The sequence below is a fragment of the Primulina eburnea genome, chromosome 12 (genome assembly GCF_022965805.1).
Source record: "Primulina eburnea isolate SZY01 chromosome 12, ASM2296580v1, whole genome shotgun sequence".
NCBI classification, from domain to species: Eukaryota; Viridiplantae; Streptophyta; class Magnoliopsida; order Lamiales; family Gesneriaceae; genus Primulina; species Primulina eburnea.
The window spans coordinates 15,100,239-15,244,417 of record NC_133112.1 but is presented as its reverse complement, the minus strand read 5'-3'; the positions used below and the strand labels follow the sequence as shown (position 1 = coordinate 15,244,417).

At 38.0% G+C, this 144,179-nt stretch overlaps 2 protein-coding genes, 1 non-coding gene and 1 pseudogene across 3 annotated transcripts; 2 read left to right on the top strand and 2 right to left on the bottom strand.

Annotated features, from left to right (window-relative positions):
• The first annotated feature begins 34,280 nt into the window (after positions 1–34,280).
• On the top strand, positions 34,281–137,703 carry LOC140806684 (uncharacterized; annotated as a pseudogene).
• Positions 72,172–73,079, top strand: LOC140808009 (uncharacterized). Its single transcript, XM_073165003.1, has 2 exons — positions 72,172–72,442; positions 72,788–73,079. The coding sequence occupies exons 1-2, from the start codon at positions 72,302–72,304 to the stop codon at positions 72,947–72,949; spliced, it is 303 nt and encodes a 100-aa protein (XP_073021104.1). The 5' UTR covers positions 72,172–72,301; the 3' UTR covers positions 72,950–73,079.
• Positions 125,113–128,757, bottom strand: LOC140808325 (uncharacterized). The gene is made up of 2 exons (XM_073165420.1): positions 128,002–128,757; positions 125,113–126,145 (listed from the first exon to the last, which is right to left on the bottom strand). The coding sequence occupies exon 2, from the start codon at positions 125,821–125,823 to the stop codon at positions 125,116–125,118; it is 708 nt and encodes a 235-aa protein (XP_073021521.1). The 5' UTR covers positions 125,824–126,145; positions 128,002–128,757; the 3' UTR covers positions 125,113–125,115.
• Positions 130,834–130,940, bottom strand: LOC140808511 (small nucleolar RNA R71). The gene has a single exon (XR_012112932.1). It is a non-coding gene; the product is annotated as a small nucleolar RNA R71 (small nucleolar RNA).
• Positions 137,704–144,179: the final 6,476 nt, after the last annotated feature.

The following is a 144,179-nucleotide window of genomic DNA, read 5'->3' as shown; positions in this document are numbered from 1 at the left end:
TAAAAAATCATTTAAAAATATCTTTAATCATTATCATAAATCATATATCATAAAATCATTAAAATCGTAAAGCTTTCAATCATACATCATTTTGGGTGAAGTTTGATCTTTGAAAGTGACTAGCTTTTATCCTTTGGTCGACTGCAATCTTAGCTTCATATGGTCTATGGGGGTGTGCACTAGGCTCCACCGTGGAAATATGATCGTCGGGGTCCACTGGGACCTTTTCCTATACAAGGGGTCCTCTGGCGTCCACTGGGACCTTTTCCCATACAAGGGGTACATATTATCATCATAATCATCATAATAAATCATAAAATATCATTTTACATGCATTATGAGCCTTCGGGACGCTGCCAAGCGTTTTAGTATTTTTCTAAGTGAAAAAAAAACCGTTTTGCCCTTGGATGTAAAAATTCTCAAATTTATCTTTTTCTCAATTTTAACATGAGGTTTTTTTAAATAATTATTTAAGTTTACATGAATTTTTTTTTCATATTTTTTTAATTGGCTTAAATCGATGACTTTTAAATTAATATTTAAATAAAATATATTAACGTGTTTTAATCCCGAATTAAACCAAACCACAATATAAAATTCTCAAATTAAAAACTTAGACTTTTAATAATTATTTAAGCTTAAACCTAATTTTTCATAATTTTATGAAGCTTAAACTAGGCGTTTCAATTAATTCTTTAATTAACGTTTCGTGCGGCGATTAATCCCGGAAAATTCCAAAACTCGTTATTTTGATCCCAAATTTTAAACATAACATTTTTATTATTTATTCTACCCTTACAAGTCATGAGCCACACCCGTGGACCCATGGATTAAATTTTTGTTCTAAATTTCTAAATATTGACACCTAATCAAAACTACCGAGCCATCTCCCAACTTACTCGAGCCGCGCCCGAGCCACTTTTAGCCAAAACCTAGCTAACCCTCCTAGGCACCCTCCTGACCAAGCCCAACCCAAGGAACTAACCCCCAAGTCGCTCAAACTCACTGGACCGAAGCACAAAATTCAGTGCCCTGTTGCATCTCACGCCCAAGAATCCTAGAGACACTAGGACTCTTCCAACCCCTTAACCAGCGAACCCACCTGACCCTAACTGACCCTAGACCATCCCAGACCTAGCCAGAACCACCTCCGAGCCTCTACCCTGTGCAGCAAGCCACGTGAAAAGCCACCCCCACGCATAGCAGCAACCTGCGCTCCCCAATCTTTCTCACGGTTTTCTCGAGCCAGCGTCCAGCCCAGCCACTCCAGCCCCTGGTACGACCCCTGCCCATGACCCTTGGACCCTGATGGACCTACCATGACTCGCCCCTACCCGCGCTGCCATGTCTTCCGAACCACAGCAGCCGCGATCAGCACATGGGGGAGAGTCCCACTTCACGTGGACTCTTCCCCAGCCCCAAGCTCGAACCCTAGCCACCCTAGGACCCAATCCAGCCCTAGATCGAGACCACCCCCTGAACAAGACCTGGTCGAGCCACCTAGCCCCATGCATAAGAACCGAACCCTTGCACCTTGACAAACCCAACAAAACCCACTGTTCTAATTTCTAAAATTCTCTTACAGTTCCAACTTAGTATTTCCTTTTAATGTATCATATTTTTATCATAATCAGTCATATTTTATCATGTATTGACAGCGTATCCGTTGGAATCAAAAATGTTTTTCAAATAAACATAAAATCGTCGCGTTTTTACAAATAAACGTTTTACCGTAAAAATTATCGAATACCTATTTTATTCAAGTATAAACAATTAAAACACACATATAATGATTTATATGATGTTAAAAGAGTTTAGGAAACGTGCTTTGCGTTTTAGAACGCTCGAATAAACGATCTTCGGCGAGGGTAAGACGTTGGATGACAGGACGACGAAGAACACAAGCCCTTTTCTTTTAAGTTTTCAAAATTGTGGTGTGTGCTTTGAGGTGTACACGGCTGATGGAGGCTGAATTTATGAGGTTTGGAAGAATTAAATTACTTATTTATAATTAATTAACAAGTTAATGGGCTTTGGTTTTGGGCTTGCATGGTAAGGGTAATTAGGCCTACTTAAATTAATTAAATTGAGCCCAATAACACTTAAATAATTAAATAATAAAAGTATATAAAATTATTTTCCCTAAAATAATATTTTTGATCTTTTAAAACTCTTTGTTTGCCCAAAACCGGCTTCCCGATAAAAATCGAGCTCGATTAGTAAAATAATTTGAACTCCAACATTTTTAGAAAATTTAAATCATTTTTAATCATATTAAGAAGCCTTGCCACGATTTAAATAAAAATACATATTCTTGTCTCGGTCGTCCCCGGTCTCCTTTTCCCTGCCTATTATCGAATATCCGGGTAAAAATCCTTAATTTCATGAATACATTTCATATAATCATTTAATCATGCAATCCTAAATTTAATCATATAATAAACATAATGCTAGAATTTAAAAGCAATTAAATAAAAAAATTAAGCAATTAAAATATTTTTGCATGCATGTGATTTACATGGACTGATTTTTCGGACGTTACAGTATATGTATTTGTTATCACAGTACAGATATGTTGAGTCTTTAGACTCAATAGGCGTGTGTGATGCAGGTGATCAGGATTTTGAGGGGGTTGGAGGTGCTAAACTCTGAGTTGGCATGCCTGGTGGGCGACACGACCCGAGGATCTCATGATTTTCCGCACGTTTATGATTTTATGTTATTGAGAGGACTTGAACATTTATACGCTGCTTTATTTTACTGATTGATGTTAGGATTTTTATTCGTTTGTACTCCGCTACATTTTTATTGGTAATTACTTATGATTATTTTTAAATGACATTTTCTTTAATAGAAATGCATGCAATTTATTTAAATGATCTAATTCAAAATGTGAGCTTTACAAATATATATATATATATATATATATATATATATATATATATATATATATATATATATATATATATATATATATATATTTCCTTACTTTTAAAACGGTAGACGTTACAGTTGGTATCAGACCAAGGGTCAGGGTTGTGCCACCGCCAACTTCTGCAGCTCAGTCTTCAAACCTCAAGCCTGTAAGCTTTTATGTTATAAATGTTTAAAATGATTTACTATTATCACCTGCATGCTTTCATGATTTACTGTACATGTTTAACTACTTTTACGATTTAAGGCTTGTTATTAAAAAAATAGATTAATTGCATGATGGGTTACGTTTGTAAATGGGACTGTATTTAGATATGCCCCCCAGACGCGCTCCTAGCAAAGACATGCATGACGATATCCCTGAGGGTGGCAGGGGCTCTCCACCACCACCACCAGGAGACACAGCTACCCGAGTACTAGAAGGGATAGCTAGATTGATGGAGCAGGCCCAGCAAGCGCCCCGACAACAGACTGATATCTATGAGCAGTTTAGAGAGCTCGCCCCGAAGGAGTTTGGGGGTACCACTGACCCTTTCTCTGCATAGGAATGGGTTAGATCGCTGGAGCTACACTTTGACTACTTACATATGGGACATGGCGACTGGGTTAGGTGTGCCGTTTATATGCTGAGGGATGATGCCTCCCTATGGTGGGAGGGAGCCACCCATGCAGTCGACTTGGCTACTCTCACTTGGGACAGGTTCAAGGAGATGTTTTATGGCAATTTCTTCCTAGCTGATGTCAGGGGCCGCATGACTAGAGAGATTTTATGAGTCTCCGCCATGGGGACTCGTCAGTTGCGGAGTTTATCCGCAAGTTTGATCGGGGCTGCCACTTCGTGCCTCTTATTGTCAGGGATGCCATGCAGAAGCTGCGGCACTTTATGGATGGATTGAGACCTACCCTTCTCTGAGATGTGATGTTGATGAGGCCGGAGAGCTACGATGAGGCCACTTCCTGTTCCTTCAAGGCGGAGCAGGCGCTCTGAGACATAGATTTTGAGATGCAGCGGAAACGACATCAGGCCCAGTCCAGTTATCAGCCGCAGAAGAAGCAGTACACGAGGCCGCCGAGACAGCAGGGGCAGTAGAGGCCCCAGGGATGGCATAGGGGCCAGGACAACATTGGCCACCTCAGGCACCAGGGGCTCCCAAGCCGGAGGGAGGACCGCCAAATATCAGGTAGCATCCGTGTTCCCAAGATAGACCTTTGATCCGGGTAACATCAGCTGAAGGTGAGGGAGTCAGATGTGCATAATACAGCCTTCTGGACGCGATACAAGCACTATGAGTTTATGGTGATGCCCTTTGGTCTGACGAACGCGCCAGCGATCTTCATGGATCTCATGAATCTCATGTTTTAGCCATACTTAGATCAGTTCGTCATATTCTTCATTGACAATATCCTGATCTATTCTAAGAGCAGGGAGGAGCGTAGTTAGAATCTGAGGACTGTATTACAGACTCTAGAGGATGGACGACTGTATGCCATGTTCAGTGTGAGTTCTGGCTTGATAGGGTGGCATTCTTGGGCCACATTGTATCTCAGGATGACATAGAGGTCGACCCTATCAAAGTGGAGGCAGTCAGAGATTGGCCAGTTCCGAAGAACGTGACATAGATCCGTAGTTTCTTGGGATTGGCAGGCTATTACAGGAAGTTCATCCTGGACTTCTCTTCTATTGCGGTGCCTATGATCGCCTTGACAAAGAAGAATGCAAAGTTTATCCAGGGATCTGAGTGTCAAGAGAGCTTTGACATACTGAATCAGGATTTGACCACTGCACCAGTTCTAGCTATGCCATCAGGGAGAGTTTGTGGTATATATAGATGAATCTAAGCTTGGGTTGGGCGCAGTTCTGATGCAGCAGGATAGAGTGATAGCCTACGCGTCCAGACAACTGAAGGTCCATGAGAAGAACTATCTGACTAATGACCTCGAGCTAGCAACACTTGTATTCGCCCTGAAGATCTGGAGACACTATCTGTATGGGGAGAAGTGCAGTATGTTTACAGATCATAAGACCCTGAAATAATTCTTTACACAGAAGGAACTGAATATGCGGCATAGGAGGTGGCTTGAGCTGGTGAAGGACTATGATTATGACATTAGCTACCATCCTGGTAAGGCTAATGTAGTTGTAGACGCTCTGAGTAGGAAGCACGCAGTGATTGCTCATTTGTCAGTGCAGAGACTGCTATAGGCTGAGATTCAGATATTTGAGCTTCAATTTATGCCAGGAGCGAGGTCCCGAATCTTGCTACTTTAATAGTACAGCCGACTCTTAGAGACATAATCCGAGCAAGGCAGACTTATGATGAATAGTTATAGAAGTGGAGACAGAGAGATGAGGCTAAGGGCCAGAGACAATATACATTTGTGGACGGTATAGTCAGATATACGGACCTTATATGGTTTCCTCACAGTGATTCCCTTCGAGCAGATATCTTGAGCGAGGCTTACAGCACCCCGTACTCCATACATCTAGGGATTACAAAGATGTATAAGGATCTACAAACTCTGTATTGATGGCAGGGCATGAAGCGAGATATTCTGCGATTCGTCTATGAGTTTTGACTTGTCAGCAGTTTAAGGTAGAGCATCAGATACCCGCAGGGAAGCTGAGACCACTCCATATTCCCGAGTGGAAATGGGAGAATATTACTATGGATTTTGTGACAGGGGTTCCAAGGACTACTGGAGGATTCAATGCCGTCTGGGTGATCGTTGATCGTCTCACTAAATAAACTCATTTCCTTCCGATCTGGAAGACATTCACCTTGATTCAGTACGCAAAGCTGTACATCAGAGAGATAGTCAGACTGCATGGGATTACATTGTCCATCATTTCAGACAGGGATCCGAGATTCACGTCTGCGTTCTGGAAGAGTTTCTATCAGGCGTTAGGTATGAAGCTACTGTTTAGTACTACTTTTCATCCTCAGACGGATGGTCAGTCAGAGAGGGGGATTCAGATTCTGGAGGACCTACTCCGAGCATGCATGATCGACTTCCAGGTTAGCTATGAGCTGAATTTACCTCTTGTGGAGTGCACATACAATAACAGTTATCAGGCATCAATAGGTATGGCTCCATATGAGGCACTATACGGGAGGAAGTGTAGGTCGCCGGTTTATTGGGATGAGATAGGTGAGCGAACAGAGTTGGGTCCGGATATTGGCAGACTGAGAGCAGAGTTAGTGGCCAAGATTCGGGACAGAATGAAGACTACACAGAGCCGCCAGAAGAGTTATGCTGATCAGACGCGGCAAGATCTTGAGTTCGCAATAGGGGATCATGTGTTTGTGAAGGTCGCACCGATGAAGGGGGTGATGAGGTTCGGGAAGAAGGGCAAGCTCAGCCCTAGATTCATCGGAACCTTTGAGATCCTAGAGAGAGTTGGGACACTCGCATACAGGGTTGCTTTACCGCAGAATCTGGCGGGAGTTCATAATGTGTTCCACATCTCCATGCTGCGGAAGTATATGTCAAATCCTTCACATGTGCTTAACTATGAGCCAATTCAGCTGACACCGCACCTGTCATTCAAGGAGAAACCCACTCAAATACTTCACAGGCAGGAGAAGAGGCTCCAGAACAAGGTGATCCAGATGATCAAGATCAAGTGACTGAATCATTCCGAGGAAGAGGCTACTTGGGATACCGAGACCGAGATGAGGAGTCGCTACCCGGAGTTATTCGGTACGTTCTAAATTTCGAGGATGGAATTTTTGTTTAAGGCGGGGGGAGAGTTGTATGGTCCAGGAATTTAATTCACGTAACCTGAATCAATGCAATCTAGGGTTTTATTTTAAATTATGTGTTTAATTATTTTTTACATTTTATGCATAATTATTGCATGGTAGAATTTAATTCATAAAATTTTAAAATTTCGTGCATTAGGGTTTCTAAGTGCATTTCGCAGTCGAACGAGGAATGAAGATCGGATAATTTTCAGGAAAATCAGTTTTAATACATGATTAATTTTTATTAATTATTATAAGATGTTTTAAATTTATTTTTCAAAAAATGGGCTTTGTTGGGTATTTTTAACCGCCAGAGTATATTTTTCAGTAGTACACAAATTTTATCGAATCAATGGACTTTTTGAGGGTACGACTATTATTTTCAAAAAATTTTCAACTCGAAATATTTTTCGGGAGTGTGTTTTGATTTAATGGGCCTAATTTTAAGCTTATTGGGCTTAATTATTTTTTTAAACTTTTAAATATCAAATTAGGGTCGATTATCTATTATCTTACTATTTAATTATCGCATAAACTACTCCTTAACCTAAACCTAAGTCATAAAACAGCTGACACCCTCCCCTCAGCTGATTTTTCTCTCAGTTTTCCCATCATCAACCCAAATCAAGTTCGACCACTTTATTTTCTTGCAAAAGAATTTCCTCCGGCACTCGTTCTTCTATATCCTCGTGTCTTTATCATCTACCACTCACATTTTGTATCATTTTTTCTGCATCATACACGTTTTATATTCTGATGGTTGTGTTCATGCATGAAACTGTTCGTTGCATTCTTTAATTGTTGCTCACGGTTTTTCTGAATTGTCGTGTAAGAGGACTGCTCTATGGAGTCATCAGGGAGCTATGGTTGTCGAGAGGGAGGAGGATTAGTAGCTGGAGTCGAAGCTTGATCGATTTTGGTGAGATTGTTTGAGGTCCAATCGTGGTGGTGATCGTTTGGTGCTGTGGTTCGTGTATGGGGTGGGACGGGCGGTGCAGAGGCTGAACAGGGGCTTTGACCAGACCCTGGTGGGTCTGAGTTACGGCCCAACCACCGCTGGAACCACCTGAAGCACCAGCTGCACACAATCGAGGAGGGAAGCTCGGGTAGGGTAGTTTTGAGTGTTAGCGATCAAGGATGTCGTGTAGGCTTGCATGGGACTATTTGGGTGAATTCATTGGGTTCAGAGGAGTCCTAGGGTGGTCTAGGGAAGGTCGAGTCATGATTGGTCCTTTTGGTTTTGGGCTAAGGAGGCGACACGACCCGAGGACCTCATGATTTTCCGCACGTTTGTGATTTTATGTTGTTGAGAGGATTTGAGCATTTATACGCTGCTTTATTTTACTGATTGATGTTTGGAATTGTACTCGTTTTTGCTCCGCTACATTTTTATTGGTAATAACTTATGATTATTTTTAAATGGCATTTTATTTAATAGGGATGCATGCAATTTATTTAAATGATCTAATTCAAAATGTGAGGTTTACTAAAAAAAATATTCCGCACTTTTAAAAAGGTAGACATTACATCATAACCTAAATCATTCAAATCTAGTGAGTCTAACGACTCAGCACGTTCTAAACAGGAGTAACAAATAATCAATATACAAGCACTTGCATTTAAAATAATACCTTTATTCAAAATAGTTTGTAAGCATAATTAAATAGTTAAATCGTAAAGGTTTCAATCATTTATCATTTTGGGTGAAGTTTGATCCTTGAAAGTGATTATCCTTTTATCTTCTGCTCGACTGATCACTCTTAGCTCACCATTGCACATGGGGACAAGCACTAGGCACTGAAGTAAAATGGAAATACGATCGTTGGCTCCATCTGGGGCCTTGTCCCGTAAACGGGATCCTTCTGGGGCCTTCTCCCTCACGATATTTCCAAAAATCATATATCATATCCTCTTTGTCACAGTCAATTAACATCCTTCAAAACATTTTATCTTTTTCATTTTTAAATCATTAAATAGAATTTTTACAGTAAAAATTGCACAGCTTTGCCATAAATCATAAAATATCGTATTTTCATCAAAATCATCATAATATATCATTTAACATGCGTTATGACCCTTCAGGACGCTGCCAACTCTTTACGTTTTACCCAGGTGTAAAATGACTGTTTTGCTTCTAGATGCAACATTTCTCTATTTTGATTTTTTCTTACTTTTATTGACTCTAGACCATCCCAAATAATTATTTAAGCTTAAATTTAATTTTTTAATATTTTTATTTAGCTTAAATTCGAGGCTTTTGATTTAATTTTCTATTTACTAATTCGTGAATCATTTAAATCCCGAAATAATTCAAACTTTAATATTTTCTTCCCAAACTTTAAACGTAAAATTTTTATACCTAAAAGACCCTCGTGAGCCACAATTCACAACTAGTGAGCCATTGTTCGAGCCCCTTTTACTTTGCCTAGACTAAGTTCGAACCCCCTAGCTACTAACCGAGCCCTTATTCTCCCCAAACGTCAAGCCACCCTCGAGCCATGATGGACCCAGATCCTCACCCGTGCCTCCTGGACCCTTAGTGACCTAGCCTACACCAGCTCACCAGCCCATATCCACCAGCCCAAGCCATGCGCTCCCTTCCTTTGTTCCCTCGACTGCGGCCCTCTCGTACCAAGCCACCACAAGTCACGACTGCACCAACTCCAGCCTCGACCCTGAACCATCACCTCTAGAGCCTATTGGACGAGCCTAGACCCCCAGACCAGCCGCAAGCCTCCCCTCTCCCGGACCTAGCCGTATGCGTGAAAGGGAAGAATCCTAACTCATGAGGACTCTTCCTTAGCTGCTATACTCAAACCCCAGCCATGCTAGGACTCTTCCCAACCCTTTACCACATCCAGCCTAGGCCCTAGCCAAGCCATGGCCGAGCCACTCCAAGCCATGCACCGAGCCGCGGGTAATATTCACGTGGGTATCTATCAAAAACCTAGGACTCCTCTTAACTCTTGTCCAGCCCTCGTTTCGTGCCTAAACGGTACTTGTTCAATCCCTTAAATTTCATATGTTGGCAGCGTACTCGTTGGAAATCATAACGGATTCATATGCACGTAAAAATCTTCAAAACTTTAAAAATAATCTTCAGATCAATAAGTGGTTTGAACACCAATACTTTTCATGCAAAAAAAAAAACATATTATGGATTGAATGATGCGTCAAAAGAGGTTAGAAACGTGTCTTTGCGTTTTAGAATGCTCGAAAATGCGATCGTCAGCATGGGGTGCGAGGAAGAACGAACGGACGACGAAGACTCCTAGTTTTCTTCCCTTGGAATTTTTGAATTTGAGTGTCTCTTGTGTGTGTTGTGTTCGGCTGATAGGCTGCAAAAAGACCTAGGTTTTCTATTTTATAGATTTTAATTATCATGCTAACAGGCTTGGGTTTTGGGCTTTTAAGTTTATGACCAATTGAAAAAAACTGGATTCTCGGATAAAATCGTGCTCGTCTCGTAAAATATTTTGAACTCTATCATTTTTAGAAAAATCTAATCATTTTTAATGATATTAAGAAGCCTTGAAAACATTTATTGAAAAATATTTATTTTGTCTTGATCGTCCCAAGTCTCCTTCCCCCAGCCTATTATTGAATATTCGGTCAAAATATTCAATTCTCATGAAATCATGCCATTTAATCATTTAACCATGCAATCATACCTTTAATCATATCATATGCATCATGCAAGCACTTAATATCAATTAAATAAAATAATTAAACAGTTTAGTTCATTTGCATGTATGTGATTTACGTAGGTTGGCTTTTGGACGTTACAAATCCTCCCTCCCTTAAATAAAATTTCTTCCTCGAAATTAAGACTTACCGAATAATTCGGGATAGCGACTCCTCATCTTTGACTCGGTCTCCTTAGTGGCTTCTTCCTCCGAGTGATCCAGCCACTTGAATTTGACCATCTTTATCACCTTGTTTTGCAACTTTCTCTCTTGTCTACCCAATATTTGAATAGGCTTTTCCTCGTATGACAGGTTTGGTGTAAGTTGCAGTGGCTCAAAGTTTAGTACATGTGAAGTTTTTGACATGTACTGGCGGAGCATCGATATGTGTAAGACATTGTGAACTCCTACGAGGTTATGTGGCAACGCCACCTGATATACTAATGCTCCCACTCTTTCAAGTATCTAGAATGGTCTAATGAATCTTGGACTAAATTTGCCTTTATCGCCAAATCTTATAACACCTGTCATATGTGCTATCTTCATAAGCACCTGATCACCTATTGCAAACTCGAGATCTCATCTTCTTTGGTCCGCGTAGCTCTTCTGTCGACTTTGAGCAGTTTTCATTCTATCTCGGATTTGGCGACCATTTCAGTGGTGTGCTGAGCTATTTCAGGTCCAACATAACTCTTTCTCATACCTCCTCCCAATGGATAGGCAATCTATATTTCCTTCTGTAGAGTGCCTCGTATAGAGCCATTCCTATGGATGACTGATAACTGTTATTGTAAGTGAAGTGAATTAGAGGAAGTTTCGATTTCCAAGGGCGCATGCTCGGAGCACATCTTCTAAAATTTGTACGACTCTTTCAGACTGACCATCACTCATGAGGATGAAACGCGGTGCTGAATAGTAGTTTAGTCCTCAATTCTGTATGTAGACTCTTCCAGAACGATGAGGTGAAACATGTGTCTCTGTCCAACACAATAGATACTGGAATCCCATGCAATCTAACTATCTCTCGAATATGTAGCTCTGCATACTGCGTCATCGAAAAAATCATCTTCACTGGTAGGAAGTATGATGATTTAGTAAGACAGTCCACTATCACCCAAATGACATTAAGTCCTTTCACTGTCTTTGGCAATCCTACCACGAAATCCATAGTAATATTTTCCCATTTCCACTCAGGAATGGGGAGTGGTGGAAGCATTCCTGCCGGTCTTTGATGCTCTGCGTTCAGTTGTTGACATGCTAAGCATTCAAATACAAAATGTGGGGACCCGGACGCTAATCATCTTCTTAATCATCGTTGGGACTAATTTAATCAATTAGAATAAACAGGGTCTAAATTTTTTTTTTTAAAATGCGGAAGGTAATGGAATCATTCTATTATACAAACCAGTATAATAATACAAGTCCTGTATAACATGCATCTAGTTCAAAACTAAGGTTCAACTACTACAATCAAGTAATAAAACCTATCTATATCCAAGTCCGGAATCACCACTCTAATCTCGATCTTTCTTCACCTCTGTGACCCTGAACCTGTCCCACCTGTTGCCATGTACAAATACAGACAAGAAAACAGCCAGATAACTCCGGTGAGAATAAAATCCTAGTATAAATAATGTATCAATGCAATCATATAAAACATTTATAAAAGCATAATAAACATCAAAACATGTATCTAATCTGACCACATGAATCAATACAAATCTGTACCTAAATCAAGGACTCATTTCTAATCTAGGGATCCCGATCTAATTTAGACTTTGGTATGCTGTATCGAATGTCTACAATAGAAGTCGATCTACATCTAAGCTCATCGATACACCGTAAGTCTAGAGTCTTAGCGGTTCTATCAAAGACTCGGCGGTTCTGCCCTAGCTAGGCTGATCTGCCCTAGACTCAAATTCTTGCTCTGCTATAATTCAATAGACTAAACATATCAATCTGATAATCTGCAAATATCAATGCAATAAAATAAAGTATGTGATTTTGTGAAAGTCAAGTCAAACCTAACTCGAGTTGTACAATCCCGAATCAACATTTATTTATACCTTTCGTTTTGTCGCTCTGATACAATCGAAGTCTCAAACTCAAAGTCTGTCAATGTTCAATCTTGCAATATACTGAATCAATATTCTATTTAAATCAAGATATCTCTATCTTATCAAATTCTGACGGTACAACAGTACAATCTTGCGATACCGATAATACCATATCCATATATACCAATTCTAATAACTTATAATCAATCACGATACAAATCTGATGTCACCTCTCAACCCCATCAACTCTAAAATTCATAACAATTCCATACTCAGTTTGTTTTTCAATCTGTCTTTGATTCTATGATGTCTACTATGTCAAGAACATCATATATGAATTATATTCGATTCTGACAACATCATAATTTCAAGACATATCAAAACTTAACAAAACTTACATCCAGTTGAAGCCTGCGTCGATAGGAACACAGTACTGCAGTCAGATTCAAAATCGGACGGACGGATCGAAATATAAAGGCGTAAGGATTTTCTGGAGAATTTCTCGTGCTTCCTTTCTTCGTTGCTTAATGAATTCTGAAGGAATTTAACTTATATATATCCTACTTTGCATGCCAAGATACGTGGCTGATTTTCCATATTTTGCAAGCGGCGCTCGGGCGGTCACAACCTATTGCTCGGGCGCCGAACCTTCTGTCCAAGTACTCGGCATGTTACACATTGGCGCTCGGGCGGTCAAAAACTCCGGGCTCCACATCTTCTGCCCGAACATACTTCTATTGAAAACTGGCGCCCGGGCGGTCAAAAACTACCGCTCGGGCGCCAGACTCTCAGTCCACAAGTGGTATAATTCATATGCTTGGCCCAATTTGGTCTCGTAATGGCCCGGCTATATCACATCAGTTTAAAATCAATAATCTCAGATTAATATAATCAAAATCTAAGATTAATAGAATCAAGATCTTGGCCCTTACACAAAACGCATAATGTCTCGTTTCATTCCCGGCCACCAATATATAAGTTGCAAGTCCTTGTACATCTTGGTACTTCCGGGATGAACCAAATAAGCAGTACTGTAAGCTTCAGTCATAATGTCAACTCTAAGTGAATTCCCACTATGAACCCATAGTCTACCTCGATACTTAACAATGCCATCCTCGACTTAATATAACAGGCTGCCATTTGATTTATCTTGTTGTCTCCATTTCTGCAATTGCTCATCATTTTACTGTCCATCTCAAATTTTATCTCACATAGTGGAATGCACTCTCAATGTAGCGAGATTATGGGTCTCTCCTCTAGAATAATATTCAAGATCAAAGTGCTGAATTTCCTCTTGTAGAGGTCTCTGTATTGATAAATGTGCCAAGACTGTCCCCTTTCTACTCAAAGCATCCGCAACTACATTAGCCTTGTCAGGCTGATACCTAATGTCACACTCGTAGTCCTTAACAAGCTCTAGCCACCGTATATGTCTCGTATTCAAGTCCTTTTGGGTGAAAAATATTTAAGACTTTTATGATCCGTAAAGATCTTACATTTCTCACCAAACAAGTATTGCCTCCAGTTTTTCAACGTAAATACGACTGCTGCAAGCTCTAGATCAAGCTTCGGATAATTCTTTTCATGTATTTTCAATTTTCTAGACGCATACGCTGTAACTCAATCAATTTTCATGAGATGGCGACCTATCCAAATTTTGAAGCATCGGTAAATACCACATATACCCTTGCTCTATCGGCATAGATAAAACTAGTGATATGGTGAGTGCTTGCTTCAACCGCTTGAATCTATTTTGACACTCAGCTCCTCATACAAATTTCTCATTCTTCTTCGTCAATGACGTCAAGTGACACGTCTACTACTTAAAATACTTAGAATTTTTTTTAAATTCTTTTCGAAAATATAAATCTCTAAGCTTGCATGCAATAAAAGCTGAAAATTTTATATTTAAAAATAAAAGTATTCAACTATCAGTAAAAAATACTGCAGCTAAAAAAAGGAAAATCATCAACCCTAGTCTCACGTTTTAAAATAATGAAAATACGACACGTGTGAAAATCTTGTCAAGCATCAACATAATGAAAAGAAATAGTATGAAAATATCCAAATATCACTCCACCTCAAAAACATGATGTGCAGAAAATACGGTCATCAGGTTCGCGTGCGCACAACCAACTCTATCTACTCAATCTTTGACACCTCCAATCTCCTGATCAATAGGCTCACCTACATCATTCACACCTAGTGAGTCTAAAGACTCAATACACCGGTAAATTTATGGCAAGTATATATACATAGAAGGAAACAGTGAAAAATACCGTAATAAAAATACATTTCATGATCTTTAAAACGTAAAAGTAAACAAAAACGTGAATAGGAAACAATAGAATGCATATTTCGTGTCAAACATTTGCAAAAATGGCACCACATGATAAATCAAAGGATTTTTCATGCAATTACATATATATCAGTATATAAATGGTTTAAATGATGAGAAAAGAGATACATGGCGTGCCTTAACATTTATGTGCACAAAAACTCAAAGATACATGCATAGGACTTGCATCGGAGAGGCGGGGAAGAATCTTTCTTGAAAAACTAGGGAGAATTCAATGGAGGCTGCTGGTTTTTCTGTCGAAAGCTGCTGAAGGAGAGGGAGGGGGCAGCCATGTACAATGACTAGGGTTAGGGTTTAGTTTAGTAGTGATTAGGCTAAATAAACATGCACTAATGGGCCTAATATAAAAATTAGACGGGTTAAAATTGTTTTGGGCCCATTAAGCACTAAAATAAACCCATCAAGCCCAATAACACTCGCGAAAAATATTTCGTTTTGGTACATTTTTGAAAATATTTCCCGAACCCTCAAAAAGTCCTCCAAATCGATAAAATTTGTGTACCGGGTTAAAATACGGCCCGTGATATGACTCTGGCGGGACATGACACGCTAAATATTGTGATAAGAAGCCTCAAAGAATTCGGTATGCATAATTTAATTTTATGGAAGTGCTAAACTATGAAGAGGAATCCAAATCCAGACCCGAGACCTGAGAGCTAAGCCATTGTCCAGAAACGAATTCCAGAGAGCCTCGCGCTAGGGCGGCCAAAGATTACCGCCCCAGCGTGCCCAGTCTAAAAGCCTTGGCACTAGGGCGGCCAACTCTGCCGCCCCAGCGTGCCGTCTGCGTGAAGGAATCCTAATTTCCTACTTTAGAGTCCTAATTGTTTAGGTAATTATATTTTCATAATTTTATTATTTGTAAACATATATGGAGAAAATTTTTACACACTTCAAAATTAGATTATCGAGTTTTATCATATTTTTGAGTTTTTCTCTCATATTTCAAAGATTGGCTTTTATACACCTTTGTGTGATTCACAATCAAACTTATCAAAGTTACCACTGCGTTTGTCGATTGTTCTTCACACGATTATCAAAAACGAGTTCTTTGAAGGTTCGTTTGAATTTTGATTGTTTATATTCGTTAATATTTTTTTCTAAATTCTTCGTTATTTAGAGGTGAATATTACAAACTTACTTGTTCAAAAAGATCGGGACAAGACAACCGTTTTTTTTGCTTCATCGAATCGAGGGCGTGGCTCTATTTTTGAGCGCGTTTGCTTTTCGTGGTCGAAGAATCGCATCATTTGGTATCAGAGCTTTTGGTTCCCTTTGATTCAAGTAAGTTATCTATCAGTTTTTATTTCGTCTATTTTCTGTGTTCTTCGTTCCCTTCGTGTCGCAGGATTTTTTGTTAAAATCTTGTATTTTTGTGTTGATGAATCTTCCGAATTTCGAAATTTCAGAGTCGTGACTTTTTATTTTTTTCGTGTTTGAACAATCCTTGTGCAACACAAAAAAGAAGAGTAACCAAAATTCGAAAATTTTCCATTGTTTGGTGTTTGAATTTTGTTCTATTCTCTTGTGGGAGCCATATTCAAGTCTCTCTCACATTCAAAAATAAATATAATTTGTGCTATTGTGTGTGTCATATCAAGTGACTCTCACAATCAATGTTTTACACAGTCCATGTAAGTCAGTTTTCAAGTATCGTGAAATTTGAACTTTTGATTTTGATGCACACAACTACAAAGCCTGAAAAATACCATACGAGAGAATTTTCAAAATCGAATTAAACACATGAGGGCTAGCGTTTATTTCTTGGAGTGACGTGCGAGGATTTTTATTGAAAAAAATGAGAAAAAAAAAGAAGAGAGTCGAGTAAATTTTCATTGGAGTGACTGGTGAGAATTTGTGGTGAGGAAAATTTATTCTTTTTTATTTTCTACTAAACTTTTCTTGCAGGTATATTGATTGACGGTCGTCAATTTCAAACATTTTTAAGAGGGTTGGATAGAATGTGGGCGAAGGAATTTAAGCCTCTACGTGAGATAAATAGGAGGTGCGAAGAAGAGGAGACATATGATTGGCGTGTTGATGAGAATAGACGAGGTAGAAGATTTGGAGGTAATAGAGCATTGCATTTGGATCTTGATGATGATAAGTGATGTGAGGAGAATAGAGGAGTAGGCAGAAGAGGTGAACATGATGCACATAGGGAGTCGTTGGCATCCAATTGGCGGACGATCTTGGAAGAGAAAATCATTGCTAGGCCAATGAAGGAGTCGAGACGTGAAACTGCCAAATATGAATATCAAGGTAAATTTAACTACTCAAATTCTAGTACTTGTGATATTATACGTTGTTGGTGTTTAACAGTTGGGCATGATATCAGCCAACATCCACGTGAGGAGTTAACCGTGGTAGAATAGTCAGTTGAGCTTGAGCCTGAAATTGAGGTTGAGGTTGTAATTGAATCTGAGTTTGAGTGGGGGGTGTAGTTGAACCTATTTTTGAAGTGGAGCTTGTAGTTGAGCCTGAACTTGGAATTGATGTTGTAGTGGAACCTGAATTTGAGGTTGTGGTTAATAAAGTTATTGATGATAGTATTCCACTAGTTGGTGAGTCGAGTGATGTTAAACGGTGTATAGTGGAAGCTGAATCATTAGGTGGAGAAGAAGTGCCTGATTTGTCTATTAAGGAAGATGAGAGTAGGCAAGGAGGAACTATTGTACATCAATTTCTTGTGGAACAAAATGTTTCATTGGTCCAATTGAATCCAAATTTTCTTGAGGATCAATTGACATTTATTCATGAATTGAGTGAAAAGAAATGTGAAATGGCTGAAAGAAAGAGTGAGCAAAAAAGAGAGATGGCCATAGAAAAGAAGAAAGCGAGAAAAGATAAAAAATAAAAAGAGGCCAAAGAAAAAGAAAAGAAAAATAAATCAAGGCCCAAAAGAGTGAGGTTGAGAGTTATTTACCTTTGTATAAACCCCTTATAGTACCTTTGTACAATGAGATTTATTATCACTGTGATGATATCGCTGGTTCAATCCCGAGCATTGTTATTTCACTCTTCCAGGACTATGGAGATGTCATGATAAGGAGACAAGCAAGAACTGATGTGGAGGAAGGCCATGTGTTGAGCAACATGACGTTGGAAGTAATCAAGGATGAGGTAAGATTAGTTGCCAACGCAACAACATGAGGTATGCCTTTCGTCCTTACCCTAATTCATTGATGTATTATTTTCAAAATTTTAGAGGAAAAATTGAAAAGATGATTTTAAGAGAGGTGATCGTATCTTCACTTTTGTTTCTTAATTTTATGGGGGTGAGAGTTATGAGAAGTTTAACGCATTGAGTTTAAACATTTTTGCTTTTGATGTCTCACGTGTTGCTAAATTGGTGAAAATTGGTGGCTACAAAATTTTATATGCATTAGACTTCCATTATTGTGATGTGTTAAATGATGGCAAGGATAGTACAGTTAGTGTCACGCCCCGAGTCCGAAGCATCGGTGACATCCGGCATTGTTTAACAATTACATTGAAAACAATAAAGCCTCGTATCAAATCAAACCAGTCTTTTTTCATAAATAAAATATTGTCTTACAATGACAACGGAATAAAATACATCAGAGTTTCAAATAGCGGAAACGAAATAAAAGTAAGATCTTGAGTTCTGATCTTGATCTCCGGTTCACCAACCTCAGAAAGCATCTTGCTCTTCCTCATCCAATTGCTCCTCGTTTTTATCTGAAAATTGTAAGGGGTGAGTGTTTTGGGAAACACTCAGCAAGTGGGGGTCGATCGATTCCAAAGATACATATAGAACTTAATCTTTAAAACATTTCTTCAACAAACATTCAAATCTTATTACTTTTAACTCATCATAACAGAAACAAAACAAATATGAGACAGATGTTATCAGATAATTCAGAGCAGTTCAGAAACAGATCAGAACAATTCAGAACAGACAGAACACTGTTACTCATCTCATTTCCATGGTCAAATTGTCCCCAATATGTTAGTCCTCTAAGGGGTGAGGCCAGAACATGGTTTTATACCCACCAATGGGGGCCAGAACAGAACATGGTTTTATACCCACCAATGGGGGCCAGACAGAATTACAATTCTCGTCCCATTTCAAATTGAATCGTAACAGTGCAAACAGAATTCAGAAGTAACAGACAAAACTTTTCAGATATTCAGATTTCAGAGTTTTCATACTGACACAGCAGAATCAAGAAATTCGAAGCACAGACAAGAACACGTAATCGATCGAAATTTTAAAATACAACATGCTAATTTTTCAAAAATAAGGACCCACCAACATGTATGTCATGTTATTGATATCAAGGTTTAAAAATACAAACGAAGTACATAACAAAAGCCCACTTACTTGATTTTTATACAAAGTTCTTTCTTGAAATTTCGGCAGCACTTCGGCGCAACTCCAACAAATAATGTCTTTGATCGGGGAGCCCTCCGGTACGGTTTAGAAACTCTGGACTGCACAAAATATTCCCTTCCTTTTCTTCCTTTACTTCGGCCGAATGGTTTAGGGAGAGGGGGAGAGAGGACCGAAATTTTAGAGGTTTGATGGTGTGCCTTCTCTCAACCATTTGAGTAGTATTTATAGGCACAAAAAAAACTCTCCACCTTGCCACCCCCTTGGCCGAATTCTTGACCATCAAGAAAGCCAATAATGGTGTGATTAATTGTAGACCAAATTCCATGTGTGCTCCAAGTCCAAGACTAGTTATAATGGTAGGGTTCAAAATTTCATGCATCCTTAAATGTCACCTTGGTTTTCTAAAGGGTCATTTCTTGCATCATCAATATGTCTTAGTCCTTTAGCTCATCCCTTAGCTTCTTCCTTGGTTATCTCAAAGGTTGGTTCTTGCACATTTAACTTGTCCTAGCCTTTAGTTCATCTTTTAGCTCCTATTTTGGTTTTGTTAGGACAAGCTTGGTTGAGCTGCTTTGAGCTGAAAGATCGAGTCCTTGAGCTGGGGTTTTACTCCTCCCGTGACCACTCCTCGATGGATGCGGTTATTTGCAGCTCGGCTTCCGGTTGAGCTCATTCCCGAGCTTTGAAGTTACTTCCACGAGTTACTAGCTGAAAATCTAAGTTCATAATTAAGTTTATAATTAGAATGAAAGTATTTTGATCTTAGATTAAGCTAAGTTTTAAGCTCGTATATTTCTTACCTTATTTACTTGGGATCGTAAAATCTCGGGTTCTCACATCCCTCCCTCCTTATTAAAAGTTTTGTCCCCGAAACTTGCATTAGCTTGATCATTCAAATAGGTGAGGGTGTTGTGACCGCATCTTCTCCTCGAGTTCCCAAGTTGCCTCTCTTTCAGTATGATTTGACCACTGTACCTTGACATAAGGCATTGTCCTGTGCCCCAATACTTGGTCTTTTGTGTCCACTATTCGAATAAGGACTTCTTCATATTTGAGTTATTCGTTTAGGTTTCCTTCAATCATCAGTGGTGCAACTTTGAGTACATGACTCGGGTCTGGGACATACTTCCTCAGTTGTGAGATGTGGAAAACGTTATGTATTCTGGCCATGTCTGGTGGTAACGCTAATCGGTAGGCTACTAGTCTTGATCATGGTAGTCCTACTACGAATTCCATGGAGATGTTATCCCACTTCCACTCCGGTATCTCCAATGACTGTAAAAGTCCTCCAGGCCTTTGATGTTCCACCTTGACTTGTTGGCATACTAAACACTTAGCAACAAAGACAGCTACATCTTTCTTCATACCGTTCCACCAGTAATTATTTTTCAAATCCCGATACATCTTGGTTCTTCCTGGATGTACCAAAAATCTCGATTTATGTGCCTCAGCCATCACTTCCTCTCGAATTTCATCGACGTTTGGCACTCCATTTTCATCAATTTGAAATTCTGGAGCTTTTCCTTCTTGGATTTGTTCTTTAATTTTAAGGATGGAGGTGTCTTGACTCTGCTTCAATTTGATGGTCTCTCGGAGATTTGGTTTAACTGATAGGGAATTTAAGTTCACCTTCCCAGGGTTCCTTCGACTCAACGTATCTGCCACCTTATTTGCCTTACCCGGATGGTAATTAATTGACAGGTCATAGTCCTTGAGAAGTTCCATCCACCTTCTTTGCCTCATGTTTAATTCTTTTTGAGTGAAAATGTACTTGAGGCTCTGGTGATCAGTAAAAACTTCTCATTTTACTCCATAAAGGTAGTGCCTCCAGATTTTAAGCGCAAATACTACTGCGGCTAACTCCAAGTCATGAGTGGGGTAATTCTGCTCATATGGTTTCAATTACCGTGAGGCATAAACGTTTACCTGACCCTCTTGCATAAGCACACACCCCAATCCTTCCTTTGATGCGTCAATGTATACAGTGATATTCTTACCATCCTCGGGAAGAACTAGTATTTGTGTGGATGCGAATTTTGTCTTCAGGGTTTCGAAACTCTTTTCACAAGCTTCATTCCAAATGAATTTCGAATTCTTCTGGGTAAGTTTGGTGAGTGGAATGGCTATCGAAGAAAATCTTTCCACAAATTTTCTATAGTAGCATGCTAAACCCAGAAAACTCCTGACTTCAGTCACTGTCTTTGGTTGTGGCCAATCCTTGATTGCTTCTACCTTTTTAGGGTCTACTGACACTCCTAATTCAGAAATTATATGTCCTAAGAACGCCACACTTTTTAACCAAAATTCACATTTCTTGAATTTTGCGTATAGTTCCTTTTCTCGAAGTTTCTGCAAAGTGAGACGCAGATGTTCTTTGTGTTCTTCTTCACTTCGTGAGTACACAAGGATATCATCTATAAAGACAACCACAAACTTGTCGAGATATGTTTTGAATACCCGATTCATCTGGTCCATGAATGCTGAAGGAGCATTCGTTAGGCCAAAAGGCATTACCGTGAATTCGTAATGTCCATATCTTGTCCTAAAAGCAGTTTTAGGGATGTCTTCCGCTTTGACCTTCAACTGATGGTAACCAGATCTCAGATCTAGTTTTGAGAAGACCTTGGCTCCCTTTAACTGATCGAAAAGATCATATATTCTCGGGAGTGGGTACTTATTCTTTATGGTGATCTTGTTCAACTCCCGGTAGTCGATGCATAGCCTCATGCTTCCGTCTTTTTTCTTTACAAAAAGCACCGGAGCTCCCCACGGGGATGCACTGGGGCGAATCTGCTTCTTGTCTAGTAATTCCTGCAGTTGCTCTTTCAGCTCTTTTAATTCGGCTGGAGCCATTCGGTATGGTGCCTTTGATATTGGCGCAGAACCAGGGACCAAATTGATTTCGAATTCTACTTCCCTATCTAGTTATCTCTCCCGGTAGTTCCTTGGGGAATACGTCTGGAAATTCTTGAACAATTGGAATATCCCCCAACCTTGGGACTCCTTCTTCTTTGATTTCATTGATCATTGCCAGATAAATTTCTTCTCCTCTTCTTATGGCTTTCCAGGCTTGAGAGGCAGATAACAGAGATTTTCTTTCTTTTTATTTTCCATGGAATAAAATCTCTTTTTCATGAGGAGTCTGGAGTCTAACATTTTTTTTTTGGTAGTCCACAATGGCATGTTATTTAGCTAACCAGTCCATTCCAAGAATTATGTCAAACTCAACCATGTGGAGTTGAATCAATTCTGCTTCAAAAATTTGTTTGCTGATACAAATTTTAGAGTTTCGATACACTTTTTGGGTATCAATTATTTTACTTGCCGGTGTTGCTACTCTTAATGGTTCACTAAGAGTATCATGTTCGAGTTTAAGCTTCTTAGCAAACCTTCTAGACACGAATGAGTGTGTAGCACCACAATCAAATAAGGTATAAGTAGGCATTTCATTGAGTAAGATAGTACCTGCCACCACTTCATTGGTATCATCAGCTTCCTCTTGGGTGATTGCATATACCCGTGCGTTGGTCTTGTTTTAATTTTTCTTTTTGGGTCCCGCCCCTTTGTCCTTGTTTTCAGGACAATCTTTAATTTTATGACCCACCTTTCCGCACTTGAAACAAGCACCTGTCTTCCGATAATATTCTCCAACATGTTTCTGTCGACATGTATCACACCACTTTCCTTTGGTGCTACCAGTACTGCCACAATTTCCTTTGAAAGACCCACTTGAATGATTTGGTTTCTTAAACTTGGGACCATTCTGAGTAGGTTGACTGCTCATCGGCCTTTTGATCTTGTTTTCTTCCTTGCGTCGCTTGATATCAGTTTCTGCGCTCATTGCAGCGCCCATCAAATCTGCAAAGCTGCTAGGTTTGAATACTGCCAGTGCCGACTGAATTCGACTAGTTGAGTACCTTTTTCAAACGATGCATTTTTAACGTTTCATCTGACATAATCGTTGGGACATAGGTTCCCAGATCATTAAATCTCGACGTGTATTCCATTACCGTCATGCCCGGTTACTGTCTGAAATTTTCAAATTCATTCAGCTTTTGTAGACGAAACTCGGCCGGATAGTATTGCTTCAGGAACTCTCTCTTAAAAATATGCCATGTGATTTCTTCCACTTCTGCCAAGGATGGCGACACAGTTTCCCACCATTTCCTAGCTCGGTCTTCCAAAAACGGTGTTACAACCTCCACTCTCAGTTCTTCAGGTATCTCCAGTAAATGTAGTTATGTTTCGACGTTCTTGAGCCAGTTGTGGCTGACCTCTGGGTCTGGGTTCCCATCGAAAGTTGGAACTCGATTCCTTCTGAGAGATTCGTAATGGTACTTAATCCCACGCGGTTGCGGTTCAGGTGGTGGTTGGATGGCGTTAGCCAATGGGTTCATGAATCCTTGCAACGTCGCAGCTACGATAGTGGCTATTGCCATCATATCCTCTTGACTGAGATTCACTCTTGGTGGTGGTGGTGGTGGTGGTGGGTTTTCATCTTTGTTGGCGCCACGAGGGTTACGGTTGTTTCGGGGTGGTCTACCTCCCATTTCCTATAAACAGGTATGTTATTAATTTGTTTGCCACAATATTTAATCAAAGAAATAATTTCATTGAATTGTAAAATTTTTCATACAACCAAACATTTTTCAAAATGATTAATCAAATATTTCTAGATACAATCGAAGCCTATTTCAGAACTTTCTCTCCCTACTCGTCTATTACTTCTCCGTCCCCTACTGCCTCGTTAATTTCTTCCTCCATAGGGTTCTCTTCCAGTTGTTCTATGAGTTATTCCATATTGACCATCTCATTTTGTAGGTGCTCAATATAATTCTGCAGTTGCGTGGTGTGGTGATCAAGGTTGTTGACTTGACTCTGCAGTTCTTGAATTGTTGATTGGTTCACCTTTTTGTCAATTTCTTGCTCCTCGATTTGCTCCTCCAGACGGCGTTGGGTCTTGAGAAGACTATCGTCCCGGATCTGAAGTGTGAAAATCCTATCTTGGGCTTTCTTCAGCTCTTGTTTGGTGATTTCGTGCTGGCGCTCCGATTCTAGATGATAGACAAGCGTATCGTCGGACGTCTTCGCGTAGTTTCTTTTTTTCCACTCTTGCTTCTCGAAGGTCTTCCATCATACATACGTCATTCCCATCCAATTGGTAGTTATTTCTCTCAAGTTTATCATTTTTCTCTTTAAGTGTTTTAATTTCTGACTCCTTTTCCTGAAGTTGACTTTGAAGTTTGTTTATAATGTTTTGGTGATCCATGTAGTGTTCCTATAAAGATAAAACAACATTTTTGTAAAAATACTCATCGAATTTTAAATATGCAATAAAGATAAGAGAAAGTTTCAAAATAATTTGCTACACATATTATTTTCTTAGTCACAATTTTCTACAATCCAAATACTTTATTATAATTTGATGCTAATCTAATCGAACATCTCTCCGCCGTCACTGTCACTGGTACTGTCGCCTTCATTTACTTCCATCGGCGCTACCTCTTCATCCTCCATGTTCTCTATCACTGAATGCAGGTAATTATTTTGGTCTTGAAGCCTTTCCATCGTGCCATGGATCTTTGAAATGTACCGATCCTGCCTGGCAATGTACTCCTCTTGGTGCAGACGGCCTGAGCAGCATGTCCTCGCTCTACCTCCACTCTCTCCAATAAGTCCCTATTAAGTGAAGCCAAGCGCGTGATGCGAGCGGAGTCAGTCGGTATCTGCACCAGCTGGCTCTCAGCCATGTCCAGATGATGGGACAGTTGTTGTACCTCGGTCTCAAGTATATGTCTAACCTCACTAAGCTCTTGTTTCTCCAAACTTTCCTTGGCTAGTTGCGCTTTTAAAGTCGCGATCTCCCTCGTCTGATTATCAATCGTGAGCTGACGCATGCGAAGGGCAGCCTGAGCGTGAGTACGTGGAGCAGCCATTTCCTAGGATAAAAATCGAAAGCAAGGCATCAGAATTGTATAAAGGATAGAAAGACACAAATAATAGGAACAAAGTTGTCGTGGAATTTTCGATACTAAGGAATTTTTGGAACGATTGAAAGGAGAGATTTTCGGAGTTGTTCGAAAATTTCAAGGAATAGATGAAAGATGGATTCAGAATGGGGTGCACTAGGCTTTTGCCAAAATTTCACTTCGTCAAATTTTGTCTGTCAAAATCCTAGCGGGATTATGAACCTGGTAGCTCTGATACCACTTAAATGTCACACCCCGAGTCCGAAGCATCAGTGACATCCGGCATTGTTTAACAATTAAATTGAAAACAATAAAGCCTCGTATCAAATAAAACCAGTCTTTTTTCATAAATAAAATATTGTCTTAAAATGACAATGGAATAAAATACATCAGAGTTTCAAATAGCGGAAACGAAAGAAAAGTAAAATCTTGAGTTCTGATCTTGATCTCCGGTTCACCAACCCTAGAAAGCATCTTGCCCTTCCTCATCCAATTGCTCCTCATTTTTATCTGAAATTTGTAAGGGGTGAGTGTTTTGGGAAACACTCAGCAAGTGGGGGTCGATCGATTCCAAAGATACATATAGAACTTAATCTTTAAAACATTTCTTTAACAAAATTTCAAATCTTATTACTTTTAACTCATCATAACAGAAACAAAACAAATATGAGACAGAGGTTATCAGATAATTCAGAGCAGTTCAGAAACAGATCAGAACAATTCAGAACAGAACATATCGGAACAGACAGAACACTGTTACTCATCTCATTTCCATGGTCAAATTGTCCCCAATATGTTAGTCCTCTAAGGGGTGAGGCTAGAACATGGTTTTATACCCACCAATGGGGGCCAGGACCATGGTTTTATACCCACCAATGGGGGCCAGACAGAATTGAAATTCTCGTCCCATTTCAAATTGAATCGGAACTGTGCAAACAGAATTCAGAAGTAACAGACACAACTTTTCAGATATTCAGATTTCAGAGTTTTCATACTGACACAGCAGAATCAAGAAATTCGAAGCACAGACGAGAACACATAATCAATTGAAATTTTAAAATACAACATGCTGATTTTTCAAAAATAAGGACCCACCAACATGTATGTCATGTTACTGATATCAAGGTTTAAAAATATAAACAAAGTACATAACAAAAGCCCACTTACTTGATTTTTATACAAAGTTCTTTCTTGAAATTTCGGCAGCACTTCGGCGCAACTCCAACAAATACTGTCTTCGATCGGGGAGCCCTCCGGTACGGTTTAGAAAACTCTGGACTGCACAAAATCTTCCCTTCCTTTACTTCGGCCGAATGGTTTAGGGAGAGGGGGAGAGAGGACCGAAATTTTAGAGGTTTGATGGTGTGCCTTCTCTCAACCATTTGAGTAGTATTTATAGGCACAAAAAAAACTCTCCACCTTGCCACCCCCTTGGCCGAATTATTGACCATCAAGAAAGCCAATAATGGTGTGATTAATTGTAGACCAAAATTCCATTTGTTCTCCAAGTCAAAGACTAGTTATAATGGTGGGTTCAAAATTTCATGCATCCTTAAATGTCACCTTGGTTTTCTAAAGGGTCATTTCTTGCATCATTGATAAACATAAAAATTGTACATTAATTAAATTTTTTATAATATAAATATATAGTTTTTGTTTTATTAAATGTTTAAATATTATATGTTTTATAATAAATTGTATAAAATATAAGTTGCTGTGTAATGACAAGTTTTTACTATTTTTTACAGGTTCAATAAAACTAGAATAAACTTGGAGATTCAAATGGGATTAAGATTATTCTTGGACCTGTAGAAAGTTGATGTTAATATCTACAATATTGATGGCAAGCATGAGATAAAAATCTTCTCACAAGTATGATCAAATTAAGCAACAAATAAAGTTACCAAAGGAGTGACAGTTTTACCATGCTTTAGTATTTTGACCATATCTCTCAAATTACTTGGTCAAATGGTTTGAAAAAAATACCACAACTAGACAACTCAATTATCCACATGTTTCTTTTTATGTGAAGAAGCAAATTCGGAGAAGAAGATTTTCAAAAGTGATGTGTAATATAATATAATATCTTGGAACACCAGTGAAGACTTTTGTGTAAAAAATAATATTTTATTTGTGGTTGTCTCCCCAAATTTGGCTAAAAATAGGGGTGCATTGTAATGCATTGAGATATCCCTCATTCTATGAACAAACCTTTGAGTTCATAATTGATGTGAATCTGGCCGGGCATGGTGTTCAAATTATTGATAAGCAAGGGAGAAGGGCTTGTGATGCATGGGAGCACATTGGAAAGCCGAAGGAACATTAATCAAGCATTATTTTGAAGAACCGAGGCTGCACGGACCCAAGCACGAACCAGTACACGGGGTCCAGTGTCCACTACACTTGAGGAAGAGAAATCCCGAGCCTACACGGACCCGAGCACGGACCTGTACACGAGGTCCGTGTCTACTACTTTCGAGACATGAAAATTACAGTGCCTACACAGACCCCCTTCCGGACCTCTACACGGGGTCCGTGTCCTTTACGTTTGGGACGAGATTTATTTTCCTATTTTAGAGTTTTTATTATCTTGACAAGTAGATTTCATATCTTTTTGATTTGTAGTCAATATATAGAAGAATTTTATTGATTGTAAAAACAACATTGACTATTATTCATCTTTTATGATATTGAGAATTCTCTCAATACAAGCTTAAGTTTCGTTATAACTTTTGCGTTGTATCAAATCAAACTTATCAAAAGATTTATCTTTTGTGGCGTTTGTCGATCGATTTTCACGAGGGTTGCCAAGGGCGGGTTCTTTGGAGGTTCTCTTGAAACGCGATTGTTTCTCTCGTTGATTATTTGTTGCTAAACTCTTGCTAGTTTAGAGGTGAATATCACACAATACTTGAATCAAAGATCGGGAAAATACACGCGTCTTGTTGTCGTAATTGAATAGAGGGTGCGATTTATTTTCAATCGTGTTTGCTATTTATTCGTATCAAGATTCGCATCATTTGGTATCAGAGCTCAAGGTTTTTGATTCAAGTAAGCGTATCCATTCAATTCTTCGTAGGATTTTCAATACCGATTTTCGTGTAGCGATTTCTACGGATTTGTTGAATCTACAAAAAAAAAGAAAAAGAAAAAAAAATCGAGGTTACTGTTCAACGCCGACACTGTTCATTTCCGGAATTACTATTCATATCTACGGAATTACTGTTTATCGCGGCGAAAAAACTGTTCATTCCGGAGTTACTGTTCATCGCGATTACTAGTCATCTCCGGAGTCTCTATTCATCGGAAGTACTGTTCATATCGGAAGTACTGTTCATCGGAAATTACTGTTCATCTGGATTCACTGTTCATCTCCCGGAATCACTATTTATCGTAGTTACTATTCATGCCGGAGTTACTGTTCAATCCGGAATTACTGTTCATTTGCCGGATTTACTGTTCACGGTACTGTAGCGTACTGTTCACCCGAAAAAGAAAAAGAAAAAAAAAAGAGAGAAAAAAAAAATATTAATTTTGGAATCGGGTGTTTGTTGGAATTTTAGCGCTTATATTTCAGCGTTAAGTTTGTCCTTATCGTTTAGTCGCATTCTAGTCAATTTTTCAAAGTTGCTTGTTCTTGTGTGGTCTAAGTGAGTCGAATTTCAGACGTCACAGGATTGATCTCATAAGTTTGATACGTGGAAGCCACGATACTTAAGCGCCCCTCGAGAATTCTCACTTGAGTGAAAATATTTGAGTGGAGTGAATTTTCATTGGAGTGAATTGTGAGGTTTTGTGGTGAGTGAAAAAGACGAGAGCGAGTGAATTTTCATTAGAGTGACTAGTGATTGACGGACGTCAATTTAAAACGATGTTAGGAGGATTGGATAGAAGGTGGGAGAAGGAGTTTAAGCCTCAATGAAAAAAATATCGGAGGTGTGAAGAAGAGGAGATGTATGATATGCATATTGATGAGAATAGGCGAGGTAGTAGAGTTGGAGGAGATACGTTGTTGAACATGGATCGTTATAGGAGATTTGATGAGGATAAGGGATATAGAAGCCGGGAAGGGTATAGACTGAGTGGTACGAAGATGACAATTCCATTTTTCAGTGGGGAAGCCGATCCAAAGGTGTACCTTGAGTGGGAAGAGAGAATGGAGTGTGTATTTGAGAGACGGGAGGATTATACCGAAGCAATGAAGGTAAGACGAGCTTGCAGTGAGTTTACCGACTATGCTAGTACTTGGTGGGATAAGTTAGTACTAGGTAGGAGACGATGTGGGCATGACCCTATAGTTACATGGGATGAGATGAAAATGGTGATGAGGAAGCAGTTTGTTCCAAATCACAATGCGAGGAGGTGCAACTCGAGTGGTAGGCAGGGAATTGACTCGTGGGAGGAGTTCTTGACATCCGCACGAAGGTCGAGTGGAGAGAAGAAGGTCATAACTAGACCGAAGTTGGTTTCGAAGCTTGAATATCAAGGTACATTTAAAAACTCAAATTCTCGTACTTGTGATATTATATGTTGTTGGTGTCTAGAGGTAGGACATGATATTTATCATTGTCCGAATGAGGATATGAAGGTAGTGGATTCCACTTCCAACCTTGAAGCCAAACCTGTGGATGATTTGAATGTTGAGGTTGATACTTCAATTGTGTCTCATGCAAGTATTGAGTGTTGTGCTGTGGAGGGTGAGTTATTAGATGATGTGCAAGTTGTTTCTTTTGCTCCGCTGTCTACGAATGTCATTTGTATTGACGAATCAATTTGTTATGAGTTGAGAGAAAAAGAAAATGAGATGGTCAAAAAAAAGAGTGATAAAAAAGTGAGATGGCCCTCGATGAAAAAAAAGAGTTGTGTGAAAAGGAGGCCAAAGAAAAAGAAAAAGAAAAAAGAAAAGAAATATAATTTGAAGGCCCAAAAGAGTGAAAAGAGTGAGGATGAGAGTTGTTTAATTTTGTATAAATCTCTCCAAGTACCTAGGTACAAAGATGAGATTTACATATCTAGTGATAATATAGCCGGTTCAATCCCGAGCATCGTTATTTCTCATTTGCACGGTTATGATGAAGTTGTGATGAGGGGACGAGCAAATGTGGAAGGTGTAAAAATGCAATGGGGTGATCCATTTGGTGTTGAGAGCAATCACCGTGAGGTAAGCATAGTTGCCCACGCAACAAGCATGAGGTATGATTTTAGTCCATATCTTAATTCATTGTTGTGTTGTGCTCAAGAATTTGGGGTGAGTGTTGAAAGTGTGATGTCCAAATGGCCTAACTATGAGTTAACGATTTTGTCGAGGCGTCACAAAATTGAGAGTGGTGATATATTGAATGGACTAGATTCAAATGTGATTGATTTTGAGTGTTCAAAGATTGTCAAGTTGATAAGGCTTTGTCATGGCAATGACTTGTGTGCAATTGAATTCAATTCATGTGATGAGTTGAATGATTACATGGATAGTACATTTAATGTGTTCTATTTGCATTATTCTTACTTGTTTGATGATGGCTTTGGATATAGCGTGAATGAATGTAAGAATTTTTATGTGCATAATGAGTACAATTTTAAGGAGAATAAATTCTTCATTCTATATTCATTGCATGAGTTATGTACTAGTGATGCATATAGTGGTGTTTTTATCTTTGATAAAATGCATGATTATATGTGTTGGTTGCATATGAAGAGGTATGTTGAGTGGGATTGTGAGGCATGCATTGCATATAAGAGATTGACATTTTGCCTAGATTCTTATATCGTGCATGAACTATGTCTTATTCCTAGTGAGCTATGGTCGTACACGTGTATGGATATCATTTGTGTGTTGACTAGGTCTAAGAAGGGGAGGAATCTGATTTTCGTGATACTTAATAATATCTTGTTGTTGTTATTTGGTGTCATTTGTTATTTAATGTTTGGTAAAGTTGATGAGTTTGTAGGAAAGACAATGGTGATGTTGGGAATTCCAGTGCTAAGGGAGCGGGCAAACGATAGCGTCTACAAACTTGAGCTTAGAGGTAAGCATGTTGATAATATCATCCTTGTTATTACTAACTTGCTTCGTTTTTGTGCATGGGGGCAAGATTTGAGGACAAATCTTTTTGAAGAAGGGGAGTATGATGTGAATCTGGCCGGGCATGGTGTTCAAATTATTGATAAGCAAGGGAGAAGGGCTCGTGATGCATGGGAGCACGTTGGAAAGCCGAAGGAACATTAATCAGGCATTATTTTGAAGAATCGAGGCTGCACGGACCCAAGCACGGACCAGTACACGGGGTCCGTGTCCACTACACTTGAGGAAGAGAAATCCCGAGCCTACACGGACCCGAGCACGGACCTGTACACGGGGTCCGTGTCTACTACTTTCGAGAGATGAAAATTACAGTGCCTACACGGACCCCCTTCCGGACCTCTACACGGGGTCCGTGTCCTTTACGTTTGGACGAGATTTATTTTCCTATTTTAGAGTTTTTATTATCTTGGCAAGTAGATTTCATATCTTTTTGATTTGTAGTCAATATATAGACGAATTTTATTGATTGTAAAAACAACATTGACTATTATTCATCTTTTATGATATTGAGAATTCTCTCAACACAAGCTTAAGTTTCGTTATAACTTTTGCGTTGTATCAAATCAAACTTATCAAAAGATTTATCTTTTGTGGCGTTTGTCGATCGATTTTCACGAGGGTTGCCAAGGGCGGGTTCTTTGGAGGTTCTCTTGAAACGCGATTGTTTCTCTCGTTGATTATTTGTTGCTAAACTCTTGCTAGTTTAGAGGTGAATATCACACAATACTTGAATCAAAGATCGGGAAAATACACGCGTCTTGTTATCGTAATTGAATAGAGGGTGCGATTTATTTTCAATCGTGTTTGCTATTTATTCGTATCAAGATTCGCATCAATAATATTTCTCTCTATATTTTTCCTTTATTTCTTCATTTAAATATAATTAGCATGATAATTTCATATTCAAAGTTTTACACTTTGAATAATGAATAGCTAACTTCCTAAAGTTGAGATGAAAAGGTGAAACTCTTGGCATGATAATAAGGTTACTAAAAGGCAAGAATCTATGTTTTATATTATTTAATCATTATTTATTGTTTATGTTATATTTATTTCTTTAAGTATTTTTATACCCTACTTATTAGTGAGAGTTTTGATTTATTGTTGCTATATGTTACACTAAATTCTTGGAACCATTTAAATGTTAGTTTGGTATTACCAACCATTTAAAGTGGATGCCTTGATTTATTATATATGAATATATTATAATATTAATTTCTTGGTACCATTTAAATGTTAGTTTGGTTTTACCAACCATTTAAAGTGAGAACCTTGATTTAGTGTTTACAAATATATATAGCACAATAAATACTTGACCACATTTATAAGTTTTGGTATATATTATATACTTATAAGATAGTAATATATAACATAATATAAATATGATTATTTAATATATTGGAACCATTTTATTAAGTGGATTTCAATATTGTTCGTTAATGTTAACTTTATTAAAATACCAAGAGTGGATCCTTTAATCTCAACTACTTAAATTAAAATTTGAACAATTAAAATTTACCCATTAAAGATTCAAACCATTAAAATTAAAAAGAAACAAAAACAAAACAAAACAAAACAAAAAGACATTGTAGTGGACTTGTAATTACCTTAGCTTCCATGTGGATACGATATCGGACTCACCGAATTATACTATTTGTGGACAACCTGCTCTTGGGAGTGCAACAATCAGAGTCGCAATAAGTTTTTGGCACCGCTGCCGGGGAAGTATAATTTAATTTCAAGTCTATTTAATTTCCTTTATAGTTTATTTTTCTTTATTTGAATTTTTATTGCTTTTGTGTGTTTTTATTCTTTTGCATTTGCATTTGCATGAGCATTTGGTCACGTACACTTAGTGGTCGACTCATTCGAAATAACCCTTTATTTTTACAAAACATGGCGGAAGAACCCATCCAAGAAAATGAAGATGAAATTCAATCTCAACATGATCATGATAGACGAAGAACACTTAGAGATCACATGAATCCTACACGTACTAGTGCACCTTCATGTCTAGTTTTTCCCCCTGATGCATCTCATTTCAATTTTAAGCCTGGTATTATCCAACTTTTACCCAACTTTTATGGCTTAGATTCTGAAAATCCATACATGCATTTACGAGAGTTTGAAGAAGTGTGCAACACATATAATGATCTAAATTGTAGCATGAACACCATTCGACTTAAGCTTTTTCCTTTTTATTTAAAAGATAAAGCTAAAACTTGGCTACAAAATCTTAGACCGGGATCCATTTGAACTTGGGATGAATTGCAACAACAATTTTTGAAAAAGTTTTTTCCATCGCATAGAACAAATTCTTTCAAAAGGCAAATCATCACTTTCACTCAAAAACAAGGAGCAACTTTTTATCAGTATTGGGATAGATACAAAGAATTGCTTAATCTTTGTCCACATCATGGTTTTGAAATTTGGAGGGTTGTTTCTCAATTTTATGAAGGCTTAACACCTAAAGATAGGCAAATGGTTGAATTTATGTGTAATGGAACATTTGAAGATAAAGATCCAAACGAGGCAATTGAGTATCTCGATTCATTAGCTGAAAATGCTCAAAATTGGGACACTATAGGTACAATCGAACCATCAAACAAGATTCAATCTCCTACATCCGGTGGAGGTATGTACACTCTCAAAGATGAACATGATCTTCAAGCTAGATTTACATCTTTGGCAAGAAAAATTGAGGCACTTGAATTGAAAAAGAATGGTCAATTAAAATTTGTTCAAGAAATTGTGTGTCACATCTGTGATACAAGTGATCATTTTACAAAAGATTGTCCCACTTTGCCCTCTTTTAAAGAATGTCTCCATGAACAAGCCAATGTTTTGAACAATTTCAAAAGGCCAAATTTTGAACCATTTTCTCAAAATTACAATCCAGGTTGGCGAAATCATCCAAATTTTAGTTGGAGGAATGATAATGCTGCACAATTTCCGCAACCACATTTTCATAATCAACAAAATTTTCAAAATTATGCACCTTATGTTCCTCCGCCGAAAAGAAATTTGGAAGATACATTGAATTCTTTCATTGCAAAGCAAGAGTCTATCAATACTCAAACTGCTCAAACCATGACAGATTTGAAAGATACTCTTGCTAAATTTGCATCTGCACTTAATGTTCATGAAAAAGGTAAATTTCCTTCACAACCTCTGCCTAATCCCAAGGATCATCATACACAAACTGGAACTTCTGGAACTCAACCGATGGATCAGGTAAAATCTGTTATTGCCCTTCGAAGTGGTAAGGTTGTGGAAAAATCCATTCTTGAACCTTGTGAAGATGATGATAAATCAACTTCAAAGGGTAAGGAAGTGGAACCCATAACTTGCGAAGAGGAGGTTAAACAGACAGTGTCACCACCATTCCCTCATGCATTGAAAAATACAAAAAAATCAAAGTTGAATTCTGATATATATGATATTTTTAAACAAGTAAAAGTTAATATTCTTTTATTAGATGCAATAAAACAGATACCATCATATGCCAAATTTTTGAAAGACTTGTGCACTGTGAAAAGAAAATTGAATGTTAAAAAGAAAGCATTTTTAGTCGAACAAGTAAGTGCAATCATTCAAAATAATAATACTTTGAAATACAAAGACCCAGGTTGTCCTACTATTTCTTGTATTATTGGAGAACGAAAGATTAAAAAAGCCTTGCTTGATCTTGAAGCTAGTGTGAATTTACTTCCATATTCGGTTTATCAAGAACTTAATCTAGGCGGGTTAAAACCTACTTCGGTAACACTTTTACATGCCGATAGATTTGTTAAGGTGCCAAGAGGTATGGTAGAAGACGTATTGGTCCAAGTTGATAACCTTGTATATCCTGTCGATTTCATAGTTTTAGATACACAACCTATCGAATCCTGTAATGCAATTCCTGTAATTCTGGGTCGTCCATTTTTAGCAACTTCTAATGCTCTTATAAATTGCAGGAATGGAATAATGAAGTTGTCATTTGGTAACATGACCTTGGAGCTCAATGTTTTTAATCTTTGTAAGCAACCACATGACAAAGGAGATGAAAGTGAAGATGAAAATCTTATTGAAACTCTTGTGGAAGAAAACATTCAAGAAGGAAGTACTCGTGATCCATTAAATATTTGTTCAATTGAAACTATTAAAGAAAATATTGAAATTGATTTTGATGATTTTATTATGTATCACCCGTTACCAGAATCAGAAAAAGAATTTGAAGCAAAATATGAGAACAAAGACGAACCACCCATATTGGAGTTAAAACCCTTGCCAGAAGAATTGAAGTATGCATTTCTTGGAGAAGATGAAACAAATCCGGTGGTAATTTCTTCCAAACTATCAAGTAATCAAGAAGGTAAATTAGTTGATATGCTTAAAAGACATAAAAATGCAATTGGTTGGACACTAAAAGATCTTAAGGGCATTAATCCACTAATTTGCACTCACAAAATTCACTTAGAAGAAAATGCTAAAACATCTCAACAACCACAAAGGAGATTAAATCCACACATGAAAGATGTTGCGAAAACTGAAGTTCTCAAACTACTCGATGTTGGGATTATCTACCCTATTTCTGATAGTAAGTGGGTAAGCCCAACACAAGTAGTTCCAAAAAAATCTGGCATCACATTGATAAAAAATGAAAAAGGTGAATTGTTAACAAGTCGAGTCCCATCTAGTTGGCAGATGTGTATTGATTATAGAAAATTAAATGACGCCACTAGAAAAGATAATTTTCCATTACCATTTTTGGATCAAATTTTAGAAAGAGTAGCAGGTCATCCATACTACTGTTTTCTTGCTGGATATTCAGGTTATTATCGAATTCCCATTTCACTCGAAGATCAAGAAAAAACTACATTCACATGTCCTTTTGGAACATTTGCATTTAGAAGGATGCCATTTGGATTATGCAATGCCCCATCAACATTTCAAAGATGTATGCTAAGCATTTTTTGCGACATGGTTGAAAATTGTTTAGAAATTTTCAGGGATGATTTAACTGTCTTTGGGAATACATTTGATAATTGTCTTGAAAATTTGGAAAAAGTTTTAAAAATATGCGAGGAAAAAGGTCTTATTTTAAATTGGGAAAAATTTCATTTCATGATTACTTCTGGAATTGTTTTGGGACATGTCGTGTCATCTCATGGAATTGAAGTTGATAAAGCAAAAGTTGATGTCATTGCCAATTACCCCCTCCAAAAACTATTAAAGAAATTCGCTCATTTTTGGGACATGTTGGATTTTATAGGAGGTTTATAAAGGACTTTAGTTTAAACTCTACCCATTTGTAACCTCTTAACAAAAGACACTGCATTTGAGTGGACTCAAGAATGTCAAAATGCTTTTGATAAAATCATTCGACATTTAACATCAGCTCCTATCATGCAACCTCCTGACTGGTCTTTACCATTTGAAATCATGTGTGATGCGAGTGATAATGCAGTTTGTGCAGTACTGGGTCAAAGAAGAAACGGTAAGCCTTATGTGATATATTATGCAAGTAGAACTTTAAACAATGCTCAAATGAATTACTCCACAACTGAAAAAAAACTACTTGCTGTAATATTTGCATTAGATAAATTTCGTTCTTATTTGATTTGATCAACGACTATTGTGTTTACTGATCATTCTACTATTAGATATTTGTTGACCAAACAGGATGCAAAGTCACGACTGATACGATGGATTTTGTTGCTCCAAGAATTTGACATTGTGATCAAAGATAAAAAAAGAACCGATAATGTCGTAGCCGATCATTTATCGAGACTAGTAACAGGATCATCTTGTGAAATGACACCAATTAACGATAATTTTCCTAATGAACATCTATTTTCAGTTACTACTACACCTTGGTTTGCTAACATAGTAAATTTTCTTGTGACAGGAAAAATTCCACCGCAATGGAGTTCTCAAGATAAAAGAAAATTTTTGAATGAGGTAAAAAACTTTTATTGGGATGATCCATATCTGTTCAAGTATTGTCTGGATCAAATTTTTCGACGTTGCATACCCGACAATGAGGTAAGTAGTGTCATTAAATTTTGTTATTCAGAAGCATGCGGAGGACATTTTTCTTCAAAGAAAACGGATGCAAAAGTCTTGCAGTGTGGATTTCATTGGCCCACTTTGTTTAAAGACTCCCACGAAATCTGCAAGATCTGTGAAAATTGTTAAAAATTGGGTGCGATTTCAAAAAGAAACATGATGCCTTTGAATCCTATCATTGAAATTGAAATCTTTGACTGTTGGAGAATTGATTTTATGGGACCTTTTCCACCGTCATTTGGATACTTGTATATTTTAGTTGCAGTTGATTATGTTTCCAAATGGATAGAGGCAATTCCATGTGGAACAAATGATCATAAAATTGTCATCAAATTTTTAAAAGAAAATATTTTTAGTAGATTTGGAATTCTTCGAGCCATGATAAGTGATGGGGGAACTCACTTTGTTAATAAACCATTTGCTTCATTAATGAAAAAATATGGTATTACTCATAAAGTAACTACTCCTTATCATCCTCAAACAAAAGGACAAGTTGAATTAGCCAATAGGGAGATAAAGCAAATTTTGGAAAAAACTGTTAACTCAAATAGAAAAGATTGGTCTCTGCGACTTAGTGATGCAGTTTGGGCATATCGAACAGCTTTTAAAACATCATTGAATATGTCTCCCTATAGGTTGGTTTATGGAAAACATTGTCATTTGCCTGTGGAATTGGAACATAAAGCTTATTGGGCGATCAAAACTTTAAATTCAAGCATGGATGATGCCAACAAATTGCGTAAATTGCAACTTAATGAACTTGATGAACTCAGAAATGACGCGTATGAGAATTCAAGGATTTATAAAGCAAAAATCAAGTCATTTCATGTTAAAAAAATCTTAGAAAATCTTTTGAGATTGGTTAAAAAGTTTTGCTTTATAATTCTCGACTTCACATATTCCCAGGAAAATTACGATCAAGATGGACAGGCCCATATGTTGTAAAGCATGTATATCCTTATGGAGCTGTGGATATTGAAAATCCTAAAAATGGTGATGTTTTTAACGTGAATGGACAAAGGCTTAAACCATTTTTGGAAAATGAAATCTTTCAAGAAGAGTTTATTTCCCTTTCTGATCCTTAAATTTTTATGTTGCATTTAATTTTGTTATTTTTTATTTCAGGTTTCTTTAATCTTTTTATTTCCCAGTTAAATGGCGGATAACGGTACTCCGTGACTTTCATAGTCGGTTAAATCAGTTTCCCACAATTTCTGATACAAAATAAAAAAAAATCATTTCTTTTCTTTTCAAAATGGATGAAATTCTCTCAAAAATTTGTAAATATTTTCCCTCTGTTTCTGAAAATGTTCTAAGAAAAATTTATGCAGGAAGGTATGAAAGATTGAGATTGCTAATGCAAAAAGGAATTCCAGAAGATATTCGTCTTGTAATAGAAGCTAAGGTCCGATTAGGAGGAGAAGTTCCACAATCATTGCTCATTCGGTATTTGCCTGGATTAGGAAAAAGCACTTATGCGAAAAAACGAAGGGCCAAAAGTTTAGGGGTTTGTCATTAGTGTGCGAGATGGACTTGTGACAAACGATGCAGATCTTTGGGATGTGTTTCCAATAACAGAGAAGATAAAATTGGTTTCATTAAGAATGGGCTGAGTAAGGAGTCTTTAGATAACATCTTATTTACTCTTGAGACGCATTCTAGTGTACATGTGCATATTGAACTTCTCCGTTTATGGAAACAATTCCAAGATGAGCGTCATAGTCTTGGGAATCCGACTAAAAAAGACCATGTTTGCCAATTTATAAGAAAATTGGATGGAAAGCATATCCTCGACTCAAAGAAGGCGTTGAAGCCGTTTCTGATACGTAAAACCAGAGGAAAATTGTGAGCCACAATCACACTACTGTTTATATGCATGTGTGTAATTATTGTTTTTACTATTTATTCTGTTTACAGCTGTGACCCATAGTTTTGTTATGATAACATATTACCCCTATAAAATCTCTCATCTTTCTCTCTATTTTCGCAGACCAAAAAAGAAAGTAAAAACATGGCTGGATCCTCTACACAAACATTGAAAAATATTTGTGTATTTCGTGGGTCGAGTCCTGGAAAAAATGAAGTGTTTGTAGAAGTAGCGAATAATCTTGGAAAGATATTGGCTGAGAGAAAAAATCACTTGGTATATGAGAGAGGTAATATTGGGTTAATGGGATCTGTTTCAACATCTGTTCATCTTGGAGGTAGTCAGGTTTTGGGTATTATTCCTACAGCTTTAGCTGAAGGAAATATTACAGGTGTTACGATTGGGGAGGAATTAAAAGTTTCTTCTATATATGAAAGAATCACTCAAATGATTGAAAATTCTGATGCTTTTATCGCACTACCAGGTGGTTTTGGTACATTAGAAAAAAATTTCACACTGTTTCTTGGATCTCTGTCTAGGGCTCAAGGGCTGGGCTAGGACGAGTCTTTAGAGTCTTAGGAAGGTATGAGGGTGAGTGGTTCGGGGCCTGGGCTCATCGGCTAGGTCCTGAAAGCAAAAGAAAGAGTCCTTCCACCCTTAGAACTCTCGGCCAGCATAGGGTCAAATAGGGGGTTCTTGTTTTTATGGTTTGGGTCAGTGTCTTGGTGAACTTAGTGTCCAGGAGGTTAATTTAGGAGGTTGGGCAAGTGTTGGACCAACATGGTTCGGGGCTAACTCGTGAAAATCGAAAGTTGGCTCGGAGTCAAAGTTTAGGTGTCAAATGAGGGTTTTTAAATAAAGAAAAATTGGAAAAAATGGTTCTCGGGGGTCGAGTCGATTTAGAAATTTTATATTAAAGTTTAGGATTTTTCGGGATTAAAACACCGTCAAAACAGTTAATTAAATATAAATGAAAAAGTATATTATTTAAGCTAAATAAAATTACGAAAAAATTCATGTAAGCTTAAATAATTATTTAGGATATGTTAGAGTCAATAAATCAAGAGAATAGTCAAACGTAAAATGTCATGATTAGGGGTAAAACAGTTTTTTGCACCAAAAATTAGTAAAGGTCATGGCAATGCCCTAAATGCTGTTTTTATGATATCATGTTCATTTTTAAATGTTTATGAAATGTGCATGATTTATTTATGATTTATTTTAAATGTCCATGAATTTTATGATTAAAAGTTGACATTTAAAATACATGTTGCATGCTTGGTTACAGAAGAAAATATATTTATGCACGATTTTATAAAGTGATCAAAGCATGGAAACATTGATGAAAGTGAGGTAATTGTGACTATGAGGATATGAGGATATGAGGTTATGATTGAGGATAGGCCAAGGCTCAGTTGACGATCCTGTGTCGCTGATGTCCCCACCGTCCAGTACTGTGGTTTCAAGTAGATGGTACCATCGACTTTTGAGGATTGAGAAAAGTCGCAATTAATGATCTGAATTCAATAAAGGAGAAAGATAATGTTTATGATCATGAAAAAATTATGTCATGTTATGATTGAGGAAAAGGTAAAGGTGAGGTTCATGTTATGCCTATCACGAAAATGTTATTTTACGTAAAAGTATTTTCACTGTTGCTTGTGGTTTTATTATGTATTATTTGTTACAAAGATTTGGTGTGTTGAGTCTTTAGATTTACTAGGTGTGATGGATGCAGGTGAGGTTGAGGGAGGCCTTGACGGGTGATTGACTGGACTGAAGGTGCACGCAACCCGAGGACTAGCATTTCTACTGTTTCCGCATTTACCATTTTATGATTCATGATTTCGTTAAAGATTTTAAGATTTTTTTTTATGCTTTGAGAGGTTTTTGAGAGGTTTTGTATGGGCTACACATTTCAAATTTATTGCTTTTTAGGTTTCGTATAACATGCGATGATTTTATTTTTATGACTATTGCACTTGATGTTAAAATGCTAGCTAGTGGATGTTCTAGATCATGGGCAAAATATTTTATTGAAAATATTTTCATGTGTTGGCCGAATTTTTTTTTTAAAACAATTAAATTTGTAGTACATTTTAAACAAAAGAACACGAGACGTTTCAGTTGGTCTCAGAGCAAAGGTCCTGTAAAAGGTTGTGCCACCATCAGCGTCGGAAAGATCAGTCGTCAAGCCTCAAGTTTGTAAGTTTTTACATGCTTTATATGATTCAGTATGATGTTACCTGCATGATTACGTGAATGATATGCTTATTCCATATGTTTACTAGCTTTTTGAGTATATATGCTCTGCATGCTTAAAGTTGTTAAATGAATTACGATATGACACATGATTAGAAAAAGTAGATTTAAATGCATGTTGGTTAGGTTAGAATTTGGAAAACGTTCAGATAAAATGTCTCCTAGACGTGCCCCTGTCAACAAAAACCAAGGAGAAAACAGTGTTAACCGTCAAGGAAATAGCCAAGGGAATGGACCTTCACCACCACCACCAGATGCTGCTACTCGTGCCCTTGAGGGGATGGCTCGTTTATTTGACCAACAGTTACAGAAAAACAGTTGCAGCAGCAGCAGCTACAGTTCCAGTTACAGCAGCAGCAGGTACAGCAGGCTCCTAGGCCACCACAGGTTATTTATGATCAGTTCCGGAGGCTAGGGCCAAAGGAATTTTCTGGCACCACTGATCTGTTTGCTGCTGAGAGCTGGATACGTTCTCTTGAGGTACACTTCCGATATCTGAATATGGGAGATGCTGACCTTGTGAGGTGTACCACTTACCTGCTTAGGGATGATGCTTCACTATGGTGGGAAGGGGTCGAGCATGGTGTTAACCTTGCTACTATCACTTGGCCTCAGTTCAAGGAGATGTTCTATGAGAAGTACTTTACTGCGGATGTCAGAGGCCGACTAAAGAGAGAGTTTATGAGCCTCCGTCAGGGAGACTTGTCTGTTGCCGATTTTGTGAAGAAATTTGATAGGGGTTGCCACTTTGTACCCCTTATTGCTAGAGATCCTGCAGAAAAGCTCAGGCACTTTAGGGATGGTCTACGCCCTTCTCTACGCAACAATGTCATGATGATGCATCCATTAGATTATGCTACTGCCACTACTTGTGCCTTCAAGTCTGAACAGGCTTTGAGGGATATTGATTTTGAAATTCAGCGTAAAAGGCAACAGCATCATAATAACAGTCAGCCAATCAAGAAGCAGAATACGGGTCCACCTAGACCTCAAGGGCCTCAAAAACCCCAAGGTCAAAACAAGAAGCAAGGGCAGCAGAGGCCACAGAATCAAGGAGCACCACCGCCTGCTGAGAGGCAACCCTGCAAAGAATGTAATCGCCCGCATCTTGGCAATTGTGAATGGGGGACCTACAAGTGTTTCTACTGCAAGGAAAATGGGCACAAAGCTGTTGATTGCCCAAAGAGAAAGGCACCTACTGTAAGACGAGCTTACGTCATGAATGCTGAAGAAGCAGAGGAAGAAGCAGACAGTACTCTTATCACAGGTAACCTAGTGATTTAACATTTTTATATTGCCTATTCTTGCATGAAATGTTAATTTGGTTACTAGAATTGATTTGGGAAGCAAGATTTAACCTAGTGGAACTTAGGTTGCATGTTCTACTTAGTTGGGTTTAAGATATGATTTTAAGAACCCTAGAAAATGTTATGAATTTTGTGTCTTATTTTATGTTAAGGATGTAATATTTCCAAATAAAAAGTTTTAGGGCCAAATTTAAGAATATCTTAACTAAGGGACTTTCTTGGTATTTTTGAATTATTCACAAGGGTCATCGTTCAAATTACAAAATTTGAGGACCGAAATATAATTTCCAAAATCTTGAGGGTTTAACGTGCGTAATCCAAAATTTGAGGGCTAAATGCGAATTCCGAGATTTGAGGGACCGAAATGTAAATAATTGTAATATTAAGGGCTCAATTGTAACTACCGAAACCTTGAGTACTAAGGAGTAATTTTCGAAAATTTTAAGGGACTAAAAATGAGATTATGCGAAAATTTAAGGGCCAAATTACAATTATCCAAAACTGGGGGACTAGAAAGCATAAAGTTCGAAAATGTATGGGCTAAAATACAATTTTCATGAAATGCTTAAGCTCAACATGCAATCTTCTTGTGAATTTGGGAAATTAATGATAGTGGAATCCTTAAGTTTCAACTCGAAAAGATCTAAAAGACATCTTTCACCGCAGGAAGGATTATCATTCTAGGTGTAACTACCTATGCATTGCTAGATTCAGGAGCTACACATTCCTTCATATCTGAAACCTTCATCAAAAGACTGAATATTACTCCTCAAGATATGGGTTTGGGTTTCAAAGTTTCGATTCCATCCGGTGATCAGATGCTCACGTCTAAGATTGTCAAGAATCTGGAGCTTCGTTTATTCAAAGATGTAGTTCGGGCAGATCTTATTGTGCTCCCTATGCCCGAATTCGATATTATACTTGGGATGGATTGGCTATCAGTGAATGGAGCTTCGATTGATTTCAGTCAGCGATCAGTGTCTATTCGACCGCCTAATGGTAAACCTTTTATTTTTGAGGCGGCGAGGAACAAGCAAATGCCACATTATCTCTTGTTTATGTGCGAGGAAGCTTATTAAGTGTGGATGCTCAGCTTATCTAGCATGTGTCACTACTGCTCATGAGTCTATCGATCAGAAGTAAGAGGATGTTGCTATTGTGAGGGATTTTCCTAGCGTATTTCCCGAGGACGTTTCTTGCATTCCGCCCGATCGTGTAGTGGAATTCTCTATTGATCTAATGTCGGGCACAGTTCCTATATCAAAGGCACCTTATCGTCTAGCACCTGCCAAAATGAAAGAATTAAAAGATCAAATTCGGGACTTGCTAGACAAGGGTTTCATTCGCCCTAGTTACTCTCCATGGGGCGCACCGGTATTATTTGTGAAAGAGAAAGATGGTAGTATGCGTCTTTGCATCGATTATCGAGAGCTCAATAGGGTCACTATCAAAAATAAGTATCCACTGCCAAGAATCGAGGATTTATTTCACCAGTTGCAAGGAGCATCGATTTTCTCTAAGATTGATCTGCGTTCAGGATACCATCAGTTGAAAGTGAAAAAAGCAGATGTCCATAAGACAGCATTCAGAACTAGATATGGGCACTATGAGTTTATGGTCATGCCATTCGGGTTGACCAATGCGCCAGCGATCTTCATGGATCTCATGAATCGCGTATTTCAGCCGTATCTGGATCAGTTTATTATTGTCTTCATTGATGACATATTGATCTATTCCAAGAGCAGAGAGGAGCATAGTCGCCATATGAGGACCGCACTGCAAGTACTATTAGACAGAAAGTTTTTTGCAAAATTCAGCAAGTGCGAGTTTTGGCTTAATAGAGTGGCGTTTTTAGGCCACATCATTTCCAGTAGTGGAGTGGAAGTTGATCCAAGTAGGGTAGAAGCAGTGAAATAGTGGCATGTGCCGAAGAGTGTCACCGAGATTCGCAGTTTCTTGGGACTAGCTGGCTATTACCGCAAGTTTATTCAGGGGTTCTCATCTATAGCGGTACCTATGACCGCCTTGACAAAGAAAAATGCAAAGTTTAATTGGGGACCGGAGTGTGAAGACAGTTTTGACAAGTTGAAGCAAGCCTTGATATCAGCATCAGTGTTATCTATGCCATCGGGGCAAGGGGAGTATGTTCTTTATACCGACGCTTCTAAACTTGGTTTGGGCGCAATTCTGATGCAAAACGACCTAGTTATCGCCTATGCGCTGCGGCAGTTGAAAATCCATGCAAAGAACTACCCTACTCACGATCTTGAGCTTGCAGCAGTAGTATTCGCGCTGAAAATTTGGAGACACTACCTTAATGGGGAGAAGTGCAAGATATTCACCGATCATAAAAGTTTGAAATACTTCTTCACCCAAAATGAGTTGAATATGAGATAGCGCAGATTGCTTGAGTTGGTGAAGGATTAAGATTGTGACATTATCTACCATCCGGGGAAAGCTAACGTTGTGGCAGACGCATTGAGTAGAAAAGCAGCAGTTATCACTCACCTATCTCTTCAGAGACCATTGCAGTCCGAGATGCAGCGGTTTGAGCTTGCAGTATATGCTAGGGGCGAGGCCTCTAATCTTGCCACATTATCAGTTCAGTCGACATTGAGAGATAAAATCCGAGACGGACAGTCTACTGATGAGCAGTTGCCAAAGTGGAGAACAAGAGATGAAGCCAAGGGCCGGAATTTATACTCAGTGGTGGATGGTTTAGTCCGTTATCGAGACTGTCTATGGGTTCCTAGTGACGATTCTTTGAGAGATCTTATTATGAAGGAAGCCCATGACACACCATATTCCATTCATCCGGGCATTACAAAGATGTATAGAGATTTTCAGTTGTTATATTGGTGGCCAGGCATGAAGAGAGACATTTTGAGATTCGTATCCGAGTGTTTGACCTGTCAGCAAGTCAAGACAGAACATCCGAGACCAGCGGGGAAATTAAAGCAACTCCCTATTCCCGAGTGGAAATGGGAGAATATCACTATGGACTTTGTAGTGGGATTGCCGAAGACTGTGAAAGGATTGAATGCCATTTGGGTGATAGTTGATCGTCTTACGAAATCAGCTCATTTTCTACCTATTAAGACGACATTCACCATGGTTCAGTATGCAGAATTGTATATTCGGGAGATAGTTCGTCTGCATGGGATTCCAGTTTCTATTGTTTCTGACAGGAGACTCGCGATTTACTTCATCTTTTTGGAAGAGCCTGCATGCAGCGATGGGAACCATGTCATTGTTCAGTACAAGCATTCCACCCTCAAACCGATGGTCATTCAGAGAGAGTTATTCAGACTTTGGAGGATCTACTGTGAGCATGTGTTATTGATTTCCAAGACAGTTGGGAACCGAAATTACCTCTAGTGGAGTTCACCTATAATAACAGTTTCCAATCATCAATTGGGATGGCCCCTTTCGAGGCACTCTATGGAAGAAAATGTAGAACTCATATCCATTGGGACGAGGTTGGGGAAAGAAGGGATATTGGTCCGGATGTCATTGAAGAGACAGCTGAGCTCGTGGTCAAAATTCGCGAGAGGATGAAGACTGCACAAAGCCGACAGAAGAGTTATGCAGACAAGAGACGAAGGGACTTAGAGTTTGCAGTGGGCGACCACGTGTTTGTGAAAATAGCAACTATGAAGGGTGTTATGTGCTTTGTCAGGAAAGGAAAGCTTAGTCCAAGATTTATAGGCCCGTTTCAGATTTTGGAGAGGATTGGGACACTAGCCTATAGGGTGGCATTGCCACCAGCACTTTCAGGAGTTCACAACGTGTTCCATGTTTCAATGCTGCGGAAGTACATGTCTAATCCATCACATGTACTTAATTATGAGCCTCTTCAACTAACTCCACATATGACATATGAGAAAAGGCCTGTCCAGATCCTAGTAAGGCAAGAGAGGAGATTGCGTAATAAAGTCATTCCAATGGTCAAGGTCAAGTGGCTGAATCACTTAGAAGAGAAAGCTACTTGAGAAACCGAGAGGGACTTGTTGAGTCGCTATCTGGATTTATTCGGTAAGTTCTAATTTCGAGGACGAAATTTTATTTAAGGGGGGGAGGAATTGTAAGGTCTAAAAATTAAGACGACGTAACTCAACTGCAAGCAAATCTAGAAAATATGAAAAATGGGAAATTAAGTTATTTTAATTGCTAATTAATTATGTGACATACATGCTTACTTGTTAATTGAGATTTTATTGTCATTATGCATAAATTGTATTTTAAAGGATATTCGAGTGACGATCGAGGAACGGAGACCGGGGGCTGAGAAAAATGTAAAAATGTTTTATTTAAATAATTATTTTTAATTATTTAATATAGAGATGATGGTTTTCTCATATTTTTGAAAACATGGAATTTTGAGGTGATTTTATACACCGGGACTAATTTTATCGGTGTTGGATTTTCAACCAAAATACGAGCTTCTAAACAGTCCGGCTATTTAATTCACTAATTATTGTTATGAAAACATTTTTTTTATAAGTTATTTAAATCCTAGCTATCACTAGTGGGCTTAATTAGGAGCTAATTAGGCCTTAAGTCTACTTAATAAATTAATTAGCATATAAAACACACAAAAACCCTAAGCTAGACTCTGAAACTCACGCCGCTCAAGTTAATCAAAAACAAAACCCTCCCCTCGGCGCAGCAGCAGTCGCGGCACTTGCTCAAGCCTTGGGAAGCAATTTTCTTCGAAAATTTTAAGGGAAGCTAGCCTCGGTTCTCTCCGTTCTTCGTCGCCATCGGTATTTCGTGCGTTTACGACGCAAAGACACGCATAAATTTTCCTTTACTCATCCATCATGTCATATTATTGTTTAAATATTGGATGCGTGAAGATCACAAAGAAACTTTCTGAAATTTTCAGATTTATGCACCGACATGTAGTTAATTAATGATTTTTGGATCTAATAAATTGTTCTTGCATGCAAGGGGCTGCCATGATGTTAGGACATGATCAAGAGAGGTTTTACACGAATTGAAAGAGTCCTAAACACACTCAAAACGCTACACCACAAGCTGTACACGGAAACTCGTTTTGCTGTCACGAACTTTAAGGGTTTCGGGTTCCATGTTTTAAAAGGAGGGCTGGCCTGGACTAGGGTTCATGGCTAGCCTAGGGTCAGGTGGTTTCAGGGGAAGAGTCCTAGCCATGCTAGGGCTCGGTCTTGAACGGCAGGGAGGAGTCCTTGGAAGAAAGGACTCCCACCCGAGAAGGTACATGATTCTGTGCAGGTTTCGTGAGCCTAGTCAGGGATGGGGGCTCGGTCCAGGGCTCAGGGGCTGGGCTAGGACGAGTCTTTAGAGTCTTAGGAAGGTATGAGGGTGAGTGGTTCGGGGTCTGGGCTCATCGGCTAGGTCCTGAAAGCAAAAGGAAGAGTCCTACCATCCTTAGAACTCTCGGCCAGCATAGGGTCAAATAGGGGGTTCTAGTTTTTATGGTTTGGGTCAGTGTCTTGGTGAACTTAGGGTCCAGGAGGTTAATTTAGGAGGTTGGGCAAGTGTTGGACCAACATGGTTCGGGTGTAACTCGTGAAAATCGAAATTTGGCTCGGAGTCGAAGTTTAGGTGTCAAATGAGGGTTTTTAAATAAAGAAAAATTTGAAAAAATAGTTCTCGGGGGTCGAGTCGTGGTTCAAAAAAGCTAAGATAATATAAAAGGACTAAATTTTGAATTTAGGAATTTTATATTAAAGTTTAGGATTTTTCGGGATTAAAACACCGTCAAAACAATTAATTAAAGATAAATGAAAAAGTATATCATTAAGCTAAATAAAATTACGAAAAAATTAATGTAAGATTAAATAATTATTTGGGACATGTTAGAGTCAAGAAATCAATAGAATAGTCAGAAACGTAAAATGTCACGATTAGGGGTAAAACGGTCTTTTTGCACCTAAAATTCGTAAAGGTCATGGCAGTGCCCTAAATGCTGTTTTTATGATATCATGTTCATTTTTAAATGTTTATGAAATGTTCATGATTTATTTATGATTTATTTTAAATTACCATGAATTTTTGATTAAAAGTTGACATTTAAAATACATGTTGCATGCTTGGTTTCGAAAGAAAATATATTTATGCACGACTTTATAAAGTGATGAAAGCATGGAAACATTGATGAAAGTGAAGTAATTGTGACTATGAGGATATGAGGATATGAGGTTATGATTGAAGATAGGCCAAGGCTCAGTTGACGATCCTGTGTAGCTGATGTCCCCGCCGCCCAGTACTGTGGTTTCATGTAGATGGTACCATCGACTTTTGAGGATTGAGGAAAGTCACAATTAACGATCTGAATTCAATAAAGGAAAAAGATAATGTTTATGATCATGAAAAATATTATGTCATATTATGATTGAGGAAAAGGTAAAGGTGAGGTTCATGTTATGCCTATCACGAAAATGTTATTTTACGTAAAAGTATTTTCACTGTTGCCTGTGGTTTTATTATGTATTATTCGTTACAAATATTTGGTGTGTTGAGTCTTTAGACTCACTAGGTGTGATGGATGCAGGTGAGGTTGAGGGAGGCCTTGACGGGTGATTGACTGGACAGAAGGTGCACGCAACCCGAGGACTAGCATTTCTACTGTTTCCGCATTTACCATTTTATGATTCATGATTTCGTTAAAGATTTTAAGATTTTTTTTTATGCTTTGAGAGGTTTTTGAGAGATTTTGTATGGGCTACACATTTCAAATTTATTGCTTTTAGGTTTGGTATAACATGCGATGATTTTATTTTTATGACTATTGTACTTGATTTTAAAATGCTAGCTAGTGGATGTTCTAGATCATGGGAAAAATATTTTATTTAAAATATTTTCATGTGTTGGCCGAATTTCAAAAAAAAATTCTAGTACATTTTAAACAAAAGAACACGAGACGTTTCAAAAGTCATTATGTTATCGAAGAAGTTACTTGGGAAACAGAATTGGATATGAGACAGAGAATTCAGAATTGTTCATTGAGGTGAGTTTTCTGATTAACTTCCGTTATATATCTCCTTATGATATGATTACCTTTGATATGATATGATTGCCTGTGATTTCGGGGACGGAATCGGATCTTAGGAGGGGAGAAATGTAAGGCCCGAGATTATATCCCATTAATCTGAAAAGATTTGGCGATAATTAATGTGACTATAGACGGAAAGGATTAGACCGGAAAAGACGGAAGAAAACACAAAATATGTTCGAGGACAGTACACCTCGCACATATGCGCGACACCGATGCGCGCATATGCGCGAAGAATGGGCGCGCATATGCGCGAATTGTGCGAGAAGAGTTGGGCGTGACCAGAAGGTCTCGCGCATATGCGCGGCTTGTGTGCGCCCATATGCGCGAGCAGTCGAGTAACAAAATATCCGGATAGAACTTACGGTGCATGTGCGCGGGGCTTGGGCACGCATATGCATGCAGCATGCAAAACGAAAATGAGCCACTTGTTTCTTCATGCAACTTGAGTTATATAAATATTGTCATTTCCTTCAGAACTTGCAGAGAAAAGAATCGAGAATTCAAAATTCCTCAAGCACTATATTATTTTCGAATGGTGATTTGGAATGAATCAGTGATCTGATTTTGAATCCGAGCACAGTTTTGAGATCCTCTCATTGACAACAGGACGTAAGTTTCATTGATTTTTGATAGGATTTGAAATTATGATATTGGGGAAATTGTGATTTGCTTATTATTGTGTGTTCTGTATATACTAATCAGTACATAATTGAAGTCAAATCGAAGAACAGACAATTTATACAATTGTTATGATTTTCAGAATTGATATGATTGAGACTGTACAGATTTGATATTATGATCCGTTGTTGCGAGATTATGAGTGTATTGATATTGATTATGAGCCATGTTATCATTTCTGTGATGTTGAGAATGATGGGGTCATTGAGATTGTATTGTATACCGTCGAAACATCAGTAGATTGAATTTATCAGATTCACTATTGATTGAGATTGTATTGTTGTATAATTGACATTGATGAGATTAAGTCTTGATTTGAGTCTTGATCAGAACAGGTCTTGAATTGAGTTGCACATTGACATAGTATATTCGATATTTTCATTGCCAGATTGAGTATGTACAGCGGAATTCGAGACTTCGACTTCATCAGACCGATAAGAGAAAGGTATAAATCAATGTTGATTCGAGATTGCGCAACTCGAGTTTGATTTAACTTGAGTCTCCCAAAATCACATACTTGATTGTCATTGCCTCGATATATGGCATTGTTTAAGATTGATATGCTTACTTTATTGATTTATAGTTAAGCATTTGTTATGTGAGGAGCCATTGGCAGGATATGCCTAGTCTTTTGCCGGATATGCAGTCTTTGGCAGGATATGTCAAGACACGGGACGTTTGGTCATATCGATGTATGCATAGGAGTAAAGCAACTTCTATAGCGAGATTCGATAAGGACAGGACCTTCGTAAATAAGAACGTACCGCCACCACGATCGGGAGAGTAGGTGGGAGATTGTTGTGTTCTTATTCAGATCGGGATCCCTAGATCAGGAATGAGTCGAGTCAGAGTCTCAGAGTCACAGAGTATGATTTACCATGTGATATCGATTCATGTTTTCTGATTATGATACATGTTCAGAGTTTGATTTACAGTTTGATGTCGATTCATGTTTCTGACTGTGATACATGTTATGGATATCTGCTTCATGCTTTTATATTTGTTTATATGAAATGCATGTATACATGGTTTATACTGGGAATATAGTTCTCACCGGAGTTATCCAGCTGTTGTCTTGTTTGTATGTGTATATGACAACAGGTGGGACAGGATCAGGGTCAAGATGAGGACGAGAGAGGAATAGTTTAGCATGGAGATTCGGACCCAGAAGTAGATATGTTTCATTATTTGACATGTATTGAATGAACAGTAGTTGTTATGATTTACTTTTGTACATGACTTGTACTTAGATCTAGATATTGATCTTGTAAATGAAATAAGATTTATTTCATACGTTTCCGCTTTTGTATTTAAAAAAAATTTAGACCCTGTTTATTAATTGATTCATTTATTCCCAAAGAATGATTAAAAAAATTATTAGCGTCCGGGTCCCCACAACCTTGATCCTGTCCCACCTGTTGTTATGCACACATACAAACACAACAACATCCGGATAACTCCAGTGAGAATATAAATCCCAGTATAAACAATGTATACATGCATTTCATAGAAGAATATACAAAAGCATAAACATTTATCAAATAACATGTATCAAAATCTGAGGAACATGAATCGATATAAACTGTAAATCAAACTCTTAGACTCTTAATCTCTGACTCGACTCTTATCTACGGATCCCGGTTCCCAGAATCTGGTACATTATATCGAATCTCTACAATAGGAGTCGATCTAATTCTAAGCACATCGATATAAAACAAACATCCAGTGACTTGACACCTTTGGCACAAACTTGGCACCTCTGCCAAAGACTTTTTCTCAATATCTATCTTCTATTTTCTACTTTTCTATAAATCAATAAAATAAGAATACACATTCAAGGAATACAAAGGTATTAAAATAATAACAAATAAGTATGTGGTTTTGGGGAACACCAGTTATCTCTTACTCGAGTTATATCTCCCGGTTAACATTGATTTATACCTTTCTTATGTCCATCTGACGAAGTCGAAGTCTTGAATTCGAAGCTATCAACACTCAATCTGGCAATGACATTCGAAATATACAATATCACCATTCTATTCAAAGAAAAACTTGAGTAATTTGATTAATACTCAATCTAGTTCAATGTCGACTGCATAACGACGCAATCTCGATATATCCGGCAACTCAAACAACAAGAGATATATCTTAACAAATCATAATCATCAGTAATATAAGCCACAATCTCAAAAATCTGTACAATTCCATTCAAAGATATTTTGGAAAATGATAAAAATTGCGTAAACGGTCCGTTCTTCTATCCGTTTTCGATTCTACGATGTCTAATATCTCAAGAACACCGAATATCAATCATATCTGATTTCTATCCTAACACGGTTTTGAAAACTTACATCCTTTTGAAGCTGTTGACAAGAGGAGTATGGAACTAAAATCTGACAGAAAATCGGACTGCCGGATCTCGTACAATCCAATATCTAAGCTATGAGGAAACTTGAGAATTTTCGATGGAACTCTCGGTCTTTGGCTAATATATCTGAATGGTAATGAAGAAGATTAAATCCAAACACACTTCCGAAAAGTATTTTGCGTTGGGAAGTTTTTGAAAATATTTGCCGAATCCTCAAAAAGTCCCTCAATTCGATAAAATTTGCATACCGTTAAAAATAAAATTATGCGGTAATCATTTAATTAGTATATATTTACCCTCTAATCTAAACCTAATCATTTTCACATAGCCGAAACCTCCCCTCAGCTCCTTTTCCTCCCGGTTTCAGCATTCTCCAGCTGAGGAAGCTTCGGTTTGCTCTTGTTCTTGCGAAATGAATTCATCCGGGTCTCCCTCGTCTCGTTTTTGTTCTTCAAACATCATCAGGCACGCTTTGTAACATATTTCTCGCATCATTCACATTATATTACTGATTTATATGTATTTATGAAAGTAAAACTTTCAATCCAGTCATGTATGTGATATATGTGTTTGGTTTTCAAGTGTTCATGCTATCCTTGATTTGGTACTCACGTTTTCTGGTTTTTGGTGCAAGGGGCTGCTGTATTGTGATGGTAAGGGGCTGTTCAGATCGTGTTTGGTAAGTTTTAAGTGTTGTTGTGCACAGCTGGTTGGGTTTTGTTGAAGTAAGCGACTGCCGACCGAGTGTGTGGCTGGTGGAGGGTTTGATCCACTGTTCCTGCTACACCACCTGTGCGAGGACCTTCTACAGCTCTGTACCAGACCCTGGTGGGTCTGAGTCAAGGTGTTTAATGGCTCGAACCATGCTGGAAAGAAGGGAACGAGTGATCGAGCTAGGGAGAGACGATTTGGCCTCGGTAGGGTCTTGTTGTGGGTTCTCGGTTCCAAGCAGTTAGTAACATGCATGCGGCTGTTGGCTTGGTTCTAATAGGTGCCTTAGGGTCTGGCCTAGGTCCATGTTAGGCTGGTATAGGGATGCTGCCGTCGGTGTAGGCTAGAGACATGAGTTTTTGGGAAGATGAGTGTGCTAGAGTGCAAATAAGGAGGGGCCGAACTTTAGGTGATTTTCTGGAATTTTCAGCCATAGGTTTAGGGGTCTGGTGACATTGTTTTAGGACCTTTAAGTTTTTTAAGGTGTGATAAAAAGTTGGGAAAGTTTTGGTTATGTTTCGGTTTGATTCAGGTTAAAACCGAGATCCCAGTCCAAGTTTTAAAACGAATCAGTTAAGTTGTGAATTTAACTTTTGTTTACGTCTAAAAATGCTTTTAAAAATGTTTTGGGACATTTTAAGGAGTTTGGTGAGCTTCGGGTCAATTTTAGAGGTCCAGGGGTGAAATGATAATTTTCGGGTTTTTAGGGGCAAAATGGTCATTTTGCACCTGGGATGAGATTTTTGTCAAGACAGTGCCCTGAGCAAAAAATTACGATATTTTAAATGTTTATGCATCATGTTTACGATTTTTTACGCAGTTATGATAAATATGTCGCATGCTTGGTTTAATAAAAAATTTACGTATATGCATGTTTTATTAAGTGGTGAATATGATGTTAGTTTTGAAGGATGAGAATTGGTTGTGACTGATGATGTATATGTATATGATGACATGAGATATGATGAGCTGAGACCAAGGCTCGGTGGATAGGCAATGATATCGCTGATGTCCCCGCCGCCCGTTATCGTGGTTATACGTAGATGGATACATCGATAGAGCTGATACGATAGAGCAGATACGGAAGTCACAACTAATGAACTGAATTCAATTAAAAAGAAAATTTTTACGTATATGATGATATGAGATGACATGTTTGACACGACATGATTTTACACGATACTTTTATGTTCATGTTTTAAGTTCACGAAAGTTATGTTGAGTATGATATTTTTCACTACTGTGTGTCTGTATATCTACTCGTTATTCCTGCTACAGGTGTGTTGAGTCTTTAAACTCACTAGGCGTGTGTGATGTAGCTGAGCTAGTTACTGAGGAGACTTGAGATGCTGAACTCTGAGCATGCAGCACTGGTGCGGTGACACGAACCGAGGACTGCACGATTTTCTGCATATTTATTTATGTGATTTGAGAGGAGTTAAAAATTTTATATACGTTGAAGATATTACGATTTTTACTCACTTACGTTTACGTTTGATGCTGATTATTTTAAACTGCGACATTTTTATTTCCAATTAAATACGATTATTTGAAAATTCATTTTGAAATTGCGAGCTTTAAAAATAAAAAAATATTTCCGCACTTTTTTAAAAACGAGTAGACGTTTCACCTAGTGCTTTAGGCGTGAGTTTGTGTGTATTAAGACTTGTAGAAATCAAGTTTTGGTTATAAATAATTGGGTAGGAACTAGGCCCAATAACTTTATTATAATAGGCTCATTAGGCCTATTATAAAGTAGGATAATTATTTCGTTTAGGATGGTTTTCGAAAATATTAGTCGAGCCTTGAAAAAGTCACTATTTTCGTCAAAAATCGATTACCGGTTTAAAATACGACTCGGCGCGTAAAAACACCTTCAAATATACCATTTTCGAAAATAATATATAAAATATACCATTTAATAAATAGTTAAAAATAATCATTTAATAAAAATATTTTTCCTTTACAGTCTCCGGTCATTGTTCCTCGATCGTGTCTCGAATAACCCTTAAACAATACCTTTTTATACATTCTGATAGAAATTATCTTTTAACTTGTAAACATGCCTATCACATTTAATTAATATAACTAAAATAATTAAATTAAAAATTTTTCATTTTTCTTAGATTTACATGTAGCTAGATTACGTTTTCCCATTGACTTTACATATACTTTATTCAATGCATCGGTAGTAATTATTATTTTTAACCCTTTTGTGCTTAATTCCTCCAATAATGTATGCAAACTATCCTTGTTTTTTCATTTAAAATGTTGAAGTGATCAAGGGATTGTCGTTAGTAAAAGTTTTATATATATATATATATATATATATATATATATATATATATATATATATATATATATATATATATATAAAACTATTCTTGTTTTTTGATTTAAAATGTGGAAGTGATTAAGGGATTGTCGAATATCATATTACATCTCTTCCACATTTAAATTAAAAAACAAGGATAAATTTTTTTTAACGCAAGAAAAAAATTAGAAGTGGTCTTAGTAGGCGAACAAAGTCTTGTGATAGGTGAACCATCCATCAACAAAACATTCTGTGGACCGAGGGAGAAGCGATTTAATAAATTTGAATGTCAAGAATTGGACAACATCTGCCCTCGTTATCAAAATTAATTCTTTTGGGAAAAGAGAGCCTAAAATGTCCGATATTTTCTACATCTTCACAACACAATTGGTCGAATGAGGATAAATATAAACGCCCAACTCAAGGTTGTTATTAAACCATGACAAAAATTGTGTGAAACGATATCACATTTCATATTTTATTAGAGAGATATCTTATTTGAGTTATTAATGAAAAAGTATTATTTTTTATGCTTATTAGAGTATCACTTTTTGTTGTGAATATCGGTAGTGTTGACTCGTCTCACAAATAAAGATTCGTGAGACTGTCTCACAAGAGACCTACTCTTAAACCATCGTCATCATGAACAAAGCCCACTAAATATTTGTTATTTTTAGATATGTAGGATAACTATCCATAACATAAATTCAAAGACCAATAATTTTGATTCCAACAATAAATAGAATTGGAATTAAACGGTTTAATTCAGATTGTTCTTTATTCCGAATTTTATTATAATACAAACATATCGAATCTAGCTACGATTGTGTTTGAACTGATGATGAAATTTAAGTAATAATTAAGGTGGACTTCAAATTGACGAAAAAATGACTTCAATCTTTCTTCAAATTATCACTCACTCCAAATCACCGTTTGAACAAAAATATGATCGGATTTAATATTATGATTTAATTCATTTAAAGACTGAAAGGAATATTGTATTCCAAATTCATTTTAGATATTATTTTGATTTTGCACTTCTAGAAAAATTTAATAGATTTGATATTCCCGATATTTATTATATCATATCATTAGGAAAATTATCTATAAGATATAAGGTATGATATCTAAATTGAAGTTTGATTCCTATTAAACTCTAGTTTCCATGTTTATAGGTCTCAAGATCTAGGTCAAAGGAAAGACTATATATACAAGGGTCCATTCTCAATAACTTAGGGTTGATCGACGGCCGCTAAAGTTTTTACGTGTGAAGATTTGCATACAAAGCACGGGAGTTCGTCAGTCGAGTGACTGTGTTGCTGTTTGGTGTTTCATATACTCAAGAACAACACTGACGCAGAGTGTTGATCAAAGAGTGAATTCATTTGATTTTAAGCAATACAGTTTTATTTACTACATCTAGTTTTTAGGTGATTTATTTTGATGCATGTTTAATTCCTTGGAGTGTCAAGGGAAATGATTTTGTTTTTTTTTTTTTCTTTTCACTAGGATTGTTTTGGTGTAAACAATTGATACAAGTGTTCTAGTGAATTTTTGCCATGAGGCGTTGCATAAGTGAAATTCAAGCATTCATTTGTTGATGCTAAGTCCATATTAAATAACAAATTTCCGCTGCTGTGTTGTGTGTCGTGTTGACAACACTGAGCACACCACTCAATTCTGACATACAAGTTTTTTAATATTTATTTCCCGACAATTAATGCGCAATAATTCTTTCAAGTGGTATCAAAGCCATCACTTGATACACTAAGTGTTTGATTCTTGTTTATTGCTGTTTATAGAGAAATACACTAATAGCTTAATGGATCCACTAGTGTCTAACACGGTTTTTAGACCACCAGTCCTAGATGGTTCTAACTATGCTCTCTAGAAAGTCAAGATGAGAATGTACATCAAATCTATAGAAGAAAGGGCATGGCAACGAGTCTAAGATGGTTGGTACCCACCAAGGATAGTTGATGATGATGGAGACAGTCGAAGCAAACCAGAGAGTTCCTGGTCGAATGATGAAGTTCAAACAGTGAACTTCAACTCCAAGACGCTAAATGCTATTTTCACCTCTGTTGATATCAACATGTTTTGTCTCATCACCAACTGGATCTCCACCAAAGAAGCCTTGGATATTCTTCAAAAACACTGCGAAAGATCTGAGAGTGTTCGGAGAACCAAACTCAGAATGTTGACCTCTAAATTTGAAAGTTTAAGGATGGAGGAAAACGAGACTATTATGGAATATGATCGAAGATTGCGTGAGATAGCAAATGAGGCCTTTAGTCTCGGTGATTCTATGTCAAATGAAAGATTGGTTAGCAAGGTTCTGAGATCTCTTCTTGAGCGTTTTAATATCAAAATCTGTGCTATTGACGAATCCAAGGACACCTCTAAGCTTAATCTGGAGGATCTAATCAGATCTCTCAGAACATTTGAGATGAATCTAGACCTACAGAAAAGAGATACTGGGAAGGCTGTTGCCTTACAAACTACGGATGATTCTGTGAATAATCTAATTCAGGAGGCAAAGGACTCTGATCTTGGCGAGGAATCAATCTCCTTAATCACAAAAAAATTTGGTGACTACCTAAAAAGAATGAGTGACAAAAAGAATATTGTATAAGCATCAAGACCACAGTTTGTTCCTTATGAAAGAAATAAAATAACTGCATCAACAAGAGGGAATTTCAGATCGTGAAATGATTCATCAGCTCGAACAGAAACAAAGAAAATTGATTCAGTCCAATGCAGAGAATGCTCTGGATTTGGTCATTACGCAAATGAGTGCGCAAATCGGCTTCGTAAAAACAAAAATATGACAGCTACACTGAGTGATGAGGATCCTGATGAGGATTTTGAAACCAAGGAAGGAGATAATTGCACCTCTTTATCCGCTGTCCAGGACAAAACCTAAAAACTGCAGGTCAATCCCTTTGGTGTTGCCGCTGGTGCTGCGACGCTAGGGCGCAACACTGTGTCAGAATCACTGTGTCCCAATGCCAACTCTCTGGAAGTTTCAGAAGCTAACAAAATTCAGGAATCTGACCAAGAAGAGCTTTCTATTGAAGTTGTCCAAAGGATGTATGAAGAACTCTATGATGACTGGCTCAAAAGAAATAAGGCTTACTCATTACTGTCAAAAGAAAACACTGAGTTGAAGAACAACTTGTCTCGTCTAGAAGTTTTGCTAAGTAGAAAGGATATCGAACTATGTAAAGTCAAAGATGATTTTGAGAAAGCATCAAAAACTCTTGCCAAATTCAATACAAGCTCATCAAAACTTGACGAAGTACTGACTATGGGAAAGGACAACAGATATAGCCTTGGTTATATTCCAAGTATGTATGAACATGGTGAGTCGTCTAACTCTAGTCCGAGGACCACAGTATTTGTAAAGGGTGCAGGAGTCGATGTTGTCACTAAAACAGAAAATTCACCAATGAAAATTGTACAAAGCTCAAAGCTGGCCTCTGAACAGACACTGAAAACATCCAGTTCAGGCTCCTCACCGCAAAAAAATCATTTCTCAGCAAAGATGGCTCAAGGCAAGAAGCATGTATCAATCTCAAATCCCAAGCAACGAAAGCATAATTTCATTTGTCACTACTGTCGTAAGACTGGGCACATCAAACTTTTCTGCTACAAACTCAAAACTGATTATCTCAAGTGGCACTCAAATCAGGTGTTGCATAAGGTGTTGTCCAACACCATGTCCAACACCACATCCAAAAGTTCTTCCACAAAAAAAATTTGGGTACCAAAAACTGTCATTCAATGTGATGTCATTTATATATCGCTGAAAACTAACATTGCAGGAGCATGGTACTTTGACAGTGGGTGTTCCCGTCACATGACAGGTTCTAAAGAAAACCTCATTGATTATTCCGAACTAAAAAGTGGACGTGTAACTTATGGAGGTGGTGCCAAAGGGAGAATTGTAGGCAAAGGAACCCTAAATGTTGATGGACTTCCCATGCTTCATAATGTCTTACATGTTGAAGGACTTAACTCGAATTTAATAAGCATAAGTCAACTTTGTGATGATGACTTACATGTGAAATTCAACAAGAATAATTGTGAAGTTTTTAATGATGAAAATGTTTGTGTTATGACAGGACCACGGTCTGCTGATAATTGCTATCTTGTGGGAGATAGTGATGATTGTCGAAGTGCCAAGGTAAGCAATCTGAATCTATGGCATCAGAAACTGGGTCATGTGAGCTTCAAAACCTTGAAAAATATCTGTAAGTATGAAGCTGTGAGAGGTATGCCTAATTTATGTTCTGATAATGAATATATTTGTGGATCATGTCAAAAAGGGAAACAAACCCGTGTTGCTCACCCGGTGTTGCAACACTTTGGGACAACACGGTGTCTTGAACTTCTACACATGGATCTAATGGGTCCAATGGATGTTGAAAGCTTGGGAGGTAAGAAATACTCACTCGTTTGTGTTGATGATTTTTCCCGTTTCACCAGGATAAGTTTTATAAGAGAAAAATCGGATACTTTTGGTGTTTTGAAGAAACTGCATGCACGAATAACCAACTTGCATTATGAGAAAGTTGTTAGAATTCGAACTGATCATGGGAAAGAATTTGAAAATTCTCTCTTTACTTCCCTATGTGAAAAGAAAGGAATTTCTCATGAATTTTCTACCCCTAAAACTCCCCAATAAAATGGTATATCCGAAAGGAAGAATCGAACTCTTCAAGAAATGGCACGAGTCATGCTGAGCTCAAAGAATGTGTCTAAAAGGTTTTGGGCTGAAGCCTTGAACACGCCTTGTCACATTTCTAATCGTATGTTTCTAAGAAGTGGATCCATTATGAACTCTTATGAAATCATCATGGGGAGGAAACCAAACCTCAAATACTTTCATGTTTTCGGATTTATTTGCCACGTCTTAAATGATCGAGAACATCTCGCGAAATTCGATTCCAAAAGTGATAAGTGCCTGTTCCTGGGATATTCAATGAATAGTCGAGCTTTTCGTGTGTTTAACTTAAGAACAAGAACTACCATTGAATCTATTAATGTTGTTTTTGATGATCTTGTAGGACTAACAGGAAAATCTAAGGAGGATGATGTTGAGGTACTGTTGGATTCAAGTGAGCCTTCAACCAGCATTGGTGTTGAGGTTAGTGTTGAGACCAATGAAGCAACACCATGTAAAACACCGCCAATAAACAGATCCGAAACCATGGAAAATGAAAACGACGACGATGATGGGATAATACACAATGAAAGAAGAGACATTCCAAGCAAAATTCAAAAGGATCACCCATCATCACAAGTCATTGGTGAAATACATGAGGAGGTGCAAACAAGGAAAAAAGAGAAGGTTGACTACCGGAAAATGATAGGATTAGTGTGTATGAACTCCACATTCGCCCAGGTAAGCCACTCATGCTTTGTGTCTTCAATTGAACCTAAAAATGTGAATGAGGCCCTTAAGGATGAATTTTGGATTAATGCCATGCATGAAGAACTAGAAAAATTTGTTCGCAATGAGGTGTGAGACTTAGTTCCCAGACCTTCGAACGTCAATGTTATTGGATCAAAATGGATATTCAAAAATAAAACAGATGAATCCGGTAACATTATTCGAAATAAGGCACGATTGGTAGCTCAAGGGTATACACAGGTTGAGGGGGTGGATTTTGATGAAACCTTCGCACCTGTGGCACGAATGGTGATAGGACTCATTTTTACGTGTTTTTAGTGTTAGTTTTGAGTCGCATTCATGCATCATATTAGTTTGTTTTAGTTTAATTTAGCATTCATTTAGCATTATTTAGCATTTGGCTGATCTCGTGTATTTTGTGGTTGTTTTGTAGGAAGTGGACCAAAAAATGGGATTTTATTTGCATAGCATCGAAGAGGTCTCGCTAGGGCGGTCAAAAGTGACCGCCCCAGCGAGCATTTTAATCCAGCCGAGGAGTATTTGCGCGAACCTCTCGCTAGGGCGGTCAAAAGTGACCGCCCCAGCGAGACCAAAGACGCGGCCAAGGATTTTTATTCGAGAACCACTCGCCCCAGCGGTCAAAAGTGGCCGCCCTAGCGAGCGACGAAATCCGAGAAGATTTGTTTCCAAATTTTATGGACTCTATAAAACCACCTAACCTAATACACGAGAAAAGGGGGGCCGCGATTTGGAAGGGAGAGCACTGTAGCAGGCGATAGCTCAACGGAACCGGAACAAGAATTCAACAGCGTTTTCTCTTTACTCTTTTATTGTAGTTAGGATTTAGGGGATCCGACCCCGAACCGTTGTTTGATTATTTAATTCTCGACTTTTGATTCATTCTTGATTGTGCTATTATTTTACATTGAATTGTTAAAGCCTAGCTAACTTTAATAATATCTAATATTGTGGGTGAGTTCGAGAGAATAACTTGCGATAGGAACAAGTAGCATAATCCGTGGATCTACAATTTACATAGAGATATGAAGTTGGATACACGTTGGTAGTCATAGTCCAGTAGAGCGAAAACTAAGGGATTTCATAGATCGACATGCAATTCACCGTTAGTAAATAATAAAAGAGATTTTATTATTCTTTCGTGTAGAATTAGTTTAGCATAGCTCGAGAGAGTATGTTAATTGCTTAGGAAATTCTGTCAAAAGCGTAAATCAGTGTCGATATTAATCAATTAAATTAACGACGGGTAGGTGAACCGAGATCCTAACACTCGCTTATTTATTATTTTAGTTTATATTATTTTTAATGTGTTTGTTTCAATTTATTGTTTTAGTATTAATTTAGTTAATAAGTAATTCAATTGTCGTTTTAATTAATTAAAGAATTTAATTTAAAGTAAATTTGTCTAATCAATCTCTGTGGGATCGATACTCGTACTCTTATACGTTTTACTATAACTTGACATCGTGCACTTGCGATTATTTCGAGCCTGAATTTTTATTTATTTTTATTGGAGATTTTACTGTGCAAGTTTTGCTCGATCAAGTTTTTGGCGCCGTTGCCGGGGATTGAAATTGACAAATTTTTCTTTTTGTTATTTTCTTTAGTTAATTTAATTTTTTTTAGTTATTTATTTTATTTTATTCCTGCGTGATCTACCGTTTTCTATTTTCTTTTTTCAGGAAATTTTCTTGTGCAATACTTTGAGATGTTTCATCGAAAAGTATTCACAAGATTTGCCCAACAACGCGGAGAGCCTTTTTACGCAGCATGGGAGAGATTCGATTATTTAGCAAACAATTTCCTGTATCATGATTTTTCTGACTATTCTCTTCTTAAATTTTTCCTTAATGGTTTGGATGCACTGACACGAAGATGGGTGATCGACGGAGCACTAACAACAGGCAGTCCACTATTTTGCCGAGATGATGAGAAAATAATACTTTTGTTGGGTGATATGGCGGACTTTGACTACCATAGATATTGGGATCTTTCACCTCAGTGTTGGAGTCATCAATACACACAAGATCATTACCCAGAGTTTATAGACCAACCATTTGAGTTTCGAAATGATGAGAGAGATAGCCATGAACTGATCACGACTCAACTAGAAGATACCGTGGATAGGTATGTGGCACTGACTGAGGCAGCTATAGAAAATCAAATTAATTCTCTGCGCAACCTTGAGGAGCAAATAGAGAATATCAAGAAATCCATCTTTCAGAGTCGCCGAGAACATGAAGTGAAGCGAGATACTCAACCGGTGATCGATCCGGTTTGGTTTGATGATGATGACTCAAACAACCAAGATAGTGAGAATGAGTTGGATAAGACTGAAAATCTAGAGTTGCTTGATCCTTCGCTGGTAAATGAGCCTCAGTCGGAAGAGATTTTTGAAGAATTTTCTGATAAAGGAGTGCCGACACTATTTTTCTCATCTCATGCCAATTATTCAGAGTTGTGTGTTGTTGAGGTGACGAGCTTAATGTGCCTATATCTAGCCAGACTTGAGGGCATTTGGAATCCAGACCCAGATGTGGTGTCATATGACACTTACTTTGGGCATCAGCCGCTCTTTGATAAGGACTTCGGAGGGTCAAGCCGACGACTAGAAATCAGGCGCTACTTGGGAGGCAACCCAAGCGTTTTATATTTTAGTTATTTATTTTAATTTTAGTTGTTGCATTGAGTCTCGGGTTCGTGGTTATTTGATTTTGCTCAATTTCTTTTGTGCCAGGTGAGCATACCAGCTGACGAGGGAGTCCGACCACCTGAGCATGACGAGGAGGAGGACTTCTGATCAGGGGAGTTTACTGTTTCCCCTTTCTTTTTTATTTGTTTGCTTATTTCAGTCCTTGCATTTGCATTCATGCGTTTTTATGTTTGTTTTTAGTCTTTGTTTCGTTTTGTGCTATGAGGACATGGCACAACTCTAGTATGAGGGGGTGGGTAGTTTGTTTTGGTTGTTTAGCTATTTGTTTTAGTTCATTGCATTTCTTTAAGTTTCGTTGCATTTCTTTTAGTTGGTGTCGTTTATGGTGAGAAGACATAGTTTATAAGCCAATGATGATCTTGAATTGATAGTTTACAAAAATGTTGATTGGGTCACTTCGTGAACGGTACTCTTAATTGTTGAAGCATAAAGTTTGGTACAAAATTTGAACTTTTGAGCACATTTGCGTGGGGACTAGGATTTTGTAGGAATAATGGTGAAATTTGAAAATTTTGTTTCGTTAACTTGAAAGGCACCATTTATGAGTTGATTTAGCATGCAAACCCGTGAAAATAAGTCGCTAATAGTGACCTTGATTGAGAAAAGTTGATTTGCCTTGAACTTTACTTGTACCTCCTCTCCAATGCACTAATTAAAAGATCAAACTCCCAACCGGCTATAATCCAAAGTGATATCATTCTTAGCCTAGGGAGTACATGTGTGAAAATTGTGCATTCAAAAAAAAAGGAAGAAAAGAAAATAAGGAGATGTAAGGTGAGGGGGAGCCTAAATAAAAGGAATGAAATTCTATTCCTAGGCTAAAAGTTGGAGATGTAAGGAGACGAGGAAAGTCAGACGCAAAAGTCTTGACGATTGCACAATGAAAATGATCGGTGTACTCCCAACTTTTTAGCCACTTGAGCTTATTTCCCTTCCTTTCGACACCCCTATCTGCTCTTAAAAGTTGAATAAAGTTCACTTTATGGCTAGTGATAAATGGATACGGGAATGCATGCTAGTGAGACTTGTATTGAAGTGCTAATTAAGTGACTCGCATGATTTGATAATTGATCTATTTGACGTACGAATGACTAGACCCATCACGACACACACACACACGTTCAAACTAGTGTTGATATTTATGTGTAGATGAGAAATGAGTATTCGTTTGCGATTTGACTTGACTATGATTGGTAGTGGGAAAGTAAACTGAGGCATGAACATAACCGTTGTCGACTCACCATTGACATTTACTTGTGTTGGTTTTTTCTTGTTTGAGTTTGTTTGTTTTTGTTGAGTTTGTTTAGTATCTCGTGCGTTAACCTATTTTACTCGAGGGCGAGCAAAAGGTTAGTATGAGGGGGTTGATAGGACTCGTTTTTACGTGTTTTTAGTGTTAGTTTTGAGTCGCATTCATGCATCATATTAGTTTGTTTTAGTTTAATTTAGCATTCATTTAGCATTATTTAGCATTTGGCTGATCTCGTGTATTTTGTGGTTGTTTTGTAGGAAGTGGACCAAAAAATGGGATTTTATTTGCATAGCATCGAAGAGGTCTCGCTAGGGCGGTCAAAAGTGACCGCCCCAGCGAGCATTTTAATCCAGCCGAGGAGTATTTGCGCGAACCTCTCGCTAGGGCGGTCAAAAGTGACCGCCCCAGCGAGACCAAAGACGCGGCCAAGGATTTTTATTCGAGAACCACTCGCCCCAGCGGTCAAAAGTGGCCGCCCTAGCGAGCGACGAAATCCGAGAAGATTTGTTTCCAAATTTTATGGACTCTATAAAACCACCTAACCTAATACACGAGAAAAGGGGGGCCGCGATTTGGAAGGGAGAGCACTGTAGCAGGCGATAGCTCAACGGAACCGGAACAAGAATTCAACAGCGTTTTCTCTTTACTCTTTTATTGTAGTTAGGATTTAGGGGATCCGACCCCGAACCGTTGTTTGATTATTTAATTCTCGACTTTTGATTCATTCTTGATTGTGCTATTATTTTACATTGAATTGTTAAAGCCTAGCTAACTTTAATAATATCTAATATTGTGGGTGAGTTCGAGAGAATAACTTGCGATAGGAACAAGTAGCATAATCCGTGGATCTACAATTTACATAGAGATATGAAGTTGGATACACGTTGGTAGTCATAGTCCAGTAGAGCGAAAACTAAGGGATTTCATAGATCGACATGCAATTCACCGTTAGTAAATAATAAAAGAGATTTTATTATTCTTTCGTGTAGAATTAGTTTAGCATAGCTCGAGAGAGTATGTTAATTGCTTAGGAAATTCTGTCAAAAGCGTAAATCAGTGTCGATATTAATCAATTAAATTAACGACGGGTAGGTGAACCGAGATCCTAACACTCGCTTATTTATTATTTTAGTTTATATTATTTTTAATGTGTTTGTTTCAATTTATTGTTTTAGTATTAATTTAGTTAATAAGTAATTCAATTGTCGTTTTAATTAATTAAAGAATTTAATTTAAAGTAAATTTGTCTAATCAATCTCTGTGGGATCGATACTCGTACTCTTATACGTTTTACTATAACTTGACATCGTGCACTTGCGATTATTTCGAGCCTGAATTTTTATTTATTTTTATTGGAGATTTTACTGTGCAAGTTTTGCTCGATCAAATGGAGTCTGTCCGATTGTTACTTGCTGTTGCATGTCATATGCGTATTAAATTGTATCAAATGGATGTGAAAAGCGCGTTCTTGAATGGCATTATACATGAAGAAGCGTATGTATGTCAACCTAAGGGATTTGAAGATCCTCACCACATGGATCATGTTTACAAACTAAAAAAGGCACTATATGGACTGAAACAGGCTCCACGGGCTTGGTACGACAGGTTAGCTGACTATCTGATAGACTTGGGGTTCAAACGAGGTGAGGTTGACAAAACCCTTTTCATTCAACAACAAAATAACGATATTTTGATTTGTCAAGTATATGTTGATGACATTGTCTTCGGTGCTTCATCCCAAATACTTGTGAGTAAGTTTGTGGACTGCATGGCATCTCAATTCGAAATGAGCATGGTAGGAGAATTAAATTTCTTTCTTGGATTACAAGTTATCTAAGGATGGTGTTGCCGAGGGTGTTGACAACACCATGTATCGTAACATAATTGGGAGTCTTATGTACTTAACAGCTACTAGACCCGATATTATGTTCAGTGTGTGCTTATGTGCTAGATACCATGCTGATCCAAAAATTTCGCACCTTACAGCTGTAAAACGTATACTAAGATACATTGCAGGTACACTAGAATTTGGGTTGTGGTACACTCATCACACAAACACAAACTTGGTAGACTTTTCTGACTCTGATTGGGCGGGTGACTTAGATGATAGGAAAAACACTTCGGGAGGGTGTTTTTATTTGGGAAATAACCTTGTATCAGGGGGCTAGCAAGAAACAAAACTGTGTCTCCCTGTCCACAGCTGAATCTGAATATGTGGCAGCTCCAAACTGTTGCTCTCAACTTATGTGGATGAATCAAATGATTAATGATTATGGGTTTCATAGTGACATAATGATTGTGTATTGTGACAACTCTAGTGCCATAGACATTTCTAAGAACCATGTTCACTCTCGAACTAAACACATAGATATAAGACATCATTTTATTAGAGACTTGGTTGAAAAAGGTATTACACGATTGGAGTTTGTCAGGACTGAAAACCAGCTGGCCGATATTTTCATGAAACCTTTGGATTTCGAGAGATTTTCAAATCTTTGAAAATCTCTCAGCATGTGTGTACTTTAAAACAATTGTTCCGTGTTGTCCATGGTGTTGTCAACACCAAAGACAACACCCATTTCTGCATGACTTTTTTTAGGATGCTAAGCATACTGCATAATCATAAACATCTTTTTTTTGGGGTAATGTCTGAACAGTGACGAAAATTTCTGAAAGGTACTCTCTAAGTGTTCATACTTCCAATCAAATGTTGAGGAATAAATTATGCTCAATCCAAGCCATCGAGTAGTTGAGGATGTTCATAAAAATCGTGATCTTGTCCAATGTGAAAAAGTGACTTGGAAAATGTGAGCATAAGGAGAAAAATAGAAAAGAGGTAAAGAAAAAAATTTGTTTAAAAGAAAATGGAAAAAGCTACCTAGAAGAGTCCATTGAAGACCGTTCTTCTAGTGTGGGAGCTACCATTTCTAAGTAAAAATAGTAATGGAAAAAGCTACATAGGGGAGTCCATTTAAGACCGTTCTTCTAGAGTGGGAGCTACCATTTCTGAAACAAAAGAAAATTTTTTGGAAGTTCGAATCTAACTCAGTGGTGTTGCCAGAAGTGTTGCCAACACCAAGTTCAGACACTGCACAAAATTATAGAATACCAGATTTTTTCTGAGAAATCATCTTATTGTAGGCATATGTAAGTCATGCATAATTTTTTTGTTTCGTGAACTTACCATATTCAGTGACATATCAGTATTGACTAATGACGATTGATAGAAACTTTAGTTGACCATGCTCAAAAGAAGTGACATCTTATGGATATGGGATGAACTCGAAGTGTTTTTGTTCAGGCTGGTCTTTAATGTTACTGCGCCTTGAATTATCCCGTACCGTTGGGTATAAGGAGTAAAAGTGCAATTTAGTAAGATAATTTCGAATATGGTAATCATTAAGTCCGAGTTTTTTTTCCCGTTACTGTGCAACTTTCAAAAACTAAAATGTTTGTTACCGTTGAGGTGAGGGTTTATATCCCCACCTAATTAATTTCTGATCAATTTTTCTTTGCTCGTTTCTTTCAGATTTGTCAAATTTGATCATTGCACTTAGTTTCATTCCGTAACAGTGAAAAATTGCTCTTCTCTATTTACTGTCTCACTCTCCCTCTCCCTCAAAACAAATGACAGATCATCAATTCGATCCACATGACATAGGAAGTGAAATGGCGGCAAGTCAAGGTGTTTCTCCTCCGGCAACAACACCGCCAACAACACCACCGTCTGAGAATCCTCCTGAAAACCCATTGCAGATGGTGGCTGTTGACCCCGAAGCTCTCCCGTTGGAAGAAATTCTCCCTGGAGAGCCTGGTAATCCATTGGATGCTGACAACCCAATAGACAAGGAGATTTATCGAAGGGTTTTTCCCACTCAACCTCCAGTATTTCGAAGGCGATCAAAGCGGCAAGCAGGTTACAGCCCTAACTTCGATGCGCCAAAGAAACCCCGAATGGCCACCTATTTTACACTTGATCCAGATTTTTCATCCGGAGATGACTCAGGTGATGACAATTTCGAGTTGGTCCATCAGAAGCGGTCATCTCGTACCAAGAAAACATCAGTCCCATCATCCTCATTCGCTCCTTCAGCTGATAAGTCTTCTGAGCCCTCGACCGAGGTATGTTTCTCTTCTGAGGATGAACAATCACTGGATGACTTTATGAACAGTCTAAAAGCGGCGAAAAGTGCGCAGAAAGTGGGATCTTCTAAGGATGAAGGCACCCAGTTATCCCTAAGGAGACTGAACCTAACCCTGAACCCACAGAATCAGTGAGTGACCCTGCTCCTGAAGTTGAAGTTGCAGACCCTTCTGATGGTGTTGACACTGGTGTTGCAGATAATGTTGACAACACAGACTACAATCTTGCTCATTCCTTTTCAACAAGATTCTACTCTGAGGCGGCTGTTAGCAGATGTGCTCTGTATGCTCATCGTAAATTTATCGAAGAACACAATATCGACTTTGAGGCATACGGAAGGTATAATGTCTCCACATTTTTGCAACAACGAAGGCTGAGTTCCACTGTTATTTCGGTCATGCCTTATGCTCGAAGACCAGTACTTGAATTCTACTGCAATTTGATCTCTTCTATTGGAGATGAGCGTTCATTCAAGTACGTGAGAGTATTTGTTCGGGATAGTATCTACGATTTCTCTCCGTCCTCAATAAATGAATTTTACAGAAGCCCATCAGAAGCTGATTTTGCTGACCTTCTTCACATTGACACTATCACCTCTGTGCTCACTGGCGGATTTATCTCTACATTTCCATACCTACCTCAACGACTTTCTGCAGCAAACCTTACCTCGTTTTACTCTGTGCTACACAAAACAGCAATTCGAAACTGGACCCCATCTACAAACTCCACTGTGGTCACACGGCCACAAGCCATTGTCTTGTTCTCTATAGGCATCGGGCGTCCTTTTAATTTTGCTGAAGGCTAGATAAAGTAAGTGAAATTGCCCTTTCCCTCTCTTATATTTGGGCTGCTTGAATCTCAAGGGTTTGTGCCGGATGAAGATGATCAACTAACGGCGATCGGAGAACCTTCAAAATTTCTCCTGCTTTCCTCCGAGGTAATCGGAAAGTGGACCTTCCCTGGTCGGCCAACGTGGAATCTTCTGGTGTTGCCCCTAATGTTGCCCCTGGTGTTGGCAACACTCCTACCTCGTCCCACTCAAACTCAAATGATTATATCGCTTTGATGGTCCCCGAGGTTCATGCACAAATTGCATTTGGGCTTCAACAGATTAAACAAGCTTGGGATACCATTGTCTCCGCAACCAACCTGATCAGCCAATCCAATTCCACAATTACCTATTATGAAAAATTGATTGCGGACTATAGACTGCTCCTTGAGGTCGGTGTGCATTCTTGTCAAAAAGGGGGAGATGCTGAGGCTGGTCCCTCGAATGCTAATCAGGAAGATGAACAAGTTGATTAGGCTCATGTGTTGCTCCTTTGATTAGGCTCATGTGTTGCTCCTTACCTATGTTGTTTTGTTTTGATTTATGCCTAGGTTGTTTTTGTTTCTAATAAACTTGTTTGATGCTTACTTCTCTTTGTTATTGTCTCTTCATAATTCAGGGGGAGAAGCAAGTTAAAACTCAGGGGGAGTTGGAATATTTTTGGCACGTTGTTAGTTTTGTCCAGAATTGCAAAAGGGGAGAATGAAAGGAATATTGTATTCCAAATTCATTTTTGATATTATTTTGATTTTGCCCTTCTAGACAAATTTAATTGATTTGATTTTCCCGATATTTATTATATCCTATCATTAGGAAAATTATCTATAAGATATAAGGTATGGTATCTAAATTGAAGTTTGATTCCTATTAAACTCTAGTTTCTTGTTTATAGGTGTGAAGATCTAGGTCAAAGGAGAGACTGTATATACAAGGGTCCATTCTCAATAACTTAGGGTTGATCGACGGCCGCTAAAGTTTTTACGTGTGAAGATTTGCATACAAAGCACGGGAGTTCGTCAGTCGAGTGACTGTGTTGCTGTTTGGTGTTTCATACACTCAAGAACAACACTGACGCAGAGTGTTGATCAAAGAGTGAATTCATTTGATTTTAAGCAATACGGTTTTATTTACTGCATCTAGTTTTAGGTGGTTTATTTTGATGCATGTTTAATTCCTTGGAGTGTCAAGGAAAATGATTTTGTTTTTTTTCTCTTTTCACTAGGATTGTTTTGGTGTAAACAATTGATTTAAGTGTTCTAGTAAATTTTTGTCCTGAGGCGTTGCACAAGTATTTATACTTGTGCATAAGTGAAATTCAAGCATTCATTTGTTGATGTTAAGTCCATATTAAATAACAAATTTCCGCTGCTGTGTTGTGTGCCGTGTTGACAACACTGAGCACAACACTCAATTCTGACATACGAGTTTTTAAATATTTATTTCCTGACAATTAATGCTCAATAATTCTTTCAAAGACTTTATTAAAAACATATATGGATTCCATATAAATTTTAAAAACTAGTTTCTAAAAATTTATTGGCCACCACTTCCGATCCCTTGATATTTTAGTCTTTTTGTGGCAGAATCAAACATACAATCAATATGTAGTTTATTCACGAGCATCGAGAATTATGATTTATAAATATTCGAGTAGTGGTAAAACACCTATGATCGATCTTATATTATATGGTTACCATTATTATATAATAAAATACGCATAAAAAACCATCATTAGTATTATATATGTATGTAGTAATAGTTAATTCTCACGCAATTTTTTCAGTTTTGTTAGCATATAAACCAAAAAGAGCTAAATTAAGCAAAGTGCTTGTAAGCCATAAGTCCAACGAAAATCCCTCCTCGGACAAGAAAAACAACATCCTCCAACTGTAATAACTACCTTTTAAAACGAGGCCTCCCACTTTCCAAAGAATATGCAACCAAAAATATCGTCCACAAACATGTTCAACATCTCCAAGCCTATATAAACTCCACACTCCCCTCTTTCAAGATTCAGCCTCAATATCCGAAAACAAAGAAAAAAGAAGAAGTGCATTAAAGTTAACAAAGCTTTTTGTGCACCCACCTCCTTGCTCGCTTAGCTCAAACGTCCCGCCGAACCCGAGAATAATCATGGGAGGCTGCGCGAGCAAACCTAAAGACTTAGATAGCAAGGAGGCACCCGCCCCAGTTGAAGCACCTGCCCCGGCTGAGGCCCCAGTTGCTGCTGAGACCCCGGCTGCCCCCGCTGAGGTCGAGGGCGCTGTTCCAGTGGTAAGCATTCTTGATCTACTTAGACCATGCCACTTCCTTCAATAATATTCGATAGCTAGTTTCTTATTTTTGCCTTGCAATAATGCCTCAAGGGATTTCTAAGACCATTTGCCATATCGATTAGCTGAGCCAAGAGTTGCTCTTGAAGGGAAACTAGAATTTTATATCTGGCTTGAAACGCATTTTTACACTGTGTACTACAAAATAATTCGAATGCTAAAGAAAATATATGAAGGATGGTGCTACCATGCACCTCTGCTGATCACATAGACTTGAGTGAAATTCTTTCCTTTACATAAAATTTCTGACTCTTAGTCCTCGCGTTTTTTGCATTGATTTATGTAGGAGAACAAAGATGGAAATCAAAAAAAGGAAGAACCTTTGGTAGATCTATCTGAACCAGCTCCAGAAGCCCTCAACGAGGAGACAGCGGCAACCGAGGCTGTCGCCGTGGAGGAAAAGAAAGAGGAAGCAACTGAGGAAGCTTCCCCAAAAACTGAGAACTAAAGTGATGAAGAACCAGTAGTTAAAGCTTAAATATATCAATTAAAGAGAAAAAATTATTATAATAATGTGTTAGGAATAACACTCTATTGCATTATTTATCATCAGGTGAAATAAACTCATTGAGGCTCAAGTAATAAAGCTGTAATGGCACAAGAATCATCGTAGTTATCTGTATTCATTAATTTGAAAAATAATTAAAATCTGCGTTTCAATTATAAGCTTCTCGAGCTTTCTTTTTGAACCAGTGATGTTTCAATTATAAGCTTCTCGAGCTTTCTTTTTGAACCAGTGATATTTTCAATGACATAGATTGCTATCATTCTCTATCAATGCGCTCTCTATTTTCTGCATCAAGATCATAGTACATAGTAAGAAACTAATTAAAAAAATTATAAATAAGCCGTGGAGAAACGAGAAAAAAAAACGGTAAATTGCTCATAAATACCTAAAAATAAACTCATATTTGCTTTCACTCCCCATGTCAGTATTAGTATGTTTCAAGTCCCAGCTGACATCTTTCCTGGTGTGTTTTAGGTCCCTACTTGGTAACAAGTTACCATGATGCCCTCATATTTTTTTTAAAAAACCGTAAATACCCTTATTTGGGCAAGTTTAAAAAATGAAAATCTTTCCCAAGAAACCCACATTGGTCGGCTCTCATTATCCTCAACCCCTTAAACACTCCGATCTTCTCATTGCCGATGAAAATGTTAGGAAAAATTGTGGCAAAATCCTTTCAACGACTAAACAAGATTAAACTTTGCACCCAATTTCTCTTCGTTTTCTGCAATCTCTCGTCCCTTTTGTCCTTTAATTTTCTGTGTAATGGAATTTGTTGGAGTTGGGTCATCATCGAATCTTGCGTTTCTTGGTACCTGTAAGTTCAATAACCAACTCTTTGTGATTTCGATTTCAGTGGGTGTAGTTTGTTTGATATTTTTTCTAGTCTTGGGAAAAAAAACGAGGAGATTAATCCTGAATCTATAACTCTGCGATACTTAGCTCCCCAATGTAAGTTGTACGTGGCGTTGAACGATGTTGATGATGTGCTTAATATGATCCATCTTCATATGTGTATGAAGCTTACACTGATTGAACTGTTGGCAGAGAAAAAAGAACATATTGGAGGTGGAAAATCTGTGGAGAAGTAGTATCGTTATTTAGTTCTATTTTGTATGTTGTGTTATATTGGTATGTTTTATTTGTTCATATTGCACTTTTTTTAGTGATAATCCTGGAATATAAGAATACAGTGATTTTGTGTTGTGTATGTGTTCGACTAATTCAAGCAGTAGTCTATTTTGTGTCATTATTTCCATTTGAGTAATTTAATTGATGCAAAAATTTTCAGTATCTATTGTAGTACTATTTTTTTCCATTAGAAAATTTAGTTTTTACCTATTTATTACTGAATATATGGTTATGATATTGGTAAGGGTTGAGGAAGATGACAGACATTCCAGTAGTGATAACGAGTTCGAAGATGCCTGAAACGTCCTGATCTTTTTATTGCTTTAAAAGTACTAGAAATTTTTTTTTTTTTTAAAAATCTCTCACATTTTCGGTCATTGCATGTACATGCACATAAAATAATCTTGCACCATTTTAAAGTAAATCATCCAACTAGTATTTGAAAATTGAAAGGTAATAGTCAAACCAGAAATCGTAAAAACGTTTTACCAAACCTAAAAATCAATAAATGTTGAAAAGTGTAGCCCATACTAAACTCTCCAAAAACCTCTCAAAAGCATAAATAAATAATCTTAAAATCTTTAAAAGAAATCATAAAGCGTAATGCGGAAAATAATGCGCTGGTCCTCGGGTTGTGTGCGCCATCAGTCCAGTAGTATCACTCATCAAGGCCTCCCTCAGAACCACCTGCATCCATCACACCTAGTGAGTCTAAAGACTCAACACACCATAATCTTGATAACAAGTAATACGTAATACAGTCAACATATAACGGTGAAAAATACTTGTACTTAAAATATCTTTATCATGAAGATGCATAAACTTAAACATAATCATTTTCATAAATACTTTCATGATGCATAAAACTTTATCATAAACCATTTCATGACATGCACATAAAAGTATTGATCGTTTTCCTTATCATGACATAAAACCTTTTAACTTGATCATAATCATTTTCCTTTTCTTTTGATGAATTCAGATCGTTAATTGTGACTTTCCTGATCATGCTCATGAGGGTCGATGGATCCATCTACATCAAACCACAGTAATGGGCGGCGGGGGACACCGGCAACACTCTCACCGGTCAACCGGGCTCTGGCCTATCATGATTCGAACAGAAATACGATCGTCGGGGCTCCCTCTGGGGCCTTTTCTCATAAATGGGCTCCCTCTGGGGCCTTCTCCCCTCACGATATTCCCATTCTTCCGTTACCACAAAACCGTTACCACATATCCGTTACCACATATTCGCAATGATGGAAAAACGATCGTCGGGCTCCCACTGGGACCATAACCCTCACGGCGTCGCCACCATTAACGAATTAGTCACAATCACTTCAAATCCTTCAACATTTTTCATTCACATCACTTTAGAAAATCGTGAATAACATAACCTTTTTCATTTTCGAAACCAAGCATGCAACATGTATTTTAAATGTCTTCCCAAAATCATAAATATCAAATAGACATTTAAAAATCATAATTTAATCATGAACATTTCATAAACATTTAAGAATAATCATAATATCATAAAAAACAGCATTTCGGGCACTGCCAAGACCTTTACTAATTTCTAGGTGTAAAAAGACCGTTTTACCCCTAGACTCGACATTTTACGATTTAGACTTTTTTTCGTGATTTCATGACTCTAACATGTCCCAAATAATTATTTAAGCCTACATGAATTTTCCCATATTTTTGTTTAGCTTAAATCGAGGACTTTTAAATTAATCTTTAAATAAGACGTATTCACACGTTTTAATCCCGAATTGAACCAAACCTTAATATAAAATTCCCAAATTAAAAACATAAAACCAAGCGTTTCAATTAACTCGCTAATTGACGTTTCATGCGGCGATTAAATTCCGGATAAATCCAAAACTCGTTATTTTGATCCCGAATTTTTAACATAGTATTTTTATGATTTATCCTACCCTTCCAAGTCATGAGCCACCCCCGTGGACCCTTGCATCAATTTTTCCTTCTTATTTTCGAAATATGACCCTCGCTCGAACACACCGAGCCATCTCTCAATTTACTCGAGCCACGCCCGAGCCACTTCAAGCCAAAACCTAGCCAACCCATCTAGGGACCCTACTGTGCAAGCCCAGCCCCCAAAACTGTTAGAGTAGATGCCCTACAAGTCAACTGTTGACTAGGGATTTTATTGACTCAAGTGTAATAAACAATCTTTATTTTAATATAATTCATTATTTCATGGTTTGTTAATTCTTTATCTGTATACCCATGTTATCAAACATAGATAAAGACCTTGATTATATACAAATGAATCGTAATTCGATGTTGAAACTCGTTTGTAAATACTGTATGATCTAAATTCGTTCCTAGTCGATTCAGCCGCCTAAAACATGGATAAAGGTCGCTTGAGCTTGAGACTAGCATCTGTGATGTTGTGTACTACGTTTCTTAGTAAGGGCATAGAGATGTCCAAACATGCAGATGGGTAGTCATAGGATGATTATACCGAACAACCCTCTCTCGAACTTTCCAAGTGGTTATCATTCATCGAGAGGATAAGTCCGTGGTTATGATTGTACACCATTAGTCCTTACGACCCGGGACAACACTGAGGCTCTATATGCTAGGGCTGTGCTTTGACTCGTTTACCGGCTCCAGGAGAGTCATCAGGTGGCGAGGTTGGGTACAGTTGTGACACATATAGGAGCCAGTGCATTGTAGTCGGGGATTCACCGCTCACCTACGGGTGTGGATATCCTATGTGATCTAATGAAATAATAGTGCATGGAATCTCTGGCCAGAGTATGAGATGTACATTAGAGAAGGAGTTCTCTAATAGTACACGCGATGCCACTATTATAGTTATCACATAGTTATCGAATTAATATGCAACCCTCGATGAACCAATGGTTGCAGATTCGATCGGGATATATGAGATGAAGGGACCGTACTGTACGTTAATCATAATCGACTGGTTCTTGCAGGCACTATCAGTGATACCTAGGGGATCATGGGGCGATGCTACTAGACGCTCTTACCATGATCCGATGGGTGCAATCAGAAATCAGTTCTGACATTCTTGATCAAGGTGTTGATGAAAAGAATGGGGCTAACTAGGGTAAGCCCGAATAAAGGATTATGTCCTGAATCACAAAGAGTTGTGAACCCACGGCTAGCTGTATCCCTGAACCATTGAGGGTCACACAAGTACTGGATCGTTTGTTCCCGTTGAGAGAAAAAATTCAAGGAGTTGAATTTATATTATGATATAGTAAATTCAAGGAGTTGAATTTATGATAATTAAATTTTGAGAAAATAAATCAAGGAGTTGAATTTATGATATAGTAAATTCAAGAAGTTGAATTTATGAAATTTGGAGAGAATAAATTCAAGTAGTTGGATTTATAAAATTTGAGGATTTAATTTATTAAACTCAAATGTTGGGTTTATTAAATATTAAATTTTGGAGGTAATGTAAATTCAAGTAGTTGAATTTATAATTTAAATAATAAATTCAAATGTTGAATTTATAATGTATTTAATTTATTAAGCTCAAAAGTTGAGTTGATTAATTAATAAATTAAATATGGTGGATAATATGTTTAATGGGCTTGTAGGGGTACAAGTCCAACATATTAAATAATTAAAGTTTTAATGGACTTTGATTAAATTAATTAAACTAGTTGGACTAGTCCAATTAATTAAATCAAGCCCGTTAATGTTAATTATGTAATTAGGGTTTAATTTAAATATAAATAGCACATGCAAACATCTAAACCCTAGCCACCACCACCACCAAATTCACGTGAATAGCCTCCACCACAATTCAAAAAGTGATTCTCGGCAATCACAATTCAAAAATTCCTCCAAATTCTTTTGGCAATTTTTCAAAGAAAAGAATTTTGAATTATCTCTCAAAGTTCAATCTCTATGCAAAAGTTCTTCTAAATTTCTAGTGCAATTTAGAAGAGGAACAAATCTTCTAGTCGTGGACCTAATTAGAAGAATCGAAGAAAGTTCGTAGGGATTCATCAAGAGCTAATCCGTTCATACCGGATTAGTTGGAGCCAAGTGATTTAATTCACAAAGGTATAATTTTCAACTCCCTATGAATGCTTTGTTAAAATCATACGAGCGTCCAAACAAATTTTGATTGTCAAAATAAATAAAAAATTTTAAAACTTCCGCTGCGTTTGGGCGTGTAGAAAACCGGATCCAACAGTGGTATCAGAGCCAGGTTTTCTAAATCTTATGATTTAAATTATATTGAATAATTTGTTTCTAACCACACAAGAAAATTTTCAGAAATTTTGATACACCATAAAAATTAAATTTTTCGGAAAAACAAAAAAAAAAAAATTTCGCGATCTGCCCGGAACTGTTCCGGGCAGACCCCGCGCAGGGCTGCGCGCAGCGCCCTGCACGCAGGAACGCTGCGCGCGCGCGCGCAGAGCGGCGCAGCGTGCGGAACGTCCGCACGCTGTGCGGGGCGGCGCACAACGCGGCGCAGCGTGCGGAGCGTCCGCACGCTGCGCGCGGCGTCGCGGGCACCTGTGCGCGCCTACGCGCACAGGTTGCTGCCACTGCCCGAAACGTTCGGGCAGCGGGCGGGCAGCGGGGGCGACGACCCGGGATCGTCTCGGGAAGCGTGCAAAATTGACGGGCTTGAATTGTTTGGGCCCAGGGTGCAATTTTCTGATTTTTCAAAATTATGGGGAAAATTGATATTTTTGAAATTGATTCAATTTTTTATTTTGGAAAATTAATTTTTGGAAAATTAATAATTTTCTTGTAAGATAAATAATTAGAATATGATTTTAATTATTTATGGTAAAAATGAGTTTTATAAGAAATCAATTATTATTGATTTAATTGGAAATTAAATAAAAGAGTTTATTTAATTTATTAAATTCTTTAATAATTGTGGTGGTTAGTGATAAAATTATTAGATATATGATTTATCAATTAATTAAATTGTTTAATTAAATTGATGTTAATATTTGATATTAAATGCATGAAGGATGATCGAGAGCCTTGACCAATGTGTTAGGTGTATGTAAGGATATTTTACTGATTTTATTCAATTTTATAATATTTGATATTATTAAAGTGGGCCTGGTTTATGGCCCGTTCCCACCCCCATGAGATGTATCCCTTATGTGCCATGGCTATTCAAATGTAATAATTAGAAATAGTGGGAGATCAAGACTGGAAGATGGTGGGCCCGATGATCAAGATGAAGACATGTAAAATATTGGAAGCTTTTGTAATAAGTTGCATTTGCATCCCTGCATTCACCAAGGTTGGACCTGGATCCATGTATGGCTCACATGGATCTAATAGTGTTGGCGATCGATCATCCTTATTTATTGTTGAATGTCATATTATGATATATGTGATATATAGTAGTATGCATGTATGTATATTATTATATAATATAATTGCATGAATCCGGCAAACATAAAAACTCGTGGCACGCGTTTTTAAATTTAAATGATGAGACAATTTTTGAAAATAAAATCCCTCATTTTGAATAAGATTCAAAATTTATATCAAACCGATAAAGTAAAAAATTAAAAGAGTTTAATTTTTCCTTGCCTTCCATCAACCGTGGTTGCATGTTGATCGCTACCCGCGGACAGTGTCTGGCTCATATTATTGGGGAGGCCTGTACGCCGAAAAGCTGTGTCTTCCACTGGACATATGATGTGAATTGAGTGGAACTCCCATGACTTCGGCTCATATTATTGGGGAACTCATGGCGACCGTCCACTACAATTCAATATTGATGGGTTGGTTTGACACGTGAAAATAAACGACGTCATATTATTGGGTCCTTATTAAACGTGAGACAAAACACGTGGAGGTTGCATAGGGATGCAATTGGACTCTACCTTTTAGAAATTATAATTGGCTGATATTATTCGGGATTATAATTGTCTAATTGGACTCTAAGCCTACTAAGGAAATACGATTTCCCTTTTTCATCAGAGGGTGGTGGAAATGTCAAAATAGTGGGAGGGTAATTTATAAAATGAAATCCATATTTTATATCTTAGAATTATTTTAAAATTATCAGTAACATTTATCTGTTTTCATTTTCAGTATATATACGATGTCTACTCGTAACCCGCTTTCAATCATTCTCGATCAAAACAAATTGACTGGCCCTAACTATAATGACTGGTTTCGAAATTTAAAGATTATTCTGAACTCGGAAAAGATTCTGTATGTGCTTGATAAGAAGCCACCGAAGGAAGCACCTTCAAATGTCACTCCGACTAAATTGGCTGAGCTTGAAAAATGGTGGGACCATGACATTCAAGCTAAGAGCTACATGTTGGCTTCTATGTCGAATGAACTGCAGAAGCGGTTCGAGGAGGCTGTGAATGCTGCTGACATTCACTTACATCTGAAAGAATTGTATGCTGTACAAACTCGTTCAGAGAGATATGCTGTTGTTAAAGAACTCATGACTACACGCTTGCGAGATGGGGCTTCGGTCCATGAGCATGGTGTTAGGATGATTGGGCTCATCGAGAAGTTGGTGGGACTCGACTTGGTTATCCCTAGTGAGCTCTCGACTGATATTCTCTTGCTGTCTCTGCCCTCTTCGTTCGATGGATTTGTAAAGTAGTTAACTTTAATATGAATAAGCTTGAGGCCACCCTTGAAGAGTTGGTCAATATGCTTACTAGTTCTGAGGCCACAATCAAAAAGGATAAGCCTGTTTTTCTAGTGGGTTCTTCGTCCGGCACGAAAAAGGGAACCCCATACAAAGGCAAGAAGCGTTCTGCCCCTCCAAAGAAGAACAAGCCTAACAAAAAGCCATACAAGAAACCTAATCCGGGGCCCACAAAGCCTGACAAGTCAGAACAAATCTGTTTCCACTGCAACAAGCCTGGACACTGGAGGCGTAATTGCGCGGAGTATCTTGCCCAGAAGCGTTCTGGCCATGGTATGTTTTATATTGAAGTTAATGTTTCTATTAATTCCTCTTCTTGGGTATTGGATACCGGATGTGGTTCTCATCTATGCAATGATTTGCAGGTGATGGGAAGAAGCAAGAGGCTTAGAGATGGTGAGACCTTTCTAAGACTAGGAAATGGAGCAAGGGTTGCTGCTACTACTGCCATTGGAGACGTTACTTTAATTTTGGACAATAATTTTAAGTTATTTTTGAGAGATGTTTTATTTGTTCCTGAATTGGTTAAAAACATTATTTCTACTTCTATGCTTGATAGGGATGGTTATTCTTGTGTTTTTGCTAAAGGTGTTTGCAATTTATACAAGAATGAATGTTTGATTGGAACTGGAGAATTAACAAATGATCTCTATAACTTAAAATTGAAAGAGATTCCTTTAAACAATGTCCAAGCGCATACGAAAACAACAATAAACAAAAGAAAAATAGAAAATCCAAATCCCGCACAAATGTGGCACGCTAGACTAGGTCATATTTCTCAAAGAAGGATGCACAAGCTAGTGGGAGAAGGCATGTTTGACTTGTCAGACATAAATTCTCTACCTACTTGTGAGTCCTGTCTAAAAGGAAAAATGACTAAGACTCCATTCAATGGAAAAGTAGAACGTGCACATGGTCTATTGGATTTGATCCATACAGACGTTTGTGGCCCGCTAAGTGTTAGCACAAAATTTGGGCATTCCTACTTCATTACCTTTACTGATGACCATTCGAGGTATGGGTATGTTTATTTGATGAAACATAAATCTGAAGCATTTGAAAGGTTCAAAGAGTTCAGATCTGAAGTAGAAAATCAGCTAGAAAAAAGTATTAAGGCACTTCGATCTGATCGAGGTGGAGAATACTTGAGTGCTGAATTTTTGGGTTATCTAAAAGAGAATGGGATTCTCTCACAGTGGACTCCACCAGCAACACCACAATTGAATGGTGTTTCTGAACGTCGTAATCGAACATTGATGGACATGGTTCGATCTATGATGGGATTCACTGAATTGCCTACAATGTTTTGGGGTTTTGCGCTTGAAACTGCGGCAGTGTTGTTGAATAATGTCCATACTAAAGCAGTGGATAAAACACCATATGAGATATGGATGGGGAAACCTCCCAAGTATTCTTACTTGAGAATATGGGGATGTCCTGCTTATGTGAAGCAGACAGTGGGAGACAAATTGGATAGTAGATCCACTTTGTGCTACTTTGTAGGATATCCAAAGAATTCTATTGGATATTATTTTTATCATCCTAATGAAGCAAAAGTGTTTGTTTCAAGAAATGCCACCTTTTTGGAAAGAGAGTTTCTATTAGATAGAAAAGGCAAGATGATAGAACTTGAAGAAATTCAAGATACTCCGTCAACTTTAGAAGTTGAACCTAATCCCCTAGAACCAGTAGTTGAAGTACAAGCTCCTAGAAGGTCTGATAGAGTTATTAGACCACCTGCCAGATATACACTTCTTCATGAACAAGGCCATGATGAGCCTTGTGTTGGATGTGATCCAATGAATTTCAAAGAAGCAATATCTGATACTGATTCAACCAAATGGCTTGAAGCCATGCAGTCAGAAATGGACTCTATGTATTCAAACCAAGTCTGGACATTAGTGGATCCACCTGAGAGAATCGTTCCCATAGGATGCAAATGGATCTACAAAAGAAAGCTTGGGGCGGATGGGAAGGTACTGACCTTCAAAGCAAGACTGGTTGCAAAAGGTTATACTCAAAGGCAAGGAATTGACTATGAGGAAACTTTTTCACCAGTAGCTATGTTTAAGTCCATTAGAATACTACTAACCATAGCAGCATGGTATGACTATGAGATATGGCAAATGGATGTAAAGACTGCATTCCTCAATGGAGACATCAAAGAAGAAATTTATATGTCTCAACCTGAGGGATACACATCAGTAGGAAGTGAGCATAAGGTATGCAAACTTCAGAGATCAATATATGGTCTCAAACAGGCATCGAGGAGTTGGAACCTCAGATTTGACAGCACTATCAAAGAGTTTGGTTTTGCTAAAAATCCTGAGGAACCATGTGTGTACAAGAAAGTTAGTGGGAGTGCAGTGACATTCCTGGTACTTTATGTTGATGATATCCTGCTCATTGGGAATGATATAGGATTACTGCAATCAACTAAAGTATGGTTAGCCAGTAAATTCTCCATGAAGGACATGGGTGAAGCATCCTATGTATTAGGAATACAAATCTATAGAGATAGATCAAAAAGGATGTTGGGGCTCACCCAAGACACATATATCGATACCATTATAAAACGATTCTCTATGGAAGAGTCCAAGAGAGGATACTTACCAATGTGTCATGGTATTACTCTATCTAAAGCTATGTGTCCCAAAACTAATGAAGAGATAGAGATGATGACACGTATTCCATATGCGTCAGCCATTGGTAGTATCATGTATAGTATGATATCGACACGTCTTGATATTGCTTACTCTTTGAGTGTTACAAGCAGATATCAGGCGAACCCTGGTCCTATGCATTGGAAGGCCGTGAAAGATATTCTTAAGTACTTGAGAAGGACTAAGAACTTGTTCATGGTCTATGGGGGTGGAGAATTAAAATTGGAAGGCTACACTGATTCTAGCTTCCAATGTGATGTAGATGATTCGAAATCGACCTCTGGTTTTGTATTCATGCTTAATGGTGCGGCTGTCTCTTGGAAAAGTTCCAAGCAAGACACCGTTGCGGATTCCACCACTGAAGCTGAGTACATTGCTGCATCTGCTGCAGCGAAAGAGGCAGTTTGGATGAGGAATTTTGTCCAAGAGTTGGGCGTTATTCCTAATGGAGTTGATCCAGTCCCGGTGTACTGCGACAACACTGGTGCCGTTGCGCAAGCAAAGGAACCAAGGTCTCATCAGCGATCCAAACATGTACTGAGGAAATTCCACATCATCCGGGAGATTGTGGGAAGGGGAGACATATCAGTCGAAAGAGTCCCCTCTGCAGATAACGTTGCCGATCCACTTACTAAGCCCTTGCCAGGACCATTGTTTGAGAAGCATCGTGAAGCAATGTGATTAAAGTTTATGGGTAGTTGGCTCTAGGGCAAGTGGGAGATTGTTAGAGTAGATGCCCTACAAGTCAACTGTTGACTAGGGATTTTATTGACTCAAGTGTAATAAACAATCTTTATCTTAATATAATTCATTATTTCATGGTTTGTTAATTCTTTATCTGTATACCCATGTTATCAAACATAGATAAAGACCTTGATTATACTTTAATACAAATGAATCGTAATTCGATGTTGAAACTCGTTTGTAAATACTGTATGATCTAAATTCGTTCCTAGTCGATTCAGCCGCCTAAAACATGGATAAAGGTCGCTTGAGCTTGAGACTAGCATCTGTGATGTTGTGTACTACGTTTCTTAGTAAGGGCATAGAGATGTCCAAACATGCAGATGGGTAGTCATAGGATGATTATACCGAACAACCCTCTCTCGGACTTTCCAAGTGGTTATCATTCATCGAGAGGATAAGTCCGTGGTTATGATTGTACACCATTAGTCCTTACGACCCGGGACAACACTGAGGCTCTATATGCTAGGGCTGTGCTTTGACTCGTTTACCGGCTCCAGGAGAGTCATCAGGTGGCGAGGTTGGGTACAGTTGCGACACATATAGGAGCCAGTGCATTGTAGTCGGGGATTCACCGCTCACCTACGGGTGTGGATATCCTATGTGATCTAATGAAATAATAGTGCATGGAATCTCTGGCCAGAGTATGAGATGTACATTAGAGAAGGAGTTCTCTAATAGTACACGCGATGCCACTATTATAGTTATCACATAGTTATCGAATTAATATGCAACCCTCGATGAACCAATGGTTGCAGATTCGATCGGGATATATGAGATGAAGGGACCGTACTGTACGTTAATCATAATCGACTGGTTCTTGCAGGCACTATCAGTGATACCTAGGGGATCATGGGGCGATGCTACTAGAAGCTCTTACCATGATCCGATGGGTGCAATCAGAAATCAGTTCTGACATTCTTGATCAAGGTGTTGATAGAAAGAATGGGGCTAACTAGGGTAAGCCCGAATAAAGGATTATGTCCTGAATCACAAAGAGTTGTGAACCCACGGCTAGCTGTATCCCTGAACCATTGAGGGTCACACAAGTACTGGATCGTTTGTTCCCGTTGAGAGAATAAATTCAAGGAGTTGAATTTATATTATGATATAGTAAATTAAAGGAGTTGAATTTATGATAATTAAATTTTGAGAAAATAAATTCAAGGAGTTGAATTTATGATATAGTAAATTCAAGAAGTTGAATTTATGAAATTTGGAGAGAATAAATTCAAGTAGTTGGATTTATAAAATTTGAGGATTTAATTTATTAAACTCAAATGTTGGGTTTATTAAATATTAAATTTTGGAGGTAATGTAAATTCAAGTAGTTGAATTTATAATTTAAATAATAAATTCAAATGTTGAATTTATAATGTATTTAATTTATTAAGCTCAAAAGTTGAGTTGATTAATTAATAAATTAAATATGGTGGATAATATGTTTAATGGGCTTGTAGGGGTACAAGTCCAACATATTAAATAATTAAAGTTTTAATGGACTTTGATTAAATTAATTAAACTAGTTGGACTAGTCCAATTAATTAAATCAAGCCCGTTAATGTTAATTATGTAATTAGGATTTAATTTAAATATAAATAGCACATGCAAACATCTAAACCCTAGCCACCACCACCACCAAATTCACGTGAATAGCCTCCACCACAATTCAAAAAGTGATTCTCGGCAATCACAATTCAAAAATTCCTCCAAATTCTTTTGGCAATTTTTCAAAGAAAAGAATTTTGAATTATCTCTCAAAGTTCAATCTCTATGCAAAAGTTCTTCTAAATTTCTAGTGCAATTTAGAAGAGGAACAAATCTTCTAGTCGTGGACCTAATTAGAAGAATCGAAGAAAGTTCGTAGGGATTCATCAAGAGCTAATCCGTTCATACCGGATTAGTTGGAGCCAAGTGATTTAATTCACAAAGGTATAATTTTCAACTCCCTATGAATGCTTTGTTAAAATCATACGAGCGTCCAAACAAATTTTGATTGTCAAAATAAATAAAAAATTTTAAAACTTCCGCTGCGTTTGGGCGTGTAGAAAACCGGATCCAACAAAAACATGACCCTAACCCACTCAAATTCTCGCTGGAAGTCGACCCATGTTTCTGCTATGTTGTGTGTGTGAGTTTCATAGTTGCTCTAGGACTCCTAGTTATCCTAGGACTCTACCAGCTGAGCCACTACCGCACCCAGCACACCCTAACCTTCCCTATACCTCGCCTGAACCAAGCCCAGACCAACCCACACCCTAAAACCCAGCAGCGAAGCCACTAAACCAGAAGCACACACCTGCGCAACTTCTTGCTGTCCTACGGCTTGGTGTTTTGTTCGAGCCAGCATCGAGCTAGCCGCACCAGCCCCTATGCCGACCACTTCCCCTCATCCCAAGACCCTCATGGAGTTAGTCTAGCCCAGCCCCAAGCCCTCGACCAAGCCCCTTCCTTCCCTGCACAAGCCGATCACCCCTGCTGGCCCATTGAAGCTCTTGGGTGGAGTCCTTCTTGATAATGACTCCTCCCCAACCCATGGTCTCGAGTCCTAGAGTGGCTAGGACTCTTCCCCTGACCCAAACCGAGACCCAGGTGTGACCCAAGCTAGGCCATGCAGCACCTAACCCATAAACCAATCCATGACACCCCAAATCGTGAGACATGTTTCCAGCTTAATGTTTCTGTTTTTTTTTTCTTTCTTTGTGCAGCGATTAGTTGCATTTGTGTGCTATTCTAGACCTCTAAACTTGTGTAAAACTTGCCCCTTAACATCCTAATTCATGGCAGCCCCTTTAGATCACATAAAACATGATTTTGGATCAAAATTTCCCAAGTTTAATACATGACCATGCAATATTACGAAAATAATTATAAGAACTTCATGCCTTCTATACAAACGTTATTTAAAACAATAATATGATGTGATAGACGAGAAAAGGAGATGTATGGTGTGCCTTTGCGTAATTTACGCACGAAATATCGTTGACGTCGAAGAACGGATCGAAACCAAGGCTTGAACTCTCTTAAACCTACGAAAATCCCTTCGAAACTTTCTGAAATTTGGTGATGGTGTGTGCCGTGTGATATGGTGTTTGAGGGGGAGAGTTTATCAATTATTGGGGTGTGGGGCGTGAGTTAAATGGTGTAGGGCTTGTGGTGTTTAATATGATTAAGAGAGTTTCAATTTGATAGAAGTGTGTGGCCGTGTGTGAGTGGGTGGGGGAGAATTCTGAATTTGATTGAGTGTGTGGCGTGTACATGTGTAGGGTTTGGGGTATGTTTAACATATTAAATAGTTAATTATCTCCTTAATTAAGCTTAGGCCCATTAAGCATATAATTAGGCCCATCAGTAGTTAATTAGTATTTAATTATACTATTAAAATGATTTTGGTAAAACTAGTTTGTAAATTAAATAGCCGGGTTGCCAAAAAGTTCGTATTTTAATTGAAAAACTAACACCGATAAAATTTACGTCCCGGCGTATAAAATCACCTAAAAACCCCATATTTTCAAAAATAATGAAAATCATGACCCTTAATTTAAATAATTAAAAACAATTATTTAGTAAAAACATTTTACAATTTTTCAGCCATCGGTTTCCGTTCCTCGATCGCAACTCGAATAACCTTTAAAAATACATTTTTATGCAACCATATAGAAAATATATTTTTAAACATGCAAATATGCACAACATAATAAATTAATGCGATTAAAACATTTAATTAAAATACAAAGAAATTTAATAATTGCATGCACGTGGTTTGCGTGGACCTTGAAATTTTCGGGACGTTACAATTCCCCCGCACAAAATTCCATTGACGCTTGGTTTCTTTGCATCCGAGGCGAGGGCCAAATATTCAAGGATGCTGCAGAATGTAGGACCTATATTAAAAAGTATTCGATTGCTACCAGACGTTCATATTTCTATAAAAAAAATGATCGAGAAAAGATTATCGCTATTTGTAGTGTAAAAAGTTTTAAATGGAGGATTTATGCTTCTCGACATAAAGCAGACAATCTATTTGGGATTAGAAAATGCAATTTACAAAACTCCTGTGGGGAGGATAATTTACGTAGTAGAGGGCATCCTAGAGCTGATGCAGCTTGGGTTGCTAATGTATTGAAGGATAAATTGAGGGGAGAGCCTTATTATCGTCCTTGTTCAATGATGAGGAATTTACGTAGGGACTATGGAGTAGAGATAGGTTATCGCAAGGTGTGGAAGGGAAAGGAAATAGTGATGCATGATATTCACGGTTCAGAAAAGGGTTGCTACGATAGATTGAGATGGTATTGCCAAGCCCTTAGAGAAACAAATCCTTGTAATGTTGCTGAATGTGAGATAGATCCGGTAAACAATAAGTTTAAACGATTATTCATTTGTTTTAATGCTTGTGCAGTTGGTTTTGCTACTGGTTGTAGACCGTTGATATTTTTGGATGGCACTCACATAAAAAATAAATACAAAAGAAGTATGCTACTTGCTGTGACAAAGGATGCCAATGACGATATTTTCACTTTAGCATATTCTGTAGTAGATGCGGAGAATAATTCTAATTGGGAATGGTTTTGTTATCATTTGAGATGTGTCATACTTACGCATCATATCATTGGATTCGACAGATTCACTTTTTTCTCAGACAAACATCCTGGGATTATCAAGGCTATCCAACTTTTGTTTCCGGGTAGTCATCATGCATATTTTTTGAGGCACTTGGTCGATAATTTTGTGAAAACGGTTAGTACTTAATTAATGTTTTCTGTGTGTATTATATGATTAAATAGTTATAATTTATGTACTGTTATTAGAACAAAATTTATTACTTGTCTTTTTGTCATTATAGGTGTTGCGAAGTTATCCTCTACATAACAAAAAACATTGGTCGTCGGTATTCAAAAATGCTGTCTATGCCCCATCACAACATGAGTTTTCACAGCAAATAAATAATATCTTTGAGTCAATGCCACTTGCAATAGCATTTATTCAGAAGTCTGAGCCTGAAAGTTGGGCTAATGCTTTGTTTCGTGGAAATCGTTGGGGTGTTATAAATAATAACATCGCTGAATATTGGAATAATTTGGTTAAACCTGCTCGTTATCTCCCTGTTGTTTCTATGATTGACCATATACGTGTGCAAATAATGAATATGATGCACCGACGACGCGAAGAAACATTAGGCATGGTGAAAGAATTAAGCCCAGCAAAGGAGAAGGCTGTTCTGAGCACATACATTGAATCTCGCACCTTGAGAGTGCACCGTTCATGTGGTTGGAATTTTGAAGTAGTTGATTGTGATAAAACATGTGTTGTTGATTTGAATGAATGGACTTGTTCATGTAGAGCCTGGCAGATCCATATGCTCCCTTGCAAACATGCTTGTGTTGCCATAGAATCGAAGTCAATGTCGGTATACGCCTTCTGTGATAAATTTTTCAAAACTGATATGTATCGTCAAACATACAAGGGCATTATTAATCCCTTACCGACATTTGACATGTATGAGTTTAATGGTGATGAAGGATATGTAATCATTGCTCCTGATGTGCGTAGTCAGCCAGGGCGTAGAAAGACTCAAAGAATACCATCCCAAATTCAATCACATCTGTCAAAGTGTAGTCGTTGTCGTGTATGAGGACACAACCGAAGAAGCTGCAAAGAAGCTACAAACTAGTTTATTTTGTCTTTTTGGTTTTTTTGAATGGTGCTTTTAGAAATTTGTTCACTTTTCATTGACCATTTCCAATATCATTTTCATTTGTTATTTTCTTGAAGTTGATACAAATTTTCTCATTTCTGCAGAAAAAGGTCAACATTGGATTCAATTTTGGACGTGCACAAGAGGAGACACATCCGTTCCAGAGGCAGCATTGGCAGTGTAGCCTTTAGTTGATTATTATGTTTTTACATATTGTTTGTGTTGAGTTGTCAGGTGTTATATGATTTGTTGAATCTGAATTCTGTTGTCACATTTCATGTGTTGTCTTTGTAATGTATACAATTTGTTGTTCAGTTTCAGAATGATGTTGTGCCACTGTTGTATGATCCAATATTATTTCTAAATTAATTTTCTTCCACTGGTGTATGTTGTTCTGGAGACCTACTGGTACACGAGGTTGATTGTTTGTTGTCCATTTTCTTGTTTGTATTCATTGTGACCGATTATATCACATGGGAAAAAAAATGTAGCACAAAATAGGCTGAATCTAGTATTATATATATATCGATATGACACACAGTTGGCAAAATTCTGGTACAAATATTTCATGAAGTTGGAATATGGATGCTCCTATAATATGTGTATGTTATTGTGTTCCGGACACCTACTGATACATGTGGTTGATGGTTTGTTGTCCATTTTCTGGTTTGTCTTCATTGTGACCGATTATATCACATGGGAAAAAGAATGTAGCACAAAATAGGCTGAATCTAGTATCATATATATATCGATATGGCACACAGTTGGCAAAATTCTGGTACAAATATTTCATGAAATTGGAATTTGGATGCTCATATAATATTTGTATGTACTTGTGTTCGGCACACCTACTGGTACATGTGGTTGATGGTTTGTTGTCCATTTTCTGATTTGTATTCATTGTGACCGATTATATCACATGGGATAAAAATTGTAGCACAAAATAGGCTGAATCATATATATCTATATATATATATATATATATATATAGATATATAGATATATATAGGCAAAATTCTGGTACAAATATTTCGCAATTCACCTAGACATTAATACAAACATTATTGAAGCATGCAAAGGATAATAACACATTGTCCGTGATGACCATTTCACTTGGACATTAAAACAAACACAAGAGCTACCATGAGAAAACTTGCAATTAAAAAACATGTGCAACCGAAACAACAACAAATTCCTTCCATATTGTTGGCCATGTTGTCGTTCTTATCAGAGAGAACGTTATCATCATGTGGTGGCAAACCATGTGTCGCTGAAGAGGCAAATTTCGAGTAGCTGAACGTTGTTTTCATAGGTGTAATGATGTTGGATTTTGATGTATTTTCTTCAAGTACTTGGCTGTGGTGTTCATCACACCAGTAAAACCGATGAGGGTGTCGTAGCTCTCGAGGACAAATGTAGTAATAATTTCTCGGACGGGTAGCTCGTGGCCCAGCTTCTCGTAAATTCATTTTTCCATAGCCACATTGGCATTCGGGTGCATCCTTGAACTCCATTCAGCAACAATGGAGGTCGTGTCTTCTTACAGAAGGAAGAGAAGTGAAGTGAAGATAGTTGAGAAGGGAACCGAATCGAAAATTGATGTTGTGGTCTATGTTCAAAACTTTTCAGAGTCAAAATTCGTGAGTCAAAGTTGTGTACAGCTGTTGTGACGGGCAAAAAAGTAGAATGAAAGTGATGTATTTGTTTTTTTCTCTAGGGTGAATGTGTAATTAGGTCATTGTGAATGGTGCTCCATTTTTAAACTTTATTACTGGATAATAGTCAGTGTATTGCTTCATAAAGGAATTATTATCCCGTAATTCGGAAATTATGTACCTTTGTTTTACAAATATAGATAGATATGGTGTACACTTAGGCATAGTTAGGTAAACATGATATGATAAACATGTGATATATAATATAAGGATAAGTCAAGGATAAATATGGATAGATATGGTGTACACTTAGCCGACAATGCTTGCATGATTTATTTATATTTAACTAATTTTATATATTGTATAATATGATAATTGAGCCTTTGATTTTTGAGGTTAATCTAGTGATACTAATAATTTTATTGAGATTTATTATTAAAATTATTTATATAATTATCTCGAGCCCTTTATATAATTATCATATTATATAATATGATATAATAAAAAAATATTTATTTGATTTTAATTTCTACCTACTAGCAGAGATTTATAAACATCGTTATATAATTAGCATCTAGTGATACTAACATATCGAATCATATTATATAAATGTCGATTCATGTTATCTAACATTCACTGACAATAAACATATTGACTAACATTGATTAATGTTACTTAACATTGATTCATGTTACCTAACATTGATTAGTTATAAACATATGGAATCATGTTTCATATTAGGGATTCATGTTTCACAATATTGATTCATATTAAAAAATGTATCCAATTTACATAAATGTTGATTCATGTTACATACTAGTACATGGACGCATGGTCGTCGACGTGGTGCTCAATTTTAGGACAATGGTACCACGAATTGGTTACTGAGGTGCTCCTTAATAAACAAAGTGTATTGTATTTCTGTTTCTTTGCGCCAATATTTTAGAAATTTAGGACACGGTTGCACAACTAGTACATGGATGCATGGTCGTCGACGTGGTGCTTATTTTAGTACAATGGTACAACGAATTTGTTAATGAGGTGCTCCTTAATAAACAAAGTGTACTGTATTTCTGTTTCTTTGCGCCAATATTTTAGAAAGTGAGAACATGGGCGCACAACTAGTACATGGACGCATGGTCGTCGACGTGGTGCTCAATTTTAGGACAATGGTACCACGAATTGGTTACTGAGGTGGTCCTTAATAAACAAAGTGTACTGTATTTCTGTTTCTTTGCGCCAATATTTTAGAAAGTGAGGACATGGGCGCACAACTAGTACATGGACACATGGTTGTCGACGTGGTGCTCAATTTTAGGACAATGGTACCACGAATTTGTTAATGAGGTGCTCATTTATAAACAAAGTGTACTATATTTCTGTTTCTTTGCGCCAATATTTTAGAAAGTGAGGACATGGGCACACAACTAGTACATGGACGCATGGTCGTCGACGTGGTGCTCAATTTTAGGACAATGGTACCACGAATTTGTTAATGAGAAGGACAGGAATATCGATCCACTTCGCAAAAGGCGTATCTTTTATCCGCCCAATTTGTTGCTCACCTAAGACAGGCTTCAGTTTTCTCATCACGAATTTAAAGAAATGTGGGGAACAACGTGAAAGTAGCTTTGAACATAATTCATTTTCATCCTTCTGCTCATCACCAGATTCAACAAGGTTCTTCTCAACAGCTACATTAAAAAATGAGAACAAGATAAAGAATCTATCTCTGATGAATATCTATATTTATATATCAGAACGTGAATTTTTTTTACAAAGAATCTAGGCTAAATATATACACAAATACAAAGAGTCGATCAACTATCAATCATATCACTATTACCATAAAAATAACGTGGTCATTGGGAATAATTGGTTCATAAAGCCATCACTTTTTAACATGATTTATAAACTTCATCTGTAATCTTCAGAAATAATGCAATATAATTAAATAATCAAGTTCAGAACAATATTAAAAAGAGAACCCTATAAATTGGGGATAAATGTGTCTAATCAATGGGAAAACAATTCGAGCGCTCACTGTCCTAACAAGAACCAAAATTACGAACAAAATAAAAGAAATATACAAACCTGATTTCCGCGTTCTCTGCTTTCTCTCTTTCACAACTTTCTTCACTATCTTCTTTTGTGGTGATTTACTCGTCCTTCTCTCCTTTGGTTCTATACTCTTCATCAGATTCTTGTACTCAAGTGTTTTACCCATTTTCTCTCTCTGTTGTTCGCTTTCTTTGCCAATGTTTTCCTTCGATTCACAGTGGTTTGAAGTAGATAGAGTTTGGGAGACGTTGGGATTTCTGAGGAGATTTCGGGAAGATACAAGAGGGAAGGGAAAAAATAAAATACAAAGGCTGTTTAAGGCCGGTTTTAAAAAAATATCAAGGGCAAAAATGAAACTTCATGCGATTTAGGGACCTTAAACATATATTAAAATGGGTCAGAGAGTTTAAAAGGATTTTTCCTGACACGGGGACTGGATAAACATTTTTGTTTGCTTTTGGGCATTTTTGAGGAGTTTTCCCAAAAAAAAAAGTCATTGATCGAACATAAGAAACACCAAGGACGACAGATATCTAATCATGACTCGAAGAGTGGGTTCCGTACGATTATACATCACATCGTTTTATTTTGCATGCCCTCTGTTCTTTTAGCTGTTGGAAGTAGGGATGTTATTATGTGTTATAGTAGATGTCTTGTAAGCCAACTGTTAGCTAGAGATTTTATTGATTCGGTTGTAATGAACAATCTTTATTTTAATATAATTTATTATTTCATGGTTTGTTTTACTTTATCTGTATACACATTCAATAAGCATAGATAAAGTCCATGATTATACTTTACTACAAATGAATCGTAATTCGATGTAGAAACTCATTTGTAAACACTGTATAATCTAAATTCGTTCCTAGTCAATTCAGCCTTCTAAAACATGGATAAAGGTCGCTTAAACTCGAGACTAGCATATGTGATGTTGTGTACCACGTTTCTTGGTAAGGGCATAGATATTTTCAAACATGCAGATGGGTATTCATATGATGATTATACCGAACCACCCTCCCTCGGACTTTCCAAGTGGTTATCATTTTTCGAGAAGATAAGTCTGTGGTTATGATTGTACACCATTAGTCCGTACGACCCGGGACAACACTGAGGCTCTATATGCTAGGGCTGTGATTTGACTCGTTTACCGACACCAGGAGACTCATCAGGTGGCGAGATTGGGTACAGTTGCGACACATGTTGGAGCCAGTGTATTGTAGTCGGGAATTCACCGCTCACCTACGGGTGTGGATATCCTATGTGATCTGATGAAATAATAATACATGAAATCTCCTTCTAGAGTATGATATCTACGTTAGAGAAAGAATTCTCCAATTGTATATGTGATGCTACTATTTATTCTCAAATATCTGTTACATAGTTATCGAATTATTATGCAACCCTCGATGAACCAATGGTTGCAGATTCGATCGAGATATATGAGATGGAGGGACCATACTGTACGTTAATCATAATTGTCTGGCTCTTGCTGGCACTATCAGTGATACCTAGGGAATCATGGAGCGATGCTACTAGACGCTCTTACCATGATTCGATGGTTTTAAATAGAAATATGATTTCTAACATTCCCAAGATCGATTGTTGATACATAGAATGGGGCAAGCTAGGGTTAGCCCGAATAAAGGATTTGTCCTGAATCACAAATAGTTGTGAACCCACGGCTAGCTGTATCTCTGAATCATTGAAAGTCACACAAGCACTGGATCATTTGTTCATGTGGAGAGAATAAATTCAAGATGTTGAATTAATATTATAATATAATAAATTCAAAAAGTTGAATTTATGATAATTAAATTTTGAGAAAAATAAATTCAAGCAGTTGAATTTGTGAGATACTAAATTCAAGAAGTTTAATTTATGAATTTATAAAATTTTTAGAGAATAAATTCAAGGAGTTGAATTTATAAATTTTGAAATTTTAATTTATTAAACTCAAAAGTTGAGTTTATTAAATATTAAATTAAATATAGTAGGAAGTATATTTAATGGACTTGTAGTAGTACAAGTACAACATACTAAATAATTAAAGTTCTTAATGAAATTTGATTAATCAATTCACTAGTTGGACTAGCTCAATTAATTAATCAAGCCTATTAATGTCAATTATGGTAATTAGGTCATGGAATTTTTTATTCTAAAATTTTTGACCTAAAAATCAAAGCCTCCACTAATTTGGATTGTGAGATTTTCGAGAATCACAAACATAATCCTCCAAATATTTAGTTTACTTAATTAATTGAATTAATTAAGTAAATGATGACTAAAGAAATATTAAGATTTCTTTATTAATATTGCATTCGAAAGATTTTGGAAAATAATTCAAGAAACTTTCGGCAATTCCAAAATGGCTCTCAAAATTTCTTCTCAAAAATTAGAAAAATTTGGCCACTCCAAGTTTGAGAGTTGTGCTGGTCTTTTGTGTTCTATCTCAACGAAAAAATATCTTCTAATTTCTCTAGTGCAAATTAGAAGAGGAACAAATAATCTGGTCGTGAACCTGATTCGGTGGGAGATGTATCCCTTATGTGTCATGTCTATTTAAATGTAATTATTAGAAATAGTGGGAGATCAAGACTGGAAGATGGTGGGCCAGATGCACAGGATGAAGACATGTAAAATATTGGAAGCTTTTGTAATAAGTTGCATTTGTATCTCTGTATTTCCCTAGGTTTTGGACTTGGATCCATGTTTGGCTCACATGGATCTAATAGTGTTGGCGATCGATCGTCCTTATTTATTGTTGAATGTCATACTATAATATATGCGATATATAGTAGTATGTATGTGTGTATATTATTAAATAATATAGTTGAATGAATCTGGCAAACATACAAAAATTGCACGCGATTTTAAATTAAAATGATGAGACAATTTTAAAATTAAAATCTCTCATTTTGAATATGATTCAAAATTTATATCAAACCAGAAAAGTAAAAAATTAAAAGAGTTTAATTTATTTTTGCCTTCCATCAACCGTGGTTGCATTTTGACCGCTACCTGCGGATAGTGTCTGGCTCATATTATTGGGGAGGCCTGGACGCCGGAAAGCTGTGACTTCCACCGGACTTATGATGTGAATTAAGTGGAACTTCCATGACTTCGGCTCTTATTATTGGGAGAACTCATGGAGACCGTCTACTACAATTCATTATCGACGAGTTGGTTTGACACGTGAAAATAAACGGCGTCATATTATTGGGTCCTTATTAAACGTGAGGCAAAACATGCGGAGGTTGCATAGGGATGCAATTGGATTCTACCTTTTAGAAATTATGATTGGCTGATATTATTTGGGATTATAATTGTCTAATTGGACTCTACGTGCCCACTAAGGAAATACGATTTCCCCTTTAATCAGAGGGTGGTAGAAATGTCAAAATAGTGGGAGAAAAATTTATAAATAAAAATCTATATTTTATATCTTAGAATTATTTTAAAATAATCAGTAACCATTATTTGTTTTCATTTTTCAGTATATTTACGATGACTGTTCGTAACCCTCTTTAAATCATTCTCGATCAAAACAAATTGACTGGCCTTAAAAATAATGACTGGTTTCCAAATTTAAAGTTTGTTCTGAACTCGAAAAATATTGTGTATGTGCTTGATAAGAAGCCACCAAAGGAGATAGCTTCGGACGTCAGTGAGACTTAACTAGCTAAGCTTGAAAAATGGTGGGACCATGATCTCCAAACTAAAAGCTATATGTTGGCTTCTATGTCGAATGAACTGCAAAGGCGGTTCGAGGAGGCTGCGAATGCTGCTGACATTCACCTTCATATGAAAGAGTTGTATGGCGTACAGACTCGCTCAGAAAGACATGCTACTATGAAAGAACTCATGACTACATGTCTGCGAGATGGGACTTCTGTCCATCAGCATGGCGTCAGGATGATTGGGCTCATTGAGAAATGGGTTGGGCTCGACGTGGTTATTCCTGGTGAGCTCGCAACTAATATTTTCTCGTTTTCACTGCCCCCCTCGTTCGATGGATTTGTGGTTAATTTTAATATGAACAAGCCTGAGGCCACCCTTGAACAGTTGGTCAATATGCTTACTACTTATGAGACCACAATAAAAAAGGAGAAGCATGTTCTTCTAATGGGTTCTTCGTCTGGTACAAAAAGGGAGCCCCAAATAAAGGCAAGAAGCGTTTTGCCCCTCTGAAGAAGAACAAGCCCAACAAGAAGCCATAAAAGAAACCAACTCCGGGGCCCACAAAGCCTGACAAGTCAGAACAAGTCTGTTTCCACTGCAACAATCCTAGATATTGGAGGCATAATTGCGCGGAGTATCTTGCCTAGAAGCGTTCTGGCCATGGTATGTTTTATATTGAAGTTAATATTTATATTAATTCCTCTTCTTGGGTAGTGGATACCGGATATGGTTCTCATCTATGCAATGATTTGCAGGTGATGGGAAGAAGTAAGAGGCTTAGAGATGGTGAGACCTTTCTAAGACTAGGAAATGGAGCAAGAGTTGTTGTCACTGCCATTGGAGACGATACTTTAATTTTGGACAATAATTTTAAGTTGTTTTTAGAGACGTTTTATTTGTTCTTGAATTGGTTAACAACATTATTTCTTTTTTTATGTTTGATAGGGATGGTTATTCTTGTGTTTTTGCTAAAGGTGTTTGCAATTTATAGAAGAATGAATGTTTGATTGGAACGGGAGAATTAACAAATGATCTCTATAACTTAAAATTAAATGTTATTTCGTTAAACAATTTCCAAACGCATATGAAAACAACAACAAACAAAAGAAAAATAGAAGATCCAAATCCCGCCCAAATATGACATGCTAGACTAGGTCATATTTCACAAAAAAGGATGCACAAGCTAGTGGTAGAAGGCATGTTTGACTTGTCAGACATAAATTCTCTACCTACTTGTGACCCCTGTCTAAAAAAAATACACCTATATGTTATTACCAAAAATGATGTGCATAATACAAAAAAATTATTTATATACAATATCCAAATTCTAAAATTCTAAAATTAGAAAATTAGAGACCTATAAAGTAGTTCTTGTATGTACGGGACTGGAGGTTTGATTTTAACAATAATTTTCTAATTTTCTAATTTTAGAATTTTAGAATTTGGATATTGTATATAAATAATTTTTTTGTATTATGCACATCATTTTTGGTAATAACATATAGGCGTATTTTTTAAATGTAAAAATGACTAAGATTCCATTCAATGGAAACATGGAATGTGCACATGGTCTACTGGATTTGATCCACACGGACGTTTGCGGCCCGCTAAATGTTAGCACAAAATTTGGGCATTCAAACTTCATTACCTTTACTGATGACCATTTGAGGTATGGGTACGTTTATTTGATGAAACACAAATTTGAAGCATTTGAAAAGTTCAAATAATTCAGATCTGAAGTAGAAAACAAGCTAGAAAAAAGTATTAAGGCAATTCGATCTGATCGAGGTGGAGAATATTTAATGCTGAATTTTTGGGAGATCTAAAAGAGAATGGGATTCTCTCACAGTGGACTCCACAAGCAACACCACAATTGAATGGTGTTTCTGAACGTCGAAATCGAAATTTGATGGACATGGTTTGATCCATGATGGGATTCACTGAGTTTCCTACTTTGTTTTGAGGCTTTGCGCTTGAAACTGCGCAATGAATTGAGTATGAGGAAACTTTTTCACCAGTTGCTATGTTTAAGTCCATTAGAATACTACTGGCCATAGCAGCATGGTATGACTATGAGATATGTCAAATGGATGTAAAGACTGCATTCCTCAATGGAGACATCAAAAAAGAAATTTATATGTCTGAACCTGAGGGATACACATCAGTAGGAAGTGAATATAAGGTATTAAAACTTCAGAGATCAATATCTGGTCTCAAGCAGGCGTCAAGGAGTTGGAACCTCATATTTGATGGGACTATCAAGGAATTTGCCTTTGCTAAGAATCCTGAGGAACCATTCGTGTACAAAAAAGTTAGTGGGAGCGCAGTGACATTCCTAGTACTTTATGTTGATTACATCCTACTCATTGGGAATGATGTAGGGTTACTGCAATCAACTAAAGTATGGTTAGAAAGTAAATTCTCCATGAAAGACATGGGTGAAGCATCCTATGTATTGGGAATACAAATCTATAGAGATAGATAAAAAAAGATGCTGGGACTCACCCAAGCCACTTATATCGATATCATTCTGAAGCGATTCTCTATGGAAGAGTCCAAGAGAGGATACTTATCAATGTGTCATGGTGTTACTGTATCTAAATTCATGTGTCCCAAAACTGATGAAGAGATAGAGATGATGAAAAGTATTAAATATGCGTTAGCCATTGGTAGTATCATGTATGGTATGATATCGACACGTCCTGATGTTGCTTAAACTCTAAGGGTGTGTTTGGTTGAGTGGATTAAATAAGGATAGATTAATAGTCCAATATTTATCGTTAAAATTTTAAGTTGTTTTAATAATCATTTTGACCCGGTTTAAGATCCAATTTTATGGATAACTATTTGATTAATAAAATTGGATCTTAAACCGAGTCAAAATGATTATTAAAACATCTTAAAATTTTAACGATATATATTTGACTATTAATCTATCCTTATTTAATCCACTCAACCAAACACACCCTTAAGTGTTAAAAGTAGTTATCAGGCGAACCCTGGTCTAATACATTGGAAGGCCATGAAAGATATTTTTAAGTACTTGATAAGGACTATGAACTTGTTCATGGTCTATGGGGGTGGAGAATTAAATTGGAAGGCTATACTGATTCTAGCTTCCAATATGACATAGATGATTGAAATCGACATATGATTTTGTATTCATGCTAAATGGTGCGGCTGTCTCTTGGAAAAGTTCCAAGATAGACACCGTTGCGGATTCCACTACTGAAGCTGAATACATTGATGCATCTGCTGCAGCCAAAGAGGCAGTTTGGATGAGAAATTTTGTCGAAGAGTTGGGGGTTATTCCTAATGGAGTTGATCCAGTCTCGGTGTACTGCGACAACACTGGTACCATTGCGCAAGCAAAGGAACCAAGGTCTCATCAGCGATCCAAACAAGTACTGAGAAAATTCCACATCATCCGGGAGATTGTGGGAAGAGGAGATATATCAGTCGAAAGAGTCTCCTCTGCAGATAATATTGATGATCCACTTAAAAGCCCTTTCCAGGACCACTGTTTGAGAAGCATCGCGAAGCAATGAGATTAAAGTTTATGGGTAGTTGGCTCTAGGGCATGTGGGAGATTGTTAGAGTAGATGCTCTGTAAGTCAACATTTGACTAGGGATTTTATTGACTCAGTTGTAATGAAAAATATTTATTTTAATATAATTCATTATTTCATTGTTTGTTTTACTTTATCTGTATACACATGAAATTAGCATAAATAAAGTCCATGATTATACTTTAATACAAATGAATCGTAATTCGATGAAACTCATTTGAAAACACTGTATAATCTAAATTCATTCATAGTCAATTCAGCCGCCTAAAACATGGATAAAAATCGCTTGAGCTCGAGACTAGCATCTGTGATGTTGTGTACCGCGTTTCTTGGTAAGGTCTTAGGGATTTCCAAACATGCAGGTGGGTAGTCATATGATGATTATACCGAACCACCATCCCTCGGACTTTTCAAGTGGTTATCATTCATCGAAAGGATAAGTCCGTGGTTATGATTGTACACCATTAGTCCTTACGATCGGGACAAAAATGAGGCTCTATATGCTAGGGTTGTGATTCAACTCGTTTACCGACTCCAGGACAGTCATCAATTGGCGATATTGGGTATAGTTGCGATGCATGTAGGAGCCAGTGCATTGTAGCCCGGAATTCACCGTTCACCTACGGGTGTGGATATCCGATGTGATCTGATGAAATAATAAGACATGAAATCTCTTGCCAGATTATGAGATGTACGTTAGAGAAGGAATTCTTCAATTGTACATGTGATGCTGCTATTTATTCTAAAAGATGTGTCACATAGTTATCGAATTATTACGCAACCCTTGATGAACCAATGGTTGAAGATTCGATCGTGATATATGAGATGAATGGAGCATACTGTACGTTAATCATAATCGACTGGTTCTTGCAGGCACTATCAGTGATACCTAGGGAATCATGGGGCGATGCTACTAGACGCTCTTACCAAAATTCGATGAGTTTAATCAGAAATATGATTTCTGACATTCTCATGATCAATTGTTGATACATAGAATTGGGCAAGTTAGGGTAATCCCGAACAAAGGATTATGTCCTGAATATCAAGGAGTTGTGAAATCACGACTAGCTGTATCTCTGAACCATTGAGGGTCACACAAGCACTGGATCATTTGTTCATGTGGAGAGAATAAAATCAAGAAGTTGAATTTATATTATGATATAATAAATTCAAAAAGTTGAATTTATGATAATTAACTTTTGAGAAAAATAAATTCAAGGAGTTGAATTTGTGATATAGTAAATTCAAGAAGTTGAATTTATGAATTTATAAAATTTGGAGAAAATAAATTCAAGGAGTTGAATTTATAAATTTTGAGAATTTAATTTATTAAACTCAAAAGTTGAATTTACTAAATATTAAATTAAATATAGTGAGAAGTATTTTTAATGGGCTTGTAGGAGTACAATTCCAACATACTAATTAATTAAAGTTCTTTATGGATTAATCAAATAAACTAGTTGGACTATCCCAATTAAATAATCAATCTCATTAACGTTAATTATGGTAATTAGGTCATGGAATTTTTTATTCTAAGTTTTTTGACCTAAAAATCAAAGCCTCCACTAATTTGGATTGTGAGATTTTCGAGAATCACAACCATAATCCTCAAAATATTTAGTTTACTTAATTAATTAAATTAATTAAGTAAATGATGATTAAAGAAATATTAAGATATCTTTATTAATATTGCATCGAAGGTTTTGGAAAATAATTCAAGAAACTTTCGGCAATTCCAAAAAAGCTCTCGAAATTTCTTCTAAAAAACAAGAAAAATTTGGCCGCTCCAAGTTTGAGAGTTGTGCCGGTTTTTAGTGTTCTATGTCAACCAAAAAATATCTTCTAATTTTTCTAGTGCAAATTAGAAGAGGAACAAATAATTCGATCGTGAACCTGATTCGGAGATCGAAGAACGTTCGTAGAGATTAACAACAAGAGCTACGTCCGTTAATACCTGATTAGTTGGAGCCAAGTGAATTAATTCACTAAAGGTATATTTACTATACTCCCTATGAATGTTTATTAATTTTAAAACCATACGAGTGCTCAAAATATTTGAATATCAAAATCTAAAATTTTTAAAACTTCCGCTACGTTTGGACACGAGAAAAACCGAGATCTAACATTATGTCTGGGGATCACGACGTGTGAAAGCTACTGGATAATCAAGAAAATGAGCTAAGATCATATAAATTACTTATTCCATAATCCTCTAAGAGGTTATACCAATCAAAGTTCAAGCAGCGCATCATCACCAGGCATGTAATTATTGAGTGTTTTTTGAAGTTGAACAATACAAAGAATCCCCAAATCGATGAAAGAAACATAGCTAATCGAAGCATTTAAAATCAAGGTTTAATTCAGAAACTTGAGAAAGTTTTATGATATACTTAATTGAGGGTCATTTATTTGGTAAATCACACCTCAACTCTGAACCGAATCCACAAAATCGTTCCATATGATTATTAATGATGCAAAGTAACTCTAAGGGAACAAAAAATATTGATTGAAACCAGATAAACAAAGGGAAACAGAAAAAATTGCAGAAAATATGAATTACAATAATAAATCTTCTCCAGAGGGTACGCTTCACATTCAGGTTCACTGCGGGTTCATGTATAACTACATTTACAGTAAAATAAAAAACTATAGTCTTCATAAATAAAACTTCTACATTAAGAAATTAGACGATTAAAACTCCATGATATCGTCAATGAACGCCAGGTACGTTGTCCTTAGTTTTTCCATAGGTTTTCGACATCGTCCTTGACAGCTCGCAAGATTAATCCAACTAGCAAAGGATAAATTTGTTAGGAAATCGGTTTTCTCGTCTTCAAAACGCAGCTCAAGTTTTAAATTTTATTTTGATATTCAAAATTTTTGGACATCCGTATGGTTTAAATTGAAAAAATATTCATAGGGTGTGAGGCCCATTTACTCTAACGAAAATTAATGATCAAACAATAATGGATTGATTAAAAACTGTAGCGGAAAAATGTTTAAAATACTTTAAAATGGACCTCAAGGCTTAGAAAAATTTCGGCATAACCTCCCCGTAAGTAGGACATCCCGGAAACTCAAGCAACATTTTATATCAAAATATACTCCAACTACAGCCATTAAAACAAAACCAAAGTCAACAACCTATAGCCGCACTGGCCAGGACTAAATAGAATTTAAAACTTACCAAATGCTCGCCAGATCATTAAAATCACATAGTCGCCTCAGAACATAATCAGAACAACAAAATATCAATACAGATACACGGGGCATATCCCCGGATAATAAACTACAATACAAGACTGAACAAACTCAAGACATATATAGATTAACTGGGAGACTCCACTGAACAGAACCAAGCAATCCAACCTCAATCCCGAGCTCCACTGGCGGAACCTCGGCCTGATGGTGCCTAATAGCAACCACAGTAGCCCCCTCAGTAAACAACTGAGGTTAGGATTCTGGTATGAAACAGTTCAACAATAACAACAATAACATAAATCGTGCATAATCATATAATAAAATGTAATATGCAATGCATGAAAGGCTTAACGAATAACCGGGATAACAAGATCCAACAAATGGTACGATAACAACTGGAATAATGCTCGAGCAACAACAAAGGGGAGCTACATCGTCATGCAGCTAAACCGCCCTGCCAAGTATGCGAGATATGGCAAGCTGTGTTAAATAACACCTCTGACTCGGCCTCGATACAGCTGATACGCTATAACAGGATGGCACAACAGAACGAACTAGATGACACAATCCCAGCGCTCACCTCAAAACGCTGCACTAACCACGGGATTGTTCAATCACATTTACGGTCTCATGTGTATAGGCCTATCAGCCACACTATGATCCCGAGATATACAACAGTGCCAGATAACAACGGATATCAACAACGGCTAACAAGAACGATAGGCCTCAACATGAATGTCATAACAATATGCCCTATGCTAAATGTCGATAATATGTCACAATAATAAACATATATCACAACGAAGGCATTTAACAACTTACATGTAGAGCCCGTAACTTAGACTACGTATAAGCCATGCATAATTCCTAGCATTTAAATTAAAATAATTTATTTTATTTGCATGAGTATTTAAATTCTTTAAATTTATTTATTTCATGCAGTAGTTTAATTTTCAGCTTTTCAGTAAATTCAGTGAGGCCGGACCGGAGTTGGAGCATAGAGATAAATTTTAATATTTAGGAAATATTACTAGAATTTATTTAAGCTAAATAAATAGTGATTTTAGTGTAAAATAAAGTTTTTGGGATTATCTAATTAAGTTGAGATAGAATAGTAAATAGAGTTAGATAATTAATTTCCTTAATTCCATAAAATATAAAATGAGTGGATTAAACACTAGAGATTTAAAATACTTGATTTAAGAAATATTTCCTCCCATTATCCTTGAAGTTTCGGCCCTCCGATTTATTTGTTTGAGATTGATGCCAACTCAATTCTTTGATCTCTTCCTTACCCATTTTTGTGAGATAAATTTCCTCATCATTTTTTTTAGTCCTCATTTAAGTAATAAATACACAATTATCCCATCCCATTTGTTGTACAAGGAATCGGCCATCATCCATCCTAGGAGATTTGATAGCAACAATTATTCCATCCTTTATTTATCCCCTAAACTTTTCTAGATAATTATTTTTCCCTCAACTTTTATCTGTACCAAATGATTTAATTAAGCAATTTTTCCCCTTGCACCTATACTAAATAATCGACCAAATACACCCCTCATCCCATTAAAAATCTTTTGATATCATGCAAGTATCCTTTCACTCAATCTAGAAGATAATTCTTCCCCTTTATCTAGCAAACCTCCCCTTCTCTCCTAACCATTTCCCCTATCATTATTTCGAGATTTTCAGAGTGATAGAGAGATTATTTTCGTGAGTTTTCAGAAGGGTTTTTAGGTAAAGAAATCGAGTGCCAAGGAAGAGAGAAAAGAAGGAAGATAAGCGCTCCGTCTCCTCCGCGCCGTATCGTCCATTCCTTTCGTTTTTCTTTCAAACGAAAACCAGGCATGTCTAGGTTCTTTCAAACCTAAATCAAGTCATATATTGAATCTTTATTATCACATGTGCATGATTTGTTTATCACAAAAACCGAAATATGGACAGCAAGTTCTTAAAATTTTCTGCAAAGATTTTTTTTGAGTGCTTTTCATGCTTCATGTTTTCTGTGGTTTTTGATGGTTCCAGGGTATGGCTCGTTCCCGGGGCTCGAGGCTACATATAAACATGTACTAGGACATGTTATGGTCATGATAGGACGTTGGTTCCAGTCCCATAACCGCTGGAAATTCAGAATGACAGCAACCTCTCCCCTTGCATCTCATGTGTTCGAAAAGTTCATGTTTGCTGTCATTTCGGGGTTTGATCTGGTCATGGCTACCACTAGGCCTATAGCCATGGTTAGATCACTCCCCTAGCGTGTCTAAAACATGACTAAGTCGCCCTTTTGGTGGCTTGGTCCATGGCTCATCGGTTTTAAATAAAACACCAGAACCGTCCCTCCCCTCTCGGCCCCCTTCGGTTTTGACAGCAACTGGTGTATTCGGTTTTGGTGGTTGGTATGAATCTTGGTTGGCCTAAAGCCCTTAGCCACGGTTCATACCATACCCCAAGATGTCTAGATCGTGACATGGTCAATTAAATGGCCACTGGAACGACAAGGGACATCAAACGAAGTAGTGCATCCCATGCGCGCAGAATTGTGTCTCGGTTGGAATTTCGGGATGGTTGCTGGGATGGTTCAAATTGTGGCTGGTCAAAAGCCCTTAGCCATGGTTAGAATCATTCCTTAGGACGTTGATAAGGGTCTCTGGTCAGTGGTTGTTGCGTGTTTTCTTTAATGCTCGCAAGCGCACGACGTCAAGTTATAGTAAAATGTAATTTTTAAGTACAAGTATCGATCCCACGAGGAATGTCTTTCTGAATTTATATTAATGCTTGTAATTAGAATAGTCTCGATTTTATTTAGAATAATAAAATAACAGATTTGTTCGTACCAATGACTGAATTGTAAATAAATTTAATTTTAGTAACACAGATTTGAACAATAGAATAAAAGATCTAGAGGTCCGACTTCACTCAACTATCCACCATGTGCTATTGTGTGTAGCTATATTATAATTGTCCTTCTTATTCATTAACCAAGAATTCTATAATTATCTACTCCCTCTCTCGAGTGCTAAGTAGATACTAATTATCTAACAAAGGATTGCAACGTCTCCGTCAACAATCAATAATTAAATAACACAACAACAAGCACTAAATTCTTTTTATAGCTTCAATAGCAAAATATGTCCTCTCGAACTATATCAATACCATCGATGTATTTTTCCCTTTCTTGATTATAAATTTCCTTTTTCAAGTGATAATTTATAACATACAAATCATTCAAGATATGGCCAATAAAATGAAAGCATTAAGATTGGAAAAACACAAATAAACAATAAAGACAACTTATATAGCATAAATCATGAATCTCAACACATGGTTTCTAGTTTTGTTCCATCATACCTCTAGAATTAAGATTTAGTTCATAATAATGAAAATAAAACAACAACATATAAATTTTAAACAAGACATATCAAAATAAAAGTAAAAATAAAGAAAGAAAGAACTTAGAACAAGAGTTTTGGAGTGTATGAAGTTTTTGTCCAAAGATGTGCAAGAACTTGTTGGAGATGATCTTCTTGATCTTCAATCCTTTTCTTTGTAGCCTCCACCCTTTTCCTAGCTTCTCTTCATAACCTAGATGATGAAAAAGAGACCCTTTTATAGTCTAGACAAGATATCCCACGAGGCACACCATTTTCCCCTTCTTTTCCTCAAAGTCTACAAAGTTTCATAATTTCCGGAGGAATGCTTGTGCATGACCGCGGGTGCGGTACCTTTTCGCCAAAAACTCTCCTGATCATCAAGTGCCACCGCGGGTGCGGTGCTTGCATTACCGCGGGTGCGATCATGCCTCGACATTCAGCGCGGGTGCGGCATGTTAGCAGTGCTGGTGCGGTCTCTTCTCGGCAGGTAGAGCGGGTGCGCTCTGGTAAGCAGCGCGGGTGCACTCTTGCTTCGTGTCTCTTTGTCCTTTGCACCTTCTAATTCATCACTATATCACTCCAAACTCTCATTTCTCAGCTTCCAAACTACAATAACAAAAACAACAACATATCAAATAAAACCTGCTCAAGAATCACAAAATTCCAAGTTAAAAACAAGTAATAAAAGTACAATAAATTACACTTATCAAACTCCCCCAAACTTAAGATTTTGCTAGTCCCGAGCTAAATAAAACAACAAAAACAAACAAACAAACAAATAAATAAGTCATGAAATATTTTAAAGAACTTGGCCTCAATATAAATTCAAAATCCATCATGCATTTACAATTCAAATCACTTCAACCACTTGTTCATCCGGATAAAATCATGTGATTGGTTCGTTCTCTAACTTCAAATCTCTTCAACCATGTTTCAAATCATTATCAATTGATTTCAAATTTTTTACAAACACATATCACAAGGTCTTTTTCGGTAAAAATTGGGTTCAAAGCAATATTCATTCAAGAAATGAATACCCAATAAATATTTGATGCAATGAGGTGTGTGAAAAATTGATCAAAATTCTTACTCAATGACAGTGTTTATCGATTGTCCATAGGCTAGATCCTCCCAATCACTCTCCACTAGTATATTGGACAACTATGACTAGGTTAATAGGATTTTCAATGGTTATAATGTTAGGCCTCGGTTCATGGCTACAAATAAAGTTTAGGAGTTCAAATAAGGGAGTAAATTGAATTTCTTCACTTTTTTTTTTTTTTTCAACTCCACTATTTCTTTTGATCTCCATTTTTTTCTTTTTCTTTTCTTTATTCATCTCAACTCTTTTTCTCCCCTTTTTCTCCAATTTTCAACAATGTATCATTAGTCATTTTTCTTTCGTAGGAGAAAATCAATTTCTTTCGAATTCTTACTCCCTTGAGAAGGTAGGAATTAATTGTATAAGATATTCAAAAGGTTGGTAATTGTGGGATACTTGAAAAATTATTTGAATGGGGTCTTTTACACATATTTACGTGTGCCATTCAAATTCATATAAGCTCAAAGAGGTGACAAATGATAAATTAATTTATTTGGTAGCTTGAAAGGCTCAATCGATCCAAAAATCACCTAAATTATTCCTAAATCATAATTTGTCCGTATTTCGCCTCGAGTGATGTTTGGATAGTTCTAGACAAAATCTCAATTCACCATCAAAGAGTAGAATTCTAATCATCGTGAAAATGATGCCTCAATGCATCAACCAAATACATATATATTCAAAAAGAAATGTGCTTGGCTTCCAAGGAATTTCAAAAACACAACTCTTTTCTCATATAGGTTCAAAAGGGCTTCAAATGAATGTTTATGAATAATATACATGGCCCAAATGAATTCAAAGATTGCCTAAATCATTTATATGTTTGCAAAAATTTTATTTCAATGTCAAATAAAAATCACAAAGTTTTATAGAAATTTTAAGTCTCAAACTCACCAAATCTCATGATTATTCTCTAAATTTTCAAAGTGGTCAATTAACATGAATTTGATGCATGACATTGCTTTTCCAAAAAAATTTCATCATTGGCCAATTCATTAAACATTTCATGACTAAAATACTACAAACACACATAATAAACCAAAAAATTAAACACACAAAAATACACTAAGTAAATAAACACACAAAAGCAAATAAACAAATAAACAAATAAACATTCTAAATAAATTAAAACAAAACACACAAAGATAAAATAAAATAACTCCCCCAAACTTAAACATGTGCATCGTCCTCGATGTAAATAGGCATGATAAATAGGAAAATGCACATACACTGGGCAACGACCGTCAGTGGTCATTGCCATCATCCTCGTCGTCGTCATCATGGTGGGGTGGTTTGAACTCTGGCGGGTGGTAGACAGGTGGCCACTCTGGAGGAGATGGAAATGGATGTCCAGAAGTGGAAGCAGATGGAAATTGCTGAGCCAAGGCCGATGTGAAATCCATCATGTACCCCATGAATGTATCGGTCCTATACCGAAAGGCATCCATCTCTTGGCGTTGTACCCGCATATCCTCTTCCAACTGATTCAACCTATTTCTCCTATGCCTTTGCTGCGGCTGTGGCTCTTGAGCTTGGGCTTGGTCACGTCTCTCTGCAGCTCTCCGATTGAATTCCCTTTCAGCTCTACGTGCTGCAGCTTGGTCATTTCTGACGCTCCCATATGGTTGAATTACCACAATATCATTCTTAGGCCTCAACAACTCTTCACTCGTCGCCCAAGTAACCCCCGCATGTTGGCATAAAACAGTGATGAGAGAGGGGTGAAGAAGTCCACTCGGAGAGTTACCTCTTGCATAGTCTAAAATGGAATTCTGAAGCAATCGACCGAGATCAACTGTCTTCCCTGTCATAATGCAAAATGTGAGAATGGACCTCTCCTTAATGACAGTAGTGGTGTGTTCGGTTGGCTTTATTCTGGCAGCAATGAATGAATACCAATTTTTAGCAACAGTCTTCAGATCAGACTTTGCTAGGCTCAAGTGCACATCGTCCCTCATTCGCCATTCGGCTCCCTGTATACAAATAGTTTGAAGAATTCTGTCATAATCAACATGCTCATTTCTGTATTCTTCATACTCGTCGTGCATGATTTGAGGAAAGCCATATATCGTGTTGATCGTATGTGCATCAAATGCTACCTTTTTACCTCGAACAAAAACTGTCAATCTATCATATCTAACCTTGAGGTTAGCGTAGAACTCTCTCACCAAAGAAATGACAGCATCCTGTGGCTGCCTGCCAAACTCCTCCCAGTGTCGAGCTGTAAGCATCCTCCCAATTTCAGTATTAGGGAGGCTCATATCAAAACCCCTCTCCTTGATAATGCTTCTATTCAAAATCTTCCCGTATTGTTCCTCCGCCTTCTCATCATAAAATCGACTAGCATCATAGTTCACTGTTGATGATAATGAAGCACCCTTTGATGACTTTCTTTTTAGTGGCATTTTTTCGAACACCTTCTCAACACAACTTTAATTCAACCCACTTCTCAAAATACAAGATTATTGCAATCCACCAAACTACTACTTCACAATATTCACACTTCAACAATGTACACAATAATCAATCAACAATATTCCCAAAATCAACAATATGCTTCACAAAATGAATAATTTCCTTCCTTAACAACAAATTTCGAATTTAGCAACAAATTTGCTAGAATTTGCTCACCTTGGGTGTGTTGAATTGTTTCTTGAAGAACAAAAACAAAGTTTTGTTCAAATTCTTGAAGAAATTTTGAATCCCCTTTTTCAACCCTAGGTTGGATTTTTGAATTTGATGGAAAGAAATGAGGTATTTGATGGAATGTGTGAAGATTTGTAAGTTGTAGTGATGAATTTGTTGAAAGAAGAACAAAGATTTGGTGTATGAGTTGTGTTTGGAGTAGGGATTTTCGAAAATATGGAAGTGGGTGTTCTTGAGAGTGTGTTTCGGTAATGGAAGAGAATGCCCGATTGTTTCTTAAAAAGGTGTTACCGCGGGCGCGGTAGTGTAAGCACCGCGGGTGCGGTGTCACTTCGAACAGGCAGCGCAGGTGCGGTACAATTTGTAGCGCGGGTGCGGTAATCTCTTGGCAGCATAGCGCAGGGGCGGTAGCATAGGCAGCGCGGGTGCGCTCTTGTCTCGGCAGTTTAGCGCAGGGGCGGTAGCATAGGCAGCGCGGGTGTGCTGTGTGTTCGGCAGCTACGCGCATTTCTCCATAATGCACGACCGCGGGTGCGGTCATGTAAGCACCGCGGGTGCGGTAGTGCTTCGGCACTCCTAGCGCGGGGGCGCTGTCTTTGTGCTGCGGGTGCACTCCTGCTTCGAATTTTCTTGAATTTGTAATGCACCTCAAGCATAGGTGCAGTGCACATGAGACTGTAAGGGCGCTCCTGTTTTATCAAAATATTTTCTTCTCAACTTTTCAGTCCTGAAAAGAAAACAATTGAAAATCATTAAATTTGGGAAGATAAAATCACACATTATATCTAAAAAATACAAAAACACAAATAACATGATACAAAAATAAAATCAACCCCAAAATCAAAATGCAAAATAAACAAAAAATTTGGGTTGCCTCCCAATAAGCGCTTGGTTTAACGTCATCAGCCTGACTTTTATCAGTCTACTTTGGTTCTCGCAGTGGGATGTTGTCCATGTGTCGCACTTCATTGCCAAAGTAATGCTTGACCCTCTGACCATTGACTTTGAATATCTCGCCATTTTTGCATTTTAGTTCCATTGCACCATGTGGGTACACTTTTTCTACTATGAATGGGCCAGACCATCTGGATTTTAACTTACCAGGAAACAACCTCAGTCGAGAATTGAATAATAACACCTGTTGTCCTGTTTCAAATTCTCGTCGAAGAATCTGCTTGTCGTGCCATCTCTTGGTATTTTCTTTGTATATCTTGGCATTCTCGTATGCATCATTCCTGAATTCGTCCATCTCATTCAACTGCAACAGTCGTTGCTCGCCCGATGCTCCCATGTCAAAATTGAGCTTTTTGATAGCCCAAAATGCCTTGTGCTCCAGTTCCAAAGGTAAATGACAAGCTTTCCCAAAGACCAACCTATAATGTGACATCCCGATAGGTGTCTTGTATGCAGTCCTGTATGCCCATAAAGCGTCATCTAGCTTGATTGCCCAATCCTTCCGGTTTTTTTTCACTGTCTTTTCTAATATTTGCTTTATCTCCCGGTTGGATATCTCTGCTTGCCCATTAGCTTGCGGGTGGTATGCCAGTGTCACCCTGTGCTTCACATCATACTTGGCCAATAGTGAGTTAAAAATTTTGTTACAGAAATGTGTACATTCATCACTGATAATGGCCCTAGGCGTTCCAAATCTCGTGAAGATGTTCCTGTGGACAAACTTAACAACAACTCGAGCATCATTAGTTGCGGTGGCAATTGCTTCCACCCATTTTGACACATAATCGACAGCAAGTAAAATGTATGATTGACCAAACGAAGATGGGAAGGGACCCATAAAATCAATACCCCAGACATCGAAGAGTTCCACCTCCAAAATATTTGTTAGTGGAAATTCATGTCGTCTAGAAATATTGCCAACTCTTTGGCATTTATCACATGACTTGACTAAAGTATAACTGTCTTTAAATAAAGTAGGCCAATAAAAACCTGACTGTAATACTTTAGCTGCTGTTCTAGATGCTCCAAAGTGTCCCCCGTAAAGTGAAGAATGACATTGCTCTAGAATCGTACCTGCTTCTTCCTCAGCTACACATCGTCTGATTATCCGATCAGCGCATCTCTTGAACAAGAATGGATCGTCCCACAGGTAAAACTTAGCATCATGAAGAAATTTCTTCTTTTGATGATACGTTAAATCCGAAGGCAATTCTCCTGCAGCAAGGAAATTAGCTATATCTGCAAACCACGGATATGTAACACTTACCTTGAAAAGTTGCTCATCTTGGAATGACTCGTTGATAGCTCCACCTTCAGTTCGTTCTTCCAGCTCTAGTCGTGACAGGTGATCAGCCACCTGGTTCTCACAACCTTTCTTATCTTTGACTTCAAAGTCAAATTCTTGAAGTAGGAGTATCCATCGTATCAATCTGGGCTTGGCATCCTTTTTGGCAAACAAGTAACGTAGAGCTGCATGGTCAGTGAAAACCGTTACCTTTGTGCCAATGAGATATGTTCTGAATTTGTCGAATGCAAACACCACTGCTAGCATCTCTATCTCAGTAGTAGTATAATTCTGTTGGGCTGCATTGAGTGTACGACTTGCATAATAGATGGCTTTGAACATCTTATCTCGCCTCTGTCCCAATGCTGCTCCCACAGCATAGTCGCTAGCATCACACATGAGCTCAAAGGGCTCCTTCCAATCAGGTACTATCATGATGGGTGCTGAAATCAGTGCTGCCTTGATCTTGTTAAATGCCTGCAAGCAATCATCATCAAAAATAAATGTCGAATCTTTCTCTAACAAATTACATAAAGGTCTAGTAATTTTAGAGAAATCTTTAATATAACGACGATAAAACCCGGCATGTCCCAAGAAACTTCTTATTCCTTTCACGTTCTTCGGCGGTGGAAGATTTTCAATTGCCACAACTTTGGCCCTGTCAACTTCTATTCCTTTAGCTGAAATTTTGTGGCCAAGCACAATACCTTCTGGAACCATGAAGTGACATTTTTCCCAATTCAGAACTAGACTTTTAGACTGACATCTCTGCAAAACAAGCATTAAATTTTGCAAACAATGATCAAAAGATGTACCAAATACAGAAATGTCATCCATAAAAACCTCCATGATTTCCTCAACCATGTCAGAAAATATGGCCATCATACACCTCTGAAAAGTAGCAGGTGCATTGCATAGTCCAAATGGCATTCTCCTGAAAGCAAATGTACCGTAAGGGCAAGTGAAGGTAGTCTTCTCCTGATCCTCCGGTGCTATGACAATCTGATTGTAACCTGAATAACCATCTAGAAAACAATAATAATGATAACCACCAACTCTATCAAGCATCTGGTCAATAAATGGAAGTGGGAAATGATCTTTCCTAGTAGCATCATTCAATTTCCTGTAGTCTATGCATACTCGCCAACCAGTCACTGGGCGAGTTGAAATCAATTCATTGTTCTCATTTTTCACTACAGTTATTCCTCCCTTCTTAGGCACTACTTGTACTGGTGAAACCCATGAGCTATCAGATATAGAATAAATAACACCAGCATTTAACAATTTTAACACCTCAGCCCTCACAACCTCTTTCATTGCAGGATTAAGCCTTCTCTGATGATCAATATAAGGTGAATATGACTCCTGCATCAAAATTTTATGCATACAAACAGTAGGGCTAATTCCCCTTATATCAGCAATTGTCCATCCCAGAGCAGATTTAAATTCTCTCTACACCCTCAACAATTTTTCTTTTTAGTACAAGTAAGAAAAGAAGAGATGATTACCGGATATGTTGAATTTTCACCTAAAAATGCATAACAGAGGTGACTTGGAAGTTCCTTCAATTCAGGGGATACTTTTGGTACCTCTGTAATTGCATCTTCAAGTAGTTCTACATTATTCACATCAATCTTTTCTTTAGGCAATGTATCGAGAGCAAGTAACTCCTCTTGCACGTCCCAATCATCTTCATCCAGTATAGATGCCGATTCCAACAAGCATCTCTCCAAGGAATCTTTCGTCAATCTACCTGCACCAACATGAGATACACATGAATCAATTACATCAATACTATTACAAGTACTTACCTCATTGGGTTCTTTGATTGTGTTGTAGATGTTGAACATGACTTCTTCTCCACCCACTCTCAATGTAAGCTCACCCTTGTGCACATCGATCAAAGCTTTTCCAGTGGCCAAAAATGGCCTTCCAAAGATAAGTGGGGTGTCCTGATCTTCTTCCATATCTAGAATGACAAAATCAGCAGGAAAATAAAATTTGTCTACCTTTACCAGAACATCCTCCACTATACCCCGTGGATATGTAAGTGACCTGTCAGCCAGCTGCAGGGTAATAGTGCTAGGCTTCACCTTGCCAAGCTCTAAAGTCCTGTAAATGGAAAAAGGCATTAAATTAATACTGGCACCCAAATCACATAAAGCTTTATTAATTCTAGAACCACCAATAACACAAGGAATAGTAAAACTCCCTGGATCTTTGAGTTTTTGTGGTAGTTTCCTTTGAAGTATGGCGCTACACTCTACTGTCAACTTCACTGTTTCAAACTCATGCAACTTCCTCTTCTTTGACATCACATCTTTGATGAACTTTGCATAGTTTGGCATTTGCTCTAAAGCATCAGCAAATGGAATGTTGATGTGAATCTTCTTGAAAATTTCCAAAAATTTTGCAAATTGATCATCCAATTTCTTCTTTTTGAACCTCAGCGGATAAGGAAGAATTGGTTTAAATACCGGAGGTTGTTCAACTTCAGCTTCAGCTTTGGAATCCTTCAGTTTCAACTTCTTCAACAGTCATCTCTTTCTCATCCTTCTCGTTGGAATTTTTACCTTCAAGTTCTTTTCCACTTCTCAAAGTTACAGCTTTGCATTGCTCTTTTGGATTCACTTCAGTGTTACTTGGGAACTGACCTTTATTTTGATCTTTCAATGCATTAGCCAATTGACCAATCTGTGTCTCCAATGATTTCATTGTGGCTCCCATATTTCCCATGTGAGTTTCCATGCCATCAAGACGAGATTCAGTCCTAGCCATTCTTTTACTCGATTCTACAACAAATGTCCCAACTAAATCCTCAAGTGAAGGTTTTCCTTCCCCCTTTGATGCATTGAACCCCGGTGGAGGATTCAACACATTCTTATTATTAGCATATGAAAAATTTTCATGATTTCTCAAACCCGGATGATAAGTGTTAGGGGGAGGGTTACCTCGATATCCTCCGTAGCCACCAAAATTCCTATTGTTGATATAATGAGCCTCATCAGGAATATGTGGTTCTTCAGTAACAACAGATGCATTTTCAACTTCTGATGTACTAGCCTTGTTCATTGCTGCAATTTGAGTTGTTAAAGCTGAAACTTGAGCTGTGAGTGATGTAATAGGATCTATGGCATAAATTCCAGCTTGCTTCTTTACTCCTGACCTTTCAGACGGCCACTGATAACTGTTAATGGTCATCTGTTCAAGCAAATCATATGCTTGATCGGGTGATTTGGCAAATATCGTGCCACCAGCTGCTGCATCAACAGTGCCTCTTGTTTGTCCATTCAAACCATTGTAAAATAATTCAATTTGTACCCAATCTTCAAAACCATGGTTTGGACATCTTCTCAACAACTTCTTATACCGTTCCCATGCCTCATATAATTGCTCAAAATCAGTCTGCCTAAAAGTACTTATCTCGATTTTTAACTGTGCAGACTTTGCAGGTGGAAAATATTTTGCAAGAAACTTGGTTGCTAAATCCTGCCATGTAGTGATACTCCCCAAAGGAAGCGATTGGAGCCATCCTCTTGCTTGGTCCCTAAGAGAAAAAGGAAACAAACGCAATCGAATTATATCATCAGATACACCATTTATTTTTACCGTGTCAGCAATTTCAAGGAATGTTCTGAGATGTAAATGAGGATCTGCAGTAGCTGCTCCCCCAAATTGATTCTGTTGAACCATGTTTATCAATGCAGGTTTGAGCTCAAAGTTGTTCGCATTAATCGTTCCTCGTGCTATACCAGAATAATGAGCATTCAATACCGGCCTAAAATGATTTCGGATGGGTATTGCAGGGGGTGGATTTTCATTGTCTCTGTTTTCAGCCATTGCTAGAATCTCTTCTCTTCTTGCATTTCTTAACCTTCTTGCGGTTCTTTCAATCTCAGGATCAAAAATAAGCAAGTCAAGATTTTGCGATCTTCGCATGCACTGTAAAACAAAAACAATAAACAAATCAGTGTTTAATGTAGTATAATAAAAATAGCTCTAAATTAAAATATAGACTAATTGGTAACAATACTAATATAAATTCAATTTTTTACATTCCCCGGCAACGGCGCCAAAAACTTGTTGCGTGTTTTCTTTAATGCTCGCAAGCGCACGACGTCAAGTTATAGTAAAATGTAATTTTTAAGTACAAGTATCGATCCCACGAGGAATGTCTTTCTGAATTTATACTAATGCTTGTAATTAGAATAGTCTCGATTTTATTTAGAATAATGAAATAACAGATTTGTTTGTACCAATGACTGAATTGTAAATAAATTTAATTTTAGTAACACAGATTTGAACAATAGAATAAAAGATCTAGAGGTCCGACTTCACTCAACTATCCACCATGTGCTATTGTGTGTAGCTATATTATAATTGTCCTTCTTATTCATTAACCAAGAATTCTATAATTATCTACTCCCTCTCTCGAGTGCTAAGTAGATACTAATTATCTAACAAAGGATTGCAACGTCTCCGTCAACAATTAATAATTAAATAACACGACAACAAGCACTAAATTCTTTTTATAGCTTCAATAGCAAAATATGTCCTCTCGAACTATATCAATACCATCGATGTATTTTTCCCTTTCTTGATTATAAATTTCCTTTTTCAAGTGATAATTTATAACATACAAATGATTCAAGATATGGCTAATAAAATGAAAGCATTAAGATTGGAAAAACACAAATAAACAATAAAGACAACTTATATAGCATAAATCATGAATCTCAACACATGGTTTCTAGTTTTGTTCCATCATACCTCTAGAATTAAGATTTAGTTCATAATAATGAAAATAAAACAACAACACATAAATTTTAAACAAGACATATCAAAATAAAAGTAAAAATAAAGAAAGAAAGAACTTAGAACAAGAGTTTTGGAGTGTATGAAGTTTTTGTCCAAAGATGTGCAAGAACTTGTTGGAGATGATCTTCTTGATCTTCAATCCTTTTCTTTGTAGCCTCCACCCTTTTCCTAGCTTCTCTTCATAACCTAGATGATGAAAAAGAGACCCTTTTATAGTCTAGACAAGATATCCCACGAGGCACACCATTTTCCCCTTCTTTTCCTCAAAGTCTACAAAGTTTCACAATTTCCGGAGGAATGTTTGTGTATGACCGCGGGTGCGGTAGTCTAAGGACCGCGGGTGCGGTACCTTTTCGCCAAAAACTCTCCTGCTCATCAAGTGACACCGCGGGTGCGGCGCTTGCATGACCGCGGGTGCGGTCATGCCTCGACATTCAGCGCGGGTGCGGCATGTTAGCAGTGCTGGTGCGGTCTCTTCTCGGCAGGTAGCGCGGGTGCGCTCTTGTAAGCAGCGCGGGTGCACTCTTGCTTCGTGTCTCTTTGTCCTTTGCACATTCTAATTCATCACTATATCACTCCAAACTCTCATTTCTAAGCTTCCAAACTACAATAACAAAAACAACAACATATCAAATAAAACCTGCTCAAGAATCACAAAATTCCAAGTTAAAAACAAGTAATAAAAGTACAATTAAATTGCACTTATCAGTGGTTCACGCCCCAATGGCCAATAGACTCGAAAACAACACAAGACAAGCGAGTGCACAACTGCTGGAAATTTACAGCAAGTTGCTGTGTCGTTCAGAAGGCCCGTTTGAGTTCTTGGTTGGCTTTTATCCTATGGCCTTGGACTGGACAGTGCCTCACTGAGTTAGAGAGGTCATGTTTTTGACCGTTCGTCATTCGGATCATTTTTGAGGTTGTACGAGAATTTACGGTGCAACGTGCCAAATTGACTCTCGAAAGAGCGTTTCACGTTTTGGCCTCCGTTTCACATGAATTCGACCCTCATCATTTTAGGAGCATAATTTCAGTATGTTTAGCGTATTTTAATCATGACACGATGACGGTTCAGTGTTGGTTCGGGTTGGTTCGGAGTCATGATTAAAATACGGAGTCGTTAAGCGTAATTGTCAAAATTTTCCATCTTTAGTGCATCATTCACCCAAGAAAAAATCTATTGCATATTTTATGGCATATTTAGGTCGCAGCGAGCCTGGGGACGATCCATTCTAGTTGGTAAAAAATTTCAGGATATTTTCATTATCGTCAGTTAATTATTTTACGTGCATGAATATAGAAAATGATATTTTTGAGATTTATGCGATATGACTTGTGGTTCATTCACTATGTGGGAGCATTATCATACGGTCGCCAGTGACCGCTCAGTTCAGGTTGGTACCACCCGGTCGCCAGTGACCGATCAGTTCAGGATGGTACCATCGGGTCTTCAGTGACCGCCAGCTCAGTTCCAGGCTCCCCGGTAGTCAGTTACCGATCAGTTCAGCTTAGTGCAGTGGCCACAGGCGTAAAACATAATCTCAACAGAAAATTTTATCAGTTATTTCAGTACAGGCTCCAAGGAGCAAATATTTTTACTGTGATTATCAGTTCAGTTATGCACGTATTATAATTGCTCAGATCAGTTTATTTTCAGCATGAGTACAGATTATTTTCAGCATGCCTCATGACATGAAATTTTATCCCATGGTTATTATAATTCAGATTTTTACTCGTTACCTGCAATATATGCATGCTGAGTCTTTAGACTCACTAGACTTGATTGTTGTAGGTACTGATGAGGTCAGGGCCGAGGGCGGGGACCAGTGAGCCAGCTTGGGTCGGCAGTAGTGGCACCCGAGGACCTCAGTGCAGCAGTGTTTATTTTATTCCGCAAACTAATATTTTTATCAGTCATCGAACATTTTAAATTGTTGTTGTTGGAAAACGATTATTTTATTCCGCTGCTTTATTTTAAACATTGAACTTGATTCACCGGTTGATTTTATGACTAAGGCCAATTAAGTTCTTTTAAAAAGAAAATTTTTAATTTTCCGCAAATTTTAAAGCAAGAAGTTTTAGAGGGCCTTTACATTACAACAGTCAACAAATCATAAACATGATCCATGTAACACAGAATGACAATTAAACATAATTTAAGTTTTACCGTCATATGTTACCGAGCTGTAACATACCTATATCACGAAAACGATCTTCAAGAATGATTAACTAAACTCCCTCAGCCTAGAATAACAAAATAAGCCGAATAATTCCACAACTCATCATTATTTACATTTCAACTATTATCAACTCGATAATCCTTAGATTAATTCCAACGATAACAACCATACTATAATATCTTTCAATATAATACAAAACGATTCGACATAATTAATAGGCCCTCAAAGACTTCCAATGACTGAACCTACAACAATTATCCGATAAATACATCAATATAACGCTATTCGAACGACAAAAACAATTTAAAATGAAAAAGGTAAAAATCCAAATTTCGGCAGCCTACTATCACGCTTAGAAGCTGAAATTTCAGACTAAGAACTCACAAGGTCAAAGCTTACTCTAGTCGCTAGCGGTCTCGAGGCGATAACCCACTGGAAACTCGTCGGAGTTACTGTTCACGAGCTGAATAAATTCGTAAAACTAGTTGGAAAAATTCAGAAAACGAGCTGGAGTTACGGGGAAATCACAAGGCTTAAAAACCCACTCCAACACACAACAAAACTCCAAGGAACTAAGCTTAAATCTCACCTAAACCGTGCCAACAACACAGACATGAACAAGCCTCGAATTGGGCTTGAACGAGCATCAAAAGTGGTGATTCATAGTTCAAAACGAAGCTACCGATGTAAGGAAGAAAACCCTCAAACTGTTCGAAATTTCGATGCCGGACGGGAAAGTGAAGGCTTCTCCAATAAGAAGGTAATGAAAGTGACGAAATTTGGAGATGGGTTACGGGAATGGGTTTGGGAAAAGTGTTTCTTCTTTCTCTCTCCAATAAAATAAGTTATGTGTGTATGTATATGTATATTTAATTAATAAAAAAATAGTAACACATGCCCAATAATCCCGGTTTGTATTTATTTTGTTCTCGTGTGTTATTTAAACTCTATATGTATTTTATATCGTTAAATTCTCCGACATTCTAAAATACATATTTTTAACACACTTCTTGAATTTATTTGGCATAAATACTTATTTTAATTTACAAATCAATAATTATTCTAATTATGCCAAATTACCGGATAATTAATTATAGAGCATTACACTTCTTCATCCCTTAAAACAAATTTCGTCCTCAAAATTTCTGTTTATACAAATACGTCTTACACATGATACGAAACCAACAATACAATATTAAGAATCAAACAGATATGGATAAGACGTTCTTATCTTCTCTTCTGTTTCCCACGCTGATTCTTCTACACCATGCCTAGACCACTGAACACGTACAAGTGGTATAACTTTATTGCGTAAAACTTTATCTTTACGATCCAAGATACAAACAGGATACTCAGTATACGATAGAGAAGGGTCGAGTTCAACCTAATCAGGCTGAATCACATGAGACGGATCGGGCTCATACTTACGCAACATAGAAACATGGAAAACATCATGGATACCAGACAAGGACTGGGGTAAATCCAGACGATAAGGGCAAGTCCCAATATGCTCAACGATCTCGTAGGGGCCAACGTAACGACGTGAAAACTTACCTCTCATACCAAAACGAACAACACCTCTAAACGGAGAGATCTCAGAAACACAAAAGCTGCAACTTGAAATTCTAGAGGTCGACGACGTCTGTTAGCATAACTAGCTTGACGATCTTGGGCAGCTTTCATTCTTTGACGAATCAACTGGACTTTATCATGCATTTCCTGAACAATGTCAGGTCCAGTCAACTTCTTCTCACCAAATTCATCCCAAAAAAGAAGTGATCGACATCGTCTGCCATACAAAGCTTCAAAAGGAGCCATACCAATAGTCACCTGGAAACTGTTATTATATGAAAATTCTACAAGTGGTAAAGCTTCTTTCCAACTATCTTTGAAATCCATAACCACTGCTCGAAGCAGATCCTCGAGTGTCTGGATTGTATGCTCTGTCTGACCATCTGTCTGAGGATGGTACACAGTACTCATCGCAATTCATGTACCCATTTCTTTTTGGAAACTAGTCCAAAACTTTGATGAGAATCTAGGGTCACGATCTGAGACTATTGCAACTAGAACTCCATGAAGTCTCATAACATTTTAATTATACAGACGAGCCATCTTCTTGTACGAATACGTCATCTAATACGGAATAAAGTATGCCGATTTAGATAACCTATCGACAATAACCCAAATGACATCGAAATGACGAGAAGTACGTGGCAAATGCGTGACAAAATCCATAGCCACGTGCTACCAGTTCCACTGAGGAACCTCAAGGCTATGCAGTAATCCTACAAGTCTCATTCTTTCTACTTTGACTTGCTGACAGATCATACAACGAGACACAAACTCAGCAACATCCTTTTTCATATTCTTCCACCAAAACTGAGGCCGTAGAATATGATACATTTTCCTGCCTCCTGGGTCGATAATATATCGAGTACAACGAGCTTATTTAAGGATGGATATACGCAATTCAGAAATATCTGGGACAACCAATCTACCATTCAACCGAAGAGAATCATCTCGAATTGAGAAACCAGATTGGTGTCGTTGAGATACTAACTCATAAGATTTCAGAATTCGATCATCAGTTTTTTGAGCTGACTTTACAATCTGAATCAACTCTGGCTCAACAGAAATATGAGATACACAAACAGCATTACCTTGGATTTGAAAATCAAACCAAACTTTCAAATAACCTCTCGTAACTTAAAAACATGAATCGAGGGTAAATTAACATCAACAACCTTACGACTCAAAGCATCGGCAATGACATTCACTTTTCTCAGATGATACTGGATCTCACAATCATAATCATTCAAAAGATCCATCCAACGTCTCTGTCTCATATTAAGATCTGACTGAGAGAACAGATACTTCAAGCTTTTGTGATCAGAATAGATTACGAATTGCTCCCCAAACAAATAATGTCTCCAAATCTTGAGAGCAAAAACGATAGTAGTCAATTCCAAGTCATGAACAGGATACTGAGACTCATGCGGTTTCAACTGATGAGAACCATAGGCCACAACTCTGCCATGCTGCATCAGTACACAACCTAATCCTCGATTTGATGCATCAGTGCAAACCACAAATCCTCCAGAACCACTTGGGATGGTAAGAACTGGTGCAGAAGTCAATCTCTTCTTCAACTCTATAAAACTTGACTCACATTCATCAGAACAAATGAATCTTTGATTTTTCTGAGTCAGTTGAGTGATAGATCTAGCAATCTTTGAGAAATTTTCAATAAATCTCCGGTAATAACCAGCTAAACCCATAAAACTACGAATCTCTGGCTCATTGGTCGGTCGTGCCCAGTTCAGAACTGCTTCCACTTTACTTGGATCGACAGAAATACCATGTTGAGATATGATATGGCCCACAAACACAACTCTATCTAACCAAAACTCACACTTGGATAGCTTGGCTTAAAATTGCTAACTTTGAAGAATTCGAAGAATTAATCTCAAATGTTTGGCATGCTCTTCCTCGGACTTGGAAAAAACAAGAATATCATCGATGAATACAATCACAAAACGATCGAGATATTTACGAAATAATCGATTCATCAAGTCCATAAACACAGCAGGAGCATTGGTCAAACCAAAAGGCATAACCAAAAATTCAAAGTGTCTGTATCTCGTGCGAAAAGCTGTTTTTGGCACATCTTCTTTTCTAACTCGCACTTGATGGTACCCAAAACGGAGATCAGTCTTAGAATACACCGAAGTACCTTGCAACTAATCAAATAATTCATCAATCCTAGGGAGTGGATATTTATTCTTGACACTAGACTTATTCAGTTGCCGATAATCAATACACATCTGCATCGTTCCATTTTTCTTCTTGACAAATAGAATCGGTGCACCCCACGGTGAAGAACTCGGACGAATATAACCTTTACTCAACAAATCTTTTAATTGTCCTTTCAGTTCTTTTAGCTCAACAAGAGCTAAACTATATGGTGCTCGAGATATGGGTTCAGTTCCAGGCATTAATTCGATACTGAACTCAACTTCTCGTTCTGGTGGAAAACCAGGAATCTCTTCTGGAAACACATCAGGAAACTCACAGACTACAGGAATATCATAAATTCGTCGCTCATCCTGCGATAGATCAACAACATAAACTATAAAACGTTCATGACCAGAATCTAACAATCGATTCATCTCAATGGCAGAAACTAAAGGAATCTTGGCTTGAGAACCACGGCCATAGAAGTTCCATTTAGGAGCAAAGCTAGGCCTGAAACGAACTATTCCTTGATAACAGTCAACAGTGGCACGATTTGCAGTAAAAAATCAATACCAACGATGCAATCAAAGTCATGCATAGGTAGAACTATGAGATTCAGATATAGAATATTTTCATCGTGAAACAAAACAACATTGAACACCACATTATCAGTGATAATCATTTTGCCTATTGGAGTAGCAACAGATAGATTGGAATTCATACTAGTGGTGCGAAGATCATGCGAAACAACGAATGCATGAGAAACAAAGGAATGAGATGCTCTAGTATAATATAACACTCGTGCTATAAAACCACATAGAGTACAGTTACCAGTAATGAGAGTACCTGGAGCTGCCTGAGACTCATCCTTAGTCAAAGCAAATACATGAACAGATGACTGAATCTGTTGACCACTTGCCTCTTCTCTGATGCGAAGGGCGACTAGGCTGATGGGAAACTGGGACGCTGCTGGAATTCTATTACTTTGAGCTCCACTACCTCCCTGGGCTGATTTCCCCGTCTTACTAGGACAGACTCTAGCAAAATGACCCGGCCGACCACAATTATTACAAACCCCTTGAACTCCAAAACACTGATTACTGGAATGCTTGCCCCACAGTGATCACAATAAGGTCCACTATAAAGATATCCACCACGGTTCCCTGAACTCCCTGAACTCGAAGAACTAGAACCAGTCTTCTTAAATTGCTTCCCACGTGGATGAAGAGATGCAGAACCAGATGAACTGAATTGTTGCCTCCCTGACTGATGATGTTGGGTAGGAACTCGATTGCCACTCCTCTTAAGACTAGCTTCAGCTCTTTTTGCTATTTCCACTGCTTCAAGATAATTCACTGGTTTACCGGTAGAAAGAAAAGGGTGCAGATGATCGTTCAATCCTTCAATGAAACTTTCAACAACCGCAACCTGACTTGCAGCCACATGAGGAGCATATCTCAGCATAGCATAAAAATTATCCGCATAATCCGCAACTGACATATCGTCCTGCTTCAAGTTATGAAACTCCAAAGCCTTAGAACTGTAAAATGATGGAGGACAGTAACTCTCCTTAAACTTCAGCTTGAATATATCCCACGATGGAACAATCCTCTGAGCATCTAAGGTCATCAATGTAGTAGACCAACACATTTTGGAACGATATTTCAACTGATGCACAGCTAATCTCAATCAACACTCTGGAGGATACTCAATCAAATCAAACAATTCATCAATCTCATAAATCCATAATTCATCTTTCTCACCTCCTTCCGAACCACTGAATCGAGGAGGATGCATAGAATGGAAATGCGCAACTAACTCATCCATCCTAAGCTGGTCTAGATGATCAGCAGCTTGCTCAACAAAAGTATCATCAACAACATGGACATGAGGTCTACCACGTCCACGACCTCGACCACGACCTCGAGCTAAAGGAATCTCATCAATAGGAATTTCTCCACCTCCCTCCAGTCTATACGATAAAACACCAAAAAAATTAGAATGGAAGTAAACAAAACATATAACCACATAAGTATGCTGTCAAGTAGCATACACAGGCGCAACAACCATTTTAGTGCCAAGAATCAAGTGTCCTAGACTCTAGTTCGAGCGTATCCCAGTTTACGCTCTGATACCAAGATGTGAGGCTCATTTACTCTAACGACAATCAATGATCAAACGATAATAGATTGATTAAAAACTGCAACGGAAAAAGGTTTAAAATACTTTAAAACGGACCTCAAGGCCTAGAAAAAATTTCGGCATGACCTCCCCGTAAGTAGGACATCCCGAACACTCAAGCAGCATTTTATATCAAAATATACTCCAACCAGAGCCATTAAAACAAAACCAAAGTCAACAACCTATAGCCGCTGTAACGCCCCAGATTCGACGACTGTCCTCACTGTATCAAGACGGGTCTTTCCAGCATGCTTATTTCCTCACTCACACACACCCTAGGAAACTTCCCAAGAGGTCACCCATCCCAAAATTGCCCCAAGTCAAGCACGCTTAACTTTGGAGTTCTTATGTGATGAGCTACCGAAAAGAAGATGCACCTTCGTGATATGAGTAGTACCAATCAAATCTTTTAAGCCATTCTTTAACTGTACAGTCCATTACATTGAACAGTCTCGGAATCCCTCTCTTTCCCGTGTGGGTTGGTTCATTCATGTTCCCTCCACATAGAAGCCTGCCAGGAACCGCTCATTGTCCGTGCAACTGATGGCAACGGCGATCACCCCCGCCCTCTTCGGCCCCGGGCCTCACATGCCCACCAGCTTCCGCTTGGTTCGTCCCCGAACCACACCGTACTAAGAGAGGTCGGCTCTGATACCATTTGTAACGCCCCAGATTCGACGACTGTCCTCACTGTATCAAGACGGGTCTTTCCAACGTGCTTATGTCCTCACTCACACGCACCCTAGGAAACTTCTCAGGAGGTCACCCATCCCAAAATTGCCCCAAGTCAAGCACGCTTAACTTTGGAGTTCTTATGTGATGAGCTACCGAAAAGAAGATGCACCTTCGTGATATGAGTAGTACCAATCAAATCTTTTAAGCCCTTCTTTAACTGTACAGTCCATTACATTGAACAGTCTCGGAATCCCTCTCTTTCCCGTGTGGGTCGGTTCATTCATGTTCCCTCCACCTAGAAGCCTGCCAGGAGCCGCTCATTGTCCGTGCAACTGATGGCACCGGCGATCACCCCCCGCCCTCTTCGGCCCCGGGCCTCACATGCCTTTTATTGTAATGCACATGGGCTGTTCCCGATTGGGCTTAAGTCCCCTCACGGTTATCCCATTATCCATTACTCATAGAACTTCTTCAGCCCAGGAACTGGAGCTTTTGCCTTCCCCAGGATTAGAACCCAAGATCTCCTGGACTTATATAGACCTTGGCAGCAATCCTGGTACCAGTTGAGCTAGCAGATCAACTGGTACCAGGATTGCTACCAAGATCTATATAAGTCCAGGAGGTCTTGGGTTCTAATCCTGGGAAGGAAAAAGCTCCAGTGCCTGGGCTGGAGAAGTTCTATGAGTAATGGGTAATGGGATAACCGTGAGGGGACTTAAGCCCAATCGGGAACAACCCATGTGCATTACAGCTGCACTGGCCAGGACTAAACAGAATTTAAAACTTATCAAATACTTGCCAGATCATTAAAATCATATAGTCGCCTCAGAACATAATCAGAACAACCAAATATCAATACAGATACACGGGGCATCTCCCCGGCAAATAAACTACAATACAAGACTGAACAAACTCAAGACATACATATAGACTAAATGGGAGACTCCACTGAACAGAACCAAGCAATCCAACCTCAATCCCGAGCTCCACTGCCGGAACCTCGGCCTGATGCTGCAAAATGACTCGGGAGATCAACCATGGTGCCCAATAGCAACCACAACAGCCCCCAGTAAACAACTGAGGTTAGGATTCTGTTATGAAACAGTTCAACAATAACAACAATAACATAAATCATGCATAATCATATAATAAAATGTAATATGCAATGCATGAAAGACTTAACGAATAACCGGGATAACATGAGCCAACAAACGGTAAAATAACAACTAAGATAATGCTCGAGCAACAACACAGGGGAGCTACATCGTCATGCAGCTAAACCGCCCTGCCAAGTATGCGAGGTACGCCAAGCTGTGCTGAATAACACCCCTGACTCGGCCTCCATACGACTGATACGCTATAACATGATGGCACAACAGAACGAACTAGATGACACAATCCCAACGTTCACCTCAAAAGACTGCACTAACCACGGGATTGTTCAATCACATCTACGGTCTCATGTGTATAGGCCTATCAGCCACACTATGATCCCAAGATATACAACAGTGCCAGATAACAACGGATATCAACAATGGCTAACAAAAACGATAAGGCTCAACATGAATGTCAAACAGTATGCCCTATGCTAAATGCCGATAATATGTCATAATAATAAACATATATCACAACGAAGGCATTTAACAATTTACAACAGTCAACAAATCATAAACACGATCCATGTAACACAGAATGACAATTAAACATAATTTATGTTTTACCGTCGTATGTTACTGATAGGACTCGTTTTTACGTGTTTTTAGTGTTGTTTTCGAGTCGCATTCATGCATCATATTAGTTTGTTTTAGTTTAATTTAGCATTTTTCTATCATTATTTAGCATTTGACTGATCTCGTGTAGTTGGTGGTTATTTTGTAGGAATTGAGCCAAAAAGTGGGAAATAATTGCCAAAGAAGCGAGAGGTACTCGCTAGGGCGGTCAAAAGTGACCGCCCCAGCGAGCATGTTGATCTGGCCGAGGAGTTGCTGCGCAAACGTCTCGCTAGGGCGGTCAAAAGTGACCGCCCCAGCGAATCCAGGGACATGGCCAAGGAAATTTCTGCGAGAACGTCTAGCTAGGGCGGACACTTTTGACCGCCCTAGCGAGCTGCGAGATTTGAAAACATATGTTTCTTTTTTTTTTGGACTCTATTCTACACCATAGACCTAACACACGAGAGAGGCGGCGTTTTGGGCGATTTTTCATCACTTTCATCAGATTTTCTTGGAGAAAAGGCTAGGAGCAAAGGAGATTTCGAAGACTTCAAGATTTCCATGCGTCGTGGCCGTCATCCGTCGTCATCTTTAGTATTTTCATTATTCAGTTTTTAATTCTTAGATTGTTGTTTTTTTTTTATTATGAATTTTAGTGGCTAAACTCTAGATTTTGTGGGATTGAGGGGATCCTACCCCGTACTCGTTGTTTAACATTATTGCTCGACGTTTTTATTAAGTGATTTGTTTATGCTATTGTTCATTCTTATTTCAATCGAAGCTTAGCTAACTTCCTTTGATTATTTCATGTTGTTAATGATGTCGATAGAATAATTAACAATAAGATCACATAGTATAAACCACGGATTTACAATTTTAGTAGATATACGGAATTGGGTACGTGTCGACAGTGATAGTTCACCCGGATGAAAACTAGTGGATTCCATAGGAAGTAATGCAATCTTGAACTGTTAAATACTTGAGGACACTTGAGTACTGCATGTTTATGATTAGTATTAATATCGCTCGACAGAGTATATTAATTAGTCTAGGGAATTCCGTCGAATACACGAGTAAAAGTCGAATATAATTGTTTAAACACGAGTGGTAGGTGAACTGATAATTTCCCAACAAATTCATTTCTCCTTTGATTTAATCTAAATTAATCATTGCATTCTTGAGCACATTTCCTTTGCATTTTAATTATTTTAATTGTTCAATTTACATTAGTTTAATCATCAACTCAATTCATCGTTGCTAAAGAAATTTTACGTGAGAATAAAAATAGTGTAACGCAGTCCCTGTGGATCGATACTCGTATTCACTTACGTTTATTATAACTTGACTATCGTGCACTTGCGATATTTAAATCGAGCTTTCATCTATAAAATAAATTTTGGGACTATTCACTGTGCAAGTTTTGCTCGATTAAGTTTTTGGCGCCGTTTCCGGGGACTGTTGATTCACGATTTTTTTTTTATTTCTCATTTAAATTCTTTAGTATTACTTATTTTATTGCTATTTGATACTCTCCTTGTGTTGCAGATTTTTCTGGTGGTGCATGCGAAGATCACTCGAATTTAAGCTTGAGCCTTTTGACCCCGAGATTGAACGCACAGCTAGACGTCGAAGACAACAACAATGACTCAAAGAACAGATGGAAAGACACGAGCAAGAACGTGGAGAGGAACAGCGTGACAATAGACAAGTTGAGATACCACGTCGCATTCCAATGTTGGATTATGCACAGCCGTCTCTTGATGGAGCACGTCCAAGCATCGTAAGACCAGTCATCCGAGCTAATCAATTTGAGATCAAGCCAGCTATCATCCAGATGATTCAGAACACTGTTCAATTTGGGGGAAGTGCACTTGACGACCCTAATTCTCATATAGCTGACTTTCTTGAAATTTGTGATACTTTTAAGTTTAATGGCGTGTCTGATGATGCTGTTCGTCTGTGCTTATTTCCATTTTCACTGAAAGATAAAGCTAAGTCGTGGTTAAACTGTTTGCCTGTAGGGTCTATCACTACATGGGAGGATATGGCAAAGGCATTCCTGATCAAGTACTTTCCTCCGTCGAAGACTATGAAGCTTAGAGCCGACATTACTACGTTTGCTCAATATGAGAACGAGTCACTTTACGAGGCATGGGAGCGTTACAAGGACTTGTTGAGGAGATGTCCACACCATGAGCTACCGCTTGGGTTAGTTGTTCAAACTTTCTACTATGGTCTTATTACTCCTAACCGTACTATGATAGATGCTGCTGCATGTGGTAACTTACTGAGAAAGACGGCTGAGGAAGGATATGAGTTATTGGAGGAGATGGCTGCGAGTAGCTATCATCCTCAGTCTGATAGGCAGAGACGAGGTGCTGGAGTTCATCAAGTTAATGATTTGTCTGCGGTTTCAGCACAGTTAGAGGCTTTGAGTAGAAAGATTGATGGGATGAGCATGAGTGGGTCGGCTATGCGTCTGCAAGAAATTTTCTGTGATAAGTGTGGGGGTGAGCATGACGTGCAGGATTGCCAAGATGGCAATCCATTTTATGTGCCTGAGGGAGCACCGGTGAAACAAGTGGGATTCCAGAACCGTCCTAGAAATGACCCTTATTCGAATACATACAATCCGGGATGGAGGAATCACCCAAACTTTTCGTGGGGAGGCCAAAACAGCCAAAATCGCCAACAAAGAGGTCCACCATATGGGATGCACCAAGGATTCAAACCAGAGCCGCCTCGGGAGGAGAAGTCCAATTTAGAGCAAATGATGACTAAATTTATTTCTGCAACAGAGACGAGATTTCAGAATCAAGATGCATCCATAAAGGGGTTAGAGAATCAGATTGGACAATTGGCAAAGTTGATTTCTAATAGGGAGCAAGGAGCTTTGCCAAGCAACACGGAAACTAACCCAAGAGAGCATGTGAAGGCTGTGGAATTGCGGAGTGGAAAAGCACTCGAGTCTCATGAGGAAATGACCAAGCATGGCGAGGATGAGGTAAAAACTCGAGGAGGTAATTCTTCTAACTCTACATCTACACCTATTGCACAAAATAAAATTGTTATCCCTCCACCTTTTCCTGCAGCGATGAAGAAAGCTAAATTAGATGCACAATTTGGTAAATTTCTTGAGGTATTTAAAAAATTGCATATTAACATTCCTTTTGCTGATGCCTTATTGAATATGCCAAGTTATGCAAAATTCTTGAAAGATATCTTAGCGAATAAGCGGAGGCTAGAAGATCATATGACGGTGAATTTGACGGAAAATTGCTCCGCTTTAGTTCAAAACAAGATGCCTCCTAAGCAAAAAGATCCAGGGAGTTTCTCTATACCTTGCATTATTGGTGATATTAATTTTCATAAAGCTCTATGTGATCTTGGTGCGAGTATTAATCTGATGCCTTTTTCTGTGACTAGGAGACTGGGATTAGGGGAACCCAAGCCAACTAGGATGTCGTTGCAGCTGGCTGACAGATCTGTCAAGTATCCACGTGGGATTATCGAAGATGTTTTGGTGAAAGTGGATAAGTTCATTTTCCCTGCAGATTTCGTGATACTAGACATGGAGGAAGATTTAGAGATGCCTTTAATCCTAGGGAGACCATTTCTGGCTACAGGGAAAGCGCTAATTGATGTTGAAGAGGGGAAGTTGAGACTGAGAGTTGGAGAAGAAGAAATTATTTTTGATGTTTTCAATACTCTCAAGCACACAATGCACAATGATAGTTGCTTTCGTATTGATGTTTTGGATTCTATTGTTTGTGATTTTGTGCAGGATGGATTGAAAGAACCATTGGAGGCCACTCTCACTACTGAAAAGCAGGAGGACGAGCTAGACGAGGAAAAGATGGAGATGGTAGCTCATTTGAATGTCATTCCACCTTGGAGAAAGCAAGTGAGGCTTAGACTAGAGGAATTGGGAGACAGAAAAGATTTAATGCCTCAGAAGTCAAGCCTAGAGGAGCCACCTACCTTGGAGCTCAAACCACTACCTCCACATCTCAAGTATGTATATTTAGGAGAAGATAATAAATTGCCTGTTATTATTTCCTCTTCTTTGACAGATGATATGGAGAGTAAGCTCATGGGGGTCCTTAAGGAACATAAAGGAGCATTCGCTTGGAAGGTTTCGGACATAAAAGGGATAAGTTCTTCGATCTGCATGCATAAAGTTCTGATGGAAGATAAGTACTCACCTCTAGCACAACCACAAAGGAGACTCAATCCAAAGATGCAAGAGGTAGTAAAAGCTGAAACAATTAAACTTCTGGATGCAGGTATTATCTATCCTATCTCTGATAGTGCGTGGGTAAGTCCTGTACAATGTGTGCCTAAAAAGGGTGGGATTACTGTTATTACCAATGAAAAAAATGAGTTGATTCCCACTAGAACTGTTACGGGTTGGCGTGTGTGCATAGATTATAGGAAACTGAATGATGCAACCCGTAAAGATCACTTTCTCTTGTCATTTATCGATCAAATGATTGAACGATTAGCAGGTCATGAATTCTATTGCTTTTTAGATGGATATTCGGGGTACAATCAAATCACAATTGCACCAGAGGACCAAGAGAAAACTACTTTCACTTGTCCTTATGGTACTTTTGCGTTTAGGCGTATGCCCTTCGGTTTATGCAATGCACCTGCCACATTTCAAAGATGCATGACCGCTATTTTTCATGACATGACTGAGAATTTCCTTGAATTTTTATGGATGACTTCTCTATTTTTGGCTCCTCATTTAATGAATGTCTAGAAAATTTGAACTTGGTGTTAGTTAGATGTGAGGAGAGCAATTTGGTGTTGAATTGGGAGAAGTGTCATTTTATGGTTCAAGAGGGGATTGTGTTAGGACACAAGGTATCGGAGAATGGAATTGAAGTCGACAAAGCCAAGGTGGAGGTAATCAAAAACTTACCCCCACCTTCATCAATAAAAGGAGTTAGAAGTTTCCTCGGGCATGCTGGTTTTTATAGGCGCTTCATCAAAGATTTTTCAAAAATTGCTAAACCTTTATCCTCTTTGTTGATGAAAGATGCTGAATTTAATTTTGATTCTACTTGTCTCCAGGCATTCGAGATACTCAAGGAGAGCTTGGTGACAGCACCTGTTCTGACTGTCCCTGATTGGGAGTTACCGTTTTAGGTGATGTGCGATGCTAGCGATACAGCTGTGGGTGCGGTGCTGGGTCAAAGGAAGAACAAGGTATTTCATACCATCTACTATGCAAGTAAGACTTTAAATGATGCTCAATTGAATTACGCTACTACTGAAATGGAATTGCTTGCTATAGTATTTGCTTTCGACAAATTTCATTCATACCTTGTTCTGTCTAAAGTAACTGTGTATACCGATCATTCTGCCCTGAAATACTTACTTGCTAAGAAGGATGCGAAACCTAGATTAATTAGGTGGATTTTATTACTGCAAGAATTTGATCTCGAGATTCGAGATAAAAAGGGTGTGGAAAATGTAGTTGCTGACCACCTATCTAGGCTTGAGCACGTTAGAATTAAGGGCAGTGACGATGATATAGATGATTGGTTTCCTGATGAACAATTGCTTGAGGTAAATGCATGCCCTTGGTATGCCGATTTTGCAAATTTTCTTGTCACTGGCATACCTCCACCTAATTTATTATTTCACCAAAGAAAGAAATTCTTTTCAGACGTGAAATATTATTTTTGGGAGGAACCGTTTTTGTTTAAGATCTGTGCAGATTCTATGATAAGATGTGTGGCGGAGGAGGAAACCAATCAAATTCTGAACCATTGCCATGACCGTGAGGTAGGTGGTCACTTTGGACCCATACGGACGGCGTCTAAGGTACTTGAATGTGGCTTCTATTGGCCAATTCTTTTTAAGGATGCTCGTTTGTATGTTCTCAATTGTGATAGATGCCAACGCACAGGTAATATTTCCAACCGTCATGAGATGCATTTAAATAACATTATTGAGTGTGAAATATTTGATGTGTGGGGGATTGATTTTATGGGTCCTTTTCCTGCGTTTTTTGCGAAGAAATTTATTTTAGTGGCAGTGGAGTATGTTTCGAAATGGGTGGAGGCGGAGGCTTGTGCCACTAATGATGCACAAGTGGTGTTAAAATTTTTGAAGAAACACATTTTTAATCGATTTGGTGCACCACGTGCAATCATAAGTGATCGTGGCACCCATTTTTGCAACAAAATTTTTGATAAACTGCTGGGCAAATATGGTGTCACCCACAAGGTTTCCACTCCATACCATCCCCAAACTAGTGGACAAGTTGAAGTGTCCAATCGAGAGATTAAGAGGATTCTAGAGAAGACGGTCAATGTGAATAGGAAGGACTGGTCTGTTCGGTTAGATGATGCTTTGTGGGCTTATCGTACTGCTTTTAAAACACCTATAGGCACTACACCATATATGTTGCTTTTTGGTAAAGCATGTCATCTACCAGTAGAATTAGAGCATAGAGCATATTGGGCGACCAAAGCACTAAACTTTGATTTTGCTCTTGCAGGTGAGAAACGATTGCTGCAGTTGAATCAGTTGGATGAGTTTCGAGGAAAAGCTTATGATCTGGCACTATCTTACAAGGAACGCACCAAATGAGCCCATGATAAACACATCGTACGAAGGGAATTTCAAGTGGGTGAGGCGGTGTTGTTATACAATTCTCGCTTACGCCTCTTTCCGGGCAAGCTAAAGTCAAGGTGGTCAGGACCTTTCACTATAGCCCAGGTGTTCCCATCAGGTGCAGTGGTATTGCATGATGGCAAGGAGGGGACGTTCACTGTGAACGCTCAAAGACTGAAGCATTATATCGGTGGCACATTTGAGCCACAAATTGGAGTCACTCGGCTCCATGACAGTCATTAAGGACATGGGTGACAAGTTGAGCTCTAGACTGTAAATTGAGAACTGCTTCTTCTCCTTTTTATTCTGTTTCTTTGTTAATTAATTGAATCATTTGCATTTAGGTAGTTGCATAGCATGGCATTCATTGTTTTTACTTTTAGCTCAGTATTTTCCGAGAATGTCTCGCTCGGGCGGTCACAACTGACCGCCCCAGCGAGCCATCGCTTTTTAAAATCATCATAATCGCCGCAAACGCCTCGCTCGGGCGGTCGCTTTTGACCGCCCCAGCGAGCGTTCCTTTTTTAAAATTTTTTTTTTTTTGAGATCCTCTCGCTAGGGCGGCCACAAGTAACCGCCCCAGCGAGGACTCGTAAGTTTCAAAAAATTTGTCACCGAAAATGCCTCGCTAGGGCGGTCACTTTTGACCGCCCCCGCGAGAGAAATTATTAAAAAAAAAAAGAAAAAAGATATGGCTCTATGGCGAGAACCACTCGCTAGGGCGGTTCAAATTGACCGCCCCAACGAGAACTCATTTATTTCAAATTTGTCTCGGCGAGAACCCCTCGCTAGGGCGGTCAAAACTGAGCGCCCCAGCGAGCACTCGGATGTTTTAAATGATTGGTCACCGAAAACCACTCGCTAAGGCGGACACTTTTGACCGCCCTAGCGAGTCGCGCAGACTATAAAAAAAAAATTTTCTTCCCCTTCTTCCCCACTTCGAACCCTACTCCTCTTCCTCACAAATCGACGCCTCCTCCCTCTTTTATGCTCAAATCTTCTTATTAAGTGATCTTTTCAGGGAAAAGACTCGATCTTGGTTTCTACAATCTACCCGGAAGCACTTAGACTACAATTTTTTTTCCACTCCGGTCATCTTCCACGGACTCCGGCGACCATCTCCGGCGAACTTCAACACTTTTCCGGCGACTTCAGATTTTTTTTTCCCTCCCATCTCGACATGGCACCTAAACGGTCTAAGGTAACTCACGGTGCCTCTAGTTCTCGTTCGACTCCGTCTAATTTTGTTAATGAGAAAGCTCGGGAGCGGTTTGAGCATGCTAAACTACATAGAAAACCAATCCCTGAGCGAGGTTTTACTACATCTGCTATTCGTTATTTTCCGGAAGTCTTAGTAGAGGGACGAGGGTGGAGTAATTTTTTAGCACAACCGAATGCCGCGGTGGTTCCGGTTGTGCGTGAATTCTATGCCAATGCTCCGTAGGGGAGTGAGCATAAGGCATCTGTGCGGGGGCGTCGAGTCCCATATGATTCGAGAACTATCAATGACTTGCTGGGTTTACCGTCGGTGGATGACTCTGAGTTTCAGGCGTGGGTACTTAACCCGGATTATGATTCGATTAGACACACACTCTGTTATCCGGGCACCACGTGGAAACAACCGGGGACGTATACGGTTTTTCTTGAAAAATTTTTGAGAGTGGAGGCGGCAATGTGGTATGCGTTTCTATCTAAGAGATTGATGCCGGTCGGGCATACGAGTGATGTCCAGCGTGAGCGGGCGGTTGTTCTGTATGCCATCCAGACTGGGATGGTGATTGATGTGGGCAGACTCATCTTTGGACAGCTCAACATGTGCATAAACAGCAGCAATTTGGAGTTTTATTTTCCGACGATCGTGACTGAGCTATGTGCCCGAGCGGGGGTGATATTTGCCGATGATGATGATGAGTGGCTACCACCGATGAGAGCCATTGATGACGCTCTCTATCGATCCAAGAGGGAGAAGAGACAGGCAGAGCTGCCCGAGGATGTATTTTTCGAGTATGGGGGAGCAGCTCAACCACCTCCGGCTTTAGGACATGCACCGCCACCTCCGCAGCCACGCCGCCGTGCCATGCGAGATCGCATCAACGAATTGGGCGCTTGGGCCACTTATCAGACTGAGTATCAAGCCGTGAATCAAGCTCATATTCAGAACGTCGAGTACTTGGTACAGGGGATCTCCACGCATCTGGGCATCGACACATCCGGCCGGCCACCTGTACCCGCATACCCGCCACCCTTCCAGTTTCAGTATCATTATCCTATACCCCCAGCTGCTGACGAGGGAGTTGCACCGCCTGAGCATGACGAGGAGGAGGATTTCTGATCAGGGGAGTTTACTGTTTCCCCTTTCTTTTTATTTATTCTGTCGTTGCATTTGCATTCATGCGTTTTTTTTTAGTTTTTAGTGTGTGTTTCGTTTTGTGCAATGAGGGCATTGCACAACTCTAGTATGAGGGGGTGGGTAGATTGTTTTGATTGTTTAGTTAATTGGTATAGTTTCGTTGCATTTCTTTTGTTGGGTGTCGTTTATGGTGAGAAGACATCGTTTATGAGCCAATGATGATTTGAATTCGACGGTTTACAAAAGTGTTGATTGGGTCACGTCGTGAATGATACTCTTGATTGTTAAAGCATGAATTTTGGTACAAAATTTGAACCTTTTGAGCACACATGTGTGGGGACTAGAACTTTGTAGGAATAATGGTGAAATTTGAAAGTTTTGTGTTGTTAACTTGAAAGGCACCATTTATGAGTTGATTTGGCATGTAAACCCGTGAAAATAAGTCGCTAATTGGGACCTTGAATGAGAAAATTGTTAGAGTAGGTGCCCGTCGAGCCAAGTGTTGGCCGAGTGTTCACAATGAAACTCTATGTATAAGCAGTCTTTATTTTAATAATATTTGAAATTATTATTTTGGCAAATCTTTATCTGTATACCCATGCTAGCTGCATAGATAAAGCCCTTGAATATACAAATAGTAGAAAGAATATGAGATGCTCATATGATGAGTATCATGAAACTCATATTTGTAATACTGTATATTCTAAACGGTTCCTAGTCGATTCAGCCGCCACTAAGAAGGATATAGGCCGCTCGAGTTAGAGACTAGTATCTGCGATGTGAGTACCATGTTTCATTGGTAGGGGACATTGTGATGTCCGAACATGCAGATATGTGCTCCTTGTAGAGTGCACTGAACAACCCTCCATAAAAGGACTTTCCAAGTGGTTCTCACTTATCGAGTGGAAAAGTCCTGGTTTATGGTTGTACAGAATTAGTCCTTATGACCCGGGACAACATTGAGACTCTATGTGCTAGAATTACACTTTGACTTGTTTACCGACTCTTATGGGGTCATCAGGTGGCAAGGTTGGGTGTTCTGTCGAAACACATAGGAGTCGATGCATTGTAGTCGGGGATTCACCGCTTACCTTCGGGTATGGATATCCTATGTGTTATCATGTGTATGTAGATCGAAATCTCTGGCCAGAGTATGGTTGTAATTATGAAAGGTGTTTAATAGATTACACCATCGATGCAACTACGACATGACACATAGTATCGATTCATTGACAACTCTCGATAAACCAATGGTTGTCGAATCGATCGGGATATATGAGTTGAAGGGACCGTACTGTACGCTAACCATAATTGAATGGTTCTTGCAGGCACTATCATTTGATACCTAGGGAATCATGTAAGCGATGCTGCTAGGCGTTTAACATGATTGAATGGGTACTATCAGACTTGAGTTCTGACATTCTTGTTATCAAGGTGTTGATAAGTAAGAATGGAGCAATTGGGGTATGCTCGAATAAGGACATGTTTAGTCCGAATCACATGGAGATGTGAACCCACGGCTAGCCGTATCAATGAACCATTGAGGGCCACACAAGTGCTAGCTTTCTAGATCCCGTTGAGAAGTAAAATAGTTCAATGTGTTGAACGGCTTATAAAGGAGTTTATAAGCGTAAAGAAAATTAGAAGTACGACTTCTATAAAGGAGAAAATAGTTCAATGTGTTGAACAACTTATAAATGAGTTTATAAGTGTAAGGAAAAATAGAAGTATGACTTCTATGAGAGAAATATAAATTTTGATTTATGGAAGTGTTCCTAAATTAAAATTTGGCCAAGAGAATAATTTAATTGAAAATTGTGATTTTCATAAACATTATTATTATGGACTAAATAAATTAATTCAAGTGTTGAATTAATTAAACACTAGTGGACCTAGTAGAGTCCAAATAATTAAATTAATTCAAGTGTTGGATTAATTAAATTATATTGAGTCTTGTAGAGCTCAATTAAAATAATTATTTAACTAGTGGGACTTGGGTAAATTCAAGTAATGTTTAATTAGTCTCAAATGTGTTTGAGATAATTAAATTTAGTCCAAAGTTTTTAATTTGATTAAAAACTATATTATATGCATGCATGGGAGGTGAAGGGTTGGAGATTACTTTTATTAAAATAATGCAAGGCATGCACCTTTTGCTTTTTGCTTTTCTCACAACCAAGACAAGAAAAATTAACTCATTCTCCTTCCCTCCAACATGAGATGGCCGAAATCTTCATCTCTCTTTCTCTCCATTTTTCTTCATTTTCTTGTTCTTCAATTTGTTGAGGAAACATTATCTTCTCTTTGAAAAATCCTCACATTTTTCTAGTGCAAAATGTGAGGGGATCTACCTAGTTGGTGGTGGGCCTAATTTGAAAGAAAGATTCAAGGAGGAGGAAGCTTGTAGATTGCCATTCCTATCAAGAGCTTAGTTGTTTGACAACTAAGTTGGAGCCATTACATCAATCTATAAGATTGATAGGTAAATTTCTAAAACACCCTATGTATGACATTTTTGTGCGTTTTTGTATTTGTTGCACAAAGAAATGGGGTGGCCGAAATTTTTGATACAAAAATTTGTTTTTTAACTTCCGTTGCGCTTCCGGTCACCGTAACCGATCCCCTTTCAAGTGGTATCCGAGCTATGGTTACGTTTTTGTGTAGCAAATACAAGATATTATGTTGAGATCGTTTTCTAACCGCATGAGTGTAAAGTTTGCAACAAATTTCAAGGCCACATTTGGGGATTTTTTCGGCAGCTTGTTGCTGCCCATTTCGGGCAGCCCAAGCTGCCCGAAGGGCTGCCCGAAACGGGCAGCAAGGGCAGCCCTAGGGGCTGCCCGAAACGCCCCATCTTTTTAATAAAAAAAATTTTTTTTTTAAGTTGGCCGGAATCCGGCGACGGAGCTCCGGCGACGGCGATGACGACTAGGGTTTTCAAAATGTGTTTTGAAATATCAAAGTGTCATGGGCCTTGAGTTGTTGGGCCATTGGATGGCCAACACTTTTGTGAATTTTAAATGGGCCAAAATATTTTTGGTGAAAAATGAGTTTTTGGGCCCTTAAGTTTAAAATTACAAAAGTTGCAAATATTTTCTCATGAAATAAATAGTTTAAGTTGGACTTTAATTATTTATAGTAAATGGTGATTTACAAGAAATTCGGTTATAAATAAATTAATTTGAAAGTAGACAAAGGTGTTTGTATACTTTGTTAATGTAGTTTATAATCGTGGCGGTTAGTGAATGGATCAAGATATATAATATTGGATCAATTAATTATTGTGATAATTAATTGATGGTGTATGATATGTGATATTATGCATGAAGGATGATCAAAAGCCCAAGCCCAATTTACTAGGTGTATGCTAGGATATTTTGTGTTGAATGATTGTAATAATTATCAAATTTAAAGTGGGCTTGGTTTATGGCCCGTTCCCACCCCCCATGAGATGTATCCCTATGTGCCATGGATATTTATTTGTAAATATTAGAATAGGGGAAGATCAAGATTGGAAGATGGTGGCCATGATGATTATGAAGATCGAAGACATGTAAATATTGGAAGCTTATGTAAATGTTGCATTTGCATCCCGTGCATTTCCCTAGGATTGGACCTAGGCCCGTGTTTAGCTCACACGGTCCGTTAGTATTGGGGCGATTGATCATCCTTGTTTTGTTTACTGTTTATAATATATGCATGATATGTTATAAATAATGAGTATGTGCGTTATTATTATGATAATAACAAAGTTGCATGAATCCGGCAAACATACGATCAAACATGGCGAATATTTAAAATAAAATTAATGATGAGACCTTTCAAAACTAAAAACCCTCATTTTGAATAAGATTCAAAATTAATATCAAGCCCGAAAAGGGGAATTATAAATTTGGTTATAATTTCCTTGTCTTCCATCGACAATGGGTGCATGATGAACGCTACCCGTACTCGGGGCTCGGCTCATATTATTGGGGGAGCTTTGGGTGCCGGAAAGCTGTGACATCCATTGACATGGTGATGTGAACTACGTGGAACTCCCATGATTTCGGCTCATATTATTGAGGGAACTCATGGCGACCGTCCATTAAGGTTCAACATCGATGGGTAAGGCTTGACACGTAAAGATGAACGACGTCTATAATGGGTCCTAATCAAACGTGAGACAAAAGTTTACGTTAAGGGTTGCATTGTGATGCAATTGGGAAACTACCTTTTAGGAATTGTGATTGGCTGTATAATCGGGATCATAATTCGCTAATTGGACCTTACGTACCTACTGAGGAAAGGAGTTTCCCGTTTTCACTAGAGGGTAGTGAAAGATGTCAAAACAGTGGGAGTAAATATTTATAAAGTTAAAGTCCATACTTTATATCTTACCAAATACTTTAAATAGTCAATCAACATTTATCTGTTTCACTTTTCAGTACAAATCGACAATGTCTTCGATGCGCAAGTTCGATATCTGTAATACTCGACAAACACATATTAACTGGACCTAATTACCTCACTTGGCTAAGAAATTTGAAAATAGTCTTGAATTCGGAAAGGGTAACATATACACTGACTCAGTCGCCCCCTGTTGAGGCTCCGACTGACTGCACTCCTGAGGAATTGCAGGCTTACAAGGAATGGTGTGACCATGACTTGATAGCAAGGTGTTATATGCTGACTTCTATGAATGATGAGCTGCAGAGGCGTTTTGAGGGTGCAAAGAGTGCTGCTGACATTCATTTGCACCTCAAGGAGCTCTTTGGAGAGCAAACGCGTCCTCTTAGGCATGCTACCGTCAAGGAGCTGATCACTTTGCGCTATGCGAGATGGGGCCTCGGTCCATGAGCATGGCCTAAAGGTGATCGGGCTCGTGGACAAGCTCGTTGGCATGGATATGATCTTGCCTTCGGAGTTGACCACCGACGTATTGCTGTTATCGCTGCCTAGCTCATTTGATCCTTTTGTGGTGAACTTCAACATGAACAAGATGGAACCGACCCTTGAGGAGTTGGTAAACATGCTTGTTACGTTTGAATCCACCATCAAGAAAGAGAAGTTGGTTCTTTATGTGGATTCTTCATCTAGGTACGAAGATTGATCCACATGGGAAGGGAAAGAAGAGTTCTTTCCAACGTCCCAAGAAGAACGTGCCCTTGTTGAGGCAATCTCCGAATCCCGTTGAGGCAGCTAGACCAGTTAAGGCTGACAAGACTGGTGATGTTTGTCATCACTGCAAGAAGCCTGGACATTGGAAGCGAAATTGTAAGGAATATCTGGCCCAGAAGTGTTCTGGAAACGGTATGTTCTAAATTTAAGTAAACATTTCAATTAACTCTACTTCTTGGGTATTAGATACCGGTTGTGACTCACATCTCTGTGATGGGTTACAGGTGATGGGAAGAAGTAGGAAGCTTAAAGAAGGTGTGACCTTCTTGAGGATAGGCAATGGAGCAAGAGTTGCTGCCAAGGCCATTAAGGATGTTTACTTATTATTGAACAATAGTTTAAGTTAATTTTATGAGATGTTTTGTTTGTACCTAATTTTGTAAAACATTGTTTCCATTTCTATGCTGATAAAAATGGATATTCTTGTTTATTTTGCAAATGTGTTTGCAACATTTACATGAATGAATGTTTGATTGGTACTTGAGAACTTGAAAACGATCTCTATAACTTAAATTAAAAGATATTCCGTTAAATGTCCATTCAAAGGCAGACACCATATGAGATATGGATGGGTAAGCCTCCCAAATATTCTTATCTTAGAATATGGGGAGCCCTGCTTATGTGAAGCAGGTAGTGGGAGATAAATTGGATTGTTGATCCATTTTATGTTACTTTGTGGGATATCCAAGGAATTAAGTTGGATATTATTTCTATCATCCCCGAGAAACAAAGGTGTTTGTTTCTAGGAATGCAACCTTTTTGAAAAGGATTTTCTATTGGATAGAAAAAGGGAGATGATAGAACTCGAAGAGGTTCGAGAGAAACCCGCAATTATAGAACCCACACCCGAAGAGCCAAGAGAGGAGATACAAACTCCTAGAAGATCCGAGAGAGTCTCGAGACCACCTATGAGGTATGGTCTGCTTCTTGAAGAGGGCCATGATGAGCCTAACCATGGATGTGATCCAAGGACCTTCAAGGAAGCATTATTTGATGCCGATTCATCCAAGTGGCTTGAAGCAGTGGAATCTGAGGTGAATTCCATGCATTCAAACCAAGTGTAGGATCTTGTGGATCCACCTGAGGGAACTGTTCCCATAGGGACTTGGGGCGGATGGGAAGGTATTGACCTTCAAGGCGCGATTGGTGGAAAAGGATATACTCAAAGACAAGGAGTTGACTTTGAAGAAACCTTTTCCCAGTCGCAATGTTCAAGTCCATAAGGATTTTGCTAGCCATAGCTGCATGGTATGACTATGAGATATGGCAGATGGATGTTAAGACAGTCTTTCTTAATA

Bases quoted from the DNA above. Each gene is read 5' to 3' on its own strand.
- LOC140808009 (XM_073165003.1), top strand. From the start codon at position 72,302: ATGGGAGGCTGCGCGAGCAAACCTAAAGACTTAGATAGCAAGGAGGCA. The intron at 72,443-72,787 runs GTAAGCATTCTT...TGATTTATGTAG, and splicing joins TCGAGGGCGCTGTTCCAGTG to GAGAACAAAGATGGAAATCA.
- LOC140808325 (XM_073165420.1), bottom strand. From the start codon at position 125,823: ATGTGTTGGTCTACTACATTGATGACCTTAGATGCTCAGAGGATTGTT.